The sequence below is a fragment of the Solenopsis invicta genome, chromosome 8 (genome assembly GCF_016802725.1).
Source record: "Solenopsis invicta isolate M01_SB chromosome 8, UNIL_Sinv_3.0, whole genome shotgun sequence".
NCBI lineage: Eukaryota > Metazoa > Arthropoda > Insecta > Hymenoptera > Formicidae > Solenopsis > Solenopsis invicta.
This window is the reverse complement of record NC_052671.1, coordinates 8,957,886-9,102,064: the sequence shown is the minus strand read 5'-3', so window position 1 is coordinate 9,102,064 and position 144,179 is coordinate 8,957,886. Positions and strand designations below refer to the sequence as shown.

The window sequence follows — 144,179 nt, the reverse complement described above, 5'->3', positions numbered from 1 at the left end:
TATCCAAGAGAAGAGGAAGAGCGTATCGTCCGCGGGAATGATACCTCTATTATAATCAAGCTTCCCATTACGAACCACCCTCTCTATTTCTCGTGACCTCGTCGTTCCCGGAAGGGAAATAAGAGTAAAACTTAATATATTTTGTTTTCATTATTATCTCTTTTTCTCGCGCGCAAGAATGCGACACAGCTATGTTTCCTTGTAAGAGTGATTTAAAAAAAATAATTAGAAGACAGAACTCGATTTGCAAACGTGAAAATTTATAATAAGGTTGAATTTTTATAACAAAAGTATGAATGCATTGAAATGCTTGCATTCTCTTTCTATACGGTATAAACTCTTTTTTACGTTGATTAATTAAATTTACGCTACACGAACGGAAACGTGTGCGATTCACGTCACCGGTATTTCAACTTTAGTGGCGCCGCGTGTCACCGGTGACCTGTGCTGACCGACGGCGCTGACCTGCTGTGATTTGCGTTTAGTAAACTCAAAAAATGGATAAAATGATTAAAAAATAACCTTTGTAATTCCGTAAATGTAATTACGTAATATTGAAGCAATAATTTATAAATTGATAAAAGTACACAAGATAATTTTGCATAATTCAATTATATTTTGTCAAGATCTAATAACAAATTTTACTCCAGTATCATCGAACAGACAAGCAAATTTAATTAATCATATTGACTACCGCCCTAGAAATTTATTTCGTCATAAAAGAGATATGAAAAATTCTCAATAATTTTGTAATAATCAAATTTATATGTAAATGGAAACTCATAAACTGCAACTCTGTCATCTCTTATAAATTATATCATAAAACAAGTACAAGTTAAACAACAATATATAATTAATTAATACCTAGTGAAGCTATCTTTATAGCGATCTTTATAGCGTTAGTTTTGTTGACAGCGGAGTCATATTTTCCCGTCACACTCATTGATCTCGCTGTAAGCAAAAATCTTCCTTTTGCACCGAAAATGTCTAAATCAGAAAACGACCGGCTGCGATCGATCCCATTGATCGGATCACGGAACGCGCGGCGCGAGGATCCATTATGCGGCTGTTAAAACGAGAAATTGAGCAGCTTTTGGTGTAATTTTCTGGAACCCCTAGTGTGGTCTAAACATGAGGAGACAAACTCGTGGAAAAGAGGCCCGTGTTGAGTAGGTGGGCCATTGGATGTTTCCCCATCGACGGAATCACATCCACGAGCGAAGATGGCGAAGTCATCTGTAACGTGAAGAAAAGTCAAGCATATAGAAGGGCCGTTCAGTTACCTGAGTCGAAATCATCGTCGTGTCCTTTCTTAAAAGGAGGAGGCGCGGAGGACTGGGCGTGGGATCGTAACAATGAAATTTGCCAACGTCGGAAATCGTCATTGTCGCGATCGGGGTGAAAATCTAGCCCTTCGAGCCAACAAGGAACGAAACCACCCAGGATGCTGGTCAAAAATGATCTGCACGAAATTATTGGCCATTGCTGGTGAATTGACCGTTAATGGTCCGTGCAGGATGGAAAGCGACTTTCGTCATTTTATTGTTGCGTACCTGCCGTGAGTTTTCGAACACTATGGACGTGCTATAAACTAGTTCAATTCTCCCGTGGAAAAATATAGCTTCCCGGATGAAACGGATACAAATCAATATTTATAATTAGATTGCAGATTTTTGTGTGCACATTTATGTATACATATATATATATATATATTTTTTATATTATAAATACATTTATGTATTTATATACATATTTTACGTGTGAATTCGTGAAGAAGAAAAATTGATAGTCATTTAGTTTGTATTTTTTTTGCAGAACTTGCAGTCTTTGTAACATTTTCATTCTCTATAAACGCAGTAGGTAGTTGCGGAAAACAAGGTAACGGAGTGATTATTGCAAATTATTTTACTTAGCTACTTAGGAAACAAATCAATGAGGCGCACAGCTGTGTCACTTGAATTATTTCGAAACTGCATGGCGTTTATGACTCCAATAAATGCTTCAAAGGAAGCGTGACCAACAAGAATACCCGCAACTTTCTTGCGAATGATTCTACGCGACGTGAGGTAAATCGAAGGAAAATATAACGCGGCGTGCAATTATGAGCAACTGACTAAAGAAAGCAAGCATGTGGGAATATAATCATTGTGAAATCGGCAACGGTGCTTCATATCGTGCGCGGAGATAAAAATTTACCATGACATAGGAAATTTCACCAAAAGCATGTCAAAATGTAATTTCTCTGAGGTTAACACATCGCGCTGCGATACGAGAGCATCGTCAAGTAAAAAGTACTTTTGTATTCAAATATGACTATGATATGAAGCCAACTAAAAGGTTCCCAAAAGTTTTCTATTTTTTTCCATTTGTTTAATTCTTGAGATACGGTTTCTTTAAATTTTTATATTTCGTTACAAAATTAAAATCAAAATGTGAGATCGTAATCAACTCTTGTGTGAAAGAGATTATCGTTAGGAAAAACTAAAACATTTTCGAACACCCACGAAGGAATTGAAACATGAAAATCTTCAAGGAAAAAAAAAATTGAAAATTAGGGATGCTTACGCTTTTTTCATCTTGACCAAACAGTAATGGACGCGTAAACGTAATTTATATAAGATGTAAATTGAAAGAACGTAAATTATTAGCGGAGGAAATCGCAAAAAAAGCTATATTCCAATACAAAAGTTTATGATACTCGAACCCCGCCAACCACGACGTAGGAAGTGAAACTCCTAAAGTTGATCGCCAAGCTGCCCTTTGCCTCTTTTCTGCGAACGAAGGGAAAATAGCGGAAACGCTGTGAATAGTAAAAGGATAATTCAGAAGGCTTTCTCTGCTGCTTCAATACTATCGATGGTCCGTATTGTGTGTGCTTAAGAAATGTGACACGGGGTATAATAACAAAACACGAGAAAAAAATATCTATTAGTACAAAAACAGAGGATATAGTTTACGAAAATGGCTAGTAACTTTATAGCGCCTATAAAAATTCCCTATCGCACACTGCGCAACTCGCAAATATGCCCCTTTTCTGTGCTAAATTAATTTACAATATTTATATTTATTTAGATAAGATGAAAAACGTCGACGAAAAATATGCGAAGGAAGCGTGAATGAAGCTCGAATTTAATTGCAGTAGATTATTTTCAAGATACTCCCGCTTGCAGTTTCAGCAACTTGAAAATAAAATTATTTAAAGATGAGCCTTTGGTCATAGCTGGACTTTCGTGCCATTCTTCGTGTAATTTTACATATCTTTTCGAGTTCATTGAAAATAGAATCTTGTGCGAGAGAGAGAGAGAGAGAGAGAGAGAGAGAGAGAGAGAGAGAATGACAGCAAATTTTCCTATGTGGGATTGTTTGTTACGGTAAAAAAAAATCTCCGATTTGCTTTCGTCATCCCGCGATCGTTACGACGCGGCGACGTCACAAATTGATTTTTCCCGGCCGCACCTCTGCCGAACCTCGCGTCGTCGATCCTCTGTTTAACGACGTTCTGAAAGCGCAGAAGATTTCCAGGGTTGTCGCGCGCAATTAAAAATCTCTCTAGTCGTTATTGCTAAAATCGGTTGAACGACACTACTATTCGGGACATATTTGTTATTACACTGCGGTAACACGATCATCTTCCCTCGGGAATCTGAGCAATAAGTACAAAGCGAGGCGAATACGAGCTAGGTAAAATTTATGTCGGCTCGGCCGAAAATCGAGTCCGCGAGAACTCTCCGAACGGCACGGTACCAGGATAAGCACCGGTACCTTCACCACAACCATCATCAGCGTCAGTACCACCGGCACGTCGTTGCACCGGCTAAATCATTAGACGCTCGAAAGCACGAGCCCCCCTGTGGTTTCGAGCATTAGTTCATCTGTCTCTGGTTCGCTCCGCAGCCGTTCTCCTTCCCGATGAAGCCTCCAAGTCGCGTCCTTCTCCTTCTTCCTCTCTTCTCTCTTTTTCCCTTTCTCTCGCGCGCAACCTTCTTTCTACAGCACCCTCTTGCTTTCTTCGTTGCCCTACTCGCTTCCTCTGCTCCGTTCTTCTCCGTCCCGTTTCATCATTTTCTCTTTTCCCATTCGTAATCTCGCGCTCTCTTCTTCTTCTTCTTCTTCGATGTGTTGCTTCCTCCTCACCGGCACCTATGCCACGTTGCCTCCTCCTTGTCTCTGTTATCATGTCTCGTCTTTCCTCCGACTGTTTCTCCTCTATTCTCGTCCCAGGTTCGGGGGGTTTCGGCCGGTGCGCCGCTTAATATATGAATCTCACGCATCGAACCCCACGGCACCGCGGGGTACGGCGAACGACATGTGTTTCTCTACTCTCGCGGTCTTCTACCCTCTCCATCCGGGCCGGGCATCTCTTTCTTCCTCCGGCCCGTCCTGCACATTTCTGTCGCACTTTGCCTCTTGGTCAAGCCCCCAGTCGTTCTTATTTTACGAACACTGTTTGGAAAATCGAATGCAGCAGCGCTGAGTACCGGAGGCGATTGCTCATTGTGAGCGCGATCAACATTTTGCGATACGACGCAGTAACGTGGTCTCATCCCGATAAACACATTTGAGGCAAAATTTAGTTCAGTTTTCTAATCTTTCTGAAGGCAGTTTGTCTCTAAATCATTCGTTGCTCGGTGAAACGCTTAAGACTGAGGCTAAACCATATTTCTCGTGACAAAGATGATTGCTGTTTCGCGGTGGAAAAGAGCCTGCATGGGTAACTTCTTTTAAATGACGATGCTGCGATATATTTTGCACGGTTGGGAAAGGAGGAAATTGAAGGAACATTTGGCTGGCACGAGCGCAGAGCAGCACGATGTTTTTCATGCTTGTCAGAGAACAATGAGATCACTGGGAAGATGCAATCTTGTGGGATACGGGAAATCCAATTCGGCCGATTTGTTTTCCTCTCACCTAGTTTTCCTCTCTTTTGTGACACACTTACGTTTGTGGGTGAGCCCACCAACGAGCTACGGTGCACACGTTTCACGCTCACGGAGAAAAATTATTTTGAAAGAAAATTTGATCGAAACTGATGTAATTTAGTAGACCAATCTATCCAACCCCTATTCTGTCGTGAGCTCTGGCCTGTTTGTGGCAATTACTTTAATCATAATTCTATACGGGTTGCTAATTAATCTTTAAAACTGCGGGTATTAGAAAATAATGTTCCTACAAGCATACAATATATTTCCAGAATATTATACGAATATTGTTAAAACTTAAAATAATTGTTATCAATATTTCAAGAATATTATTTAATATTTTTTATAAAAATATTTTTCTTTCATTATATTTCAATATTGCATTGTGAAATTATAATACATTCGTTACATACTTTTAATTCTCGTTTACTGATTTATTTTTTATACCATATGTTTTAATATCATGAAAAATTTATTAATGTTACATATTCATTTTACATAATATTTTCAATATATTAACAATTTTTTAATATCCGTGAAATATTATAAAAGTATTCGTATAGTTTTGAGATTTAAAGGAATAAACATTTCTCGAAATATATTAAATTATAAAATTATTAACAATGAATTTCACGTTTACACACTATTTTTTGCTTGATACTGTATATACTATTTTTTTGTTTTTGCATAAACTTTATTTCACTTATAAAAAAATATTTATATTAATATTTCAGGGATATTATTTAATATATTATAATATATTATATTCCGCGCTTATAGGGATTGTATTATATCGCATTTTTTATCAGAGTCACGCGAACAAGGTTAATCAGCGATACTTACGATTCGATTTCTTACATTATTCCGTAATAAATATTCACGCGACTGAAATCGGCCACGGACGGCTCACGCCGCCAACTGTTAGGCGGACGCGAGGTGCACCCAGATTCACCGCGTGTACCATTTATCGTGACACGCGTAATCCCCTTCTACGCGCTATTAAGCTACATCGCATTAGGCAGGAAAATGTCAAACGTATTCGCGTCGCGCCGTTGTAACATACATCTGTAACAAATGCGAGGCGATATAAAATAATAAGCCTATTAGTCACACGGGTGAGAAATTTACGGGGGGAGAAGAGATTCACCTTCGCGTCGCTTAACCCGGGCTAGGCCCAGATAGAGACCAACTTTCTCTCTTTCTCCTCTCCTCCTTCTTTCTCCCTGTATCCTCCTTCCTCTTTCTTTGCCTCATCTTTCTCTCGGATGTATGTATCATTCCGCTAGTATCTCGCGCGCGTATCGTGCGTGCTGCGTTCGTGTTTCCACGTGTCCACGTGTACACGGACCGATCCCGCGGTATTCACGCAAGGATTTATGGCGCGTCCACTCATTCATAAAAATATTATTCAAATTTAGACTGTCTAGACGGCGCGCGATGAGGAACCGGACCGCCACACGAGGGAGGACGAAGGTTCTCCGCGTTCGGATTCATCGAGATGTGTCGCCGAGAGAAACTCATCGTCCATACTTATCTCATCTATTGATAGCTTGAAATATTATCTGAATGTTCTTCATTTCCGGTCATATATTTGATCCGAAAGAAAGAAAACGGAATTACTAAAGCAAGAATTCAGAATTTACAACTACTTAAAAAGATCTCTTATAATATAAAGGAAAAATGATTTTTTAATTTATTGAAACGGTGAATTTTTTTCTCACAATTTCAATTACTAAATACTTGTATAAAAATAGTCTTTGATGTATAAGTGTTAAACAATGAATATTTTTCCACCGAAAAATATATTTTATCTTTTTTTAATATAAGAATGTATGGGTCATATCTTAAAAAACACATTACCAAAAATATAAAAATTTTATGGAATATTATAGTATTACGTTTGAATATCTGTATAAAATTTGAGCACAATTCACTCATTGGTTTAAAAGTTTTTTTAATTTTTTCGTTTATTCTTGATTCTTACGTAATAGCGCATTTTGCACTGTGGCTACTTCCTCATCTTTGCAAAATAATAATATTTTATAAAATTTTAATATTTTTGGTAGTTTTATTTTGGATATGATCATATATCCTTAAATGTTAAAATATTAGAATAAAAGAAGGAAAAATATATTTTTTTGTAGAAAAATGTTTTTTTTTAATACTATATTATTATACACCAAAGTTTATTTTTATACAAGCATTTAGTAATTGTGAGAAAAAAATTCACAGTTTGAATTAATTAAAAAACCATTTTTCCTTAATATTATAAGAGTTCCTTTAATTGCAATTAAATAAAAATTTTTACATATACTAATAAAAGTCTAATAAATATTTGGACAAAAATTTATTTAGATCCACTTACTCGTTTAAAAAGTTATTTATTAATTGCAGCAAAATATAATTTTTACTGTAAAACCATTATAAATTAAATTTTTCATTGTTTTGTTCTTTGTAGCTAGTTTCAGGATCAAAATTCAGGCATTCGCGATCAAAATTTTTTGTCGTTAATTAGAAAAAGGAAAGAATCAATCTGAGAAGAGAAGCTTTCAATTTTTAAATTTCGATAACTTTTAACTCGTATTATACATTTATTAAAAAATTGTTTTAAATAGAAATTATTAATTAAAGAATAAGAGATACTTGAGAGAAAAAATAAAGAGGAAATTTGGGGGGTCTCTTAGAGATTGCCGCACATCGATTAAAGATTATAAAGCGAGAGGCATGACATATAACGCCACGCTTTACGGGTCTTCGCAAAAAAAGGCTCTCACGCGTTTTGTTTTGGAAATTAACCGCGACGATTCGCTTATTTCTGTATGCTTTTACAAGCGCCACGGTGCCTTCACTTCGCCGTTGTGCTTTCTTCATCCTTTTTTCACGCCATGATTCGTCGCTTCTTCGCACGCGCGCGACGACGACGACGAGGGCAAGTTATTGGCATCTCCTTTACGACATCGGCTCGATAGGTATTCTCGCCGAGACGTTATATACCTCACGTGAGATAATTTATGCACGCGCTGCGAGATACGCGTGATTATTTCGCGAGATAAGGGCGTGGGACGCGGAAATTATGAACTGCTGTACAGCCGATCGCAAAACTCCGTCGTGGCGCGAATCAAGCAACCGCCGTTGATTCCACCACGCAAAAATTGTAAAATATTGTACATTATTGCGGAGGCCAACGCCTTTTCGTTTTAATCACGCGCACTAAGTTTCATTAAATTACACGGCCGCGGCTCCGGATATTTATCTCAATAATAAGTGCCTTTGAATGTCAGAAGCTCGAATATCACTCTTAATGTCATTCAAGAATGCATAAGGACACCTCCGCCCCAGCGTACGTGAACATTACACAAGCGCACGGAAATAATTCTTGTCGATTATTCTCGCAGGGATTCTGCATTCGCTTTTGCGCGGGACATTTCTCGCGTCGTTTTTCGACGCGACGGTATCCCGTCGCACTGCCCACGCTTACATCTTGATTCGCGGGCGTTAGCGCCGTAAATAATGTCCCTGCCTCTCCTTCTTGCGGAATTTTATCGGCGGCCGGCCATATTATGTGGGGCGAAAATTTAATGGCTAGGCAGGGCGTTGCGTCCGTCGAAAATAATGGTCGAGCACTTACAGGAATGGCGGAATGATTTCACGAAACCTCATTTTACGAACGGATCTCGAGCAAACGCAATGCAAAGCGGTATGTTCAACATTTTTCGAAAATTTTTTTCCGACTCTCTTCGAATTGAAAAATCGATTCGCCTACGGGCCATTCAGATATGACTGGCGCCTTGTTAGAAGTCAATTAAGAACTGAGTTAATCATTATCCGTGGGAAAATTTCTTTCTTCTGTAGCAAGAAATGTCAAATGGACGCGTGCGATTTCGAAAAGGAGAGAAATAAAGGAGAACGTATGCAAGAAGGCGGAACGAAAGGGCGAACGAGGAAAGAGAGGCGCGCGAGGGATCATGGTGAGCGGGCGTGTGCGATCTCCTGTGTAAAACCCCACGGGTCACTAACTAAACCAATGAGACCGTGCTGGGATTAAATAATTCATGCTGGGAGTGTAATCCGCAAATTTGTTTGGGATTACGAACGCGCCGCGTTTGCGCCGCGTGCGGTCAAACAATGACTATCTTTCAACACCATGATCCCCGTATTCCATTCCTTTTTAATATCTCAATTCGAAAAACCCGTCCGTACGTTTTGCGGCCTCTTCGCATAAAGCAAATTCATAAAAATGTTTAAAACGTTTACGTCGCAACTCTCGCAATATATTCTTTGTTTCCATATCCAATAATAAACTCTCGCCGATAATAAATTAAGAATGTATAGGACATTTCTCAAAACATTGGGAAAATTATTAAAAAAATGTAGATTATTTTATATTGCGTTTAAAAGTAGTGGAAAAAATTAGGCGGCGCTTTTTTATCTGGATAAAAAATTATTTAAATAAAAAGTTATGATAAACATCTGAATTTTTTTATTTATATTCAAGACGATTTGTACAAAGTTTAGTGCGATGCAGAGATCAGTTCTGTGTAAAATAAACAAAATTTATTTATTTCTTTATTTACAAGATAACTAAACAGACAATCACCAATAAAACTTTGTATAAATTATCTTGAATATTTAAAGCACTTGAAATTGAGATTTTTTTCTTAACGTTGTACAAAATAATTTAATTTTTAATAAATAGAGTAAATAAACTATAAAAAATATCTTATTAAATAAAAATATAATCTTATTCACACAACTTTTATATGTATATAGTTTATTTGGAATATTAATTATTAAACACATTTCCAAATTTTATTTACTTTGCAGGGACTGTATATCCGATACATCCTTAAGAAGACACAGTACATGTTCTTGCAATGCAAAATTCTCCGATCTTCTCGTTTTAATTAAGGCCGGTATTCATAGTCATAAATAATTTTCAATCTTTGATTAAAAGCATAATTAATTACAGATTCATTCATTCATTCTTTCTTTCAGTCTTTGAATCTTTGATTGAAAGAAAAAAATGACTGAATGAATTAAATTATGAATATTAAATTATTCGCGACTACGAATACCGACCTAAATCATTAAATGTGTTCAACTATTTAAAGAAAAGTTCGTTGTAAAACTCTTTAAAATAAAAATAATCTTAACGCAATAAATTTCTTTTAATTTATTTGTTATTCTACTACACATTTCGGTGCGTGATCGAAGAAATTAATCGCGTATCGATGATGACTGTCGAGACAACACATGGATCCGTCGGTTTGGCTCGCAGAGACGCTTTAGAAACAAGCGAAAGGGCGCGGGAACGCATGGGCGCACGGGGGGTACATCGGACGACATACGGGGAACACGATGTCCCACATACTCTCTGTGTGTCCGGTCACCCGTTGCCTGACGTCGGGTGCGACCTCCGTTACTTCTTTGGTGACGAATAAAGGCGAGATGGGGGGTCCTTGGACCCCTTTTACTTTATCCCGGCGGCTCTGAGCAGCCGTTCTACATCGGGAACGGAAACACAAGTACTAAATGTGTAATGATCGCTAAACGACACCACCCTGACTCTCCAGACCTGAAGCATATATCTCCATTTCTCTAATACGACTGACTTTCGTTAGGATAATATTACGCAGTATTTCTCAAGTGTTATTCTAAAAGTTAAGGAATTTAAAGATCAGGGCATGTTACAGAAGTGAAGAGTCATATGACGAAATATAATATTTATTAGCTTCGATCTATTGTACATACAACAAGTGTAAACCTTTTTGCTCCAAGTTTTGAGCTGTGACGTTAATTTACTCTAAGTTTTACATTGAGATCTGGCCAACTCGCTTAAATCTTAATGATTATGGCAGCGCCGAAAAAATATGATAATTACTATACATCGCGTGCACACACAGATATGCATAAATTTTCAGACAACATTTTCTCTTATAAAGCTCCTAATTCATTTATAAAAACACAGCGTTATTTTTTCATGCCATCTTGAGTTTGAATCATGTTTGTGTTAAAAGTATAAAATTTTTAAAATAAATGTGTGTATAGGTATTATCATGATTCAATGTCAAACATCAATAATAAAACTGTAATTTTCCAATTTTTTATGTTTTTTTTATGTGAAATGTTGCCTTCAAACGCGTTGGAAAAAAATTTTAATTGTTTAAAGAGATTTATTATTCTATGTAATCATTAAAATATTTCTTTGCGTAAAAAGTACCGCTTTTAATCAATGAAACAGACTTGTCGCTGGTATTTCCTTGAGTCGCTTTAGAGCCACGGTACATCCACAGTATTATTATAGAATCTGTAGACCCGTATTTTCATAAATTCCGCGAACTAGTTCGGGAAATATGAATGATTCATCTGACAGCTAGATTCGAGTGATTTGAGTGGGCTCTCCTTTATATATGAAAAAACGTCGGCACATTTTCTCTCCGATCTGCTCGAAACAACCAGGTGGTCGCGCGCCATTTGTTTGCGCGCAACCGTGCCCGACAAGGCAACTATACGCGAAAAAAAAAAATAAAAAATAAAAAGGGAGCAAGGCGAACGAAATCATCGAGTCGGCTGTTAAAATTATAGAGCGAAAGCGGGCGTCGCGATGCCTCCCAGGGCGACGCGGTATTCAGTCGCGGGGAACCCCCGCGAAGAACCGCGACAATGGCGCCCACCACGAAAAAGAGAGAAGGAAATAGAATCTTCCTTCTTTCCTCGTTTGTTCCCCGTTGCCCCTACCTTAACCCAGTCACGGGGGGTCCCCGTTCGTACGCTACCGGTCATTCGGTTGACGTGGACGTTTGTATACGATCGCACGAATTGCGATCTGCCGGGTATAACGCGCCTAATCATGCGGCAGCGAACCCTGTTGATCTCCTTTCGGGTGTCTCGGAATCGGTTATACCATTGCTTGCTGTGAACTCCACTAACTTCTTTTTGTTTATAGACAATGCTATCGCAGGAATATAGCAGGAATTTGTTAAACCGCTGAATCGAGAATTAAATGGCACATTCATATTGATGTTCGATGCTAAAAATTTTTGCCCATTACGTTTAAAGAGATCAGGAAGCTTGAATTATATCAGGATGCAATTCATCCTGGAGTCTTGTGATAACATTCTTGGAATTGATATGACAACTACGTTGCAAAGAGTTCAGTGAAACGTAATCGTTTATAGTTATTCGAGATCGTAAAGACGTTTTCTTTTCTAGCAATGTGCCTTTATCAACCTCGTTGGCGAACGGTTTCGAACTGGCGTTTACCCTTCTGGATCGTTAGCGAAATTGCAGAGAGCTGCGCTCAATGTCGACGCGATCAACGTGGCGCGTTTAGTTACGAGGACCCCCGCGAGCAACCGCGACAATGAGCACCCATTCGCGGGGGGTCCACGTCTATCCGTCCTACTGGATATATTCGCTCAACGTAGGCACACGCGTACGTGCCACTTCCGACTTCTCTCTTACGTTAGTATCACTGAACTACCGAGTGGGGAAAATGGCGGATTACCTCAATATTATAACGACATCTGTACTGTTAGAATCATTTATTCCGCAACGATGCAGGTCTACCTTTACACTACGGATAACGTGACTATCAATACAATCGTGAATTGGGTATTTGTGTTTCTAGACCAGGTCGATATTAGAAAATTTTATTAGAATCTATTGCTGACTATTAACGATGCATATATCGGACATTCGGTCCTTGCAAAATGAAGATTGAAAATGTATTTAATATTAACACTTCAAATAAACGATATGAAACATATGACAGTTGTGCCGATAAGATTATGTTGTTATTTAATAACATATTTTTATAGTTTGGTATTAAAAATTAAATTATTTTTTACAACATTAAGAAAAATCTCAATTGTTTTGCGTAAGTACTTTAAGTATTCAAGTATAGTTTATTGTGATTGTCTGTTCAGTTACTTTGCAAATAAATGAATAAATTTCGTTTATTTTACAGAATTGATCTCTATATCTTAATGAAACTTTGCACAATCATTTTTAATATTTAAAGTGCTTAAGTTAAACAATTTTTTCATTACTTCTTACTTCATTATTAATTATATTTTCATTAGAGCACATGTCTCTTTCTTATTTAAATAATTTTTTATCCAGAAAATCGACACCAAATTTTTTTCTACTTTCAAATGCAATATAAATGTCTTACACATCTTTAAAAGACTTGTACGCCTCTTGGAAATTTAGTAAGGCAAGTGAAATGAGGTCTATACGAGCTTGAATTAATGAAACATCAACTGGAACTTTTCTCTCAATTCCACATTTTAATCATCCTTGGAAAGTGCCTATATATATTTAGACGATACAAAACGTTGTAACGAACGAGAGAAAGGAGAGAGAAGTGACAGAAGACAGTACTCGTCGCTTCGGCGCGTTTATCATGGCCGCTATTGAGGCTGTCAATCGACGTGGAAATTAATATGCGAGAGGAACTCTTGTCGGATTCGAGCGGCGAGAGTACCGCCTTTTAGTCCGCTCTTCACCGTTCGTCGTCGCTACGCGAAAGCTCAAAAGCGCGGAAACGTACCTTCATCTCCGGCGAAGACCGAGCGCCGTCGAGTGGTACTCCGCGCACGAGTTGCACTCGACTCGAGCGAACCTCCCCGAGCCTCTCTGGCACGAGGCCAGATGTTTTCGAGTACTCAGGAACTCTTTCGCGCGTGCGTGCAGCACGCGCTTATTCGCGCTTCCTAAAAGCTGTTTCGATTCGCGCGCCAACAATCGCGTCGCCACCCCTCCGAAACAGTGTGAGTAAATAGCGAGTTTCTTCTTATTGTTAGACCTCTACAACGTTAAGTCTTATTCTGATCGACGAAGTTCAGAACTATTAGCTATCTTGTCACTCGTTTTTCTAATCGGGCGTCGATCAACTTCGAACATCATCCTGATAAAAGCATTTATCCGTCGAATGACAGATTACAGATCCACCGAGGGGGCAACCACTAGCTAAAATGTTGTCCCACAGATTACATGATTCATTTGATTTCGTCTGATTACACAATAATTTTTCGTGATTGCATATGTAATTATCAGATTTCTTGTGATTAAAAATTATTTTATTTAACTAGAAACACCATTATTTGCTAATTTCTTTTAAATAAAATTAAATTGAAGGCTAATTACTTAAAAAATAGATATATATATATTTTAAAACTATTGAGATTCATTATGATTGATAAAAGATTTTTCTAATAAAAGGGTCATAAAAATTTGATAACCTTTTTTTTAAAGACAACATGAAAACTTGCTTACAAAAGCCAAAAGCTTGTACTGATTTCATTAAATTTTATAATAATCGTACATGATTTTATCATAAATTTCACGATGATTACACATGATTTCGAATGATTACACAGAAATCCAAAATGATTTCTTCTGCTTTACATATGATTTCTGGTGATTTTATTATAATTTCTGATGATTTTATCTGACTTTATGATTACATCTAATTGCAAAATGATTATATGAAGATTTCCTAAAGATTATAATGATTTCGGAAACACTGTCCGGCGATTATATTAAGTGGTTACCCCCTCAAAATCCACCGTCATCAATTATCATATATCCTACTATACCTTTTCACGCTTTTATTTCTCGTTCATATAGATATTAATAATAATTTTAAATAATAAAAAATTTTTTTTCCGTGTTAATCATTAGTAGAGATAATCCGATAGACAGGGACAATCCATTCCACTAAGTTTCGCGTCAATCACACAAAAACGTGTCGGGTTTTTGCTTCAGGTTCATATATAACACGGCGAGAATTATTGCGATATTGTTTTCCGTCGAATCGATTTGTCCGGGGGGGGGGGGGGAACGATCAAACGAAGAAAGACAGAAAGGGAGATAGAAAAGAACGGAGTGATTTCTCACGGCATCTATATCTAATGTGCGTACGAATTCATCGAGTCGGCCCATTTCCAGCGCGGTGGGTCCGGCAGATCGAGACACAATGACTTATAAAGCGTCTTCGAGTGAAACTCATCTGCTCGTCCGTCGGGCAACAATGCTGCGATACAATGATACACCTCTTCCCCGAGCAACTCCTCCTTTTTGTCCGCCTCTCTTTTGCCGGCGCCGAATGCACGGGGAGAATCGAGCGGTGCGCGATGATATGCGCTCATACTAATGGGGATAACAAAGCGAAATGCCGCTTTACGAGAAACAGTATTCTCAATTTGAAACGTACAGACCAACTGTCCGTGCGAATAAACATCGTCGTCACTCGCAATAATTAACGCTAATTAATAGCAGTAATGAATATAATAATAAGTCCAGTATTTCTGAAAATACATGCAATATTCCGACATTTTAATTTACTAAATTACTGTCATTTATGTTTTATTTTTAAAGATACTTTCCCAGTATATTCCATTATTATAGTTTTTACAAGAGCATTTTAATAACGTAAGAAGTATTAATGTTTCCGATTTTATATGCGCATATACGGCCCGACCGTGTGGTCTCTGTAGAGCAGTTGGAGGTTTAAATCGGAAAGGAGTTAGTCAAAAATGATGCGATATAAATTTTTCACGAGTTTATGAAATAACAAGTTTACTTCTTTTTTGGACATTAAGACCGAGATACGTCGGGGATAACACAAGATGATAACATCGCGTTCGCCTGTGCGCGGCAAATAAAGTGACAATCCATTATTTACGGCATCGTACGTCTTTGGTTACTGCCCCAGAAGCGACAACACACTTCTGTGTTCAGATAAGAATTTATTGTTACACCTTGGTCCGTGCAGCTACATATCTTCTCTACCGTGGAAGGAGCACACTTGGGACGCAATAAAGCGAGCCATAAATTCCTCTATGGATTACCCCTTTATATCGATGTTCTTCGCTACGAAACGTAGCTGAGAACATCGAAAACGCAAGTGTCCTTTTTGAAAGCAATGCGTAAATTACCTCTTCGTCTCTCGCGTTTCAATTGTTGCCCGAACCTCAGACATCTATCAAAAGTAATGTAGAACATAGATTTTCGTTCCTTTCTTAAAAAAAAAAAACCCCATATCGAGCAAGTTGACAATTCTTTGGTAAATACGTAACGACCGATGTGTGAATAACACAGAACAAGTAAATAAAAACTTTTTCGACATCGAGCTGGGTCTTACACTTGATAATTTTTAGAAATATTTCACACAGATCACCTTTTGAATCGTGCGTCAAGAATTCTTTAATGTTCAACAATTCTTTCACCATTAACTCTCTGAAATTTATGGAACTAAAGAAAAGATGTGAGGGAAAAAAATGTTAAACCGCGGTTATCGTTGTAAAACCTCCATTATCCATTCATCTGACTGTAGAAAGGTTGAGTCCTACGTCCTCGACGCAGGAGGGAGGTACCGTTCGTTTAAAATGGCCATGGATGGTTTACGTAATTCAGAAAACCCTGTCTGTCTGTGCGCCCTCCCATTGTAATTTTTTGCGTCGTGCGGCGATTTTGTCGCCTACCGAAAGAGTTGCCGTCTCACACGGCTCCTTTGAGCGACTGTCGGCGCGAGTCCGTGTTAAAAGGTCCGGGTCCTCCGTTCTCGCGGTGCCAAGTCACGCCTCCCGTGGCGCTTGTTGTCATTGTCAGTACCCGCAATCACGCAATGATCAACGCGTACCTACGCGAGCGGACGGGGGATCGGCGATCCTCACCGAATCGATCCTTTTTGATGAACCCACCGGGCGGGATATATCAAAGGCCTCGAAAGTGTACCGCCGCCGCGATTCCGTCCGTGACGGCGACGCGATGATCGAATCATCACGCGCCAGGACGCGCCGAGCGTGACTTCCTGTCGAAATAGTATTTTACGAAATCGAAATAATTGCCGGGAATGATGGGAATTCAATCGGCGCGGTCCGCTTTGAAGGAATCGATCGATTTACCAATCGACGGCGACATCGACGAGCCGACATGGGAAATGATGTCCGCGGTCCTTTCGCACTCCTCTTATGTGCGTATTTTCGATTAACTCGTCTCAATCTGATGCGGATTACGATGTTCTCTTATGTCGACGTTTCCGACGTGCTTCTTTTACATTACTCGTCATTCAAGATATATAATTGAAAAACAATATAAGGTAAATGTACCTAATATGGTTTACTTGCTGTCTCTAAGTAGTTGCATGATGAAATGAACAAATAAGGCTAGTATGTCGTACAAGCTATTAACGTCACTTGCTTGCAACAGTTGACTGCTCAGTTTGTGTATTCTGTTGTTGATAGTGAAGCCAAAAAGTAGAATTTTCTTGATTATGTTTCTCACGATCTAAGTTTCGTAGGAAAGTTACTGCTTTCTGTAATATCGAGAAAAGGTTATTAATCTCTGCAGTTCATATTATTGTAGCTTTGTATGCTTTACAACGTTGTATTTTTATATTTTTGTCGTAGCATTCTATTTATAGTCGAAGCAAACTTTTTGTAAAATAGAACCAATGCAGCCTATAGATACTCAATAATGAGTACATATACATTGTAACGTTTTTCAATATTTGTATTGCTTCATAAATTTTAATCCATCTATTAAACTCCGATTCATGGTGGTTTTAAGGGGAAAAAATCAAGATAAGTTAATTATTTACTTAACAATTTGTTTACGAAAATAGTTTTTTATGTACTTTTATATGTTAATATGTCAATAAATATGTCAATATATTAATAAATTATAAATCTATCAATTTAAGATTACTTTAGATCATTTTTTGTGAAAAAGAAGTAATATGTATAATTAGGACATATTGAATAATATATGTACTCAACATGATCTAAATGACACTTTCTAAAAATCTTTACTGCACCCACGTAAATATTTGAAACCGTCCCATATTTTACATTAATGTTTAATTGTTTTCCTACTTTGAATCTATCAGTTTTTAATTTTGGACTCAGCAAAAAATTTTACAAAGTCGCAAAGCGTAGGTAGGCCATACAGAGCACAATTACCTTATTTTTCAAATAAAATGGTTGTAATAATACATAAAATTTATTTCTTAAGAGACATCTTTTTTGCATTTAACTCGATTGTTATGTTAATTTACGAGAGAGATGAATCGAGGCGATGATGAAAAGAAGCAATATGTACTTAACGTTAAACGCATTAACATTTGTCCCTCTTAACCATCCATTTATACACTCTAATGAAGATAAGAATAGCTGAAGTATTGGACATGAGAGGATAGCTTAAGAAAATAAACGATCGCAAGAAGAAAGATGTCTCTTTGATTGCGGCAGTTGTGGTCCATCTACTCCGTGGATTAATTATTTCTTACGGCAACAATGTATAATGGCATGCGCGGACGTAATTACACTTGACGAAGGAGCTGAACGGTACAAATGAGAATGCAGAAACAAGAGATCGTGACCCGCGCGTAACCTCCTGGCGGAGACGCCGTCGTTAGTTTCTTCATCTCCCGACGTTAACCGGCGTACGGGTGAAAGAGCCGGAGAGACTGTAAAAGTCGATTGTCGAGTTCCCGCCCAGCGGCGCCTCGGCCAATCGGAAGCGCATGCCGCTCCCGGCTGGTTCCTTTTTTTTACTCTTTATCGGTCGTTACACCGAGTAGTTTTCTTGTCTCAACGCCATCTTAGCCGGCCGGACATTATTGTCCGGTCTCATTGATTATTCTTCAGGATCCGAGACGCAAATCGACCGAATGTCCGTCCCCATTCTCCTGTTTCGTGCATTTTAGGGTGATTCTTCGCTCGATCCCCTATTTCAAATCAACCGTTTAATGGAGCGTGATTCAATTTAAAAAAAAAATAATAATAATATGTTCTCCATGTTTCAAAAATGCAACTTTGAAACGTTCTCTTTCGTACCATTGGACGGGAACTCGACAACCGACTTTTACGGACTCCGGCTTTTTATCCGATTCGATACGAGAGAAGTACAGTATCGATTTAAGAAAAAAAAAGAGACGAATTCAATTATCGAATTATCGCGCTGCGATTTAAATGCCCGGCTTATTTAACCAAATTATCCTTAATTATACGAGTACGAGTTTCCACCGTGCATATCAAGTTTTTAATTAAAGCTGCACGGCAACCTGAAAAATAAACGGTTGTTATTGCAAGTAAAAAGTAACTTCGTTCCCGACGTAATCACATAAACTCCGAAATTCATGCAACCGCGTCCACTTTCCTCGCGAGCGTCACTTTGGCCTTGTTAGTTCGCTAAAACTCGACGAGAGTTTTTATAATTCACGATGATATATTTGACGTTCGTCCTACTCTGATTTGTTTATCTTATTGTAAGAAATGGCGAGAGATTGCGCTAGCAACGCCGCAGAAGAGAAAATATGATTTTAATTTATTTAATGTCTCTATCGTATTAATTAAGTTTTAATTTCAATATCAGCACGGAGAACGCTTCTGTCGCTCGCTGCGATTAGTTTCCAAGAGTCCAGATGGTTCTAAATTACCGCTGATACGTTTGGTTCCATCTAGTTACTATCCGTTTCCAAGTTCACTTATCTCCATTTATGAATCATCATTTTTTAATTTAGCAAATTAAAATATACTTATCTTAATCGGGATTTGAAAATACTTATCTGTTTCATCTACCTGGAAAGAGTTCTTCGCGCGCGCCCGTGATTCTGAAGAGGACTGTTTTCACGTGTTTCTCCTGAAAAACCAGGCTCCGAGCTTATCTCTTTGTTTCTCGAATAAAGAAAAAATCGATTGCGGAGCGTACTGTGCTGACGCGTGCACCTCCTCGAATACGCGCGCGTCCCGCAACGGACCTACTTCGGCTCCTCTATTCTCTCGCTCCGGCAACGGATCGGGCCCCGCGGCGCGCACTTACATCGTGAGAAAGATCTCGACGGCCGCCGCGGCCTGTAATTTGCACTTCCGTTCTCATACGAGATCGTACAATGCGCCGAAGACGACGACGACGGCCGCGGGACGCGGCCGTGTAGAAAGGCGGGCCGGAAGCCGGGGCCCCCCAGCGAACTGCCCGTCGCTCTCATCAGGTGTTCTGAATTCGACTTTCGGGCACCGCGACATCGCCGAGGGGGTAACTCGATGCCTCGCGCAGGTGCCCGCATTTGTTCCGCGCTGGAACAATCGCGTGCGCGCCGAAGGAAGTCCCTAAACGTCGCGAAATGGGGTCGAGAGGCGACTTTAGTGCCGTGCTTCCGAGGGGGAGAAACGCCCGGTCTCCTCTTTTTTTCTCTCGTTCGTACGTCGCCGGTGCCACGGGAGAATCGAAAACGATTTCTCGCACCTCACCGAGAGAGCGAGAATCTCAACGACTGTTTTGGTCTCTCTAACGTACTTTGCCGCACGTGCTCCGTATTGTGACCGTCCTTTTGTACCGGATTACTTATTGCGAGGCCCTGCGCGGACTAGACGAGCGATTTTCTCATCTAACGAGACGACGCTTTTAATGTCGCGATAAGAAAATGAATAACACGTATTTTGATATTACGTATTGTATAAATTCGTAACATGCACAATTTTGCTTATTATTCTGAAATTGTTATAATTAGATTTTTAATTTCTTTTCAGTAATTTCACCAGTTTAACTAATGAACACTTCTACTTTGGTATTAAGAAACCTTTTTTATGTGCGCACTTAATGCAAAAAATGATCGCCACACAGTTACCATAATTCAACTGTTATATAATTTATTTTTTGTGCCAACATATTTAAATACAGTTTTGCGCAGGCAAATTATAGTTATTAATTATCATTAATGTTTGAAATTATCGTAACTTGTAGTAAATTTTCTTCATAATTGATAGAACTTTAAACATAAGATTATTATTGCTGACATTATAGCAGTAATAACTGTAAAAGTGAAGCGCCTAACTAATTATTTTATCACGCAATGCAATGCAAAATTAGATTTATTCCGGATTCAGACCCTATCGCTTAGCGTCATGTTTACACGTAGTGTTTGAAGTTTTCAAATAACGGACTACTTTTCTTTTGACAGATTTCGCTCTTGAAGCTCCCGGTACTCGAGGAATTTCGTTCCCGGCTGTCGGATCGCCCGAGCGCCTTTCCTCACATACCGTTGGCCGATGCAGCTTTTAAAGAAGGTAGGTATATTAAATTCCACGATATACTTGTCAAGGCGTGGTGTTGCTTCGGGGGGCCACCGTGCTGAAAACCCTTCGGCGACACACCATCGCCACACATCACGAGACACCGACTCGCCCTTCGTTCCGTTTGCGTAGCCTCTCTTTCTCGTTCTCGACTTCGCGGGGTGCAAAACCGACTACGAGGCCATGCAGCGCCTAATAACGGCGTATTAGCTTCGTCATCCGTGATCTCAAAGAGATCCTTTTTAACAGGCTCGCCGGGAACGCCGTTTTCGCGCCGAGCTCCACAACATTCCGCGAACGTATGTATTAATTAATTATTCTCACGGTATTCGCTGCGATATAAAGAACGACAACGAATCGTGAGTCTAAATACAAATTTAGAAGTGAAAAAAACTCTTAGCGTGTTTCGAATCGAAAATTTAATGAAGATCTTGCCTGATTGACGCGCAAACCGTACTTAAAGGCACTGACAATGCGCAAAACTTTATGCTTGATTTACTTGCGCAAATAGATTAAAGCAATTTTAAATGTGTCCTTTAGGAAAATAATTATAAAATCTAATGAGATAAATTTCTCAATAAATTATTACTAAATTATTATCTTATGCACGTTACTTGTTTTCCATTAGTATCTTATTCGGTCTTTCGTGTTTACTGGAAGTAACACCTACATGGTGCACTGAGAATTTGAACGACAGGCATGAAATGTCAAGTGCAATATATATGCGAGACCGCGGTGACAAGGATGGAAATTGATTTGTCGTAGGGTCGGTCGTGTAAGCAATCCAATGGATCCCGTGGGAAGTCATCGTAAATATGTGAATCCGATCCCTCGTGACTCGAGTTTCATGGAGCAGCGTGAGTCGGGAGGGCGTAGTTTTATGTGTCGAAGCGGACACCGTTTGTGTTTCTCGCTAGGAAATCGGCAAGAGACGACATATTTATTTTTGTGAACTCGTTCCGCGGACAATTGCCACAAATTGTGACGATTGTTGAACGCAATAGGAGGTTCGTCGTCGCGTGTCTTAATGGTGGTCACGGTTTAGTCTGTTCCTCCCCTAGCGTTCAACGAGTGATGGACCGATTTTCACAAACCTTTGATGACAGCTTAGCTACCGTTTAGTCTCGAACGCGATAAAGAATGCACAGAGGTGCGCCCCGTTCGGCGCAGAATCCAGCAACAGGTTGCAGACCATCGATGCTGTGCGCTATCCTACATGATTTATGAATCCACTGGGAAACGGGATGCAAATTTTCTTCTTTTACACTTATTCCTCCTTGTGCATCACGTCAGATAATGTTAAAATGTCAGGCTATAGGGGTTTGTGACCTCGGAATAAATTTATTATTTAAATATTACGCGAGATTGTCGATCTTTCGTAGAAATTGAAAGATTCTTACTACAGAAGTTGAGAGAAAAGCAAGAAATTGTGTTTCTTCACAAGTTTAATAATTATTTAATGATATGATATTGCGCTTTAGGCAGATGTCTTGTGTTTGTATGAAATTGATTTCAAAAAATGAAATAACATTTTAAACGCGTGTACGCGAAAGTTTTGCATCGAGTAATTCAAATAGCATAAAAATGGAGATGAAATCTTAAATTGTTCAAAGAGTATGAACAATTTAAGATTGAATCTCTATTTTCTCAATATACATATGAACTATTTGAATCGATTAAGATTAAAAATCGTAATGCTTCAATGTGTTTAAAAATTATATAAAATATTATTTAAAGCTAAATTAATATTAATGTTTTAAACAGTGCGATTTCTAAGAAAGGAAGTTCAAGTTACATGTTTTATACATGGTATCTTATGACAGATGCATCGAAGGACCGATATATCACATTACTTTTTAAAACGCTGCTACGATGTATACGAAAATTAAGATAATTTTATCTAATGTGGCCTACTTGTTATTTCTAAGTAGTTACATGGTGAGTTGAACAAATAACGCTAGCTCTAAATTCTTCGTTGCACTCATGTAAATATTTGAAGTTGTCCAACATTTTAAATTAATGTTTAAAAATTCTACTTTGAATCTGGCCAACAGTTTTCAATTTTCGACTCGGCAACAACTTTGAAAAAATCTCAAAGCTTAGATAGACCATATAGAATACAGTTATCTTATTTGAATAATTCGAGCAAACCTTTTTGTATGCTCTTGTAAAAATTTAACTCTGTTATATAATTTTTTCGTGTACAAGCTAAAAAGCTAATGAAAGACATCTTTTTAGACGTCCATTAAGACTGATGACAGATTAAGATGATACTTTAGACAATCTTAAACATAAAAATCAACTATTAATGACGGCACTTGAGCAGGTCTTGTCTCTGCGCGCGGTCTAGTTGTGATAGTAGGCAAAATTGATCGAAAAGTGCAAACCGATTGCAGGCCTGATCTAAACTTTAGTTTCAAATACGTGTAGATGCTCATCCTATTTTTAAAATGTTTCGAATTGCTGAATATTAAATTCGAAATAATTTTGCTTCGTGGAAAATATTTTTTTTTTTTTTTTTGTAATGAAGCAACGAAATAAAACTATATTGTCAACTGATTAATATATAAGGAAGGAAATAGGGAAACACGTACTTTCGTTAAACAGATACGACATTATTGATATAAATGCATAAATTATTAATAATATTTACGCAAGTATATAAATATATGTTTACATACTTGGGTGATACATTATATTTATTTTTTTTTTTCCTTTTCAAATTGGCAAGCTGAAATTGACTTCATATAATACCCTATATTAATAGGCGGTAAAAACATCGCATTGGAGTAAGATGAGGATCTCTTTGAGCACGTGGGAATTTATATAATTAAGTTGTATGTACATAAATATTATAAAATACACGAGTCGCGAGCATATTAGTGGTCCTTCTTACATGCTTATCCGTGGCGATAGACCTGAAAATATCGGACATAAGCCGAGGCAGAGGACTCACGAAAGGCGACAGGTCCGATGTACGGGGAAACAATAAAAGTAAAAATCGGTAAGATATGTGAGTAATAAAAGTGGACAATGGAGGGGCAAATTAATATTAAGGTGAGCCTGGATACCCGGGGGCTGAATCAGGACTGCGGAGGAGAGACCCCGGCGTATCCTGGACGCGAGAGGGGACCTCTCTCGATCGAAGGTAGGTGGGAAGGGAGCTGAAGATCGAGTAGGGACAGTAATTTATCAACCGTAGATAGGAATCTCTACGATCGCGTGTATGAAATCGGCATAGTATTGTCCGTTCCCGTAGGTCCTAGCGATTGCCGTTCGTACGATCGGGACAATTTTTCGTGCCGAGAAGATCGTTCCCGTGTTATCCCGATTTTTGACGACAAGAAAATTGTTGACGCGACTCCAAGTAAATTCGCACTTTCGATCGAGAAGGCGTGCGCTCCGTCGCGGAAACCGGGAACGGTATGGACAACTGTTTCGCCGCGGACGACGCGCCAGCCGAAAATGCCAGACATACCAGCGGGCGCGCGCTCAGACGCCGCCTGCTTCTCGTAGAGAGAAATAATGGGAGACGAGGGGAAATAAAGGATCGTCCGCTCAAAGAGTTGGAACTCAATGAACGGATCGGGATGTGCACGTCTCTCGGCCCTTTCGCGGTGCACAAAGCAAGACCGTCTACACGCGGACGTACGAACGATCGACATACGCGCTTTGTTAATTCCTCCTTCCGTATACTCTTTACATTATGTAAACGCCGTTGTGCGAAAACTTGCAGAGACAACTCTGACGCCAGGTCAAGATCGGCGAGGAATGACGAACACTTTCGTAATACAGCAGCACAAGATATCGTATGAATATTCTAGAATATTCTAGAATATCGTACGAACATTCGCATAGTTACGTTGATATCGTGCGTATATTTGTAAAATATCACAATATTCGTTCGATATTTTGTGCTGTCAGGGAATGTATTCGGATGAACGTAACACGTCTCGTATACGCAGCGGCGTTAAATAAATCGCCAGATAGCGCATGGGTACCTCTGAATTCGTCAAACGGTCCTGTAACGTGCTACAATTGGCTCACTGGGGTGTGAGCCTGGCATAAGGACAATGTAACAACCCACTGGTAATAAGTAGCAATTTGGTAGGCAAATCTTTAAGCGTCCCGCACGAGTGTACTTTGCAAATCCATGCAAAGTATATATTTCCATTCATTCTTTCTGAATGCGCGTACTAAATATTCATTAGCATTTTTCTTTTTTTTTTTGCAAAGTACAAGTTACGAATATTATTATGCATCGAAAGCATCAGTAGAGGAAAATGTCCAATTTCATAAATGATTAATATTTGTATTTCTGTACATTTGTGTATCTTTGTAAATTTATGTTTACAGTCTGAAAAATTTTAATGCTAAATTATTATAAAAATATTGCTTCTATACTTATAATTGATAATATTTACTGTTTGCGTTGAAAAAAATTATGTCACTATTGAATTTTATTTATAATTAATAATTAATAATTATTCACATTGAAAACTTAAAAAAAAAGAACTAAAATTTATTAGTTTAAACTACTTCTTTCATAAGAAATATAATAAAACAATAATTTAATTAATTAGATAAACAATAATAATTTAAACTGCTTAAGTAAATCACACAAAATGGGCAAAAACAGAGACTGAATTAACAGGAATAAAAATAATTTAAATAGATAAATTCAACTAGATTTAATAAAAATAAAACCTTAATAAGAGAAACAAATTGAATAAAATTTTAAAGTCTCAATAGTCCATAAAGAATTCAACAAGGGACACGCACAATTTATTGTGTGCGACCAAAGTGAATGAATTACAAGTGCGGTTTGTTTCGCGGCGTTATAGCTTTAATTATAAACAGATACAAGAAGAGATTACATCTTTCGATTAGAAACGACAAATTGTTATAACGTTAGAAACACATTTTACCGTCAAATATCTATTTCTTTTGAAACGGATTCGTATCGTGGTGATCCTAATTATCCGGTTTGTCTTCTAGACCAGAAGATCTAATCTTTTCTTGTTCACTCCCTTTTATCGAAACGAGCGACCTGTTTATAGAGCGATAACAGCTAATCGAGACTCACGAAACGAGTCCGCACGATAGCGAACTTGTAATTCATTTACTTCGGTCGCGCACAACAAATTATGCGTGTCAACACACGCATTTGGATGCTTCGGCGGGATGGCGGGTCTCCTCCCGGTGAGAGACGACTTGGAAGAGAGTACGATGCACACACGCGAGATGAATGTAATAGTAGTGGTGGACCGGCGGGGGCGATGGAGTCGTTTCGATCGCATAAATCTCGCGTATTCGGCTGCGTGGCGCGTCGTGACGGGTTCTAACGATATATTCTGATATAATTAAAACAATAAATAAGATGGCGTCCCACCGCGAGCACCAGGGGTCGATCTCTAGTTCGGTACCTCCGGCTTTACCCCCGGGCTCCCCCGCGCCCGGGTTGCCTCTTTTCCTCCTCGCGTGCCTTCGAAAATTACGTTCACGTACGCGACTCGCGCACGCTGCTCCGTGGCCTCTTTTTTCTAAGGGTAACCGGACACGAGTTAAACGTATATCACGCGACGCGAAGTGCACTTTTTAGGATTCCCAGTTTAAGATCGTCTCGTGACGTAATCCGAGCCACATTGCTCATGCAGCTTTGGAAAAAAAAAAACAGTGAATAATTCCCGTAGAGCATGGAATATTTCAGCAACATTTTCAACGCTTCTCCAATATTGCTGAAGTGTTCTGTGCTGTATGAGTTGTATCGGATTTTTGTCAATCAAATTGGACTGACGAAATTAAATATAAAATTAACAGGCCTATGTCAGTCGCAGCGGTTCTTAGAGCCGAATAATCTCCAACCTATTCAAACTGCGTTGAACTTGAAACAGTAAAAGCATGAAGCCGAACGTTGTAATATTTTAAGAAGCATAAGTTCCCCCTTCTTGGAAAAACTGTAAAAAATTTTATTGCGGAAAAATATCATCTCGGCCAGGGTTCGAACCTGGATCTCCCAACATTCCATGTCATCGTCCTATCAATTTGACTATTGAGGCATGTCAAATTCGCGGCATTCAGTTTGAATAGGTTGGACGTTGCAATAAAATAGAACTGCTGTGACTGACACAGATTTGTTAATTCTAAATATCAATCGTAAATATCTAAATTAGCAACTACGAACCCTGTCTGAAGATAGAGACGCGTTCAGTCCATATTCGATCACATCGCATCGCGTGATTACTGTTCTTTACGTCGCTCGTCTTCCATCAGCGGTCGACCTGAGATCGTTTCTTCGAGCTTGCCACGGGGATAATTTACGAAAGCATACCTGCGCGTTCGCGAGCTCGCGGGCCACGAAGAAGCGTGACCGAGGGCGTGGCGAGGCTTAATTACTGCTTAAACGGGAGTCCTCTCCGCCTACCAAAGTATAAGCTATCATAATCCTGCGGTGCCCCTTCGACCTCGACCCATTATCTACTGGGATGTTATAGTTGCGGGGGCTAGCCACGTCGAGCAGGTTAACGGTTGGCCACTGGTAAATTACACGTTAGTTTTAAGTTCGACCCACGCCTGCACCCACAGATCCGTTCTTATCCCTTCTACCGAAATCGTTGGGCGGATCGACGTTTATCTTTATACTTTGCAATCATAACTTGCGGGATGCATTAAGGGTGTTGTTTACAAACACGGAATAAAGACACGTTTTGAACTGAATTGTTGCATGTCAACAATTTTCTAATATACACTCGAATGTGTAGTGAAAGGCTCGTTAACCCTAATTTTGGCCACAAATTTACCTTAATTTCTTATCCAAGCTAATTTGCTTCTGCCCGAAGTAGTGATTTATTCAATCTCTTCTTTTCGATGGGAAGATTTTGTCTCGCTTTGTTTGGCTTTATTGGATTTCCCATCCTAATTTCCGACTAAAGAAGTGCGAAATTAAGATGATCCATTAGTGAATCCAAGACCAATGAATGACCAATCAGACTCTAATTATCGTTTTGTAAATGATGATTTTGTTAAAGTATCTAAAAATTTAACTAAGATATAGACTTGAAAATAACTTTGTTAGACCATCATAATAATTATGAAGGATGATGTAAAAATGAAGTAAAATGTTTTAACATTCCAGCAATCAACATGAACGTTCTAGATAATTATTTTGATTGTCTAACGAAACTATTTTTAAATTTATATTGAGCTAAATTTTTAGATATCTTAGCAAAACTGCTTTTTCTATCCGTATATTAAAAAAATGAGAAAGAAGTTGTATTTATAAATTCCATGAATCAGAATTAGAGTGATTCTGATATTTACTTCGCGCAAGGACATACAACGCAGAAGTCAGAAAAAATAGATCAGAGTTATCTTAAGTATAATTTTCTTACATTTTTTATAGCAGTATTACCTTGAAAATAGATTTCTATAATTTTATCTGTAATATGCTAGTCAAGAAGCTTGTTCAATGATACAGAACATTGTACTTATGCGACAATTGCCCTTGATGTGATACGTATGTAATACTGAATAATTCATATCCATTCTATAGTAGTTACACTCTTTTGAAAATTCTTGTTTCCAAAACAGATAATTTTCCCTACTGAATTCATTATCGATATGCGGGCTTCTTCACCCGCCCGTAATGGAGGCGCTACCCTTACGGACGGCGCAGAGAGAGTGAGCCCGAGTAAAGTGGTCAGGCCAATTGAGTGGTAATCGAGTACATCCCCTAGCAAACTTAATCATCGCGGATAACAGACTTATCTAGCTAGCAGTGAATTAAGATGTATTGTAAAAGAGTTGTTACCCTAATTATTAATAGCAATGATCATCACGATATAAAGTGCTCTCCCTTCTCATTAAGTAAAATAAAATTATTAACACATATGTACGTTAAATATATATACATGGTGGTCGTTAAATAAAAGATCTTAAGTGGTGATTCCTCGTACTAATTCAAGACGAAAATTTTATATGATTATATGTCTGAAACGACTTATTGTTAGCTTTACAGATATAGGGCCAAAATTGAAGGAAAAATGTTTGTACTTTCCAAAAATTTCGAAAACCACTTAAATTATTTTAATAAAACTTTGTGTATATTTCAAAATATATTTTTCAAACATTCACAAAATTTCATCAAAAGTTTTTAAAATTTTTCCTCAGCTTTGATGCATTATTGTATCTTTAAAATTATTTTGGATAGATGGTCATATAAAGTTTTCATCTTGAAAGTGTGAGAAATTATCCTTTAAAATCTTTCGGGGTTAGAAATCACTTTTTGTATATGTATGCGCGAACATGAGAATATATGTTGCTTAACTTTTATATTTTTATTATGAACTGTTCTTCTGCAATTTTATTTTCTTTCATTGATAATTGTCATCGATAATGCATTAATTCAATTGTGATCAGTAGAGAAAAAAATGAAAATTTTGACAAGACAAATAACTAAAGAATTTTTTAAAAATACAGATTACAAATATATATCTTTGAGTTTTTTATATGTTAAAAAATGTAATATAATATATTTTAATTTATAATTTTTTTTAAATTGAAGAAAGGATTAGTTTGCAACAAAAATATAGTTAATATAATAAAGGAAAAATTATAAAGAGAAATAAGAATAATGTTTCAAGTTACTTCTTTAGTTTTCATATTGATCATTCTATAACAAAGTCAGATGTATTTGCGGTATGTCAAATAAATCTCTATATAGATGGTTAAAATTATGAAAAGATGAAAAGTATTTAATCTCTCTTAAGTACAAGTAATGGTCGCCGGGTAAGAAAACTTTAATTATACAATAATTAAAAGCGCCTGCAAGTTTTCCGCCATCGCGCATTTCCGTCCATCTTTCCCCTCGTCTTTCGCTCCCTATTTCTTTCTTTTTCCTTGATCTCTGCTCGCTGCCTCGTGTAATATACAACGAACGCGATAAATTAATAAAGCCCGCTAGGTTATCCACAGCGCCGCGTTGTTAATTTCGTGATGTACGCTCGCGCTGAGTTTGCGGAGCGATAATAACTTCGTAATTAAAGAAGAAAATACGACAACCGCAGCCCGAACCACTTTTTCGGAGCCGTCCAACAACAAGGATGTAGAATATTATCTCTTGATATTAAATTTGATACTAAATTTGAGAGGATCGGGGCAACACGCTAAATCACGTAGAGTATATTGTGCTTAAATTGGTGGAAGCTATAAATCACTAACAAAATATAGAGCGTCTTTCCTGGCGATTTTTGAGTTTGTTCCTAAGTTACTTTGGGAGCGGTCTACTCAACTTTTTTTTATTGTGTCTAAAAGATATCTGTAATAAATATATTTATAGAAATACGATTTACGAGATATTTTGTTTGCGTGATTACTTTCCTACTCGTAAAGTGTGTTGTCTAATAGACAGTTTTATTAAGTATTTTAGTCATTCTAAAAAAGACCTTTGTCTAACAAGTTATTGATCTTTTTTCTTTTTTTAAAAGGGTTTTTTACCTGAATTCGAATATTTGCCTATAAAACGCTTGTCACAGAGATACTAATTGTAAAATTTAATAACTGGAACTTGTTAGATATGTTCGTCTTTCCTCATTTACAAGAGAAAAGCCGTCAACATCGACATACGTTTTTTTAAACCGATACCCTATTATTTCTTGGAAACTAAACATTATACTTTATTAATATTAATAAAAACATCATCCTCGTATTAATTTTTATTTTATACAGATGATTCATGTAAAAAGAAAATGAAGGAAAAATGTTGCATTTACACACATTTACATTTATCATTACAATATTTCGGGGTTCTTGGGTTTTATTCTGTCAGACGCTCATTTTTGCTTATTTTAAAACTTAAATAGTTTAATTAAAATTTAAAAGAATATTATAAAAACTGCTATATCATGTGATAGAAAACATTTTCTATAGTTTGCATTTATCTTTCCACAGTTTTTTGTTTCTGTTTAAGAAATAGAAACTAAACACAAAGTGGTATATTGGTATTGACGACTTTCTTCGACATATTAAGCAATACAATTATTATCAAATATTCTATATATTTAAAACAATTTAACAATTTTTATTTAATATTTACCTTAACTTATGTAATATCGTTTTAAATTTCCATCTTCTCGGCTGTACTGACGTTTCGTAAATTGACCTCAATACATTATCTAAAAAATGCACTAGCTGCAGAACAATCGTTAACACGCGCGATAAACTGCTCTCTTACACTGGATAAAGCTGGAAGTTGCTTCCAGTTTTCGGTCAAGTTGAAGATGTCGCCAGTGAAAGGTTAGCAGAGTATCTCGAAACGTCGCGAGGGTAAAACGAGCCAGTGCACGTGGATGCAGACAGAGAGAGAGAGGACTGAACGCCCCGCCGCACACGTGCGATCTTAAGCTTAGCTTAAGACGGGATCACGCAGCGGGTGCTTAAATGCCGATACAATCGCTGCACCGATTTCCCGAGGCCCGACAGAGCCGCGTCGTCGATATTTGGATTTCATTCTCCGTCCATTAGGACCGATAAAGAAATATTATAATTCGTGCAGAGGATCAACAAACGAAACTTAGAATATCAAACTCAGAAGCGGACTTGAAGATCGAAGATACCAGGACGATACCGCGAGTAGTAGGTCTGTCGCGCCGGAGAGCTTATATCGTATTTATACGATATCGAGAAACACCTTACGCACGAGACGATAATGCCGAAACGAAGCCGGAAACGGCTTCGAAGACTACTCGAATCTCAACATTGTTGATTTCTTGAGGATCCGCTCGTTACGCACCGAAGGAAAAAAAAAACGATACATTGGGCGCCGTAAAGTTCGTTAAGAGGTCGACGCACGTCGGTCGTGATTATAAATTCAGGTTGAAACTTATAATCGTGTTTGTTTTAATTAGAACCGCAGCGTGCGCCGGGCTCATTTAAGACTTCGAGTTTGCACCAACTCTCTCCCGTCCCTCTCTTTTCTCCCACCTCCCCGCATCATCGCGTCGCGTTTCCTCTCGTTTTCTCTCTTTCTCTCTCTCCCTCTCTCGCACGGCTCGCTCGCCTCTGTTAATTTCACGTGAAGCATTAGCGCGTTAATAAACGGTTATTTATTGGTGCGCTCCCGCGATCATTTATTCCCGCGTCTCGCTGCATTTTCCGAGCTTGTAGCCTTTTCTACCTCTTAAATTAGGTATCGCTTCGCGTCGAGGAAACGCGCCGCTCGGACATAAATCTACGCGCGATCGTAGCGCGTGATGCTTAATAATTATATGTGCAGCCGTGGCGAGGCGATGCAAAATATTTTGTCGTGCGGGAGAAGCTGAAATGCAATATCGAAGATTTGCGCCTGAAGTAACAAATAAAGCGCTTAAATGATATATTACAATGACATAAAGTGACATATGAGATTGTATCTAATTGACCATAGTTATGCAAGAAATGTGCAATCCACAAATTATAATTTTTGAATTATTCTAATCAATGGATGGTCCGTACATTTTTCTATATCAAACAAAAAAGATCTAAGTCTAATATGTGTTTAAAATTAATAGAAAACAGTTTCTACCTACATTTTTAAATAATATTAAATATTATTTGCATTATTTGCATTTTTCTCGAAACGAACTTTACGTAGGTTAAACGTTTCTTGCATAACTATGGCCAATTGCGATCTAGCCAACACGTATATGTTACTATAAACGACGTAATTTGATTATCACCGTGAAAATCTTTACGCTTCAGCCTGGCTCATAACAACAAGCAACCAAGAATCGTCCCGTATCACGCTATTCTTCGCTGAGAATGATGTTTCAGCTACTTGTTTGAGTGACTAGGAGGAGAGAGAGGGGACAGATTTTCCGCGGATAAATTTCAAATCGCTAACAAATCCGATCTTGCGCATCGTTCGCTCGGTAAAACGCGCTTGTGCAAGGCTCAACTTCGCATGAACGGAACCCTTTAGCCCTGCCGTTGAACCAGCGCACCATATCGCGTAGGATACGAAAGCAAGATAGTGTGTAATCACGTACGGATTAGAACGATGACATTTTCGTTGAATGACGTTGAATGATAGTACCCCGAGGCATCTTAGTGTTTAATTTGCCGTTCCGATTCTTTCATTTCTGCAACTCGAGCGCATTTAACAGCAGTGCGCATACTCATAACTGAGGTATAAGTTTAAAAAAAAATAGAAAAGCACTTTTACAACATTTTTAAACATTTTACAATCATATTGAAATAATTTCTGTTTATATGAAATAAAAGAAATACTCTAATACTCTAGAGACAAATACATACACATATAATTAAAACACACATTTCAGTCGCTAGGTTAAAGCCTGTATAATACGTTTATTACAATGAAAGAAATTGTTCTAAAATAAAATAAGATTATTTATTGTGGCGCAAATATGGACAGAATTGAAATTTTTATATGCATTTTTACTGTCCGTAAATAAAGAAATCGCTTATCATATTAGCGAAATTAAATATATCGTTAAATATATTTTTAATTAAATAATAATAATAATATTAATAATAGTATACAGGGTGTTCGATAATGATTGTCCCCACGTTTTATCATAGGAGCACGCATTTGTAATTTCTAATATAATATTATATTAGAAATTACAAATGCGTGCTCCTATGGTAAAACGTGAGGACAATCATTATCGAACACCCTGTATATCTCTAAGCAAATGTTTATTGATTGTTACACAATCTTTATACTTTGCGGTATTTTTGTCACAGTGTTATCGTAGATTAATTTTAACTCTGTTGATCTTTTGATCATGTTATGCAAGTGCGATATTCCAGAATACTACTTTTCCGACTACAGAAATCTTCTTGAGAACAATGTGCATCTGCTGAGATGGCGTTAGCGTACAGAGAAGAGAATTTGTTCAAGTTACGTGTATAATTTACAATTAGTTACAAAATTAATAATTTTGTAACTAATTGTAAAAAAATTAATAATTAATAACTATCCTAATCTTTAATCTCTGTCAATATTAAACCCAAACACGATAAACAATTTTTTAAATAAGATACTAAATATATATATTTTTAAAGAAATTTAAAATTTAACAGCAGCAGATACTCATTTGTAATCAAGCTAGAGAGAAGCCACGATCGCGATTCAATGGTTTCACTTTTGAGTGCTTTCATACAATGTGGGTATTTAACTATGTACAGCCAGAGAGAAGACTGAGAGTGGCCGGCACGTAGCACATCCATTTTGCAGCACTACCGATAAAATCATAGGCTCGAAATGGATGTAGTACACCCAGCGTGTTTGATTCTGTCTATGGGGAAATTTTTCAAACTGAGAAGTCACCACTTTCTACATACTCGCAGTTTATGATTAAAGTAACGACTAGAGCTTATTGGTCGTTACGTTAATCATAAACTGTAAGTATGTAGAAAGATAGCGACTTCTCAGTTTAGAAAATTTTCCCATGGACAGAATCAAACACATTGGGTGTCGATAATGGATCGACATACATTATCGATAAATGTCGAAAGGGGAAAGTAGGTAAATTGCACGCACCTAAGGAAAATTTATCGCACTGAAGCGATTTTTGAAGTTGAAATTGATACGAGTATAGAAATAGAAACTTTAAACATTTTTTTATCATTATTCTAACTTAAACGATGCAAAAAAAATAATATTTTTTTCTATTGCTACAACCTTGACTTGACTTATTTGTTTTACTTATTTTTTTTATTTTTAAAGATAAAACGAGTATTATCATATATATCTAGGTCATACTTTATCAACCATTTTGGACATGTAATATTTATTTTATCGTTTCTTTAACACAGTGGTTCTTAACCTTATTAGTGACCTGCGCCTCTTTCAATCGGAAAATACATTCTCGTACCCCCTTGAAAAAAAAGTTTTTTTAGGGCATAAAAAATAAATTTATTGCTAGACAAATTATTTATTGAAAAAATACAAAAATATACCTATATGCACATTATGTAAGAAACATTTACATATAAACATAAAACTATTTGAAATTTAAAATTAGTGGCTACACTGTTGTTGTTTTTCTTGTATTATAGTTTTATTATAGTTTTTTTTTTCAGCGGTTAGACGGTTGTTACTATTGAGAATCTAGAAACGTCTTTCGCACCCCCAGAAATACTTTCCCGCACCCCCGGTTAAGAACCACTGCTTTAACATTATGTATTTTTTGCATTAGATAAAATTATCAGGTTGACACGAAAATCATAAATTCGTTAAAATTATGCTTTTTGTGCTATATAAACGCTACACTTCGCTAACAAATCACAAACGTATAAGCAAATACAGCTTGAGCTTCAATAAACATTAAAAAATGAGAGTGTCATATGTATCGTTGACTCTTGTCATAATTTTTGTTATGACAATCTTGTACGCACCCGAAGCGGAAGCGGGGGCTAATCCCAAAGTTGAAGCACCAGAAAAACCCGACCCACTTGTGAGTTATATGTTACCACAATGGGTAAGCATTAGTCTTTCTATAATTTTTATTCTGTAATAATATTTTTGATATACAAAATGTGTCCGACAATTCTTGTGGCAACGTGTGTAGAGCGGACTAAACTAGTTTATATTTTGTTGCACGTGACTGCTCGCTTGTATTTTGCAATAGGCCAGGTGGCTACTCATTCATTTAATGATCTTAAATAATTATTTTTTTGTCAACTGTTGTAAAAATTGCAATTGATACAGGATAATGACAGAATTTTTTGACTCAGTTTAGTCCGCTCTATCCGCATACGAGCATTATCATGGAAATTACTAGACACCTTATATAAGCGGAATAATTTTATTTTTTAGTTTATTGATTTTGTTTTGAAACCTTATGGATTGGATTATTGGCTTTCTTAGTAAGTATGCAAACAATATGCGAATTAAGTATTGGCATTTATCTATATATTAATATCAATAAAAAAATGTTTTTTTATTTTAGGAAAGCAAGTAAATGATTTTTGAGCAAGTAAATGCACCGAATTTTGGCAGAATAAAATTTGAATGAAAGTCACAACTGAAAAACTTGGAGAAATGTTACAATAAAAATGTGAGACTACAAACGCATACACATTAATGTTACATACCTTTTAAGTAAAAATAAATGATATTTCTGTACTTTGTATGTATTTGCTCATCTTATAATTACGCAATTGAAAATAAACAACAATTTATATATGTAACCAATGTTGGATTTTATTTACTGAAGCTTTATAATACTTTATTCTAATTATAGTTTACTGTCTTATGCTTTCAATAATAATTTTCCATTATACATCTTTAACCATTTTTATTTGCTCGTTGAGAATCCATATTTATGGCAGAATAAAATTCTAATAAGACTCATAACGAAAAGTTGAGGAAAAGTTTGCAACGGAAATGTGATACAACGAAAAAGATGCATATAAATGCATATATACATCTATATAATTGAGAAAAACCAACAATTATAATGGATCTAAATACTAATATAATAATATAAAAGCACAAAATGGTTGCGTGCAAATTATTCTTCTTTCTTTCTGATTTTTACGGTGTAAATACTAGAGAGTTACCTTATATTAATTATTGCTTATACTTAGAAAAAAGTAAACATGAAAACATGAAAAAGAAAACATGAAAAAATTCATGAAACATCTGTCAATCCTATGTCTTTACTGTCAACAGTGTAATTGAAGATTTCGCAGTTATTCTCACGGAGAGGTGATCCGTTTTACATAGTCCAGCGATTTTATGTTTTAAGCTGCATTAAGAAAGAAATATAAAAAAAATACTATATAAACAAAATATTTTTAAGATGTTATAAACATGTAAAACAATCTATTATATTATCAATAATATACTCATTATTATTTTAACTATGCAATTTATAAGAGATTATCGTGTAAATTTTATTTTTGTTTTTCAAGATTTTAAAATTTATAATATTTAAAAATTTTAATGAAACAATAAAAATATTATATAAATAAAGCAGTATTATTATAACAGTAATTGAGATGTAAAATTGTTCGAAAATTTTAATTTAAGTATTAAGCATATTTTTATGTTTCAAATATTAAAAATTATATATTTTTGTTTTTTGCAAAGATTCCATAAAACAAATATCAGTATTTTATCTCATCAAAACTGTGTACTACAATATTCATTTTAAATAATATATAAATGTACATTATTGTATCTTTGCTAAACATAATTATCTTTATGCTAGATAGGATCTAGCATATGTGTTGTTTTAATAAACGCACTCGAATTTCTGTAAAACTATGTGAGATATTAAAATCTTGTTTGTATAGAGTTATATTGTATCTAGAGAATCATAAAAACAGGATTTTGATATTTCATGTGGGTTTGGAGAAATTCAAGTGTGTTGATTTGAATAAAACACCTTATATAATTCTCAACAAATACTATCTTATCATACATACATTTGATAACTCAAAATTTTATATTGTAATATTTTTTTTTTATTTATCAGTATGCATGCAGCTGTAATAAAATTTTTATTTAGTAAAATATAAACGTGTCTTCAGTTTATCACTAATATATACTATTTTACTTGAATCACTTCACGTATTCCTTGATAAAACAGATCTTTATTATTTATAATATCTCTCTATAGATGCTCCAAATATTTTCAAAATGTATAATAAAATATAAACGTGACTTCCTTGATTTCTATCTGTTCTATTCGACATTCAAAATTTTCCAGGCTGAAAAAGATTTAAGTAGAAACGAAGATGCGATAGAGGCTGTAAACAATTATTTTGAGCAACTCGAAAAAAACCCACTTTTAGAAGGAAACCTGAAGAAACATTAAAGAAAGTGCGTTAATCTTCGAGAAAAGGAATATTAATAAATAAAGTATCCTATGAAACTAATACTGTTGTCTTTATACTTCGTTCCAAATCAACATTCGCACGTTTGAACTTTTTCTTTAAGCCATCATGAACGATATTTTTTTCCACATATTTTTATAAATAATCATGGTTTGCTCATCGCAATGAATTAATGAAAATGGAGTAATATATTATTACTTAAAAAAAAAAATACTCATAAGGTTAACAGACCTATGTCAGAAAAAATATTATTGCGCAATAAATACAACTACTGCACTGTTTGACTCTTATTTTTTTTAGGTTGTTAATTGTTATTTTAAATTTTCAAGAATTGTATTAATATTTCAATTTAGATAAAATAGGCTTTATTTGAAATAAAATTTAAAGCGGATACACATTCTTGTCATGAAATTTACATTAACGTTTGGACATGCATATCGTTTCACGCATGCCAACGCCACAATAAAAATCAAACAATTTTAATCATTCACGGCTCGTTCGTGAGGTAGCTGTCATTACAAGTTTCATGGCAATACGTTTGTATGGAGTGTGTGATATACAAAAACGTGAATCTCGATCGTGGTTTATGGCTCGTGTGAATCTAGCATACTTCCGACACGTATTTGATTAGAATATTTTTATCTTTTGTCTGGCGAAAAATAAGCTTTTAGAAAATTTATGTTTTTGTTAAAATCTCATAAAAACCAAGGAAATTTTCATCAGATTTTGAATTTGAATATAGTCGGCTTACGTAAGAAATAATTATTTTTATATTTATATTATTAATTATTAACATTTATAAAGAATGATTATAGTTATATAAGCATTGTGACAAGCCATGTATATTTATCATAACTGTATGTTTAGTAATAAAGCTATTGGGACTATTAGTCTCTGTATATCACCTAGCAGGTGAGAATATCTCCGCTGTTTCTAACAAATTGCCCCAGGAAACATTTTAAATTTTAATTAGCTTTAAGATTTTTATGTGCAGAATAGAAAAATTATATTATAATAAAAATTGTACAACTCTATTTAAGAAAATATAATCGTAAAAATCGATTTTCTTAATAGCAAATTGACGTTACTTATCGTCATTTTGATATCAAAATGTTGCTAAAGATATTTTTTTGACGTTAAGAAGTGACGGCAAATAACGTCAGCTTGCTGCTTGGTTTTTATAAAGATTAATATTATTTTTCCTTTAAATTCGTTCTTTAGACCTATTCAGGCTATACAACTTTTATCTGAACACATTTTTCATGATTGACTTTGTACTGCAAAGATAAAAAGAGTGGTATTAAAATAAGACATTTGATATATTTCTCGCATAAAATAAAAATGTTTTTATGATTATGTATCAACATTAAATATTATTATAATATAAAATGTAAGTACTTGTTAGACACGAAAATCATCTAAATCGCATTATTGTGCTACATATATAAACGCGTTTTGTTAACAAATCACAAATATAAGTACATGTTAATGCTGTTTAAGCTTTAGTAAACATTAAAAGATGCGAGTATCATATTTATCATTGGCTTTTGCCGTAATCTTTGCTTTGGCGATCATGGACGCACCCGCGGTAAAAGCAAAACCCATGCTGGGAGTGATGTTGGGAACAGATCCCTTAACTGCCTTAACTTCAGGTGCCAGCGACATAGTAAGTAATTTTTATAGTTTAAGTTTTATAATTAAAATTTTCTCGTTCTCTTTTTTCTACTTTTTCTGTTATTCTCTTTTTTTAATTTAAATTTTAAACATTTATGATAAGTATAACGTTATCTTCTCCTAAAAATATATGCGTTCGCAGTTATAATTTTTATTTTTTCTTTCTCTCCCTCAGTATTTGTTTGCTATTTCTTATTTTTCTTATTAATTTCTTCGTATTTTCAATTTTAATTCGGAATATTCAGAATATTTGTTCTTTATTTCATAAACATAATTTGTTTTTTTTTTAGATGAATTAACTGTAACCCTTTGTAAATTTTTAAATAGTACATTTATTAAACAATAAATATGTTACAAATTATCTTTGATGTATCAATATTAATGAAAATTTTTCTTATATTTAGGTACAGGAAATAAGAACAGCAATGGGACAGATTATAAGTCCACCACAAGTGCCGGAAGCAACTCAAACACCTGTTAAACAATAAAAAAATATGGAATTACAAATATGTGTACATAAATGATTATAAATTTTCAAAAAATATAAATTGTATTTGTATATCTCTGTTATATTTACTTGTTTCTGAAGTACACAAAAGACAATAAATCTGTATGCTTATACCGTATTTATTGTATTTTATTTACAGATATTTTATAACACACATTATGTTATTTCCTCAGTTTATTATTTTATTATATAATTTACAAGTATCTTAAAACTTAAGATGTTTATTTTTCAATTGTCACCCTTTCACTCACCCTTAACCATTTTTCATTTGCTGTAAGATAACGCTTTTCTTTATATAAAATAATCCATATATATTAAGTTTTTAGGAAAATAAAGAATACAGGTACCCGTTTTATATGGTTTTATATATCATAATATAAATCATAATCTAACTAAAGAGTTTTTCTATTTCTATTTAATACTTATTTTAAATATTGCTTATAATCAATAATAATAATTAGCAGAATTTCTAATCATGCTTTATGACAATTTAATTTTAATCTTTTCCATTAATAATCCTATGTTATTACATTGGTCGATACCATTTTGGCCTTAAAGAAAACCAAGTTGTTTCTAGCAGATTTTGATGCTCTCATTACGAATCTGACTGCAGAAATGTTGTATCACGTCAAGTTTTTGAGGTATTCTAACTTAAAGGTGCAAAAAATGAGATTTTTGGCCATTTTCCACGACTTATAAAATGTTTAACAATTTTTTTTTAGCATTCAGTTTGATGTCACATTAAAGTGTGATTCTTACTCTTTCCAATGCATATTTGATTGCTATGATCCGATTTTTTTTGCCGAAATAAAACAAATTGAATTTTTAAAATATCTCAAAAACTTGACGTGATACGACATTTTTGCGACCAGATTTGTAATCAGCGTATCAAAATCTATTAGGAACAACTTTGTTTACTTTAAAGCTAAAAAAATGTTGAATTTTTGTCAACCAATGTAATTAATTTGTTATTTTTATATTATTTTATATATTTATCTGTCTATACGATATTGTACATCAAATATCTTTTTCTAATACGACAATATCATTTTGTTTAATTAGAATTTTTATATAATTAGTTGCAACAATTTAGACGCAGTTATTGAAAAGTTTTTATTTATTAAATTTACTTTTTGACATTTATTAAAAATTTTTGAAGTTTATTAAAATTAATGCTTGAATATATATTTCATTCAAAAACTTAGTTATAATTTAAATTTTTGGAATAACTTTAATATTTTGCATTATATTAGTTACAATATATTTATGTCAGTATATATCGTTTGCTATTTTACGTTTTTTTTTACAAATTATTCTATTATTATATTGATGCAGGTGTAATATTATTAAAACGAAAGTGTTAAATAATAAAAGACGTATATACATATTTACTGTTAATACATAATTTATTTGCCAACACGAATTTTCCATAAATATATTATATATTAATAATATATATATCAATAATCATATATATTCTGACTGCATATATAATAATATCATCTTACACCACACTATTAATGGGTATGTGTGTGTTTTGTTTTGTGTGTGTATTATCTTCATATTTTTGTATCAATCCGATTTCCGTTTATGAACTCACAATATGATTCTCATGCACAGTATGATGCTCTAAGCGCTCTCCTTTATTTTTGCAGATTGAATTTGAAAGATGTTTAATAATCATTCACCAAGAGCTATCAAGATCTTTTCAATTGTGCAACAACAGTGAATATTTTGGGAAATATTTATTATTTTTTCTGTGCAGATATGTCCGGATATGTTTCTAAGTGTTCACGTTATTGCTGATAATAATTATTTGTACTTCTTTGTTTACATCCTTCTAATCTCGAAAATATTTTGTTTATAGCCAATCTGCAAAAATATGCGAACAAACGAGCATATGCACTTGTGCAGTTGCGCAATTGTAGTTATTAACATTGTTATAATAAATATTTTTCTAATAAACATTATTTTCTTGAAAATAAAAATGAAAAATTTTTATTGTAGATATAATTTTATGACATTTAATGACCATAAACAAAATCGTAATTAATATATATCAGTAATGATACCATTATTATAAGTCGGCATTAAAATAATAATAATGCAAATAATTAGCAAAAAATATTTTAATAATCTAAACCCACTAATATTTTGCAATTTTGATATTCAAAATTAATTTTTTGAATTAATATTTTGTAAAAATACAATAAAAGATATAATAACATGTAAAAATAAAATAAAGCGAAAAGAAAATGAAAATTTTGTCGAAAAATAGTTAATAAAAAACTAGAAGTTATAATATATAATGTTTTAAATATTACACAAGATTAAATTAATTTCTAAATATCAAATTGCTCGCGCGCTGCTGCAAGAGTACAATCCTCGTAAGTTCTCTTTACAATAACCACGATATTGTGTCGAGAGGATCTAAATAACTCGTATATGTCTTGTCGAATATTTTGCTAGACTACGACTCTCGACCAGCAAGAGTGAGTTCAATTAACGTCATTCTCTCTTTAGTCTACTTCTTTATCGAGATTCATGGGTAATTAACAGCAATATGTACGCAACAATATTTCATAGTGTCCATGCGAAAGAGACCGTCATGTCTGATATTACACTAATGAATAGGAAAGGCAGTGCAAGCGTTGATTCTACTATTATCTCGAAGTCATCTTGGCATTCGATAATGTCACATTTGTTTGAAGAAAAGAAAAGAGCTGCTATTTTTTTTACTTGTTAATCGTACGCATGATACGAAACATAAATTTATTTCTTTTTTCGGATAACAGCACTTAAAAAATTTCATTTTCCTATTAAAATGGAAATTTGGCCTAATAATTACATTGCCTCTCGTATACTATAAGTTTTCTACTTTAAGATCGTAATACGTAATTTCTACATACGCGCGTTGTAATGTCTCTAATGAACAGTTATTTATCCCGTAATTTGTACACCTAGTAGTTACGTCTAAATGACTGATGGACCAAAGATGACTTCGAGATAATATCATTATCTCTTACAGTACATTTTAGCGTTAAGTTGATCGCGCGCAGTGAAACATTAGTGAACAGTGACAACGAATTGCAACGAATTTGCTCTTGGAGATAAATTCTTGTCGACATACGAAAAGAGAAAAAAAAATATATTTGCGAGAATACAATCGCTATACAGCAAAATGGTGACGTTTTGGAATTTACTATCAATGAAACAATGCAATCGTTGTTGTATAGTCAGGAGACGCCGATGATAGTATTGCGGAAATAGCGAATTCCAAGTATCGCCTTGAATGCTCGTGTGTTGCAGAAATGTAAAATTGCAAACAGACGACACTACGCGGATGTATATCCTCCAAATGAAAGTTGCGCAATTGCGTGTGCACATCTAACAATCGACAGCGGTCTGGCTGTCCTTACCTCGCTTCACATTAATTATAGCCTAACGTACAACATCGCCTAGATCTATGTATCAATCACAGCGATACACGACGTGTAAACGTGCCTACATTTATATCCAATGTCAGGTATATATTCAACATACAAATATTAGCCATTTTTTACACTACACGCAACACTCGCTACATAGGAATACTAGTTGCGCACAGTATAGTTGATTATAAGAGTGGACAAAAACGAATTGCACGGCCCATATCTTTTTCTGAACACAATGATAACTTTGTATGGACATCGCGCAGAGGTCGCTGCAAAGTATTTCTACCAAAATGTATTTTATTCTAGGTGTGTAGTAAAGAGAGGTGACGTTTCTTCTTTTCCGGTATAAAATTATTCGCGTGATAACAACGTGATAACAAAGTTCGTGCAATTTTTTATCCACTATATTAATCTCGTAAGTACCAGCACGTTTTTCACACATTTATGCGTACGTTTGCGTGCGCGCAACTGTCACGCATGTAATTACACATATGCATATCGTCGACCACTGATTGTACAATTAGGATTTGTGCCGAGCACAAACGAGCGATCACATTCAACATCCCCACGTTACATTCGCCCCGTCCCCTCATTTACGCTAAAAGCAAGCAGAAGTCAAAATATGTCTGAGCTTGCAAAAATTATACATAATTATACAAATCTTTCTTTGAATCTATACAATATTTTTTATGTTCGGTCTTATTATTCCTCTCTCTCTCTTTTTGCACTTTTTCTTGTTTATATCTTACCAAAGATTTAAAGTTTAAATTACACGTTATGTGTCGTGTGTACACGATAATAGTTTTTGATTGAATAAAATGTTGAGAAAACATAAAATTGTTTATCTATGTAAAGTTAATTATGTAGCTGCGCTAATACGCACTTAAGAGTAACACATCGCTATATCAATAGCACTTTAGGAGCACTTTGTAATGTATATTTAGCAATTTAACGATTATATTTTGTGCGAATGATACATAATTGCTAAGCATTAATTTTAAATACTTAACGATTATTTATATCAATCGCATACTTTTGTAAAAACTATCATATTTCATATAAAATAGTGAAGGAACGTAGTGACAAGACAATCCTATCGTAAAAATTGTTTTGTTACGTCGCATTAAGCTAGCATTCATCAGAATTTAAAAATATTCAATTTTTGTTAACGTAAAATATTTGCAGTCATATTTTTTTTATATAATGTCCAAAAAAGCAAGTAATTAATTTTAATTAAATCAATTAAGTTTGTTATTATATTTGATATTGTTTTTCGTTATAATATAAATTCATTTGTAATAGCAATTTTTACTGTCTTGATATTTCCGATTTTATGTATTCTTGATATTCCGATATTTCACATATTAAATTCAGAATTTTATAATGAGTTGATTGTGCAATTTCGTGAGATTTGCTTTGTGATAAAAAAAAAGAAGGTAAATCTATTAAGAAAAAATGAGTAAATGTAACCAATATTATATAACATCTTTTTGTATAATAGTATATCAATTCTCAAGTTCAGTATAGTTGATTGTATAGTTTTTCTCTGACATATTGTCTCTTATGGTAGTTTACGGCTAAATTTCTTATCACTCTGAACGTATAGCGATCATCATTTATCAAGATGAAAGACGCGAGAAGTCGGATTTCACATTTGAATCATGTCAATATCCTCGACACATTTTCATATTTTCTACGTAGAATATGCGTTTTTTTAAATGCAACATTATTTTATCAATACCGATCGAAGTTACAACTTATATTGACTGATTTGTAACTCCATTATACATAACGTTTATACAGATATATGCCGACTTTTGACGTTCTTTCTCATTTGAAATGACTCATACAGCACAGAAACTTGCAGCAAATTGCTGCAACGTTGCGTATTACAGTGCATTATTGCAGAAACATTGCAAAGATATTTTTTGCAATATTACCTCAGTGATGTTACAGTGATGTTTTAAAAATATTGTGAAAAGTAATGTCTACTACCATCGCCATTGGATGGATATGATGGAGTTCTACTTCTTATAATTTAAAAAATCGCAATATTTAGAATAAAAGAAATAAATGCGGCATTGAGATTTTTCACATTTTTTTACATATTTCACACACATATATTTTTTAACGAAATAATTTCGTTGTGAAGAAAAGTTCAAAAGTTGAATTTGAAGACAAAAGTAAGATGTATTTTTGATAATGAAATTTTGGTTTTACTATGTAAAAATTAATTCAGGGACATATAATATTTATGTGTTTCAACATATATGTAATTGCACCTGAAATATTAAAACAAGTATTGCAATATTGTTGCAATGTTGCATTGCAATATTTCTAAAGGCAAACATTTTACCATTGCTAAAACGTTGCAGCAATATTAAAGCAACACTTTGTAACGCTTTGTGAAATTATAATGTTGCAATCAAATATTTCTGCAATGTTACTGCAATATTGTTGTACTGTATAAGGATTTTCTAAAACTGATAAAAATTGAGTAGATCGGAAACAGAGATACGCACGAGAGACTGCGAGCCTTGCACCCGAGTGCGTTCACTTGCCAACGCACTCTCGATTTATTAATTTAGTAATACTCTCCGCAATTGCGCGTTTTCTTTATTTTCGATCCGTTCAATTGAAAATAATTGAACCTAACTGTAAATACAAACGCACTTACGATAAGTAAGCGCGTGTGCGCTTCATAATTACTCTAATCTTTGTGCAACATCTTGCGACGATTCATATATACGATACGTATATCTCTTACGCTACCTTACTATCCAACATTGACTTCACAGGAGTAGTTATACATTTTCGTAGTATCTTTTAGAAAGTATACTTCTTCGCGAACGGGAGACACCTGTATTTTGTGCGCAACATTTCTTCACATCTTCAACACAGAGCAAATACTTGTCATAGCTCTTAGAATCATGTTTCTCGAGCACAGGAGCGTAATAGATTTCTCTATGAGACTGCACGCAGGTTTTTCGAAGAACGAGAGCAGCGTAAAAAATAATTGGAAAGCTCGTTAATTATAATTGTACCACACATTGCGCGAAACTTACTTTCATTACGTGATATAATTTACTTGAAAACGATCTACAGGCATCTAACGAATCTTATATTTTATACATAAATTATAACGTTACAATTGTTCTTAAATTGATCACGAATATTTGATTCATTGTGATTCAAAATCCTCTAACACAATTTCTAAATCTAACAACTAACGTTATTTTAGCGTCCTTAACGCATTTTCAATAGAAATCATTTCTTTTTTTTGTGCAGATAACCCATGTTAAAAATTCTCTTTGCTAACGTTATTTATATATAAATAAATATACGAGCTATATTCTTCTTTACATTTCATCTAATACTCTTTGCTTAATCCATATTATATTCCAATAAATTAATATTAATATAATTTTGACATCTAAACTGTTCGCACAATTGAATCTTCGAATATTGAAAATGGATCAAACGATTCGATTATTGATTCGAATTGTACGAATTATCCACTTGAAACCGCTCGAACGTCTTTACTTCGAATAGTTCTATCTCATAAAAATTTTCAAATATTTTATCTGAACCCTATTTAAAGTATAAACGTATTTATATTCAATAATATGTAATAAGATTACGTTGTGATAAAATAAATTAAATAGTATTTCTTGTATATATTTATATAAATATTTGCGCGTTATCGTTATACAATTTGTTGATGTAAAAATCCATTTTATGCAACAAAAATATTATATTATTTAATAGAGAAACAATGAAAGTTTTTTTTAACTATATCAAAAATCTAAATTCTAACTTGTCGTTTAGGAAATGTCTCTGAATAAAATATTGTCTAATTTGGCACTAAAGTACAAATAATAAATTTAATTTCTCCTCTTCAATTCTTAATTAAGTTTCGGATTTAATTTTCTCGTAAATATATTAAAATATGTAACTATAAAATCTTATATCACTAACTGTCCTTTCAATGCAATGTATAGTATTGACTATACTTTTTCTTGTATTATCTGTATTATATTAGCTGTATACACTCTTTAACAAGAAAAAGTTACGCGTAGGTGTGCGTAACTTTTTTCGTTCGAAGTGTACGTATGTACATATATAATATGCATACATCTCTCTATGTAAATCATTGACTTTACATTTCATCACATTGTTCTGTTTACGCACCTGCGGTCTCAGAAACCGCACCATTTGTATTTCTATAAAATAACTAACAACATAACACGATACGCCCAAGAGAAATATTACTGCTTACAATAAAATAATACAACAAAATATAACAATTAGCATTTTTTCACGGAATATTAACAGCAACGTATATTCTACATAATTCAATTCATAGAATCGAAATCTGTAAGAAGCAAAGCTGTACAAAAATAATAATTGTCTATATGAAATACGATGTATAAGTAGGAGAAGTTTTACTTGGCAGTTACTGTTTTTTAACTCAGCGCGATAATACAACAGAAAAGGCAACGAAATGTTCATTAACTATTAAATTTAATAAAGTACAACAGATGAATATAAAAATAACGTACCACCATTTCTGATTGTCTAATTCTTTGCTCTTCTCAAATATGAAAGCAACGCGTTAACATATATATATATTTCATATACGTTTTCACCATAAAAAATTTTATAATATAATATAAATGGAAGGCGCAAAGAAATGTTATGTATTTCATACTGCACAAAATAATAAATAGTTTTTGATCTTTGTGCAATATACTACTATTCAGCAATATTATGGAGGATAATTTTAGTAGACTATTTAATAGAATATATTATAATTATACGTTCTAATTATTAACTAATCACTTTCGTATGTCCTAAGTTTACAAGTAATTCCTTATTATAATCCTTAATATATAATTTATTGTCCATCGTGGAACATTTCCTAACTCTATTTATTGTCTGCTCACACAGTATTGTCGGTTATTTAAGTATATAATCCATTTTTACAACTAAACTTGTTGTCTGGATACTAAGGAAGACCATTATTGTCCATGTTCTCTTTTATTGTCTGATAGGTCATGTTATAGAGAGAGTCATTTTTAAATGTCAGAGATGCAGCAATGAATAAACGGATTCATCTTTAGCTGATACATCTAGAAAACGCAAATTCATATATCACTATCATTGCACGTTTTTTTTTATATATCAAAAAGCATTATTTTTTTATCTAAAACAAATTGTTGTCAAATATCATTTGCTTTAGATGCATTACAAATAATATATAGAATATTAATTATCACTATTTTATTAAGGCGCGATAGAAAAACATTTTTTTTTTTTCGTTCGCAAATGACTAGAAGAAATGTTTGAGGTTGCATAGAGAAGAAGTAGAGCAGAATTCGCATTCCGAACAACAAGCAGGTAAATAAAGACGGCTCGCAAATAAATCGAGCTGAATACTAGTTGTCATCGTGGCCAACAATACTGTTCGTCTTACTGCTTAGAAAAGGTCTAAGTCAATTATTAAGGCTCCTAAACGATGTACGATGTATAAAGTATACTCATTGAAAAACGATTTTCTTATAGTGCAGATCAAAAAAGTGCTGGTGCAGAGTATTGTCCCTAGAATTCAGTCAACATGTTTCTTACGTTTATATATCGAGCATACTACGAACATTCTATTCTACAAGCCTCTATGCTTAAGTACTTTACATTGTAACATCATATCATATACGTATAACAATTCTTACGTATTTATACGATTTATTTATTACCTGATGCACGCATGAATATTTCAGTTAGAATACGGTAGGCTGAGCAAATATATATAACCAAATGTATTCAATTTCTTTTTACTCCCAATTATATTCTTTTCACCAAAAATGTACTCATTTGGCAACAGTAATCAATTGAAAACGTATGCACTATCGTAATACTGAAATAAATTCAGCTGGAAAGAATTCTTACTGGAAAAAATCTCTACCGTTTATTATATAATAATGAATTCAAAATATCCCCAATACTCGTAACAATTATTAAGATCTGTACTCATGTATATGTCCAAGTAATAATAGCAATAAAAACATGCTAAAAACATTAAGTCGTTAAATTTTCGTTAGCTCAGCCTAACATCGGAGACCACTTGCATACTGTACCTTTCTGCAAAATGAGTGCTGCGAAACGATGAGCCTGACTGACGAAATTACGCCGATAATTGAGTTTAGACTGCAACGCTATTTCTCGTCGAATAGCGTTTGCAGTGAGATGTACGGTGAAAATACACGTTACTATTCGCCATGGCAGTTCTTCCATCTTCAATTCGTATGTATGTACATCAGCATTTTCGTAATACTGGATCGGTCTCGTAGGTTTACGCGCGTAAATATGGATCACGGTGTTTCGGAGTCGCGCGACTCCAGAATTTGTCACGTGTAGTGGAAATGCACAGTATGCAACGACGTCCCTGTTACATCTACGTTTGTACGTGCGTACTAAATAGTTCTGCCTGACACGCGCTCTTATAACGAACGTGATTATTATGTATTTAAACTGACTACTAGCATTTACATCGATAAGCACATAGACATTTTCTTTGTTCCTTAGGATATATTGTCTCCTCGTATGCGCATTATTTAAAATATTCACGCGATTGTACACCATAGTGCATTTCATGCAATACGTGTACGATATTTTACCCGTAGGGGGTGTGCGCTTAACTCGTTCCTTTACAAAAATACAATTTATTGATTATATGTATATATATAATGTGCTCTCATCGGCATATATGTTTTTCTTCATCTTAATAGTACATACTAAATTATATGACTTCTGATAATATTAAGATACCTGTGTAGTACTGTGCATATCACAAACCATCGAGAAGCGTTCAGCTTCTCTTTTCAAATATAAATGTGCGATATATCAACGAAAAAATCTATTTCAAAAGAATTTATAATCCTCTTCTATTTGTATGAGGATTGTTTGTAAATCACAGATTTCCTATGATTGCCATACAAATGTATGAGTCGTTTGAACTGGAATAGCAGTGTAAGCCGAATTATTTTGGTTTTAGAAATAAAAAGGTTTCCTAAAGTTATTTAATAAAAAAATACAATTGTTTTTCATTTATATTTTTTATATTTTGTATTTTTATATTTTTTATCGAGTCCAAAGAGAAGATTATATTTTTATAATTGTAATAACCCTAACAGCACATGATATCGAACGAATATTGTGAAGAACATTTTAGAAATACACGAACGATATCACGATACTGTACGAATGTTCGTACGATATCTAGAATATTCTGGAATGTTCATACGATATCTTGTGCTGTTAAGGAAGATAAGTTCTTAAATTATAAAGGAGAGATGATAGGCATTGTGTTCCCTACGGTATGTACGATTCATTACTGCCTACATCACTCAAACGACTCATATCATTGAATGCTGTTAAACGCACACCCTATAGATCAAGGGTTTCGACCACTTGGTGGCTCATACACGGCTGTCTTAAAGTCGGCAGCGATACAAAATATTTTTTGTCGCATCACATGCGTGGATTTTCGTTTTGTGCATAAATCCTCAATTTTTTTTTTCTTATTTCAGTAGGTACCAAAAGTACATACATCAGCATTTTTGATCCTCTCTTTTATCTAGTAGTTTCCTAGAAAATGGCTTATTATTTGAACTTATGTGTACGCAAACATCGTCGGCATCCATATATAGCTTTATTTATAAAGTAGTATATCCTATATGTTTCCTATTATCTCACATTTCCCTTGTCCGAGTGACTTATCATAAAATCTTCTTACGAAAAATCGCAAAGTGGTGAAATTTCGTATTAATTTGGACGAGCTATGACTGAGAATTGCGGTAGCAAATATCAGTATTCGTATATGGTGATGATAAAATCCGATTTTTCTGCAATCATCCGTCCGCAATGTGAGAAATAATAGTTTTCCTGATGTGCGGTTTCCTGTTGTCATTGCAGACTTTATTGGATCACTCTTATCACTCGAGGAAAGTTGTGATGGTATTGATCGTTCAGCATCCCCCCCAGATAGCCAAGCGTGATTTAGCATATTAGGCAAACTAATGCACTGCACGAGTTGTCGTGAAGTTGCTGTCAATTTGCTGACATTGAAATCTTATGTGCAAACTGAGTTAGCAACCTGAGGGCAAATAGATAACATCAGTTTATGAAATTTCAAGAACAAACATTAAGGATTAATAACGCGTTATATTGATAGCGAGATGACGGCAATATAATAGCTAACTGATGACACGTATGATGTCTAACGTTTTACACAAGTTGTAAAATCTTTGCTGAATATCGTTGAAGTTTCTATCTCGCTAATGAAGTGTTGATAATAAGAAATTTTCACCTACGAGCAATATAAATTTCACCGTCGACACAGCAAAACTGAATTTCGTAAATAAAAGCCATGCTATATAAAATAAAAGGCGTAGCATTACGCAAATGTTTACTCTTTTTACAAGAATATACTAAAAGAAAAAATATTTAAAAATAAAAAAATTATTTATTTGATGGGTCCTAATTTTTTACTTGCAGTCAAGTTGAAAAATTTTTAATTGAAATATTTATCAAATATTTAAATAAATAAAATGAAAAAATAATTCTTAATCCAGTAATTTTTTCATTGAAAAAAAAATTTTCTCTCATTGTACGTACAATTGCAAATAACAAAGTTGTTATCAAGAGGTTATCAACTTACCATCATCAAATTTAGAATTCACCTCAAGGCAATATTATGAGGACACATAATGAGAAAGCACCTAGTTTGCACGGAAAAAAATGACTTAGAAGTGGTAACTAAATATCAGTAGCTAGTTCGATATTTTCTATCAGTGCTAAAAATTGACTATTAAAGATAAAATATATTTGCTGCGAAATACAGTTTCATTAGCTAAAATAAAATGTGTGTTTTAACACGTGTAGCTAAACAAGTGGCAGCTATTCCTCAATATCTTAGTTCCGGACTACAATTAATGTTGCAAGCCTTAAATCGTAAAAATTGATCATGGTCGATTATTCTCCTTATATTCAACTATGATTGGTCAATTTCTTACGGCTTAAGGCTTACTACACCTGTTGTAGACCGGGACTTAGGAGCGTGAAACTATATACGCATTTGCTAAACATTATTTGATTCTAGCAGCGAATATTTTTTGCTGTAACTGCTAATTTTAATAATAAATTTAGCTCCGGCAGCAACGATATTAGCTGTCCCTATTTTAAAGACACATCTTAGTTGCTACAACTAAATTTTAGCTTTGTTGGCTAATCTTTTCTCTGCGTGTGTTGACATTTGTCACGATTGACAGCAACATGACGACATCCTGAACTCATTTGGCTATCTGGTTTAGCGAACGAATCCGTGATTATCAGTGATTTTTATCAGCCTGTGCTATTTATCTGTGCTTACTAATCCCAAAGAATGAAAATCCGTATTAATACTCGATTCTCTGTTTTTGATTCAAAGCTGCACAAGGTGTGTACAAAATACTATCCATTGATTGAGCGTGACAGGAATCGCTGAGCGCAGATTAGCGAATCGGGAAACCATAATTGCTTTCGATTCCAATATCTTCCCATTCCAATGTATGTCATTAAGTGAGAACGCGAAAATCCGCATTTACTTTGCTATATATGTTTTACCCTCACTTCCGTTCGATTCATTTCGACGTTGATGGATTTTAAACGAATCGAATATTTCGCCCAGCTCGGTGGTTTACGTTTTCCCATTACTTCTATCGTTATAATCGGAGTACTTAGACATTTCTTTTTGGATCCACGTCACGTATTTGGGTACGTAAGCGTAGACTCCGGGCAGTTTTGGGTGGGCGCATTTTATGCCCCAGCTGACGATTCCGCCGACGTACCATCTGTCCTCGTCCTCCTTATCCCGACACAACAAAGGTCCCCCAGAATCGCCCTGAAGAAAAATAAATAATTCGTAATTACTTATTTGTAAACATTATAGCAAGTAACGTGATGCATATTTCGGACACTCATATTCTTAGATCAATGTACTGTGTGAAAAATTAATTGTTTTTTATGGAATACAATTAGATTACATTTAATTTAAATTAAAATTCTAATTAAAATATTTTAATATTTTGCAAATATTTAAGAAAAGAATTAATATGAATTTAAATAATGACATAATATACTTTGGTTTTATAAAATACATTGAAAATTTTATAATTCTTGAAATTCTCAATATACGTAACATTTTTATAATCTATTTTATAATACACAAGTAAAGTATTTAAATTATTTAGTTAAATTTACTTGGCATGCATCTTTTCCTCCGTCCTCATAGCCAGCACAGATCATCCCATCGGTGACGTTCAATTCTTTATGCGCTAACCACATGTTGCAGAGGTGTCGAGGCAGAATAGGTACTACTACCTCGTTTACGGCTGGTTCATACTCAGAGGCTGAAATAAAGATACAAAATAATAATTAAATTTAATTAACGAGTCTTGAGTCTTATATTTAATTTTATACATTTTCTTTCTACGTAAGTGTATATTTAGAAGGATTGTACTAATTGAAAAATTTAAAGCGAAGCTGTTTCAAACCCATTATTTGTAACAATTTAAACATTTAATGAAACTTTGCAAACTTATACATATTTCCCACTCATGCTATGAAAGTTTCAATTATAAAAGATAAAGCTTATATATATTCTTTTGAAGTTCTGTGTCTCGACGGTTGTTATATCGTATTACATTGGGTTGTTATATTTTGTTAAGTGCTGTTTATTTGCATATGTTAATATCGTAAATTATTACAGCATTATATTAATTATATAATTATTAAAGATACAATATTACAATACCCATTATATTATTTTTCTCAGTTTAATATTAAAAGTAAAAATTTAAAAAGCACCATTTTTTACATGTAAACAATACTTACAATCGGTATCGTTTTTCTTGCCCCATCCAATAACGGTACAATACGTATTGGGTGTAAGATTGGTGTCAGCAGTCGGTAAGCACACCGGCTTTAGATGTTCGTGATACTGAACTCGCTTGTCAAGCTACAATACAAGATATTGCATGAAGAGATAAGAGAAAGAGAGTTTTAAAACATCTAAAATTGAATAAGAATCATAATTTCACATGTGTAAAGCTACACGTTAAACAGAATATTCAAATATTTCGAACAGCAATAATTAAATACGTAATCAGCGAATAAATATGTATTTACTTGGAATAATGCGACATCGTTGTCGTGAGCAACACCCAGGTTGTAGTACGGGTGAGGTATGACTCTTTTTACCTTCAATTTTTGACCGAAATAAGAGTGAGAAAGTCTCCGAGTAATGCCAAGCTGTATCGTCCAACCGGACACCTCTGAATGACTGAAATCATCAACGTGCATCGAAATTAATTTATATTTGAGATTCCTGTCTTATTAATATATAATAATTCACTGCTCAAAGAATATTTAAGCGATATTTTCCCTTGCATACAAATACAAGATACGCGTCAATTAAAAATGACATTTTGTGTAACGTCTCGCGCAAATCACTTACTTTCCAACGCAATGAGATGCGGTCAGTACCCACTGATCGGCAATAAGAACCCCGGCGCAGTAAAAGATCTGTTCCGGGCCACCAAGAAGAGCTGCGAGAAACGGCCAATCACCAGGGGCTGACTCTACACCACCCACTATTCGCTTTACCCTCACGTTTCCGGAGCGCCTGCGGCCGCAACCTGCAACAGAATCGATCATCACCCGTCGTGAAGAAACCTTGGGAGAACCTTAGAAAATTTTAATTCAACGATATCTTTATTCTATTTTCCGATAATTTACCGTATTCGACGCAAGTAAGTTTCACCATGGGATAAGGCTCCCGATCCTTGATGCACGTTTGAAATTGCTTCAGCAAACTAATACTTTTGTTACTGGTACTTTGGTTCTTAATACTTTCCGACGCATTTGTTAAATCGTCAATCAGCAACTTATATCCGTTTGAAACCCTGAAAGTACAATTAGATCCATCGTTTCAATAGTTTTTTTTTATACATTGCATTTTTTTTTGTTCGAGCAGATAACAGAATTCCGTTGATGTCAACCGTAAAGTTAATAAGTCAAAATTAATTATGTACATAAATGTCTTCGAACACACTTTACGTAACGTTTAAATGTACAAATGAGGATTTGTGAAGTTGTCACGATGCGTAAAAGATATTGATCTATATTGAAGTTGTGAACGACACGTTTCGTTCATTATGTAATATTAATGTTCAATGTCCATCAATGTACAATATTCAAAGAGATAACTTACGTATATCCTAACATAGCGCAAACCTCTTGCGGCGACGTTGATTCCCAGTGCGAGACACATGCCGGCATAAATTTACCCATTTCAGCATGATACACCTCCAGACGGCCCTCGCCGACATCTCCGTTTCTCTGGCTCAATTTCACTAAAAACATGATGTAGTACGGGACTTGAAGTCTGAGAGCTTAGACTTAATTAAAATTAATTTACGTATTTTAACCAAATTAAATTAATCACTAGACAAATCAAAATTAATTTACGTTTTTTTTAAAAGTCTTTTACATTTATTGTATTATCAATATCTTAATTTATTCATGTATTACTGTTATATTAATCGAGTTATATTAACATATTAGTAAAAACACGTGAAGACCTTTTGAAAAAAGTTTGAATGAATAAAATGTAGGAAAAAAACTTTTGTTTTAATTTAACCAAGATAATTTCTTTAATAATAAAATTTTTTTTACAAATGTTTACGAGCGTCGGTGATATTTTACAATATAAAAAAAGTCCATGAATGAAATTTTTAATCGATTAAAAATACAGCTGTAAAATATACGGATTTACTTACGGCAATAACGCTCATCTTGCCCCCAAGGACAATCCATGACACCGTCGCAGATATGTTTGGCAAACATGCATCTTTTTTCGCCGCAATGTAATGAAGACTTTATAGAAGGGGTGCTCAAAGGTCCCGTCTTTAATTTTCCATAAGTGTCCGGCACCAACAACGTGCTGGAATTGCAGTTTCCGCATCCGATCTCGTCACTGTGATCTGAGCAGTCGAGATGACCATCGCAACGCCAATCGAACGGAATGCACCTTGTGCCGTCGCACTGAAAGCCACTGGTGCACACTGTAAAAACGAATCATAGCAGAATAAAGACCACGTGCTTTCTAGTAATAGACGTAACGTAGTCTATACCAAAGTTTCCCGAACTTATATGGATCATGACCCATTTTTTTAAAACAGCAAACTTCCGAAACCCATCTGGCTTTAGAGATTATTAAAAAGCGAGGGAGAAAAGGGAGGCAGGAGTATATTGCTTATTTATTTATACTGTTTTACTTCTTTCACTTTTTATTTTTTATTAAATATAATTATATAAATGTATTTCTCCAAATGTGAGATAAGACGGTTTGAAGCATCCGCTTATTATCTATTTTTATTGATAACACTTTTTTATTGATTCATCATTTATAGCAATCATTTTCATGTATAAAGAGTTAACAATTACAATTTATTTTGAAATTTGATTTTAATTCCTATTCTCACAATTAATTTTTTTTTTTAATTAATAAATTTATAATATATAAAAATTATTTATTCTTTTTCAATTAATTAATTTCAATAAATGTTAATCAAATTTTTAGTATATCAAATATGAGACAAATAGTCCGGAAGGAAATTAATTGAGCGAGATTTTAATTGCAGATGAAATCTTTGACAGCATTTACATTAAAATGGAAATAAATAAAAGCAGCAGAGCGTAACAATGGATATATTATTCTACTCCGAAAAAAGAGGACCGTGAAAATGTTACAAGATAACAATATCCGGACCAGCGGACTATGCTAAAAATTATACGGAAATGATTTACGTTCCACAGAGAGATATTAACATTATCGACATTCTTTATCATAATGTCCTATCTTTCGCAATATGTCTTCTCCGTAGATGGACACGATCGATTCCTGCGCTCGCGGTTCGATACTTTCACACATATATGCGTCAAGCGTGATATGTACACATGCATCAAGCGCGACTCAATAAAGCTGCTTGGCGCCGCAGATGGGCCGTCATATGATAGTTTAATATGGATTTTGCAATTAAGATTCCATCAGCGGTGACACATGCGATAGCTCGGGTACACAAAATCGCGATATAGCTCCCGCATGTGCGAACACGTATGCGTACATACAGGGTGTCGCTGAACCTCTTTTGTAATTACAACGTGCACAGATGCGCTGCCTCCAGTGCCTCGACCGTACACGTGATGCACCGTGCGGGATAACAGAAATATTGTTTCGACGAAGGTTTCCGCCGAAGGTTACTGTACGAATATTAATGCCTCCGGGTCACGTCGTAATAATCTCTCTTCAAGTATCCATAGAGATCCGCGCTCTCGCGAATGCATATTTGAGAAATTTCATTCGCTATTAAACATTGTTGAACAAACAAGTCTAGCATTATTAAACAGGCGCAAAACCAATATTACATTTATTATACGCAGATCGCTAACAGAGTTACGTTCAAAGAGGGTTAGTGAAACCAGGAAATCGAATCGGAAGTTATCGCCGCCGGGGGACAAGGCGGAGAGCCTCCGAGAGAAAGATGAGTGTGCGGGAAGAAAGAAAAATCGAGAAACGAACCAATCGAAATCTCGAGAATGTGTTGAATTCGTCCGTTCGAGTGTGCTTCGTAATTACAACGCAATTCAATCTTAATTAACCATGGACGCGGATGAATCTCCCCCCCCCCCTTTTCTCTTTATCTAGCGGGCGCGATCCACCAATCGCGAATTAAATTCACTACGAGACGAGGGACGAGTACTTCCGATCAATCCTGTCACCGCGCCTGTCGCCGCGATTTACGTAATATTTGCTTTGGAAATTGCGGCCCGCGCGCGTGTACGATCGTTAATTCTCTCTTCTCTCGCGCGCGAATCATTGTACGAGGTTTTAAGCGCCGTTATCGCCCTCGTTATGAATATGACGTGCACGTGACTATCTTTTAAATTCAGTGAATAGCGTTTCGAAAACTTCTAGGACATTTTCCTCGTTATTACGAATTTTTTTAACGGCTGTGTCGCGATATTTTCAACAAACTGAAACTGTTTTATAGAAACGAGAATGACATCAGATTATTTAACTGATCTTTCTGTCATAAATAATTATTTGCATTGCAATTAATTGCTATAAGCCGTGTTATTGTTATTATAATATTTGATATAAAAAGACGAGTTTTTTTACATCGTTATAATGCTGTATTGTAAATAAACAGAATTATTCACATCAATTTTTTATTATTAATTTAATTAAAAGTAATTAAATTTATGAAATAATTAATTTAATTCAAACATAATTGAACAATAATGTATTAAATTTATTTACTATATTTAATATTAAATTGTATACATGATTTAACTTTTTCTAATAAAAGAAAAAGAGAGAGAGAGAGAGAGGTTTTTCTACCGCAATATCGAAAGTCACCAAAATAAGATTACATTCCTTCACGAGAGAAAGTTTCGAAGGACATCAGCCAATCGATTGGATTCGGGAAATTTCATGGGAGAAAGTCAAACGACAATAGGAAATAGAATATAAACGACAGAGAGGAAAACAAAGAGAGAAATACCGAGCGTAAACAGAGTCCGAGATATCAAAGGAAGAATGAACAATGGACATCAAGTTAGTCAACAATTAGTTCCGTTTTGCGGGCGCATCCTATATATTTAATGTCCGCGCGCGAATCGGCGTGGAACAAAAGGACAGAAAACTCATAAATAATATTGCGCCCCCGATGTTTCGCGTAAAGGCACACGATGCACAAAACCGTATTGTGCAATGGAATCTCAGTTGCTGCATCATGATAAACGCCGCTTAATCTCGTTGGCATTCCGAGCGAGATAAATTTCGTATAAGACATTATCCGAACATAAAATATTTATATATCGTTATTTTAATCTGAAATAATTTATTAATTACTAAGAAGATACATAAATGTCACACTCAAAAAGAAGAGTTTAATTTTAGCACATTAAAATGCTTTGTTTCTGCCTGGTTTTTTTTTTTTTTTTTTTTTAATACTCGTGTGTTTAGATTTAAAACAGTAAAACGTTTAAAGCTGCCAAAAATTCGGAATGTTTTTGTTTTAAATCTAAATCTAACTGTCTGAAAGTCAACTGTTTCCAAGTATTTAAAGAAACAGAGATAGAGATAAAAATTCCTTAAAATTAAATATTTCTATTTTGAGTACATGTATTTCTCAGCGAATCACAATGTTCCGTGACAGCGAATAATCAAGAGTAACACGTGAGCGCATTTTTTCAATCGTAGAAACGTTCAAACGCTACATTTTAAGTCCATTAGAGCGTCAGTGAAAATATGTAAAGCTCATTTTTCAGTGGTACATATCCTCTAAATCGTTACTCTGCTGTAAAGAGAGTATTTTAATTCCCCAATTAAGTTCAGGATAATTCAAGTATCTACTTCTATTCGTGATAAGCTTTGTGTTATACTTGATTAAATATTATACTTATCTTTTTTGCACCGCGTAAATGTAATTAAAAAAAAATTTAATTAAGACGCTGAAGATGAGACAAACGCAGTGGAACAAGCCATGCGAAAAGCAGCGCACGCTGGAATTTAAGTGATAAAATTTAGTGCCACTTACCCGGTTTCTCGGCTCTCCTTGCCGCCTCGATCACCTCGTGATGCCCGATACATTCGTCAGAATTCGGATTCTCCGGGAAAAGTTCACACTCCAAATAATCCGGGAGTGACAAACCGAAAACTTTGAGAAAGAAACCGCAGCGCCTTTTCGTTTCTGAAATTGATTGAGGAAAAAGTTTGCCAAGATCCGGTCAAGATCGGAATACCAAGTAGCTTCTGCTATTCAAGGTTTTAGAAAATAAATGGCGTTTCAGCGGCGCAAAATCCAATATAAGAATTTTACCATATATTTACATGTCGAATAGTGAAATCGAATGCTATTAAGACCCGAGGTATTAACCAGCATTACTGTTAATGTATCTACACGGCTTACGTTTGCAATTTACGGTTTGTCGAGCAATAACGATACACGTATCGATCCATATTCAGAAACAACTAGTGAATTATGTTATACGAAAATACGAAAAAGAGTTGGATATTGCATTAGCGTAGCGAGAGAACTAATATAATTGATAAAATGATAAAATTCCAACGCAGCTCAATTAAGAATAAAAGAGATTCTAAAGTTAGTGATAATAAATAATTTATACGAAACTTACGAAAGCAAAGACTACGACAGGGACGTACGACGCGACCTCGAGGGCCGCATTTCGGCACGAAAACACTGCACAGGAATAGAGCAGCCAGTTCGTAACATCTGACGTCAACGACAGCGTCGTAAAGCTCCAGCTCGTGCTGGGCCTCCCGCTGTCCGAAATTGCCCATATAATTTGGAAACACAGTGTAGTTGTACGGAACCTGCGAATTGAAATTGCGATTACGCAATCAAAAATTATGTCCCATTATTTGCATGTGTATATACAATATACAATACATTTATATTGAACACTTTGTATAAGATACAATATATCGAACAAAATGTTTTCTAAAAGAATCAAGCAAGAATATTAATGGCTGCATTCCAATGTACACTGTCAGCACTACTAACAATCTGTAGATCACGTTACTTATGCTACAGATTTTCAGTACTGGCCATGAATTTCAGAACGCAATTAATAATTTGACGATTCGCATAAATGAATGAATTTAAAGGCCATGGCATACAGAGAAACTTAATCAGTAAAACTTAGGCAGTAAAGTGAATCAGCCAATCACAGTCGAGAACGTAAGGCCAAACGTAAGCAGTGGCAAATCCAACATTTTGATTTCCTTACGTCTTACTGCTTAAGTTTTTCTGCGTGCCTTAAGATTGTAAATAGAGAAAAGTCGTGAATACTGATATTAATCTCCTAAAGATATACTTCTTGATTTCTCGGAAATTAAACATTGTAATGTATCTTTATCAATACGGAGAAAAAATAATATCTGTTTGACTAGAAAAAAAGTAAAAACTCATAACTCAAACATTTATGGAATTTTTTTAAATATAATATAAGCTAAAACCAAATTTTTCAAGTTTAAGAATGAAATTTTAATGATTGATGAAGCACCATCCCAAAGGATTGTTTATGAATGGTACTTTATGCGCGATCAAGTAGAACTCAATGACGAATCCCGTGAAGGCCGTATTGTCACGGCAGTCACTCCAGAGAACGTATACGCAACTTACTGCAAGAAGACATCTTACAGAAGCTGTTTTCTAACAAGGTACACAGATGACACAGCGTAATAGTGTCCAACACAAGGTGTTCCAACTGTGTCACAGTGTTACACTGCTCGACACTGTAGAAAACTAAGTACGAGCGTGTAAAGTATGTCGGTGTCATCAACTTTTTCAAATATTTTATGAGTAACATGCTGTAATTTTGTTCGTTTATAATATGAACATAATCTAAATTGTATAAAGAAAGAAGATTATTATTTATTCATCAGAAATTAAGTTTAGAGCTCTAATTGTGTTCCAACAAAAATCTTACACAACGGAACATAGTGTAACATCGGTGTGTCGTAACTGGAAAACAGCCAGAGAAATAGAAAGCATCCCTAGGCATTGGTATGACACAAATCAAATCAATGGCATATGATTATCTTGGCGTCAGAAACCGGTGCTCGTTGGGTGCTGCATAATTTGGGTGCTTTCCAGCAACGGAACACAGTCATACACTACGTGACACAGTGTCGACTTGCAGTTGAAACACCGCTTCTGTCGAAGCTAGACGTATTTGACCTCCCACGGATAAATATGGATTATTTGACATCGTTTTCATCGCGCAGAAACTGAAGTTAAGAATGTTTGCTAGGACGGCATTCACTCCACTGATACCAAATCTAAGAATCTGGTATCTATGAAGTGACGTAAAACAGCTACACAGCACTTTAGCTGATTGTGTCAACTTATGTTATAGTTGGAAAACACTGGGTTGTATGTACACTGTGTTGCACAGTGTCACTTGCAAAGGATCTTTTAACGGAGTCGTTGCACATTGCAGAGGAGATAACTCAGTTTTTGGCCACTGCCCGTGCACAATTAATAACTCATCCGCTTTATAGTCCCGATCTGGCACCTTGTGACTTCTTTCTATTTTCATACATCAAGGATAAAATGCGTGATTTGAAGTTTAACACGCCAGACAAAGTGCTTCAGCAATTGTTTTTATTAAATGGGAAAGTGTATTCAGTGTAACGGAAAGTATTTTGAGAAACAATAAAGCCAATTTCAAAAATTAATTATACGTTTGTATACAGTTTTGCGGAAACTTTCGGAGCAACCTACGCATATCATTTGATAGAAAATACTTTCAAGTTTAGAGAATTTTCTATAAATTTCTGAAAGAAAGACTTAAAAAAAAAAAATAAATATCCTATTTTCTGACAAAAAAAATACTTTCATGTTTCCAAAGTTATATTTTTAGTTTTTGTTTAAGAAATATGATTCAATAAAACAGAGTGATATTGGCGACTGTCCTCTACAAGTAGGATAATGAAATAAAATAATGTAAACTAATTAATATTCTTAAAATTTTATCGTGACTTAAAATGAATATAGGAAATTTCAGATTTCATATTTTTAATGTTAAATTCTTCAAACGGAAAAAATTTCGGAATGATATTAAACTTTTAATAATTCACAAAATCCGATTTATGTAAATCCCAAGTCGCTCAACCGTAACCACAAGATTTTCCTCTAAAATTCTCTTCTAATAACAACATTTTCGCAATCTTCGTCGCTGCTCAATCTCGCTCGTACTCAGTCACGTGTGTACTCGGAAAAAATTTAAAACGCACGGCTGCACAGTGAATGCCTTATGAATTTTAAAACACACATTGTTCAAGCGAGGGCCATCAAAATAGAGGGGAAAAAAGTAAGTGGAAGTTGTATTCAGGGCCGTGGAAACATCGAAATTACGAGCGTCGACGGGTGCTTCTAATGCCCCGTGAGGACGATTCGCCACTGAAGGGAGAAAGTAACGCTGTTGTCACTCTTACTCGTCGGTATACCGGCGCTGAGGGCAAGTGGCATGGTTATGATGCTGCATACCGGGGCGAATTCCGGTGTGCCGCCCACGCGCACATTCCGCGTACAGAATTATTTTAAATTCTCCGAAGGCGGCCAAACCTCTTTTGTGAAAAGCGTAATACATATCATCGTGAACAAGCAACTTTTGCGCAAGCCGCTAAAATGCGTTGAATGTTTCGAGAACATGGGTCCACGTGGATTCCCAGAGTTAAAGAGACCTCTTTCTCTTTACAATTCTACATTTTTAACAATTGGTCATTTTACATAAAATAACCGAGTCTTTACATCCGCGTCAACTTTTTCCAGCTTAGATGTTAATTCAACAATATAACTGGGGGGTGCAATTGTTACCTTGTGCTGCTGGCAGAAAGTCACGATGATGGGTAGACACACTCCCGGAGCTGGATTCTTGTCTTCGACAACGAAATGCGTACTTTCAGATATCGGGATCACAGCCGTGTATATGGTTCTATTCTCCAATTTGAAGTCATTTTCAGGATACGCTGGTCGATGAAAGAATATGGACATTGATATAAAAACGATATATTCATCACCGCTGTCGTGATTATAATTTGTGTATATATGTATGCGTGTATGTATCGCCGATTAAATCACTGAAATGTACAAATTTTGATGAAATACAGATCGAAAAATAATTATGTTGTACCATTTAAAAATTTATTTTGGACATTCGTACTGGTTGCTAGAATGTCAAAATTTTTGCAGCAGTATCATCCTTGAACGTCTTATATAATGACTCTGATAGTTTAATATAAAATTATTTTCCTAGTTAAATATACCTAGTTAAATATTTAGATACAGTAAAATTGTTCTTTCCATGTATATACGCATACATACTCGTATATTGTATATATACAATATATATAAAAATCATTTGTCATATTGGCTTGACAAATTTGTCGCATTTGTCGCATTCGAGTCAAGAAATATTCTCCGTGTTGAAAACGGTCACGTTCCGGGACAGAAGGGGATGTGTACGTTGCAAACTTTTGTAATTATTAACGTGTCAACCGCAGACACGCGGCACTCGACGCTACGATGTTACCTAATGTTATCACCCGCTTCGTACTTAACATTAAATCAAGAATTGAAAAGGATATTAAAAAAATGTCTGTTGCGTACTAGTATTTATCGGCTTTTTTTTAATAATTGAAATATGTAACGGCGATCGTGGTAGAAATGTTGTTACATTTGTATACATAATTTTTCAATATATTATATTATAATTTATTATTACTTGTATATTATATTAGGGAAAGCATTAATAAATTGAAGCTATTACTTTCGCTAATGGCAATCGCGGTTTATATTTTAAGAGAAATTAAGGGAAGCGCAAAATGTATATAAATTCGAAACTTCAATTAATTGCTATAATTAAATCATATTATTATATGCGTTAATTTTTGTGTGTTATATTTCTCTCTTATGATTCTCGCTGTCGTAAAATGTGCATCGAGAATGTTAGGAATCATATTGATTTTTTGATTAATATCAGATTGATTTATTAATATTCAGAAATGCAGTGACAGTAATACAAAGATAATATCAATATTGCCGAAAAATTATGAACACATGTGTTACGAAAATTTCGGTTATGTACCGATATTTGAAGTACCACCCGTAACATCGGTATAATTAAAAGGTTTTCGGTATTACAGTTTCGTAAAAAGTATGCGCGCGATACGTAATTACTTCGGAAAATTATTTCGGAATTCAATCTCTGTTTTAAATCACGACGTAATCATTTTGCTAATACCGATATTGATGCGACATTCCAGCTGCAGAATTCAACGTGCACGAAACATTTATTCGATATAAAAGTGAAGGATGTAAGATCTTTAAAGACATAACAGAATGGAGCTTGTATAACATGCGTCTGTTACCGAGATAACGTTGACAATTGGAATCAAGTGGATTACAAGAACTTACGGCGCTATTGATCTTTCGGTCTCGCGAAGCTTGTCGTTGCACATGCATGCATATTAAAGCGTTCGGAGTGTTTAACAAGCATATTTATCCCGGTCAAATATCACGCGCGTCGTTATTTGCATCGCGATGTTTTTGGAACTTCACTTGCATTATTTATACCTCGGCCGAAAAACAAGCGCACTTTTTAATCGCTTGCATATATTTCGACGGTATAATCAAATTTCCGATACTTTAAACCTTAACGACGCCAGTTGTTGAAAAAACGTTTCAATTAGAATTGGATCAAGAGAAATGCTTTACACTCACTTTTGAAGTAGGCGGCTAAACCGCCGGCGATAGCCAAGAGGGCAATGGCATTAAGCAGAACCTGCACAAATCTGAAACGTAGTCTTCCCGTTGTCACGTAGTGGCTGCCAGTCATGTCCCTGATTATCTGCTCAGACATATCGAGAATTTAGAATATCCGCTCTTGCGAAATGTACACGCCACAACAAACAAAAAACGGCAAAAAAAGATATGCAACACGAAGATAGTTTCTACGGGCGTTTCTACTCTACACTATGTGCCGGGGACTGATATAGTTCCACTCGCAAAAGCTTGTTTCTACTAGCGTTTCTACACTACGTGTAGGGATTGATATTTGAATGATGATAGTCCCACCCGTTTCGGCTAGATCTAGAAGGTGTATTCAGAGTGGAAAAGCAGAATGCGGAAAAGCATACCAATAAGCAATTTGCCAGCGAACCGACGCCAAGTTGGCATCAAACTTGCTTAAAGTTTGGCAACAAATCCAGTGCCATTTGTGTCAGCAGTAAACCCTTTTTTTGTTGGTAAAGCTTGCATACACAACTGTAATGGACGGAATTCAATCGCAGGTGGCAAAATACATATGTGAGCAGCCACTAGTGTAACTGAGTGCAACTTCTCATTGAATTCCGCTTTTCCGCTCTGTATGTGAATGCGCCTTAAAGACTTTTTCTGTGACTCCCGCTAAGTTACCAGGTCCAGCGTACCGAGCCTTATGGATCTGCTGCTCGAGCTTCTTTTTTTACTTAGGCTTGATACAAGGAATCGCTGATTTCTAAATCTAACGCAATCCAACACTAGGTTTTTTTAGGTGTGACATAGCTTTGAGCTCGTAATTCTCACTTACCACACGGGGATATGATATATCTAGTGTGTTTGAAAATCGCGTAGCATTCGTAGAAACCAGTAGGTGAGGGAACTGAATGTGGCAGGAAAGGGCGAGAGGAAGTTCAATGTTTATTTTCTCCTACCTAGCAGCGTCAGTTTGTGTGAAGAAGCCGAAGAGATCGCACGTAAAAAGGGAATTCGGATATAGCATCCGTGCGATATTGTCCCAGGCAAAAAATTCAATATAAGTAAATGTTGTAGAAAAAAATAATTACTAAATCTTTTGAAAGGCTTAAGGAACTATTACAATGACAATGTTAAAATTTGAAAAAAAATGTTTTTGTATGTTTCAGAATAATAAAGTAAAATTTCAGAATAATTTCATTACTGTGCGTACTTGGCAGAGTGAAATGGTTTTTTTCATTGTTCACGCCTAAAAATGTTTTGTTTTAAATGAAAAGGTCTTTTAATTAAATACATTTTTTTAAATTTAAAATGTACAGCTTCAACTGTTCGTTCCTTTAGGTTTTTTGTTTCTATCTCTTTATTAAGTATAATTAATAATTTTTCAAAAAGTTTATTTTTTTTTATATTAAATATCTTTTGCAATTTACAATTTTAGACAACTCTACTCATAGGGGATTCTTGAACATTTTAAAATAAAAATTTTACACAGTTGCTTTAATCATATTGCATTTTACCGAAATTATAAACACTTAAACATTGATGGAATATGTTACATGTATGCCCGTGCAGTAAGAAAGGGATAAATTTATGCAGCCCTAGTTCCTTATGTCTTAGTTTTTTAGGTTTACTGATACAATTCCAGGTATTTTTTCAGGATATATGTACGACTATATGAAAATGTACTGACGACCAGAATCGAACCTGGGATCCATTGATTATGAGTTCACTATTTTTCACATTAAGTCACATGTCATTACAACACGAAGCTAAATCTCGTTACATAAAATTTAAATCTAACTTTATGATGTCAGGAATACATCAAGAGTGCCTCATATTTTTTTTTTTTTTAATCTCTTTGCTCGTGTTGCCAAAAGTGATGTTAAGCGCTTACTTTATGATGCAAGGAGCTATTGTTCCCGGCGTGCATTCTAACGATAGTCTGCAAACTGGCCGGCGTGCTCGTAGACTTCGTTATCGGCCTGCCAGATGAGTTATCAGGCTCCGACACCAAGGCTCTGTCTAGAAGGCGTTAAAGATCGATTATCGATTTTTTTGTTGTCAATTTGTTGATAAGTCGCAACTCTCTTCCATGCTACAAATTTTACAAATCGAGAAGGAAAGCGAGGAGTGCACGAGTTGAGATGTTTTACAAATGAATTTTGCGATGGAAAACTTTACTTTCTATTCCTCTCGGATAAACTGCTTTAACGGTAGCATAACGAGCGAAGGAAAAAGAAAAACTGGATGACGCGATAGGAGAGAAAAAGCTTTCAGTCTCGTCTCAGCTGTCGCGCGTTTTGCCTCGACGTTTATTTGTCGTTCTCAAGAAAATTCCTCGAGCTTTGCGAGAGAAACAGAATATAAAGAAGAAAATTCAATTTGTGAGATGTATCCTGTTATCATTAGATACGTCGTGAAACACGTTCCTCCCTATTGTGGAATTGTGGAGAGCTAGAGATTAATTAATTTAATAAGAATTCGTGCACCACACTTTTAATAGAACAAAAATTAATGACTTTAATATGGATTAATTGTAGCTCGTGTAACTTGCGCACAAAGATAACTGTACGATCAACGCTTAGAGCTATCTTGACACTCTATGTCATTCGTTTAATTCCCTCTTAACTTACTGCGATTTAACGCGATTCTACACGCGATCACTCTTTATTCTTCGAATTCTTATTTTATCTTTCGCTCGCTTTACGCGATTTTACACGTTTCTGCGTGATCACTCTGAACTTTCTTTCTTTGGACTGGTCTCATCAGCTTCGATTAATTTGAAAAATCGGTCGATGAATTGCTAACTGCGAAACTTAAAACTGATTATTTCTAATTTGATTTTTTTTAATTATTTTAATGAAACGTGTTACTTAATATTTACGCATTATTTATTAAAAGTATTATGTTACATAAATTATAATTTGTAAAAAATAAACAAGAAAAACAAAATAAACATGATCAGTTTTAAGTTTTACAGTTAGCAATTCATAAATTTAGGCTACATTCCGAAATTCAATTTTAGTACTAAAAATTCATAGTACGTAAACTACAGATTTTCAGTACTGTGAATTTGAAAACGCAGCCTAAATTAATCGGAGATGGTGAGATCAGCCTTCTTTCTCTCTCTCTTTCCCTCTTTCTGCTCTTTACTCTTTTCGTATGATCGAGACGCAATGGCGAATATGTATCAAAGTATATATGTATATACGCATTGTGCAACACCTTTTAAGTTCGAAAGAAAAGATTTATTCTTTTCAGTTGAATTCTTTGTACTATTCATTTTTTCTCTTTTTCTCTCTACGCCCTGGTGAAAATTTTTCTCACAATCTTCCAGAGTTTTTAGAATTTTATATAATTTTGTGACTTATAGAAATTTTTCAAATTTCTTATGCAAATTGGAACATTTTTCAGAAATGTTAAAAAAGTCTAAATCTTAGAATATTTCATTTACACATATGAAAAATGTTAAGAAAAGATATAAACTTTCTCAATATTTCTAAAATATGTTTCAATTCATATAAAAATCTTTACCAGAGCGTTAAAGAGAAAAAGAGGAATGAATAATACAAGAAGTTTAATTTAAAAAAAAAGAAAACAGAGTAAATAATCAAAATCAGCCACTAAGAAAATTTGCGTTGCTCAACTCGACAAAACAGCTAGACTCTCCCGGTCAGTCGTTTGCAGAATCCGCGATACTGACTATCTCGCGGTAGCGTCTCTATGGTGCGTGTAAAGAGAGAATGAGTTTTAAGTTACTCATTATTTGTCACGATCCTACATTATATTTAATCCTTTGTAATCCGATTCAATTTCCATAGATAAAAGAAAGCAAATATCTCATTACTACGTTCTCATTTTAATATTATCACCATCTATAATGGAATTATTGAAATTCTTCCAATAGTTTGCCAACTATAATCATGGACTGCGTTGAATATTTATAGAACTATGCGGAGTATTATTGCAAAGTGAGAGAAACGGAGCACGTTATGTCATATCTACTTTGACACAGAAGCGTGAAGGCTTAAAGGATTAACCCTAAGCGTCGTAAAAAAGATAACAATGTTATAAGCAAAAACTTTTCGTTGAATAATAATTCTAAAAGCGTAGAATTGATTGCATTGTAAAGTTTTTTTTGCCAAAAATTACAAATTGTTTGATAAGAACATTCACTTACAAATTGTTCATTAAATCAAAAACAATTAGATATTTATATGTCACTTATTGTTAAAATTTATCGATCAAAAATGGATCGGTTGATTTTATTGTCCACTTTCGATGAAAGTTCATGCGAAAGTCTCAATCAGTGACTTCTTTTCTAGTGCTTCTGTTAGTTCTTCGCTAACGATAACACCCTTCAAGATAACTATTCGGTAAGCTTTTTGGCAAAGTTCGAACATACCTGGGACTTTCCTATGAGGCAGAAGGGGGGCTTCCATTGTCTTGCTGGTATAACTGGGCGAACTGGTTTGACTGAAACTGTCTGAGGAAACGTTGCTGTCCTGCCGGACGCTGATAGGTTTCGGTACGGGACTCTGACAAATAGCGCTCAAAGGTGGTGGTAGATTCGTCTGCGTTGCTTTCGGTAATTTCTCGAGTTTCTCGCCACCGCCGCCACCGACTCGCTCCTTCCTCAGATTATGCTGAAGAATATTCCTGGCCCTCTCCATGTCGCTCTCGTATTTGCTTCGCATCATTGGGTGCTGCTCCAAAGCCCTCTGCTCGCCATGGTAACGTTTGTCGATGTCATGTGGGATTCCCTCCAGGTCCTCATATCTAAACGCAATGAATCGCGCGTTTATATTGATTAATCCGAGCGTTTTTGAACGAAAATTATGAAATTTTGTAAACTGGCGTTCGACGAAAGTAAGGAAGAAGCTACATAGTAGGCATGTACCTAGGTGGCTTGTCCTTGCTTATCCGTCTCTCCATCTCTTGACGTCGACGATAATCATCGTCCTCGTGCAAACGCCTCTCTAGATTCTTCGAGGCCGCCTGCAGCTCCTCGAACTTCGATCGTCGCTCGCGGCCGGAATTCAAAATCGTTGCGTACTTCAATTCGTCTTTTTGAAAAATCTCCCTTCGCGGTAACGCCATTTCTTCTCTAGGCTTGCTCTCGGCTGACGATTCTCTTTGCTCGCAGCTACCGGACTCGTTCTCTTTCGTATATTTTGACAATTGCTGTCTACATGAACAGGAGGAGAACTCCTCGTGAGCAGCAATGTTAAAAATCACGTTATTTCTCGTGATTCACGCGATCGCATTATTTTTGCATTTCCGAATGATTTGAAACCATAAATTTGTAATCAACAAATCGCGGGATTTATCAATTAATTTGTAAATATTTAAAGAGGATGTTGCAGAATGTAATAGAAGATTGTTTTCCGTTGCAAAGAGTCGAACAATTAACTTCTTTTGGCGAAAACATCATTTGTGTAGAAAATGTTAGAGTCAAAAATAAAAAGGTAGCTCGCAATATTTCTCCTAAACAAATACGAGTATATAGTAAATGTGTCACAAATAAACGTAATAAATAAGCATTTTCGAAGAATATTACTTCTTTCCATAATATTCCATAATATTCCGAACTAGAAATTCTAAACGAAAGATATCCAACTGGATAGTAGAGCAGTACAGTGACAGTTTCAAAAGTACCCTCGTCTCCAGATTCACCCGCAGTGGAACTTACGCTACATTTAACGAAGTCATCGTGAGCGTAATCGTCTATAATATCTCTGCAAGTCCGAACCGACGACCGCGACATATTGCCAACCTTTATCCGAATGCAGCAGCGCACGGCGAAATCTTACGTTCGAGTGGTTTTAACGCAGGCTGCTGAAAATAAGCACTCGGCGCCGAATGTGACAGCGTGACTCCGTAATATACACGTGGGCAATCGTTTGCACGAGAATTGTGCGGTACATAAAACCGTTCTTTCGAAAAAGATTTTAAAAAAATATGGAATCCTATGCAAATAATCTATTTTTATTACCTGTTACGCCGCGACGCCACCGTGCCCTGTTGTTGACGGCCACTCGGATTCTCGAACTTTATCTCGGCGCTCTTAATAATTCTCTCATGAAGTCGTTTCTCGAGGTCCAGGGAGGCCTTTTGCAACTCCTCGAAGCTCGAATGTTGCGCGAGCTTATGTCCCTCTTGAAAATTTGCTTGATCAAAATCAGCCACAAAATCGTTGTGCTTACTCGTTTCCCGCGAGTCCTTTCTGCCATAACTCAATATGTAATCCTGCAATTTGTCGAAAATTCGTGTAAACGAGCTTCATACTGAATGAAATTATCGGTGTGCTTCGAATCGATAAATTCGTATTTGAAGTAACAAATTGAAACAGATGTTAATCCTAATGTTACTCAAAAAAAGAAGCATCGAGACATCTAATTGTCCATTTTGTTTACTTTTTTTTATCAATGGGAGTGGATTATTAGAATATAAATAATGTTTAATCTATTTTGGATTTAGTATGCATATTTTTTAAAAATATGTTTTATGATGGCTGCATGAGTACAAGAATATCGCTTTGCACTTTGCAACTTGGTTAAGGCTTAATTATAGAAAGCTATTAATGATTACATTATTTCTTAGTTTGCTAGTTTTAAAAAATATTTTGATAAAAATAATATAGACTTTAAAGAGAGAGAGAGAGACTTTATAGAATTAATTTTACCTGTGACGCTTGATTCTGATTTTTAAAGGAACCCAGATCTATAAGTTTTTGATTTGTTGAGTCGACGCTGTTCCACGAAGTCGATATTCCTGATGAAGGTGCGGACAAAGGATCGCTTGGCTTGCAAGGAGTCACTTGATTGCTCTGCCTGGTTGTAAGTGGCAATGGTATAGGTTTTTCGTTCTTGCTTCTCTTCGGGATTGCCGGCGGCCTCAAAGGAATCGGGGGTGGTGCTACCTACGCCAAGAGAAGAGCACGATTTTTGTCTCTATGCTCTTACTTTGATTGTAAGATGTACAAGAAGAATTTTTAAGTTATTGCTTGTCATTTAATAGAAAGTTTAATATCAAAAACTCGGTCTCACTTATCTCATCGGTGTCGGATAGTTAAAAATTCTAATATAAGTAGAAAAATCTAATAAAATAGATGCACTTGAAAACTGAAATTTGAGAGAAAATTACTGGCCTGTCAAATTAAACCTCTTGAAACTGGTTTTCTCTTATTTTAATTTTTTCGCATTCTTTTTTTCTTTTTACAATCATACAGTTTTAAATGATTTGCTTTTGAGCATTTGCTTTGAAAGAGAAATTTTCTGTTTGCCTCCTCTAAACGGATTCGTAATTTGACGTGGAAACATCACCGTTTTGTAATGAGAATTCTCACTGGCAACGAGCTACGTGATTTGCGTAAATTGACGTGAAAGTTACGCGCAAAGTTACAACGCTTATCATCGTTCGAAGACAAGCATTAAGTTTAACTACCTTGTTGACACACGTGAAGCAACACGCAAGTTCATTAGCTTCAAGCATTTATCGTTGGTAAACTACTCTTCACGTGAATCACGCTTTAATACCTCGAGTACTTTCAACGATTTTAGAATATGGCTTTCGACATTTTGAGAGCCATTTTATAATTCTCAAATTTGTATTGATAAAAATATTTATCAATTGATGCTTTAATTAATGCAGCGCTTTTATATACTAAAAACGTTTTAATTTTTAATAATAAATCCAGTATTTATATATATATATATATATATATATATATATATATATATATATATATGCTAATACTTTTAAAAATATGTAATATGAATATATTTGAAAGTATTTTTTAAATTATAAATTTTTAAACAAAAGCAGTTAATTATAAATAAAAATTTATTACCTATTTAATTAAATTATTTATCTTTAAGATTAATTTCAATAATTGTGACAAATAAAGACAAATCTGAGAATATAAATAACAAATAAAAATTTGTATATAATAATTTATAATAGTCGGTAAAATTAAATTGTTTCTGCAAAATTGCATTAAAACCAAACAGAAAAATAATTAAATTTTATTAAAATACTAACTAGTACTTGCAATGTTAGTGAATACCGTGTGATGTGTATCCAGTGTATGTTGCATGATGTGAGTTGTTGAAGATGTTATCTACTTATCGCAGCGCCGAATTTCAATTTGTAGGTTTCTCTTTTCTGTCAAATCAAGAATCATTATTTAGTTTTAGCTTCAATCGAAAATTTTATTAGACAAATTCAAATATAATTTATTTGATTTATGTTTCTGATTAATCAAATTAAACAAATTTAAAGTTTTCCATACATATAGTGTTTTATTACGTGTATGCGCAATGCAATTTAAAAAAAAACTGTACGTAGCTTTCCATAAAATAGTCTTTATGCTGCTTACACTTACATATTTTATATTTATTTCACGCGACAATGCGCACATTATTTGCAGACTGCATATCGATGACTGCATTATTAGTAAATTGTAACAAAAAATACAATTTGTCTTTTTGCAATCCTCTTTTTCATAAAGTCTTTTTAGAACAGGATTTTAATCTTGTCGAACAGTCTTTCCCATTCACTGATATTAATTCGCAAAGTAGCGGCGTACCACTAACTACCGAGCTTTAGTCGCGTGATTTAAGGTGTCGAGATTATGTGGTACGCCGGGATACCGACCATGCAGTAACTTTCCAAACTTACCTGTGTAGGAGGAGATACAAAGTTCGAAAATCCTTTTAGTATCTCTCGCCTCGCCATCTCCTTTTCTCCCTTAATCATTCCAGCAACTTCCTCTTTAATATCTCTCAATTGTTCGACGTGCACAACGTTTACATTACAATAAGTAGTGAGAGAGATCATGAATATATGGATTAGTAATTAATATTCTTTCAAGAATATATGATTGATGTAATCTCAGTAAAAATGACTGTATAAACTGAGAATAAAACAATTTTTGAAATTTTAGCATGTATTAGTCCATTCGTTGGATTAAAATATTGGATGTGACTGTATAATTAAACAGCTAACTCGTTTCAATGCTTGCATCGCATATCGTCACATAGTTCAATGTTTACCGACACGTGGAACATTGTACAATTATTTGTTTAGTTTATAATTAAGTGGGCGCTTAATTTTTTTTAACGTAAATGATAATGTGAGAGTCAATTTGACTCACACTTTAATTTTGTTTATATTTTATGTGTAGACAAAGTTTTTTTATTTTTATTTATAAGTAATTATAAACTGACACATTTTAAACATAAAATAATAATTTGCAAGCATTTAAAATTATCTAAAGTACATGTTTTTTTTATTGTCCATTAACTTTTCAAAGCATATTATTATTTAAAAAGCTAAAAATATTAATAAAAAATTTTATTATTAAAAAATAATTAAAAATAACAATTACTGTTTGTTTAACAAAAATAAAAATTATTAGTAAATAATGTACAAAATAAAATACATGTTTATATTTTATACAAAAGTTAAACAAAAGATAAAGTAAAAATAAACTAAAAAAACTGAAAATTAAAAATATTTTATGTAATACGCTGAATTATACAAAAAACTACATTCATGATCACGTGACCAAAAAGATAAGAGAACTACTGTTTGCAGCTAAAATATTTGAAATTTATTGATGTTACTTGGCTGAAGTCAAGATTAAGGTGTCGGAGGAAGATACTAAGTGGTAAAGCAAACAAAAGCGAAACGGAGAATCAATCATTTATTCTGGGTCAATTTGCCCCCATATTTTAGATTAAAGTTAATATCTTTGTAACAATTTTTTAACAGCTAAATTTTGCGAAATTTTTCTTTATATTTCTTTTTTAGTTCATTAAAAAATTATTTTTAACATACGTTTATCAGCTTTTTATTTATATACGAAAATAGCACGTGGTAAACGGAGCTGAATTTTTATAAGAACAAAAGATCTGCTCTGTTCATATAATTTTTATGTATCTCGAAGCATTTCGAAAAATAATATAATGTGATATGTCGTTTAGATGCATTTTTTATAAGATGTCATGCATAAAACTCTAATGTAACTTTTATATTTTTAGAAACTACATAACTAATTGGTTTAAAATTTTTATGTAATATTATTTGCTTTAAATTATGTGCTATATAATTTTTAAAAAGATTGAAACATTTTAATTTTTTGATTATATCTTCTTAAACAAATACATATATCCAGCATTGCTAATACACGTATAATAATATTTTATATCATGTAATTTTTTTTAATTAAGTTATATCTATTTTGTTTTCTTCCAAACTTTTATCTTCAATATGGAAAATATTGAAACTTTATGTGTAAATATGTTGCTTCAATATTTTGTAAATTTTTTGCTTGTTTCATGTCACTATGTTAATTATGAACTGTGTAATTAAATAATATTACTAAATAAATAATAAGTGTAATGAATGATTTGTGTAAAACATGCCAAATGTAGACTGTTTTATTTGTGAAGTGTCGTGATTTTTTAAGACATTTAATTTAATTTAACAGACACATTCAAAATAAAACAATGAAAATATGTAAATCTAAATAGAACTAATTCATCAGACTAAAAATAACTAGAAATAAATGAAATTTGTTACCGCCGGCGTGGCAGAATGTCGACGTGGTAATGGTGGTGGTACATCATTTCCGGCGCGTGGTGGTTCCGGAAGCAAAGACGTTTTGGTTGGTAGGCAAACACTGTGAATTCTGCTCTCCCTAAAATGTAAAATAAATTATTATCACATTGTGTTTGATCGTTTTTTTTTATTTCACAATGCATTAGAATAAAAAATAAGAAAAGTCATAAATTAGTAATTCAGAAACAGACATAATTAATTCAAAGTGCAAAAAAATTACATATAACTGCAGTTATTACATATTGAATAACAAAAATTATTTATTCTATTTATTTCTATTATTATTTATTTAAAAACTCTTGGTCGTCTTGTATGACAGTTAGTTTAACAATGGACGTTATAAAATTTTATATTCGATAAAATTGTGTAAATATCGAATAGGACTGAAAAAAAATATGTAGATTATTGGTTTTCGTGCTAAAAGATATGTGTACTTTTATGGCATGCTTTTATCACAAATTGTTTGCACGATAAAAAAACATAACAAAAAGCGGTAGAATATATCGTGTGAAGCGTGTTAGCCACAAATATTACGTTTCTCGCCGCAATTATGTGTACACGCGTAATCGACGTTAATTGCTGTTGTTATTATAAAAGCATAATGAAAATCAATTTCTGGGATGATTAATATAAATTGTTTTTCCCGAGTTTCCCCAACGATTGACATGATCAAAAACTTTTTGCAATATTCACACTTTCGTTTCTGCATTTATAATATGCTGCACTCGTACACACATTTTATCATTCTGAAATATTTGAAAGTGATAATAACAAAATAAGATAATAAGGGTAAATATTAAAAGCTATTTCAAGTTAAAGATAATCTATGATTTTAAATTTGGACTTGATCAATAACGATAAACAATAACAATCTTCACAAATCAATGTATCGCAGTATATCAACACGCGTCTAACCACTGTGATTTTCTGTTATTATATTCCTATTATTTATATCCTTTTTATTGTTATTAATTATAATTAACATGTTAGGCTGTAGATGATTAACAATAAGTTAGGTTAAAACATTCCTACATACTGTTTTAAACATTTACCCTTTTCATCTTCTAACAGCTCATCTTTAATCTATCTTCTTTATGAGTCTGTTATTGAGATAAAAGTATTAATTTATGAAAGGCTATTTTATTATTTTTACGACACTCTTTTACAATTGAGAATTATATTGTATTACTAACAAGTATAATAGATATTATACCATATATATGTGTTACATGTTTCATTGATATATTATTATAAATTAATGTTTAATACTTTTAATATTAATTCTTACACATTGAAATTTTTATTACTGACATATATAAAAAAAATTTTTTTCTAATGTTTATTGTTTTAAACGTGCATTCGTAATTTAATCTCAAAACTAAAAAATTAATTTTTTAAATTGTTTAATGAAAAGACGCAATCACATCTTTCTTAATTAACACTCACGTACCCTAATATTTACATAAAGGCAATTGCCGCTGCCTACATGTTATGGGTAACGATCGTAAGAATTATCATTAGAAGGGAGGGATTCAATTAAATGTTAATTTCATCATGAAATGCTTTAAGTGCGCGCGCGCGTGCCGGATCTTAAAGTCAATATGACAAAATAATACTACTACTGTCACGTTGTATAAATATCTACCTCATACTGTTCACTACAAAAGAAGATAGGTTTGTTGAAACATCTTCTTGCAATCTTTTAAACTGAGATTTACCATTGTTATTTGTATTATGTTGGTCTCTAGAAAAATAAAATTGTGCTCCGACTCAGTTTCTTTGCGATAGAAATTGAAGCAGATGCTCCTCGAAACGATTTCCCCATTCATTTTCCATCACAGTTTTGTTTCAATTTTCGTTTTCAACTTTTGTTTTCTTTTTGCTTCCGCAAGAGGATTCGGGTCAACTGCAAACCTCCATTGAGTCTGGATTAGCGAAAGCTGTGGCATAGAAGCTAATACCTCAGGTTCGGTCAAAGCTTTACTATTGACTTCAAGCATACTGTTAACGTGGGAAGCACTGCATATAGCCTCGAGAATCACGAGCTTTCACAGCGTACAGCATTCGATAAGATTATGAACAATATTTACGCACTAAAGTGCCTTACATTTCAAATTTATACAAAGAGGAGAAAAGAAAATATAAATAAACTATAATAAATTATGGATATTAATAAATTATATTAAAACGTGTCAAAATTAGAATCTCTCTCTCTCTCTCTTTCTCTCTCTCTCTCTATAAGAAAGTAAAATATTTATCGGGATTAATACAAATGTACAACAAAGTGGCAATCTAAAACTAAAGATTTCAAGCACTATATAACACGTGTTACTCTTTTCAGAGATTTTGTATTAATTTTATTGCATTTTCCATACAGCAACTCTCATCAATAATGTTATTTTTCTCTTCTATAGAACACTATATACTGCTTAATTTCAGTGAAAATAATATAATTACAAAATTAAATTTCTTGGTGCTTATCTAAATTGTTTTCTTTTTAGCTCGTAATACATAATACAAGTATTATGTAAGATAGCACGATTGTGCTTTATTCGAAAGAAAGTATCAGTGGTGTGTATGTATGTTAGTTTGAAAGAAATAAGCAATCTCCAGCATTATACTTTGTAAATTTCATGTCTATTAAATCTTTTTTTTTATTTCTTTGTTGGTATATTATATTAGCTCATTGTTCTTGCATCGTTATAAAAAATTTGCATAATTTTCTTTTTATTACATACAGTATGTGTATGTTAGGCGCTGCACACAATAGAAGAACAAATTAGACAAAAGAATAGGAATTGGAATTTTAAAATTAGTCTCAATATATTCACAGATGAATAAATGTGTAATAAATTATGTTGTATATATTTTATACGACACGTTTATGTCTTACATTTATTCGTATCAATTGTGCGTTACGTTTAATATTCATTATGGAACTGATTCGAAAATTCTAAAATTTCTCTATGCGCAGGAGAAATTTATTCAATTTTTCTATCCATATAATTTTAACATTTGTATAAATATTTTAATAAAACACACACACAATTATGCAAATTTGTGAAGGTATTTTAATTACTGCAAGGCTCTTCCTAGAATGGATCGATTTAGCGAAAATATTATAACCGCGACACGTTTCCCTAGTGATACGACGTAATGCGGCATTTCGTTACACAATGACCACCGCAAAGTTTGTATTTCTAGCGAAAGTATACATCATCCGCACGTTCGTGACAACCCGCGGTTCTCTAAGCTCGGACACTCGTATTATTATAATTAATGTACGACAAGTTGTTATTTAATTAGGAGAGAGAAAGAGAAAGGGAGAGAGAAGGAGACAAACCACTAATTCGCCGTCTGATTAAATATCCCGCTGCGTTTACACTAAATTAATTACTAACGTGCCGCGGAAGAGTTATACTTTCCATGAAATTCATGGGTCTCTCATTACCGCACACGCCGAACCCGAAATTGCCAGCGGGAAACGAATGGCGAAACGAATTAAACAGTGCTTTTCACTTTGTCGCGAATAAAATGCGCGAATAGAGCTATTTCGGCTTTTACAATCATGCAATTGTAATGTCTAATACACAGTAAAAAGAGTCTCTTACCTCGGCCGGCGTGTCGGGCTCGTGTCATCGTCACACGATTCCGTAGCGGACATGTTGATTTCTGTAACACGCAAAGCAAAAATACGCTTTTTAAAAAGGAGCGGCGATGCAACAAATATATCATCAATAAAATTTGTAGGCAATGAAGAGCGAAGAAAAATCGCACCTATAATAATACCGTGTTTTACGTCATGCTGCTAAAACGATTCAATAAAATGTTGTAATTTAATTGCGTAATTGTAAATTATAAAATTCCGTTGCCGAAACCTGATTTATTAAAATTCACACGACCGAATTCCAGATAACGTAACTATAATTCCAGTGGCTTAATTTTTATGATTAGCTATTTTAATATTACTAAAGTTGGCCGCATTCCTTTCGGTTTGCGTAAAGCAATTTTAATCGTTTACTTGGCAGATAACTCTTTTATAAAAAATAACGTAAATATATGTTGCATTTATAGATCATATGTTATAAATATTAAAAGTTATAAAGAAATTTTATTAATTATATAATTAATTAGTATTGTTTCTTTTTCTCTGTTTATACAATAGAATATCGATATTGAAAAAATTTTTTGCGTACTTTGTGACTGATATTTTTAATAATCATCTATCATTTTAAAATACTGTTACCTTGTACGCTTTTGATTCTATTTCCAATTATACTTTATTGTCTTCTTATCTTTCATATTTAACTTTGTCTCAAACTAGTCATCAATGATATAATTTATAGAGAAGCAGATTCTGGTACAATGAAAATTTTATTTTGAATGAATCTCTTGTTTTAAATTTTAATTCGAACAGTGGGTTATCGGATATATGAGAGTTCAGTCAAATATCACAGAAATGTAGGCAGAATGAATCTATGCGTAGCAATGTTTGATTCGAGGTGTCGATACGGTGCAGATATTCGAACAAAATAATTTATGGTCGTCGCTTAGTATGACGAACGGGTCCAATCGCATGCACCGGCATATTGGTTACGCGATATGCGGTTTCAAATCGATATAAATGCGACATCGTGCGCACGTGGCCGCTTCGATCGACAAGATTGGCCCTTTAACCAAATGGTCGGTCTGTAAACGGTGACAGAGCTTCGGCTCCCTGTGTGTCAAGTGAAAGCGCTATTCAATTTCCTTTCATGTCTGTATATTCCAACATGCATACGTAAGTCCTTCGTACCTGGCTGAGAGACCCTCCTCTATCTGATCCCTAATCTGCTACCGAGATCCATCTGTACCACCCTCGTTACACACACTTCCGTTTCAAATTCAACCGTCCATTGTCACGCGGATTCTCTCCTTTCGTCATTCAGATAGTAAAGAATCGTTTTTGGCAATGAAGGGATGCGCAACATGGTCGACCGCAAACGAATTGTAACATTTTTTCTTTTATGAAAAAAAACAGTTTTTTTTTAAGTGTCTAAAAATTTAGCTGGATACAGAGCTGAAAATAATTTTGTTGAAATAAAAAATAATAAAACATAAAATGGTAAAGCACTCAAGCTAATTGTTAGATTGTCAAGACTTTTTGCAACTTTGCTCATCATGCTTGAATTCTTTATAATTATTTGATAGTCCAGCAAAATTATTTTCAGTCCTATACTTAGCTAAATTTTTCGATACTTCAACAAAAGCATTCTACCTATGTTGAGAAATTTTACAAAAAGTTTTTAAAAGGTCTAAAAGAAGTATAAAATTTTTTTAAAAAACCAGAGCCTGTTTAAGGAAGTTGATTTACAAAACTTCTATACTTTACAGTTACACTTACATAGATAGAACAGTTTTGCTTAAATATCTAAAAAATTTACCTAGATACTTTTTTAGCATTATTAATCATGAAAAATTATTTTCAGATCTATATTTAGCTAAATTTTAGATATTTCAGCAAAACTAACCTTTTCGCATACTAATAAAAAGAAATAATATTTATAAATGAAAGTAACATTTAGCAAATTAATAAAAATTAATTTAATATCTTTTTATACAAAACATTGTTATATAAGTTAGAAAGTTTCTTTTTGTATGACGAAAAGAAAAAGTATACAATTTTATAATAGCTTTATTAGTTGCTAATAAATGAATAATATTTACATTGTGTTGTTGTGTGTACAATTTTTACGATATTAAAAACCTATTATTTAATATTTAGATTGCAAAATAAAAACGTTAAGTTATAAAAAATTATGTCTGTTTTCTTTATTTAAAATGATAGCATTATTCAGTAAATGTATAGTTCGTTGATTTTTAGAACAAATTCAATAAATTATAATTAAAAATATAAACGTAAATAAAAATAAGGAAGATTACGCTTTAAAATAATTATTTGCAATTGCAAATATACATATAGTGTTAAGCAAAATTCATGCTTTTCACAAATATAAGATTGAAATAACAGTGAAATATTACATCCTAAGACAATTACAAAAATCTATCATTTATCTACTCGAATACGTTACGCATTCCGAAATCTATCGGATGAAAAACATCGAGAATAATTTTGTCGTGGTACCGAGTATCTTGGATCTCCGCGACCGAATCTTCAAGACGGTCGTCGCTTGCGGCGTCGCGCCAGAGGAAAAAGGAGACTTTTCTGGGGAAACCGTTTTACCCGTGTAGCTTTTCACTTTTTTTACGAAGCTAACTTTGGTTAGAAAGTAATTTCCATCGTCGTACGACTGCGTAAGTGAGGAAAAAGAGGATCGTCGGAATTCCGTCGGAGGCGTCTCAGCCACTTTTCATTATACAGCTACTTTGGCGACCGCTTGCGAAGTCAAGGATATTGCGCGTGAAAATGCGTTGCTTTGGAAATCAATTTCATCGTATTTATCTTTTGCACTTGTTTCCCCTCTTTTCTTTCTATAGATTTTTTCTTTTCTACTTTCTGAACTTACTTCTGCACTTTCAGGATTTTAGATAATTCAGATTCGCTACATTTTTATGTTATTTCATTAAATTCTCTTATACCTCTCCATTCAAATCGAGATTTAAAATTATAAAAGAAAGCTAAAAAATTCAACGAACACATGGTATTATTATTCTGTGTAAAATTCTTCGGTTTCTATGTTTATTTGCAGAAAGAGGCACGTATCGCGATTTTTATGTTATAAATAGTAGAGGATGAATAGTTTTTTGCAAATTAAGTTCCAATCAGATATAAATTAATAATGAGATTCTGTCGTTCTATTGTGTGGACGAGGATTATTTTAACAGAATTTTAATTTAATTGGTGACACATATTAAATATTGAAACTTGAAGACATCGAATGCGCGAAGCCGTTCTCTGACTTTAATTATTTATTTTTTAATCACGAAAAAACACAGCACTTATAGATTTCTGCTTTTTCCATTTGTTCCTCTACTCTTTACGAATTTATTTGCGAAGACATGTGTAAAATGTATCAAATCTTGGCTGTTACGATTTATTCCAATTTTCCATCAAAATCCTATAATTCGCAATCAATATGGCACGTGCAATATTGAATATTAAATGAAAACATAAATTCTACATTTAATATCGAATAACCGATAACACCGTTTCGTGCTTTCGAAAGTGAAGCGATACGTTATCGCCATATATCTCTTCTTGCAAATTTAATTCTACGCTATCAACGAAGAGACGCACGCCCGTGTTTAACGTTTAACTGTATTTACATTGGCTTACATTTCGATAGAATTATTGCCGTATCTGGTAGCAACCGGAATAATCGAATGATCTGCGAGTAAAAATATACTTGGTATGGGCGAAGGCACGTGGAAAACGTACAACACGTACTCATGCGCCTTATCATCTCCGTCGAAAGGAAATCCTTCGACAATAGCGAATTCAGCAAACAATTCGTTTAATCATCATCGGTAGCAGCCAATTAATACACGGCATTCACAGTAAATCTCACTTAAAGGGACAGTCTAATTAGAAATCCACCTCTCTCTAACGTAACTCCCGTTTAATTCACATCCCACTTACGTGTCTCCGTCGACTTGTGCGCGTGACCTACTATAGAGGTAATTCCTCTATCGATTCGTAAAATATACCCAATAGCGCCATATCTGTCGATTTATACGTATTTTCCATATCTTCAAAAAATATACCGGCGGTAGAACGGCAATATATTAAAAAACGTATATGCATGCATTAAATTCAATATCTGAAATAATTTATTCTCAGAATTTATATTCTTCCACATAAGTCGTTTTATTAAGAAGTAGCACAATTGGCCTATTTTACAAAGAGTATAATTTTTTAATAATACATAAATCAATGTTTCTTATGCAATTATTAACTGTTATTATCAAGACAAAAAAAGAAAGGTACAATAAAAAGTGAGTTGGTGCGAAAATTAGTACTCAAATAATTTAAATAGTATTAACAAATTTTTAACGAATAATATGTTCGCATGTATACATAATTTAAAAATCCGATACGTAAATTAAAAATTTGTCCGGACACATACTTCCTTTAAAGTCATTTTCAATGGAATTTCGAACAATGGAAAATTGATGTCGTAATTAGCGGAGTGCGAGAATGTAGTGGTCTGAGATCAGTATCGTATGTCAAAAGGAAGAATCGAATTCCATTAGCCATCCCAGTTGGTTAGTCAAATGGATCAGGAACATCTTAGGCGAGGATATATCTCAGCTTGCACTTTCATGATATATAATATGGTAAAAATAGAATAAAATTGTATAAAAGTATTATATTCGCAAGTTGTTCTAAATTTCGTTGAAAATGACTTTAAAGTAAGCTTTAAAGTAAATCGAAACGCATCCGGATGAATTTTTAATTTATGTATAGGATTTTTAAATTATGTACATATGCAAACGTGGTTCGTTAAATTCGTTGATGTTAATTAAATTATAAACTTTTGCCTCACCTTACATAATCCTTTATTTTACCTTCCTTCGTTTTTTAAACAATGAATGAATCCTTACTTAATTCCTTTTTCATTATTATATTTTACATTTTAATACGATTTATTAAAATCAAATTGCCTTACAGCTTCTCTGTATGTTAAAAAGAAAGAGAATGTGGATGATGAATGCCATCATGAGTAGCATAAATGTAAAATATGTATAAGCATCTTCTGCATATATCTACATAATTATTTGAATGTCACCGTAACGCCCACGCTTTAACATTATAAAGGTAAAAGAGCTGAAGCGTTCATTATTATTTAATCGAGCATTAGTTTACATATAAATATGTAGAGCGCCGCAAGATTATCATTGCTTTTTCGATCTGCAAATTTTTCCATGCATTTCCATGCAGATAGATCTTTCCCGAAAGGAGAATTTTATTCAACGGTATATTTTCTAATATTAAAGCTAAATGCCTTTGTAAGTTGAAAACTCGCGTAAGTAAAATCTGCTTAATAACAATCAAAGATTAAATTTTATTTCTGTCAAGATGTATGCAGCCCTAAAATTTAATTTGCGAAACGCTTCGTATTTTCAATTACTCATAAGATACGAGAATATTTCACGAGTTCCATCCAAATTGATCAAAGAAATCATGGAAAAAGGAATAAGGATAACTCCAAACATTTTTGTGTAAAAATTCTCGAGTGATGTTGTATATAATAAATAGAATGTAATATCGAGCTAGATGAAAACGTGTTCCGAAACAGTACTTGGCTCAATCATATCATACAATGGAAGCCGTCTTAGTGCCGTTTCTTCGCATCCCGTAGATTGAATCAATTTATAACGTTGACAATATTGTGCAAAGTTTCTCTCGAAACTTTCGCAAACTCAATTAATTCAATTGGTCCGATAGAACAACGTTTGCGACTGTAGTCTTTTCCAAAAACATTTTTGCGATGAAAAATTTTATAATTTATTGTTATCCGAATTTACAGACATGAATAAAATATTATAGGCATTAAAACTCTTGTAATATGCTTTTAAGTTTATACTTCTGGGAAAAAATTTTCAAGAGAAACGAGAAAGAGAGAGATTATATAGAAACATTCAATTATATGTGAACTGTGAGAAATAATATGAATACACACAAAAATTATAGTATAAATATAACATACAACACAATTAAAATCGAGAGAAAGTCAACAACAAACTGCGAAATTGATTAACAATTTAAAATTATGATTTTACTATTTTAGTTTAATTTAAGAATAGTCTTTTATATACATGTATGTATTGAATACTACGTATAATATTGAAAAATATGACGACTATTATTTCAAACTATTTTTTATTTAAAAAATGAGAAGATTCTGTTTTTATCGAAAAAAACAGAAAAAAAATAAATGTCTGAATAAAATTCTGTTTTCTCTAAACTTCTCGATAGATTAATAATATCCTAAATAAAACAATTGTGTAAAGAAAAATGAGGAGGAAATGAGAGGAATAAAAGTCTTAGGTTTGAAGTCGTAAAAATATGATGTAGAAACGCATATCTGCTCAATAAAGCGAGAAAATTCTCAAGAAAACTCAGGAATCCTGTTGTCTGATAATTGGGGTATTTCGAGATATTCTGAGACAAGGATGAAGAGCTTTCGAGCTTTTTCAAAGTCTACGTAGGATTTCTCCTTTATCCGTCACGAATGAGTTATCGTAAAAATGTAACAACTCAAAAATAACATGTCTTACTTTTTCAAACTCTATTTAATCATATTTAATCACCCAGCTACGGGTTATGAATTCACTCGTCAACACTTTCCCGAGCAAGTCTTTTAAAACGATCATTAAATCAAGTTGCTCGAACTTGTTTAAATGTGGAACGCTTCAGACTCGGGAGGAAAAGAGTGAATGTAAAGCGTTAAAATAAAATCTCGCTAAAGTGAAAAATGGAAAACTTTATTCATTACTTAATTTAGACTAAATCTCAGTTTAATACAAGTTTAATCCGTTATTTCATTATTGGGAGAGATATTGGATGGTGTGGCGTTTAAAATATTTTAAACAATAACAACATTGGCATTTGCGTTAGAGCAGAATCGCTTCTAAACTTTACAAGGGAACGATATTATGCGTTTATTTTCCGCTGAATTCTGGGGCAGTGTGTATGTTTTGAGTTTTCCTTGTGCAGTCCAATATGCAGATCAGCGTCCCATTTTCAATAGACAGAGATACTCTTGATGAAGCGCTTGTAAGCTTCGTGTAAGCGCTTGCAAACGGATCAAGCAGCTTGCAGCGGAAACAAATAGCTCGCGATACGCTTCAATCGGTACACTATGAATACATCTGAAATGACATGTATACAAGAGGAAGACAAATACGCTCGTAATTCTGGTTGATCGCCAATGTAGCTGCTGCTTACTGCTTATTATAGTTGCGTCCGTGCTTAACCATGTATACGTAATCGCGATTCTTGGAAATAAATTCCGCTCGTGTTTCGAACGACGCGACGACGCTCTCAAGTCTCAGAACTCGAAATACCGCGGCGATCCCTCGGCTTTATCGCTACTTTATCCTGGTGGAGAAGTCAGCGAAGCGACCGGCAAAGCTCCTATACCCAGCTCTGCCACCGGCCGAACGAACTACCACCCGGCGGCGGAAATTTCGAACGTCCGATAGCTATCTACGTACATATCCGTTTATATACGCTTGTCCATTTCTCGCGAAAACACGCCGCTATCGATCTCGTAGATATATCGCTGCCGTATTTAGCCGCATTCAAAATTCATTCAGCCGTCGGGATTCTTCTGCCTGTGTAAGCGTCTGTGTAAGCGGCCGATACGCAACGTATATGCGTAAGCGCGTATGCATATCGTATAAAAATCCGACGTATCGAGCGTTCGCCTTCACGGCTGCGAAATATCTAGCTTTTGCCATCAGCCGTCCCTCCTTTTCTCGCAGATCCACTTTTCCCCTTTCGCTCCTACGTTGCTACTCTGTAGCACTCTTATTCTCTCTTTCTTTCCCTCTCGCGTGCAATCTCTCTACATATGTAAGAATCCTTTTCGACTGGCATTGTGTACAGCGGGACAACGACGGATGAGAAAATCCGCAAATCCTTCAGCCTTCGCCCGTACTCGGGGATAATGGCACATAATAGCTATCGCGTATAATGTCGAAACGATCGAGCCCAAGTTATTGAGCGAGTGAATCGGGCAGCTAGAAGGGAATTAAACGTCTTAGAATTTCGTGGTTTACGAGCGTAATAGCATCGTATTTCGCTAAAGAATTAGAGCGGAGCCATGACTGAAAAGATACAAAAATAGTTCGTATTGCCTGTTGTCCTATTGCCGAGTAAACTCAATTACGATAATTGCTCCGGCGCATTAGATAAATTTGATAATTACTATGATGACAGCAATATGGGGAAAACCGTAATGATCGAGAATTTATTAGTGCAAACGCGTATGTATGTACCGAGCCGTCGCGCGTGTGTGCGTGGTGTGTCACGTGGAAACATTCATTTCACACCAGATATTCACTGCGAACGCGTCAACTGAAAATTTTAATTCGTCAGCAAATTGAAAAATGTAACGGTTATTTTATTTATAGACAAAATAAAACTGACGTCCCGCGACACGTATCGAAAATCAAAAGGAAAAAAGAATAGGGATCGCTCCCGATCATAAATCAATCTGTTATTTCAGTATTTATAGCGCAAGGATTTATACATGACCGTCGGTCACGCGCGACGGCATGTAGCTCGGACACGTCGCGTGTGACAACTCGTTTCTCTTAAATCATGCGCAACGGAAGCTTGACGTCGGATGTTTGTAGTCTGCCGGAAAGAAAAGAGAGAGAGGAAAAAAGGAAGGAAACGGGAGTCCACTCACGGAGATGCGTAAGCAACCGAATCAAACGTTTCTTTATTAAATTGTTTTCAAGTAAGGTCGTACCGAGGAATTAAGTGTCGAGCACTCGACACTTAATTTCTCCTCTCTCTTTCTCTGTCCAGAAATCCTCTTGATAACATTGATTTTCCTATCGCGAGAGAGACGAGAGCCACGTCGTTTTTCGATTACGTGTTCTTTCCAGCGAAGGAAATGCCCATCGCGAGAAGCTCTACGTTCGCATCTATTCTAAGCGACGGGGAATCTCGAAACAGCTTTAGACAAGTGATTCTGTAGAAGTAACTGCTTTATGATTTTATTTTCAAAGCAAGAGTGGTTTCATTTATGCATGGCACATTACTGCAAATACCGAGAATATTTTAATAACGTAATGACTTCGTTATTACATCGATTTCTTGTACATTTAAGATAATTTGTTAGAGCCCAGCAGTAACGTCGCTGTTCTGTCATGAACGATTTGTTGTTCATGATATCTCACAAATTTTTTTTAACATAATGGCACAGATACTTGATTCGAAAAATAGACTTTTTTGGAATATTTTGTTAATTACACGAATATAGTTTTTTAAAAAAATTTATACTAAAACGTATAATAAATCACGAAAAATATACTTAATGTCGATAGCAGGTAAATTTCGATGACGCGGAATTTGCACGAAGCTTTTTTTTTTTTTTATAAAAAAGGCGACGTTTACGAGACACGTCAACTACTTGAAAAAAAGAACGCAAAAAATTTGTTATGCCTCATCGCCGTGGAAAGAGATTTTCTTTAAAGCTGGTAATATCTACCCTCCCTCATATCACGCATCATTATTTCATATTCCCTGGTACATCTTGTCGGGCGGCCTTTCGTTCTGCGCGATCGATACTTTTTCACGGCGCGAGAGAAAAAAAAAATCAATGAATTCCAGTATGTCATCCTCTCGACGAAAACTCGCTACGTAGCGAGCTTAATACACAATTAATTATTGTTGTAAGGAAAACACATTTTCTTACAGCAATATATAATGTACGTACAAAGAAGACCGCCGTGTTGAGTGAAATTAAATGTAACGTGTCACACTATATGTATATTTTTCTTTTGTTTGAAAAAATACATTATAAATAAGCTATACAATAAAGTATGTATGTGTCTCAAACAATGATATCTTCGTGCAAACTTCTCAATTATATCTTGTAACCAACAAACAATCTTGTAAGATTTGGTGAATTATTACAAATTACTTTATGCTATTACTACATTGCAAAATAATAATACCTTATATCATTTTCGATTCTGACAATTTTATAAAGTTCAAGTTATTGTAGTATTGACGATTTCAGGAATTCTAGATCCCTGTGTGAGTGTGTTCGTGTGAAATCCTAACGGATAAGAATAGGAAGAGTGAGGGGGCGAGTAGTGCAGTGAAAAATAGTGAAATGGTACAGATCGAAATATAACAATCATCACAGTTTGTAGAAATTCTACTTCGTACCGAAGTTTTATGACTTTGGCTTTTGTCGCATGGACGACCGCGCTCAATCTTCGATCTTCCAATCTCGCCCATCTTTATCCCAAGCGATCGACACTTTTTCTTATCTCGTCACAAAAGAAAAACACGTGAGAAAGATAGCGTAAATCCGTCGTGTCACTCCGCGAAATTACATCATGTCGTAGCCAAAGCTTACGTTATAAGGGACGTCTGCGTTACATGCATTGAATATATTTAAAATTTACATCAAAGGCACTACAAGATATTTTTTTTGTGAAACACACGTTACAATCGAAATCACTAAAGGTGCATTATGGTCTGTCAAGAAAGCTCTTTTTTTATTTACAATACACGAGTTATTATTTTTCATTCAATTGTATATATTAATGATTGAATTTGTTTGTATAATGTTTCTGTTTTAATTAAATAGAATTGTTAATATATATATGAATTTTCATGTATTACTGATCGCGTCACCCGCGTCACCCGCGTGATCTTCAATTTGATATTGAAGAACGCTATAACATTTGTAAAACTGTTTGTAAATTTTGTACGGTACCTTCGTCTATTTTCCACTTTACGAGATAGTGGTTTTCCGTTTCTTGGAATATTCAATTAGCACCTTTGCATTTAATGAAGAAGAACGCTCAAGCAGCATCGGGATAACCGCAAACGTTATCTAGTTACTTGCAAAATCGAATCCGCCTGCAGCTGTGATGCGCGCGTAGGAAATTTCCTTTCATCCGAAGATGTTTGTAACCGAAGCTGCATACATTTCAAACGAATTAACTTTATAGCATCTTGGCCGGGAATCATATTTTTGCAATAAATTTCTTATAATCTTTTAAGAAGCTTGATAACATCGTTATTAAAAATTGACGATCAATTTAATTGAGATATTAATATTGCGTAAGTCGTAGAGGAGAAGAGGGTATTATGGCTATTGTCGACAATATAGTTACTCTTATTATCTCCGTTATTAGATGACGTATTCTAAAAATTGCTTTTTGGAATTATTCGTTTAGGAGTTTGCCGTTTTTTAGTAATGCTAATGTGACAATACATAGTAAGTGACAATTGTTATAAGGCATTTTTACTTTTGAGCATTTTTAAACTTTTTCACGGTACACCTTTAATTTTTAGTTACACATACTTCCTCACTATTCTTAAACTTGAGTGCATTATCACACGAATGTACATACACTTGAGTGTTTTTTTTTTTTTACTTTTTTATTCGGTTATACACATTTCGAGTTATACAAAGTTAAAACAATAACATGGAATTTTATTAATATGGTTCTTTAAGCGAAATTTTTATATCGAAATACTTCTTCGATAAATCGATTATCATTTTAGAGAGCGGTGTCTAGAAACATTAGAGACATCATTTTATGCTTGTTGTTTAATGTTAAACAGTGATAAAATGATATTTCTAATGAAATTTCTAATAATATTTCGAAAGTTTTTGACAGCAGGAAAATTCTAAACAACGGAAAATTAAAAATATATAATTTTCTAACGGGGTACTGTGTTTCTTTTAAACTAAACTAATTTTTTTTAATTATTTTTATTGATAGCCATATTACAATCACTTTTTTTCTTTCACCGATTATGCAGTGCATTAGATTTTTATAAATCACGTTTTAAATAATAAATATTTCATTACTTTAAACCTAGAGTCTGTCAAACAACACTTTGAACGAATGTATTTGTTTAAGTTTCAATAAAAAAAATATTAATTATAAACAAAATTATTCAATAAAATGAAAATGAATGCCATACTCTCTTCTCCTCTAATAGTTGTAACAGCTGTCATCATTAATTCTTATTTATCTCTGTAAACTACTCTTTAAGAAAACACGAAAATCAAATAAATCTTTTTCTAAAATTTTTCAAATATCAAAGATATTATGTCTAGCTTCAATTTATATTTAAATCTGTATCGGCACGCAGTTTATAGAACTGAATAATGCATTTAATAATCAATGTAGAATATTATTAAGCAGCGAGATACGCTTCGACCGAAAAATATGTTATTTATTGTATTATTTACATATCGATTTAATATTTAATTTATTATAATTTAACAGTGATTTACGAAAGTTTGTTATTAGCTGTTTTGTTTGTTTTATTTACTTATTGTCGAACTATGAGACGCGTTTCTGTAAATTGCAATTTTTTGTAATATCAATTTGTTACATTAAGTTTATAATTGAAAGTAAATCCTCTTATTTCATACAACTAATGTCAGAAGAGCTTCCCGAAAAAGATGAAGGATGGGCGCAAGACACGGTTAATATCCGTTTCATGCTTCTTATATTTTCATTTCGCGCAATATATTACCACGAAAATATGGTAAATTAAATTTTCATTAGAATCATGGATGTTAAACCGATTATTTTTTCTTAATGCGAAAGTAATAAGAAATTACCCGGAATTTGATATTTACTATCAATATAAGTACTATTGGATAGCAGAAAGTTGTAAAATAAATTAAAATTATCTAACATACAGAATTTCATATATAATAAGTAGTGACAGCTGTAACAGCTGTCATCTTTAATTTTTATTTTTCTTTTCAAACTAATCTTTAATAAAATACGAAAATTAAATAAATCTTTTTCTAAAATTCAAATATCAAAGATAATTCAATATAACATTTTTTTATAATTAAACATTTTTTATGTTTATCTTATGAAATGAATAATTTATTTATTTGTAATGTAAAAAGATATATCTTCTTTTATTAAAAGAACACGCGAAATAAACAATGACGACGCTGTGGCTCTGTGCCTATAATCAAAATGGAATTATAAAGATTGTAAAATTCAAGCATGTACGGACATGCATTCGATATTTTTCATAGTACCTTTTATCTAGACACGCATAATATTGGAGTCGATTGATGAACTACCGTTCTCTGAACACTAAAGCTTCAATAACTCATAGAAAAGATAAACCTATTCTTACATCCGAATCTTCGATCATCATTTAAACGGCGTTTGTAAAGCCATAACAATATTGAATAAAATAAAAGTATGTACAGCATGATATCGAACTTTATGGTTATATAAAATTGTATGGAATGTATAAAATTATAAAAAATTAAATTTTTTTAATTTATATTAATAAACAAGAATTTTATCTCAATATATTACGATTTTACCAACTTTTTTTAACATTGTAAATAAACATTATGAAATATATTTTAACTCGTATGTTTTATGTGCAAAAAACACGAAAATAGTCTTATCTTTGATTAAACATCTATTTGTACTATCCTTTGCCATTAACTAAAATTGTGGTGCCATTATAGTCTTTATAGTTACAAATATAGTCATGACGAACATGCGTTATTTCTTATCTGTTATCAGTCTATCATTATTGTCATTTGTTATCTTAATTCTGTATATTGATTACTTATATACGATTACATAAGAGAGAAAGAAACATAAAAATAGTGGTAATAACCATTAAATGTAAATTGTTGTAAGTAAAAAATAAAATAATAAGCATATATGTTACATTTCTATTATATATTAATATTTATTTCTTTTTTATAAGTATTTATATATAAGCTATGTATATAAGTACAAATAAAAGTTATATATAATTATTTTTAAATAAATAAACGTTGTTTTTATAATTATTAGAAAATAAGTTAGACAAATATTAATATTTATTATACTATGTATAAATTGTTTTTAAAGAGTTACTAATTAAAGGCAAGTAATCTGGAATACCCGTTTTTAAATTAATATTACTTCAGTATAAATGTATGTATATTAAGACTTCTAATTTATGTAGAACTTTTAAGAAATGTTAGCTATAACGTTCAATTAAATGAAAGTCTCTTTCAAATATAAATCCAACTTCAGTATTGATAAAAAATGAAAAGTGAAAGAATGTAAAAGTCTAAAGAATGGATGTAATATGGAATATGGGTCAAATTTCAGGAACAGTAATGAAATTTAATTAAAACGTTAATTTAATAAATAAAGAGCAAACATGTTTATTTATGTATGTAAACTGATAAAAGTACATTTAAATAATTCATATTTTGTAGATGGCACGTTAAATACAAAATGACATTAATTACACATGCACAAAATGACATTAATTACACATAGAAGACATAAAATTATAATAAATTTTAAACCATTATGTAAAATAAACATTATTATTATCTAAAATAAATATTAATATATGTAACATATAAAAACATTTATATTTTTTAAATTATTATAATTGCCAACTTGAGTTGTTGACAGTATTGATTCAAATTGGCAATTCTTTATTTATATTTTTGTATTTAAGTAATCTAGAAAATAACAGTTTACATAAAATAAAAATTATTGTGAGCAAGAAATAAATTTAAAAAGTATGCAAAATTTAAGAGATGCAGTTTATACTTATATGTTATAATTAATATTTATATATTATAATGTCTTATTTTTTGTAAAGAAGAGACGTTATAATATATAAACATAATATATTCTATATTATTTGCATATGTTGATGTGACAAATAAAATCTTCTCGTGTCAATAAAGAAATTAAGAATCACATTTACACAATATAGCATCACTCATATAGTAATATTAAAAGCGTTTATAGAATATACACATTAAAGAATTTATTTCGAGTTTGGACACGGTTAAGACAATACTGTAATATCTCCGAGAGATTAACCAATAAAAGTGAATAAGTCCTTGTATATGTAGAGAAAATATTATCGCACAAGATTCACTGTTTATTATAGCAATTGCAATAATATTCAGCGATTGTCATCTGAATGTTCTTTAAAAAATTAATTATTAATTTATATTAGTAACCTATTCTGTATTATCTGCCTTTATCTGTGTTATCTAAAACTCGATAATTATCTTATTTTATTGAAAATTACGTTATACTAATAAAATTATAGTAATACAAATTTTAATTGAAAATGAAACAATTTAATAATTTATTTCTAAAATAAATCTTGATTTATTTTTTTTTTTTTTAAACTTACCTTGCACCGTGGACGGCTATAGCCCTCGATCTCTTTTTGATTCTTTCAGGGCAACTTGCATCCGTCGCGTCTTACGAGATCTGTGATCCTGGGATTGTCAACGCGAGAAATTCTTTGCCTCGCGCAATATAAATTTGTCATTTTGAATATTTCCATTACGGACACGACGTCGCGATTTTTAATTGCATATTTGTTATCCGATAGAGAATAGAGCGAATCGTCGAGACGAAAAGTCACGCATCGAATGTGCGAAATGAAAAATTACATTGCCGTCGGTTTATTTCTTTCTCGAGACCAAAGTTGTGTTGGAGCCTCGTGGCATTCACCCGGTTGTGCTCTCGCTTATCCTCGTGGATGGTGTGTTTTTGCTTGACAGGGAATCCCTCTCTTCACATCATGACGATGGTATCCGCAAATATTGTACAGACGCAAGTCGTTCGCTCCATCTCCTCTTTACGTAGCATCTTTGATAATCGTTACGATATTGCGGATTGACAATCACGAACTTTACGATTTTTCGGTTATTTATTTCGACCGAGATCCTCGACGGTCTGACGGTCCTCTCTTCTATCCTCGAGTTGCGACAGGTACGAATGCTCCCAGCTGGATGTGTACTTACAAATTGCTCCGCCACCAAGACGCGTCGGAGGAATCTTCGCCCGGGAGGGACTCCCTCGTTGTCGGCACGCGGTGCAAGATGTGAAAAACGGGGATAAACTTCTAGAGCACACGTGGAGCGAACGTGCGTACTACGTGCGTGGGTGGTAGCGTACTACTGAGTTTCACGTTCGCGAAAAGCCAATCCCGACCCACCCCCACCGCATCGCATCCTAGGCACCCTTCCAGGTCCTCTAGCACCCTCTTTGCCTCCCCGTTTTACCACCCAGGACTCGCGCACAGGCAGTCTCCTCTCACTCTCTCTCTCTCTTTCTCTTTACTCTCTTTCACTCTCTTATTCTCTCTTTCTTTATCTCTATCTATCTATCTCTCTATCACTCTCCTCTCATCTTTTTTTTCCTTCTTTTTCTCTCTTCGGTCGAAAGCGAGTTTGCGCCTCTACTCGCTTCATCGCGACTGCTACACGCCCTGCCGTTTCGCTTCTCTCCGCCAACAATAACGTTCGCGACAATTTCTTTCACTCATTGGGTTTACCTCACTCGCAGACGGTTTCGCTCGACTGTCCTTTTAGAGAGAGGTAAAACGCCCGCCCGGGGTAACAGTGGCTTGCCGTACACAGGGTGTCTCAGATCCACCGCACTACTTTCCGTTTACCTTTTGAAGTTAATTCTAAATTTAAAGTCGATTCTCTTCTTTATAACAAGAGCATCAAAGGGCTAAGAGTTTCGCAAACGACCCTTTCAAGAATTAAATACAGGAATAAGGTAGAGCAAATAAAATTAACAGACCCGACGAGGAAATTAATAGATAGGAAAGCTACGAGGAACATTATACAATTTATATATCTACTTCGGGAGAAAATTTAAGAAATACCGGCTAAGTAATTCTCTTGTATCTTTGGCAATTTCTTTCTTGCCGAGTTGAAGAAGAGATTCTCTGAGAGATGTACTGGAACATAGTGATCGTAAGATGCACTCTCTGCAGAAATTTTTTGCAAAGGAAAAGGTACTTCCTTTCGAAACGCATATGTTTGTTGTACATACAAACGAGCGTTTCGATTTGTTTTACTGACGCGATGCGAAATGTATTAAAAAGGATTTTGTTTTTCAAATATCTCTTTGCTGTTTGTGAATTGATTGCGCGCCAGCATATCTTTCCGAATTCTTATTGGTATACGGGCTACTCCAATATTTGCGTTCGATTCCTCCGTTCAATCGTATTTCTAATAAGAAACGAATGATTACTTCACGGTCAACGTCATCATATTGGAAGCAATTGGAAGGAATCAAACAGCGTTTGAAGAATCAATCCTTTGTAATCTCCCCTGAGTCTCTCCTTTACGGAGAATATCGCGATTATGTTTCTCGGCAGTTGCATTGTTTTCATCATTTTGATGCTACGTCGCTCTTATGTAAATGCAAAAAGAAAAAGAAAGAACGTTCTGCCTTTCAATCTCCGTAATAAGACGTTCTAGGGCAAGGAAGGTAAAAACTCAGAAGATTTTAAGGATATAACAATTAAGTAAATTGTCTAATTAAAAGAAGCTCTCGCTGCAAGTTAAATTTGAATTAAGCGTAGTAGAAGCGTCATGTTATAAAAAGCATGGAAATAAATCTCCGGGTGTGTCAGAGTGAAAACGTAAGACAGGAAATTTTTTTCATTCTGCGCAGCATCGAGAATTGTACTTACAAAAATAATCTTCGTCGCAAGCGTCATTTTTGTCACTGAAAGCAGTCTTACGTCCTCCGAACACAATCGAATAATGTTCGTGCGTGTTTAATGAGACTCAACTCGATTTAATCAGTCGAGATGATATCGGTTGTAGTCAAAACGACCGATAAGCCTATCAGGACGAAATGGCGAATTTTTCTTTCGAAAATTTCGAGAGTCTAACCCGCTAACTCTCCATTTGTTTTCTTGTTATGCTCGAGACTACCAGTCGCCAAACTGGAACAATCGTCGTTGATTGGAAAGGCCTCTGACGAGATGGGTCATTTACAAGTGGCCGACGATAAGAACCTATCATCGGTCGAGTTCGAAGTTTTTCATTCTCCTCGACAACGTCGAGAGTCGATCGAAAACGCCGATATTTCAGGGGCTTAATTTACGGATGCAAAGTAGCTTAAGAAGTAATAACGTTGTTCAACGAACCATTACATAATCATAAATATGATCTTCTATCTTCTTATGCCGTCGCTTGACTTAATAAAAGTCGGATTCTCCCTCCAAAATACTTTCTCAAAAGCTACACGTGGTGTGTTATTCATAAATTCTTTTGTGGTTCTTATACGTTAACTTTAATAAATAAGTATTTATGAAGTTAAAGCTTCCTTATTAAATACTGATAAGGACCTCATTAGATAAAAATAAGAAAGTCTTTCTTATGATCCTTGTAAAAAATTTTTCAATTATATAATTATATGATATAGTTACATACAATTATATATAGTTATACATAATTATGTATATTACGTATAATACGTCCATATATATAATTATATACAATTATATATTATTATGTATAATAATTGCATATAATTTTATGTAGTCATTATATATAATATTATGTACGATTATATATAATTGTGTATAATTATATATAAAAATAATGCAAATTGTATATAATTATATAGTATTATATATTTATATATATAATTATATATTTTAATATATATGGACCTATTTGATATATAATTATATATGAAGAACGTTTTATCGAGACATCTCTAATAAATAATGATCAAGGTCTCTCATGTGAAATAAAATCATCCTTAATAAATTTCTACACGAGAATACACGCACTCGAGTACTAACGAGATCTCTAAATGTGCACAAGTTACAGGAATGTGAGCATAAATTTCGGATACCGATAGATATCAGAGATGAACGTATCGATAGAATTTCGTTCGGGCAGGTAGAAGGCATAACGGAATTCTCGTATTTCACGTGCACGTGAAAGATCTCCTAAGTTTCGTGAATGCCTGAAATTTCCTCAGCAATCTCGGGTATTAGCCGCCGGCCGAAGCGAATTACCACGGCCGCCGTCGATCCGAGCCGAAAAATGTTAATACCGTTGTAGCGCGGAATATTGGTATAGGTAGAAACGAATCTGGGTCGTTTCTGTACGGGACTAGAATTTCGCGTTCTATTAAGCTGTAGTCTATTACCTCCACATGGCTCTTGTAAATCACGAAGGCAGCAGAACTTCTTTCGGTGTTTCTTTATTTTTCCGACCGACATTCGACTCGATCTTGGACACGCGGTGTACAAATGCGTTCTTTCCTCGTCCAACTCTCCAACTGTGGCGAGTGGCGCGCGAGCTGATATATGTCATCGGCAAGGTCGCCAAATACATGTATCTGCAACAAGAGTTACAAAATTAAAAGTGTTATAAGGAAAGTTACAAAGTACTCTCTCGGAAACTTCCACTTGAACAGACGTAATATCAGCGAGAACGAACTTGAGATATTTCATAAAGTTGAGATACCTATATTTATCTCAATTATATATAAAATATATATCACAAATGATGTACCTTTTACATGCATAAGCTCAATATTACTTTTAACACGCGGAGAGGCAACACACCTATTACATCTGTGAAACTCAGTATCAGTGTAACGATCGAGATTATTATCTCTCTTTTTTTATGTGAAAAATTAAGTTCCTCATAATTGGACATGGTTTCCGCGCCTAAGACAATCTCAGAATGTATGATTGATCGAGAGCAATAAATCTCGCTGTAGGGCCGAGGGTGTTTCTTGGCTGAGAGAGTCGTCGAAAAAAAGTCGGGATAAATGGATAAGGAGAGAACGGTAGGTAAAACGAAAGGAGCGAGAGTGAGAGAACGGCGCAGAGAGCAGCGCAGAAAAGACCGAAGACGGACGGCTCGCTCCTGAGTAAGATTTACTAAGCTGAGAGGGAGAAATAAATGTTCGCCGCGCGACAAATAGACCTGAAGCGGGGATACTGTCACCGGTAGAGCCCTGGCGCATTTTAAAAAGCACATTATATAGACAGCCTGGATTATGTATTACATCGCCGTTTTAATAATACCGGAGAATTTCAGTGCAGAATTTTGAGGAGCTTGTTAAATCTTGTTTTATTTTATATATATATTTTTTATAAAAATATAAACACGTATAGCATATCAATGTTAATGTAACTTCTCAGTAATATTGAATTGAATGATTGCCAATGTTGCGGTAGCATCGCAAAATGTAAATTCAACGTTGAAAAAACATAACGTTCGTTGAATCTATGTTTTACACACATTGCAAGTTAACATTGATTCTATGTTTATTCAACGTATAAGCAATATTGGTTTTATATATATATTATGTACATTTTATATTTTTAAAAAATTGAATAAAATAAACGTGTAAAATTATATTTTACATAGATTGAAAAAAACTAAATTTAAAAAATAATATTGATTTTTATTATTTAAATTTGGTTTTTCTGCTTTCCTAAAGTACTGTTTATAAATGTAGATATATTTTAGGATGTTAGAGAACGGACCAATTTTAAATAATAAAAAATTAATATTATTTTTTGTAATTAGATTCTTTTCCCGATAATTTTGAAACCTTGCACATTTATTTTGTTCAATTTTTTAACAATATAAAACTAATTACAATGATATAAAAGTAATTTTAAAAATCTCCGTAAAATTAAAAATCGTTTTAGACTTGCTTTTGTTATTAAATTAAATTTGTATATTAATTTTATTAAAAATTATAAAGATTTTTTAATAATCCTGTCATATTATTGATTACACGTATATTGTATAAAATTCAATTCAATTTTATTTACATGACTTTTTATTCTTGTTCATTTTAACCAAATAAAAGAGATATTGATACTAATTTATTTAATTGTTGTTTCAATGTTACAGAAACATTAACAATCAATATAAATTCAATATTGAAAAAACATTCATACTTCTATATTCGACAATACAGTATTTCAGCAATGTTCTATGCACCGAGAGAAAAAATTCCTAAGCTTTAACAAATATTTATTTGAACAGTACTGATAAAATATTTATTTACGATACATAAATATTTATTTTATATACATAAGACAAAAATGATACTTAAATTAAATTAGTGGGTCTGGTACTAAATAAATATATATTTAGTAAATATCTCATTAATATTATTTGATCAAGTATTTATTAAAATTTAGTAATTTTTTCCAGTGTACTACATGGGAAATATGTACAGATGGCATATTTGAAATGCAACGTTTTTCCATCACGGATTAATTAGCAATTAGACGTGTATCTGTCAATAGATTTATATATATATAATCTTGATTTTCTCAGAAAAAAAAAAAGAAACAAGTCTTACCAGAATCAACAGTTCAGGGGGTCGATCACGTACTTTTTCCCCTAGGGTAAAAAGGTGAAAAGTAAAATTTCTAACCATTGAAGTTAATGGTTAGAAATTTCACTTTTCACCTTTCTACTCTAGGAAAAAAGTTACGTGATCGACCCCCAAGACGCATCGATTTTCTCCAAACATATATGATGAAAATCTCAAATATTATCGGTAGCCAAAAAAATTTTGTTATGTAAGTTAAACTATTTGAAAAATATATGTTTTCCTTTACAACAATTTTCAGACAACAATTTTATTTTTAAATGTCTTGAATATTTCAGATAGTCATGTGTAGATCGTGTAAAAAATATATTTGTTCTTTTTTTATTTTTATAACGTTATAACAATTTTATTCTTAAAAATCTTAAATAGTTTCAGATATTCAACTACTCTTGAGAAAAGATTTTCCAAACATTTGTGTTTCAAGAGTTTCAAGACATTTAAAATTTTCTAAATTGTCAAGATTTTCCAGAACTCCCAATTTTCTGTAATATCCACAGTAATTCGAATCCTTGCACGATTGCACGATTTGAAAACTTTCAAAAGAAGGATTCGAACGCCCATCGCTATTTACTGCAGCTTCTATACGACTTTTATCTCGACATTTTGATCTCGCCAGTGTTTTTACTTCGTTCGTCTACAGTTTTCCAGCGTGTTCATCGCTGCATGCTGCACGTGGCTGTTGCCGAGAAGTGGACTCTGCAAACGCTCGTAAAGTACTTTCGCTACGGAAGGCAAAATGTCGACGTTGCGATAACACCGTTAGTATTCTCCGATCGTTAGTATCCCTATCGTGGGCATCCGCCCGCTATTTGGCGGGGGCTAGACAACTTCCAACTTTTATTTGACTAGACTAGCCGGCGCCCTGGCTCCGATGGTCTGGCTGTTACCGCCAAAGGGGGACAACGCAGACGAAGTGACGAAGTGGAGCGGGGGTTGAGGATTATCGGCGCACCGAGGCGGCTGGATGCGAGAGGGAGAATTGACGGCTGCAGTACCAGAGAGAGAGAAAGAGAGAGAGAGAGAGAGAGCCGAGTCGTAGAGATATCGATTCATCCAAATCCACGGTGCCGGCACAAATGGGTGCATGGACCGACGGCCTCGCGTCCATCGCGCGCGATACCAAATTACATCGCGTTATGTTGTGCAACGGGGAAAAGAGATGATTTCCTCTTTCTCTCTCTCTCTCTCCTCCCGTTCGCTCCTCGTCCACCCTCCCTCTCTCCCGCCCCGTCTGTAACCGATGTAAATTCCATTATTGGCCGACTGATTCCGCCGCGTTAAACGCGACGATGCGTGTATATCGGTTACTCTCCGCATTTATACGATCATCCAAACGACGCGACGTCGAGTCTATCGAGCGTGGCTTCGGTCGTTTCTCCAGCGGAACGGAACGGAACGGGATATTCCGGCTGTTGTGCCGCGCAGAAGACCGCGGTGCAATCGAAAAAAATCTGAGGCTCCGTTTTTGTGTTCGAATCCCTTTTCACGTGTCCTTTTTCTTCGTGCGTAAAAAGGAGAGAGAGAGAGAGAAGGAGAAGTAAAACGAGAGAAAAAGAATATTTGGTTTTGTGCATCTGAAAAAAAGAAGCGCACGTTGAGAGGGAAGAACGCTCAGGGAATCGCTAGTTCTCCCATATCGCGGCTGTTTAAACGTTTCAGCAATAACTCGATAAAATTTGGAGAGAGTACTCTTTCCGATATTAAAAAAAAAAGAGAAAATATAAAACCGATGCACTGTAAATGCAACCAGATAATTCAATATTTTCGTTCTCGTGCGTTTTTGTATGTACGAAGATATTGTCGTGTATAACGTTAGATATATAGTATACCTATACATGGAAAAGGAACGATTTTGCTGAAATCGTCAGATCTGGAAATAATTATATCAGACTATTGAAAAAAATATGTTACGGTTTAAGCTGGCTGCTAGGATGTAAAAATTTTTTGCAGCAATATTATCGAGCTTGAATGTCGTGGACCGGCATACATAGTCGTAAATTTTCAATGTTCGATTGAAAGCGTAATTAATCACAGATTCATACAAACATTTATTCATGTTTTTTTTCAAAGACTGAAAAAATGATTTACTACTATGAACACCAGCCTTACATAACTATTTCGATAATCCAATATAATATTATTCGTAGATACTGTAGTAAAATTGTTTTTTCCGCGTATTTTATGAATATTAATAAAGGAATAAATTTTCATCTGAAATTCTCTCCGCTCATCATGTAAAGATGCATTAATTAGACTAAATGAGAGAACAATGTTGACATCTGCAAAAACAATTAAAATTGAGAGTTTAATCATGTGGCTACGATTAACAAAAGTTGCATATTATTTTATGGAATTAGAAGAAAGAAAACGTTGAGTCATTTCAATCGTTCATTGATAGTGCAATTAGGTGCTGTCGCAATTATTCGCGATAACGAATAAACGCTATGGCTCGCATACATCGAGGGAACCTTTTCTTGATTCAACAAATTCGTTAGTTCGCGAATTTCCGGTTGTCGATTTGTTCCGCTAAAATATTATCCGTCTACCCCGCGATTTTTCGATAACCTTAAAACTTATACAGACAAAAAGAATAATTGAATTTCTCTCGAGGAAATAATCGTACTGTCAGCAAGCTGGCGCGGAATGAATTCTCAGAGAATCGGTAAAATATTTAGGATGACCTCTCACTCTCTCACCATTTCTGTCTCTCATTCTCTCTTTCTCTTTCTCTCTTTTCGAGGACAGATTAAAACTCGAAGGGGCCGAGGTCGGCTGGCGATTTTTCTCTCCAGATCGCATCAAAGCTACGCTCTTTTCCATCTATATAGGTATACTCGAGTATATGCGTATATATCAGGAAAGCTCGTCAACTCCGCGCTTCCGACGCCGAAAGAGATAATTCGTCGATGCTTTTGTGTTCCGAATGGCTATAAATTCAACTAAAACCTATCAGAAAAGCGAATTCTATTCCTCGTTCTGCACATCGATCAGAAGATACTCGAGAATTCAGCTGCCAAAGGGTTGGAAAAAGAGAAAAAAGCTTGTTAAATTTTCGTTGTACATTTCCTGCGATTTAATGATGAATTCGACAAGAATCAATATAAAAATGTTGCAGCTTCGATAAACTCCATTTTCTCATCAAAAGAAGTGTTTTTAATAACAAGAATTTTTAACTAAATGTTTATTGTGATTAATTAATTTTTTAATAAAATAATGTTTTTTTTCCAATTTTAAGTCAGTTTTCTAATCAAATTTGCGATTAAAAATTTTTTATTGAAATAAAAGTACAAAACATTTTAGAAACCAATATATTATATTCAAATAATATTTTATTTATACTTATTGAATATTATTATTTTTTTAAATATAAAGAGTATGTATTGATTCTTTCATAAATTAGATAAAGTTTGTTTTTCTTGCTTATAAATGTTTAAACATTCTTTCGTGTGTATAAGCATTATATTATGGTAGTAACATTAATTCTGCGAAATAGATCGGATGAATTCTTTCAACGCATTCTGTCATTATTAGCACAGAGACATAAAACTGCTATTTTAGCTTGGACAAAATACTTCAGAAAATTAAAAACTTCAATAAAAAAATTTTTTAATTAAAAAGAATATTTTTTTATTTAACATTTACAAACTTATCTTTAAGAATCATAATGTAATGCTAAAATATATTAAGATATTTATTAATAAAGTGTAAAGCAAGCGTAAAGCGTAAGTTAGAATATCGGAACGTAAGGAAAGTGAATAAAAAATGATGAAAGCATAATCGAACTCTTTAAGAGTGTAGATTGAAACATTAGAACGTAAGACGCTTGTATGATGCTTCAAGAAGTTCTTTCTTTTAGCCGAGGTAAAAAATACACTAAAAGCCTGCTACATTGTATTATTAACTGACAACAAGCTATTTTGTTAGATCGTGTCTAGAAAATTAAATATACCACAAGTGAAGATTATTCGATCTAAGATAACAGAGTACGGGGAAGTAGTAGTAGTTTGCGTATACAATACAGAGATATTTTCGTGCAACAGGTGGTCATATCTATGAGAATTCAAATTAAACATCCAAATTTAATGCATTTTGCAGTGTCTAGTAACTGTAGTTTATTCATATTTTACATTAACAACATTATTTTATCAAATATATAGTGCCATGATCTTAATGTATTTTCTATGTGTGCCATTTTTTGCTTAGTAAAAATAGTTTTGTGTAATAAATGAAATAATATACAGACTATAATATCCTTTTCCACTTATCATTAAAATGTGCCTAATTCTTTCCTTTTATCCTCCGATATAATAATATATACTTTACGAATTTTTACACATTTTTCACATAATTCAGTTAAATTATATTATATTAGATACACATTTATAAATATATGTGATAAATTTATCTCGTTATTTATAATTTATTTCTTGATTATGAAATCAAGAATTTTATTTCTTATAATCTTAGTTTGTAATAATTAGCATTGCACGTGTGTATAATTTGTGTTATTTAAATCTAATTAATAGAGAAGTTTATAAAATGCTTGTACATTATACTGTTTGTACATAGATACGTTAATATTTTTGGTCATTAAGGACGCTCGTATTCACAAAATACTTCGTTAAGAGTAACTGCACAAGATATAATCTTACTAATGACTTTTGCATTTAGGGATTTAGCATAATGGCTTAAATCCTATCTTACCACGAAACGCATATATTAAAATAATTTGTAAGATAATGTGAATCCGAGAATGTTATCTTTTCTTTCCATAAAGAGAAACAAAGAGAGAGAGAAAGGGAGTAATTGTTTAAAGTTTTGGGTTTTTGTTTATAATTGATAAACACTAATAAATAAATAACTTAATTGAACTACTGATATCTCAATCAGCAGACAATGTTTTTTTAAATATTTATTCTTTATTATAATGTGTTTTAAATATTTAAAAAAACATTTAAAGATATTGTTTCCTGATTGGGATATTATATTACATTATCATTATCTGCCTACTTTCCTTAAAAACACGGACACGCGATTGTATATTTCTGTATTATCTTTCTTAAGGTTTCTTGAAGTTTATGGAGTTTATGAAGTTTAGGATTTCTTTGTCTTAAAAGATACATTAAACTGTTTTGTATTTATACCGAAAAAAATATGTAATATTAAAATTATCAAATGATTATTAAACGAAGATTACCAAATACGTACGCTAGTTTTTCTGGCAAAGTATTTTTACAAACAATTTAAAGGATAATACGTTAGGAACCTAGAATTAATTCAGAAAATATATCACCTCCATTGAATTTCAATTGAGAACAAGAACGAGATTTCAATTCGTCTGTTTTCGATTAATTTCCATCTTAATCGATAATATATTTTAATTAATTCTTGTTTCTGCAGGCAGCGAGTATATAATACGCAGAAATATGCATTCGTTCGTTGCAAAATAAATCCGTCCGCTTTAATTAATGCGCGTCGCTTTGTGTCTGTTCCGCAGCAAATTGCACGATTCTCGTCCCCTATCGCGCGCGAGGCGTGCCACGAATTCGTGAGTGGGATCGGTACGCAAGGTGACTATCGAGCGGTTTATTTCATCGAGGTGGCTGGCGGAAGGAAGGAGGGAACAGGGACGCAAGGGGCTTGCATCCCGAAATGCAAATTCGGTATGACTATACAGTACCGTTTACGAGATCAACGCACCACTCGGATTAGGGTAAGAGCTCAAGTCTATGGGGCGTGCAAAAGTGCGAACGTCGAAAATATTCTTCCTCCTCCGTCGGCTCTATCTTATCCCGTTCTTATATATTATATGTATGTCCGCGGGCCTGAGAGCAGAGATAAGAAAGAAGCGTAACCTAACGATATGATATAACGACCGCTTCTGCCATTCTTTTGTGCAGTAACACGATGCACTAATAACGTTACGTAAGTATACCAAGTGACACGCTAACTTTATTATCCAATAATGTGCATTGAATGAGTTTGATAGTAATAAACCTTTGATGAAACAATTTTAATTAAATGTTTAATTAATATAAACTAAATATTATTAAATATATTAATAGTATATTGATAGTAAACATAATAATAGTAACCAATCGATCTCTAAACGGTCACTAAAGGGTTACTAAATATTTGATTGTACGAATCGAACATTTAATTATTTCACTAAAGCTTAGTAACTTGACTATTATTATTATTATTAAACTCTTTTATTCGTGTGAATCCCATTACAGTAAGCGAGAAAAAATAATAGACATGTAATTACTTTTTTCAAATATCAAATATTCTGCATTGTCATCTCGGCGCAACAAAACTAGGTGAAGATTCGAAGAGACGACAGACGTTGTAACATATACACGCGCGGTCGTGCACACGTTAACAGTCGCGAGGGCTCGTTATTTTTTCACTCCAACCGCAGGGAAGGAACTGGATTACCCGATATTCGGAGTCGGGTTAGCCATAAGATATCGAAAAACAATTGAAGACTCGCTCGCGCCGACCTTTCCACGCACGATCTCACGGCCGCGTCCTTAGAGGGTAGACGGACGAGAACACGGAAGAGAACATCCCCGTGTGATCTCGAGTTAATTCTCACCGTATATCCTCTCCTTCAATATTTCCGGGATCTCTTTATCCATCTCTCTCTCTCTCTCTCTCTCTCTCTCTCTCTTTCCCTCGTTTCCACGTCTTATCTCCAAGCTACACGTTCTCAACGTTTTCCCCGTTTCTCTCGTTTGCTGATCCGAGAACGACGAAGAGGAAAGGCGCGAGAGTCAGGTGCCAGTTACCGGCCTGACATAAAATATCGCTTCCCGTCCTCCGTGTGAGCTAAGGTAAGGCGCGACCGACCCCTCGGCCGTCTTCTCTTCTCGCGGACGTCGAAGTAACGTGCCTCGTTAACGCGTCGCCATATATCTCCGGGATTTCTGATTTCTTCTGCCTCGTAACCCAAGCTCTATCGCGCGAAATAACGTTTCGCACTCTCATATCGAGACGTTTAAATTTGAAACCTAACCAACTGATCGCGGGAAGGGAAGTATTGCGCCTATAGTGATGGGATTAAGTATCTTCGAAGTGGGTTCGAATCTGCTTGCGCAGCTTTCAACACTCTCCGCGATTACTTCGAAAAATAAGAGCAATACTCGAACCCCTAGGCGAAATGGGTTCGAACCTTTTATGAGTAACCTCGAAAAACAAAAGTGTTACTTACAAGTGAACAAAAAGTGTTCGAATTCTTTATTTATGAGTACGCTTTACTAAAAACTTTATTTCCAGTATTTCAACAATTTCTTTTTCAAAAACCACTTGTAAAGAATTCTTTGCGAGTAGTATAGAAGTTACAACGAGAAAAAAGTTGTTAACTTGAATAAATTTTTCAACCCGATTAAATTTTTTTAGTCCAAGTGTATTTATGTACTTAACTTAAATATATAAAATACTTGAACCTTAGTTTAAACATTTGTATATATATTTATAATAACTATATATATACAGGATGATTCATAATGGTTGAAACAACTATTTACCATGAGAGATGACTTACTGACTTTACTCCACATAAATTGCATGGAGTGCAGTCGGTAAGTCACCTCTTATGGTAATACTATGTGATCCATAATGGTGTTTCCAGCTTTAAGTTCTAGTTTTAATTTAAATATATAAATATTTAATCAAGTTGACAAATTTAATTAACACATTTTTTCAGTGTATAAGCACTCTTTCGAATCCTCGCATTCATTAAAAAATTCTAAAGTAATTAATCGGTATCAAATACTTCAAAAGTGCAATGTATGAAATATTACTTCTTATGAATATTGCTTGAAATTCAAAAAACTTCATTATTAGATTTGACTCAAATTTTTGAGTAAACATTGAACTTGAGCCCATCATTAATCGTGACTGAAATGTTTCGATTGATAGTAATATTTCTGGAAGCATGTATGATTAATTCGCATCTAGTAACAAAGCTTGAAGGCACGAATGCGAAATGGTGGCCCCAATCCGTCGTGTTCAATTTAAAATGGACCGAGCAAACGGAATCTTCACTTATTCGAAGCTTACCAACTTTTAGTTGACTTATCGAGATTTATTGATTTTAATTTGAGTCTTCGTTATCGAAACGTCGAGTGCTGAAAAGTTTTAAACGGATGATGATCCTGCGCGACACAATTCTCCCGAAGAAGAACTCTGCAGATTTCAATGCCGCGCGCGTCCACTTTCCACCGAATTTGAGACGGCAGCGAAATCTCTTCTGTTTACCTCGCAGTTTATCAAGTGCATTTAGAAATCACACGGGATCTAAGAAACTCCGTCTAGATAGTGTATCCAAGAAGGATTAATTGGAAGGATTAATTGGACGGAGATATCCTCGATATATAGACGAATAAGAAGTATCTTTCCCTTAAATCCCTCCGATCGGTCGTTACGTTCGCTTCACTCTGCCGTTGGTATTAAAGTAGAGTAAACATAGCATCTCATCCCGTCGGTCGAGCGAAAATGACCGCAGCAAGATATATTGAGGCGCTTGAAATTAAGAGGATTTCATGGAAATTCGTTTCACTAAATAATCTTCTGAACAAAGAATTGGTTTCGCAATTTTATTTTGTTCCATTTCTTCCTATTTCTCGATATGCTGTAATCTTTATTAAAAAAGAAAAACTATCGAGTGCTGATTCTTTTCTATTCATTGTCAGTCAAGCTTATAAATATTAATATTTAGAAATGTAGTAAAGTTAACTTCTTTCTGTATGATGTTTGATATTAAGGATATTTTGATTATACAATACAAGCTAAAAGTTATCGAAATTTAAAAACTAAAGGCTTTATTCTTTCTTTTTCTAATCAATAACAAAAATTTTGATCGCGAATGCCCGAATTTTGACCCTCGAACTAGCTGCAAAGGAGAAAACAATGAACAATTTGATTTATAATTTTTGCAGTTAAGATTATTATATTTTGCTGCAGTTTTAAATAAGTAACTTTTAATTCAGTAAGTAAATCTAAATGAATGTTGGTATAAATATTTTTTTTAAATTTTATTGGTACATGTAAAAATGTTGATTTAATTTTGGTAAGGCTATTTTCCTATCTTTGCAAAATGCGATTTTATATAAAAATCAAGAGTAAACAAAAAATTAAATAACTTTTGAATCAGTAAGTGAATTATGTTTAAATTTTACACAGATACTTGAATGTAATACTAGAATATTTTATAAAATTTTTATATTTTTGATAATGTTTTTTTTTAATATGGTCCATACGTCCTTAGATTACATTAGTAGATAAAAGCAATTTTAAGAAGATTAAAACCTAATTTCCAATTTTTTTTTTGAAAATTCCTGGCTTGACAATGAAAAGTTTCCTTAAAAAATTACTATAATCCTTATTTTTTTATAAATGTCAAAAAAGACTTTTTTGAATCTCTAAACTCTGTGCATTCGTTAATGTACTGCAGAGCACATTAACGAATGTACGGTTGTAGCTATACGTTGCTGTTCACACAATAGAAGTTAGCGACTTCATCATTGCAAACAAAAATAACGAAGGTGCTATTTGAAACTACAGCTCGTAAAAGATAGAGAGAGAGAGAGAGAGAGAGACGGAGAGGCACGATCGATTGAAACTCTCTGAAGCCGAAGGTGCTCGCCGTCGTGTCCGCGCACGAGTTTTAATTTCCATCCCGGCATCTAGATTCCGCCAATTTCCGGTTCATCGACGGAGGCTCATCGAGCGGTGAGGAGACCACGCGGTCACGAAAGCGCGCCGCGCCGCGTTGAGATAATAATTCATAAGGCCGGCAAAAAAAATGGGGACATCTCTCTTTGCGACACGCCAACCGTAAAGTCCAGTGCTCGCTCGGCCAAAATTTCGAGGTGCATTTTCTCTCCCTTTTACCGCCGCGCGGCGCGGACTCTCGCGTCCTGTGGTTTGGTAGTCAGCCGTCGCTGACCTACTATTCCGCGCAACCCCGTCTCATCCTCCCCCTGGACGTTTCGCGATATTTCATAACTCGCGGCACGGGGCGCTCGTGACGTGCAATGCGTCGCGCGCAGACGAACTATAATAATGCAAAAACTCGCGATTATTTTTTTTCTTTCTTTCTTTCTTTTTTTGTTTGAAAAGCGCAATAAGCGGGTACCTGCTTCTCACGGGCACCCCACTTTATGACATTGCGTTTAGGTCAGCGCAAGACAGCGTGAATGATGGCGCAGAAGCGACCTGAAATTTCAAAAACATGAACGTCACGACGACGACGACGACGGCGACGACGAGGATTACTTTTACCGAATTAATCGCGCTAAACTTAAGTACGTACGGCGTAGTTTAAAATACTGCATAGTTTATAATAACAGCTACCTAAAGCCATGTACATTTTTCTATGGATAGGGCATTGCAAAGGCTATAGATATTTACGTAAGTTTCTTGTAATGTAATATGTAGCTGTGATTAATAAATGCGTAAGAGGAACTAAATGAGTGCAAAAATTTAAATGATTTTAATAATGTTAATATATAAAATTTTTTTTTTATATACATGTATTGCATGCTAAATGATAGAGTTATCTCAATAATTCCGCACGGCGCTAAATGAGATAAAAAACTTTTTCACTATCTGAGTGAAAGAATTGAGATACCGATTTGTAAAATTATGGGGGACAAATGCGTGTGAGAAGTAACGGCGCTGATTAACGCCGGTCGCGATCAAACTCGAACAAAGATATTATCGTGCGGAAATCCTGAAAAGCATGCGCTCAAAGAAGAGGCGAGAATCTAAAGAAGAGAGGAACGAGGAGAAAGAGAGGTGCTTTGTAGCAAGATTCCCTTTTTCCCATCTGACAAGAACGGACGCTCACGGAAAGACTGCCCTTCACCCTTGATATCAGAGATGGGAATTTAAGTAACCAGTTACTCATTATCGTTATTTTTTTATATTAATAAAATTATAAAGAGGTTCTCAAGAATTAAAAGTTATAATATTTAAAAAAGGCTATGAGAATCATGTGCGGTTATTGATGCACAGTTACAATCTTTTTCGAAAAGTTGCAAACTTTATTGAACGTAAACTAGAATACGATAACTCTAAAGTGAATCGAAAAACGTTCGTATTTTAATTTGATTTATAAATTTCATTTATAATTCAAATTCACGTGCATTAATAATCGCACTTGACTTTTATTAGTCTTTCCTAAATATTATAATTTTTTTGTAATAGTAATGGAGAGGCTATGAAACAAATTGTCAATTAATTCATTATGCGGTACTCTTGGAAAAAAGTAACTCGTTATCGTAACGAGTTAACTAAAACGAGTTACTCTTTTTATTGAGTAACGTATAATGATAACGAATTATGTTTCTTTTACCGTAATCCAAATCAACTAACGAGTTACTTCTTTCAATGAGTAATGTACAATGACAACGAGTTACTTGTCCAAAATTCCAACCCTGATGAAAATTGTAACATCATTATCAAATCGTTATTATAAAAAGGTAAAAGAAGTGACGGTAATTCGTTACTTGTAACGCGTCACTTCCTGCCTGGTATATCTGTAAAGATCCTACGAATCTCTGCATTGTGCCACTCGTTTGTCAGTAGATGAAACACGATTCTGCACTGCTTACGTTCGTTATAGCGTATTAACCTCCATTATCACATTCTTCCGCGTTCGCGTCACATTGATTGAAAGTAAAGGCGGCTTTGATCTGATCTTCCACTAGAATCGCCAGAGGCTTTTTTCGACGTGTCGCGTATGATAAGGCAACGATTCCTGAGGGCGTTTCATCAAGAAAGGAAACTTCGCCGCGGCTGGAAAACATCTCCAAGCAACGGTGAAAAAAAAACCGAGGTCTAGCAACGTATATCGATCCAAGTATTCATCATCAACACACAAATAGTAAATTCTAGTTATTTGCCTGAACGACCAAGAGTCTTAGGAATCTAACCTATTGAAGGTTAGAATCATAAGCCATCATTGAAACTTAAAAAATCGAATGAGAAATGCTAGAAGCATATAGAAATTTGACAGAAACCTAAAGATTCATATAAAATTTTATAAGGTTTTTAGGAAATTTCTATGCGTTTCTATTATTTCTTATCCGATTTCTTATACTTTTTAAGCACGGAAGATTAGAGAAACATTGTGTAAACTTTGAAACATTGTAATATTGTATAGAAGTTACAAAAGATTTCTGCAATGTTACTACAAACTTGCGGTAACGTTGAACGCAATTTTAAACCTGAAAATCTTTATGACGTTTCGAACTATTTGTGATCGTCTACTGATTTTACTGGTGGAAGAAACGCAATGCCAGTAATTTTTACTTCTGCTAACTGTATTTTATTTTTACTAGTAATAACCAAAATTATTTTTGAACAGAGAGTGAATCATTTTGCTTCATATTGAAATCCACTAGGTTGTCATGCACACTGTTGCCCGTGAACGCGAAACAAGTGAGCTTCGAGTATAAGTCGAGATCGCACTTTTAAATATGTAATTCTTAATCCAAGAATAAATAGCTTTCAAATAATGTGATTGAGCTTGTCGTGAGAATAATATGATATTAGAAAGAAGAATACGATTATAAGAATAAGGTATACTTTGTGCAAATATATTTATTATTGATGCAAGTGAACAATTGTAATTGAAGAGCATTTCATACTTAAATGAATACCAACAGCATTCAAGAATAAAAATATACGTGAATTAAGAATTCATTTTTGTGTGTATCATTAATAAAAATTGGTGGTTACTCCGAGTGACTCCGAATTACTCATTCTTCGTACCGAGTCCGCAATGTAATATAACAAAATAGGATATTCAAAGAATACGCGCGTTTCCCACGATTCCTTCATTAGGACAGGTTACGTTGCAAAGCGGCATATGCCTTATAATGGACACGTACGTATTATTGATCCCCCATAGCAAAGAGTTACAGTGATATCATGGTGAAATCATGGTGACGTGCGAATGCCTGCTTTCTCGCAGAGTAATTTCGCCGTGATTATGCAGCTGTGATAAAAGATGCATAATGATATCACATAGCGATATCAAATGACATTCGCCGTGATATCGCTGTAACTTTTTGCTATGGAAGGGGGAGATTTCATGCGCAAAAAGATAATATTACATTATGGTACTATCGTGCAAGTAGGATGACTGGAGATAGTAAACTGCGCATTATACTAACATAAATAACTGATTCATTTTTATCTTAATATTGTTTTAATTTCTTATTATTTAGTTTAGTCGATTAAAATAAGTAAATATAACAAAAATTAGTCTTATATTAACTTTAGAAGGATCGACTTTTTGCCTTTTAAAGATTAAAAGCACCCCATTCTTTATTTTCGCATAACATGTATTATACGTGCAAAAATATCAATGTAATTTAATTATGAAAAATAATCCCGATTATGTTTCAGTACTTTCCTCTATTTTTTTTAGGCAAATTATAAAGTAATTTAAAGTAAAAAATCTAAGAAGTCTCAGCCTTGATAAATTTCCATTAAAAACGGATGTATTCTTTTTTCAAAATTTTCTTTAGTGCAAAACATATCTGATAATCTGACGCCAATAAAAAATTTTTTAAATTAGGATCTAGAGAATAAGTTTAATTTAATTTAGGTAATCTGTCTATTATTACACGAGAAAAAATTAATCGTAAACTTTAATCAGGAAACAACGTGAAATGTAAAAATGTCAAATATATGAATATTGTGCTTATCTAATTGTGAGTAAAATATACAAAAATATTCACTTATAAGTGAAATATGCTAAAATATGCACTTGTATGTAAAATGCATTGTAACATACAGGGCTTAAAATGTATAATTTCTTATAAAACAAATTTATATCTAGCTCATTTCTTTATTAGTCAAACAAAAAAAAATTAAGAAAATATACCTTTAGCATAGTTTGATTGGCCTTAATTATAACAATAAATAAAAAGACTCTTTAAGAATTCAAATAAAATTAAATACAATATAACAGTATAATAACATAATTTATACTTAAAAAGGTATTGAAGATCAAAATTGCAGTTTTGGGACACTATATTAATAATTGAGCCATATTTACTCTATATTAAACGCTTAAGCGTTAGCAATCGCATTAGTGGTTGATTTTTAAAAATACAAAGAGTATTTGTAAACTTTACATTTTGCAGTTTATTTACCTTACGAGCCATATTTACTCTATATTAAACGCTTAAGCGTTAGCAATCGCATTAGTGGTTGATTTTTAAAAATACAAAGAGTATTTGTAAACTTTACATTTTGCAGTTTATTTACCTTACTAGAGCATTTCTACAAATTCTTCCATAAAGAAGACGGCCACTATTGCAGCGATATTATGCAGGACACGATAGAGTATCTGAGACATTTCAATTTGTCGAGCGAGCTACATATCATGTGAATCAAACCAGTTCAACCTTCCTTAAATACTAAGCAAACTCGATTTCTCTGCTTACTTGAATTGCTAGAAATTTGCGTTGCAATATACTATGCAATATATTTTTAACGAAAATCAGAATATCATATATCATACAGAAAAAGTAATAAACACTTTCTTCACTTTAAAATTAAAGAAATTGATATGCGATGATATGCGATATATTAACATTTAAACTATAATTTATTGACAAGGAAAAAAAATAAGTGCATATATATAATTTGTAGAATTCAAATAATTGTACAGAATATAAATAAATTCGTGTAATAAATTCGACTATTATCTGCAACTGTATTTCACTTATTTTTATTAGTTGGCACGATCATATTTCCAAATAAATAAAATTTTTTAACATTGACGCAATATATCTCATTACTTTTGTTTATTTTAAGGTTGTTTTGATTGTACAGTACCAATTAAATGTTAACGAAATTTAAAAACTGTAGAGGCTTTTTAGATTTATTCTTTCTTTTCTCTAATTAACAATTATGATATATAATTAAAAATTTTGAAAATTCAGATTTTGTTTCTGAAACCAGTTGTAAAGAAGAAAACAATTAAAAAATTAGTTATAATGACTTATGTAGTGAAAATGACTCTACTTTGTTGCAATTTGAAATAAATAACATTTAAACAAGATCTAAATAGATTTTTTCTTGAATATTTTTTGAAGCTTTATTAGTATATATGTACAAAATTTTATTTTATTCTTAATACTGTTTTTTCATCAAAGCATAAGTATGATAAAACACAATTTTACATAATAATTACAAATAAACAAAAACTTAAATAAGTTTAAAACTAATAAGAGAATTATGCTAAAATTTTACACAATTTTAAACATAATAACTGAACAATCTATAAACTTTGAAAATTTTTTTTAATACTTTGAGGTGCGATACTTACATCTTTAATAAACAGTTGTAAGGTACGTGACTGTAACTTAATTAAAAATATTATGTTGTCCTCTCACAATATTTGTATTCTTTAGTCTTTTTCCTCACATATTTAATATTTTACATAACTTCGGCAGAAAATATGTATGGCACGAAATGCATTTAACTAAAAAATTGCTGTCGCAACTTTTCTCTCTTTTCTCAAATCTGATAAATTTAATTATGATTCAATATTATACATACATCGCGTGCATATAGGAATTGAAGCATGAAATGGAAATGTTCCGAAGTTTTTTACATCGCAACGAAATCAGATTTCTATCAATCAGTTGAACTCGGGAATATCTTAATTGTAGATCAGATCGAGTTTGCTCCGCTGCTTCTCTTATTACATCAAAAAAAGTTTTTTCTTCTAACCCTCTTGTGGTAATATAGAAGATTGTTTCGCAGCACGTGTCGGAAAGAAAGTTTCCCTGAATCCCTGCTTTTCGATATAATGCGATAAAATTACTTATCCCAATAACTTTGAGATAAGTTACACGCAACATGAAACTACTCCAGTGTTAGAGGATACAAATTAGTAGCATATAAACTAGCCAAAGTTTCGCGCTTGACGTGCCGTAGGCTATAAATATCACGAGAAGAAGCAAGAAGAACGACTAGTGTGCAATGCAATATAAGAAACGCATTAAGGAAATACTTATTTGTTGTACGTTAAAAAGTTTTAATTAAGTCTGGATATTAAAAGTAGATAACTAATAAAATTTTGTTTATGATTTTTGTTATTTTTACAACTTTTTATACATACAATAAAATAATTTAATCCAATATTTAATTATCTTGATATTTTAGTAGTATTAAAAATGAAAAACTTTAATAAACCGTAATAAATTAAAAGTTTTTATTACGACGATAATAGATAATTATATATATATATCCGAGATTTCCATAAAATAAATATGGCAAAATGTATTTTATACTAGCAAGACTTCAGTTTCTATTTCTCACACGGATACAATTTTTCTTCCTTCCGTCGCAAAACCATACGTCTATTTCTAACTCCCGAATCCCTATTTGATGAACTCGCGTACGTGACAAGATTATTAAACGACAATGTCATCCAACGACAAAATATCCATTATTTTTTAATAAATGTAAAAATCGCTTTAAAAATTATTTTATATTATATTTAAATAATTATATATATTTTTTAACAGTTAGATAGTTTAATATTTATCTTTTTCTCTTGTCAGACTTTGTCAAATTGTTTTAAATTACGAGCGTTATGTATTTTTACTTTTAAAATTTAATTTTTGAAACGAGATGACACTAGAAATCAGTGAGTATCTCGATATTTTCACCTATAATCGATTGCAAACTTCACGGGGAATTGTGCTACGTTCCACTCGTTCGTCTGGCAATTCTGGCACGTTCAGTATTTACGAAGCTACGTAAAAAGATAGTCACGCGTCCAGCAGGGAAAAGAAATCACCATTTGTCCGGCACAACTGCGGAAGAGGCAGGTATATTTGCCGTGGTATACGAAATCCAGAATTTCACGTGGCTGCTTTGCAACATGCGTGACAGTAAAACGTCCGTGGAGGAAACTAGCACGTGCATGTAAGGATCGCACGTGATAAGGATCTCAAGTGCGCGGACCACGTTTTCCCATTCCTGTTTCTTTCGATTCGCGCCAACATCCGCGGCGCAGTATGCATCCGCTTAAGTGGTACGTATCGACATAGCGACCCCCCCTTGACGCAATCCACAGAGAGTTCGAAAATTCTAAAGGCCTGACAGTAGAAAACCGCGTACTTGGACGTGGTAAGACTTGCAATACGTTTCTCCAGTTGACCTCTATTTTCGAATTTCAAGATTAAAGTGGTATCGCCATGAAAAATGATGTTGCCATTCAAGTACCATGAACATTAACATTCGATAAATGAAGCGTACTTTTTTGTCATAAATGAAAACGATGTGACAAATTGAAAATTTTAAAGCAACTTCTCTAGATGCACTCTGCATATTTTTTTAGTAGAAACTTTTTCATACTAAAAAAAAATAATAATATCTCTTTTACCTAGGAAAAAGTATGTAAGACGTATTATAAATGCAACGAAGAAGTAGAATATTACAGGAACAGAATTTACGTTCGCATGATCGACACTTCAAAACTTTTCAAGTTCTTAGCGTTCCCTTTTGCAGTTCCACCCACGGAATTTATCACCTTCCTTTCACCCATCCACTCTCTGAACTTTTTGAACCTCAATCCGAGATACGAATGGAAAAATACGGAGTTTCTCAAAAGGGGAAGTCAAAGAAGGGAGAAAATTTTTAAGTTTTATTTTCCATCTCATTATATTAACTAGATATAATCCTGAATATGTTATCAGTCGTAGTCGTTTTATTATTATTTTATAGTTATAATACAATAGATTACTATTATTAAATTAATTAAATTAGTACAATCATCAAATTATTGATTGGGAATTAAATTAAATATTAATATGTACTTTTTCATCTTTAATTAAATAGGTCATTGTCTGCTATAAAGTCATTATCTGCACGTGAATTTTTCAAATCCAATACTGACTTCAAAATTCTTTTGATATAAGGTACCCAATAGAGAGCTACCCAATAAGTTTTACTTAATTAATTTTATTTTTTTTTGTTAATCTATTTACATTGAAATATGACATTAAAATAAACTAAATGAGAATAAAATTTTTATTTAATTACAAAAATAAAATATATCTTATATATAAAATATTTATAAATAAACAAAAAAAAAATGTTTAATTATAACATTGAGCCTTATTATACGCATTTAAATATAATAAGGCTCAAATTAAAAATAAATTAAAAATTAAACATTTTGCTCTAAATAGATTTTAACATTATTATTAATCACAATCAAAATCGTTTAAGGTTTATTCTACTATCAAACATCATAATTATCTTTATTTAATCTTCAGAAATTTCTAAGATTGCATTTGAGTGCAACTTTAGCTTTCTAAATATTAGCATTAAAATTTATTGTTGTTTATGATAAGCTTCATACGTAACAAACAAATAAAAACAACTATAACAATGACCATGTATCTGAGTATTATTTAATAAGTTGTTTCTTAAAAATATACTTATTAAAAAATTATATATACACATAGTCTATTTTCTGTAGTTAATTGTAGCAAATTGAATAATATTGTAATGTTAATAAACGTTAAATTAATTAATAAAGTTTAGAAGAAATTTTTGTAAAAACAGCTTATACATACATCTTACATGTCACAAGTGCATTAAACAGTTTTTACATGCTAAATTCAATTCAGTAGTAGGCTTTATTCACTACTGAACCTTTCTCGGCTTAGGTACTTTACACATAAATTGTCTAGTAAAAAATTCTCTCTGTAACAAAATATTATTTTGACACTAAAAACATTTCAATATTGAAACAGATTAAAGCACGTGTGAGCGGATAAAAAAACATTTTAGTGCCTTTTAGCGAATTAAAAGCATTTTAGCTAGCCAGCTAAATGCCTGCGCAAATATAATTTTAATCGGTATATCAAAGTAAAAAATATATGATTCTGGAATGTACATATATGCATATTTATATGCATAATATAATTTTATATATATATATGTATATATATATATATATATATATATATATATATATATATTTCTAAAACGATTAATTAGAATGCATGTGGCTACCAAAAAATTTAATAGTTATAATTAAGCGATTAATCTTAACGGTTCTTGCCTAAATACCAGCTTTTACCTTCCTTGATTTAAGATCATCCCCTCAGTTGATATATTTTTATGATAATATCCAGCGATAAATTCTTACCTTAACAGCTATTACAGCGTGCTACCGGGACGCAAACGTGCAACACCTAAATCACATTTGTGCATTAGGCGGGTATTTAATCATTAAAATACCGCGTAAAGCTGCAGGTGCGGTAAACGGCATTAAATGCAATTGACTCACGTAATGTGCGTCCGTGGAATGCACAAGAAATAGAAATCTGTAGACCACTGCTCCACTAACTCTCGAATATTTCGAAGAAAAGCGGACGAGTCGTTACCAATGAAAAGCATTAAGAAGGTTCCCGAGAAAAGAGATTGAGGGGAAAAAAAAAGAGAAAATAGGATGGGCATCACATCTCACGCGCACGTCGATAAAGTTCCGTCTCGGAGCAACGAAGTACGCGGAACTTCTCGCGAAGTCGGCGACGACGACTTCAATTTAAGACGACCGTATTTCCGCGGGACTAAACGCGGTTCCGATGGTGATAAATCGATCGGAACCGCTGATCCGCGCGTTCAGCGCAGATGTGCCGGCAACGGGGTGAGGGAAGTGATCCGTTATCGGCGCAAAATTAGGAATGCGACCGCGAGTTTGGCGGAAGGTCGTAACTCTTTTATGGAAACGCTAATCTCGTTAATTGTATGTGTGCATTGAACGGAAAAATAAATTTGAATAAGAAAAGAAAGCCGCAGGTGACTGCTCCCGATGTATATATACGTACGTAATATACATATTATTAATATTGTTATTTGAAACGTCGTTGCTATTATTATCATTTTCTTTAGACAAGTAACAATCGTTGCTTTCTTCTGTCTGTAACGATAACAGTAACATCATTGCATTTTTACAATAACTGTAACGAATTCAGCCGTTACTTTTATCATTATTTTAATTCTCTATTATTTATGCATCTCTTCGGTGTGCAAATACGTACTAGTAATTGATGTGAAATATATTATAAAATATGAAAGTAAATAAAATTTATGATTGATTGAAGTCAAAGGTTACGTTATATTAAGTACAACTATAAGTTTTATTTACTTTTATATTTTATAAGTAAATAAAATATAATTAAAATGTATTATAAAATATAAAAGTAAATAAAGCTCATGATTGCATTTAATATAACGTAAACTTTTATTGAAATCGTATAATATATTTTCATTATATATTTTATTTACTTATTCTGATTCGAAGGAAACATCTTATGATGAATTTTTTTCTAGGTGGAGATGTCTCTGAAATTTTAACGTAATTTTTGTTTTTTTTTTTTGAAATTATATGAATTTTTCACATAATATAATTCTTCTAGTTAATCTACATATAAAAGTATTAAATTAGTACATTATCAAAAACTCAATGATTTACTAGATATTTTAAATTTGTAAAATATTACAATTTATATTAATAAAATATTAAAAAAATATATTTCAATAGAATATAAATTTTATTACCATTAAAAAAAAAAAAAACATACATCCATTCTAAAATGTCTTTCTCGAAACAGAATTTTCTTTGAAACAATTCTTTGAATAACAAACAGTTCGAGAGATATAATAATTGCGTGGAAAGATTATAATAAATCTTTTAAATATTTATCATGCATTCTTATATATTTATTTCTTAAGTATGTATATGCACACGCGTATATATCTTAATGTATACAATGTAAATATAAAATGGAGAAATTACGCATATTAACATATAAGAGTAAGCGTGTACATGAGGCTTCAAAGGAGTTCAACGTCGACGTAACTGAATGTAGTAATACAAATCGAAAGACGCTTGCTTCGCGCATTTAGCACTACGTGAGAGAAGATATATTTCGCTGTTGACCCGTGATTATTGATCATTCGTAACACGTTTTCCTGAAGCTAGGATTTTATCGTCGGAGTCCCTGCTATGTTCCGTATTCTTTCGTTGTGGTACTCAATATCCATGTAAATACCGTCCCCGTGTATCCATCAGCTTGTCTGCGCGGATAGGGAAAGTGGCTCGAACGACAGAAACGTATTTTATACGAAACGATACGCTGCATTATTTGATTTTACTCTTTCCAGATACAGATAATACTCGAAATATCTAGCACAGAATCTTCTATCTTTATAAATAAAAAAATAGTTTATCCGTTCAAATGCGTTTTAATCAGTTTCAATATTACACTACGTTTTTAATGCCATAACAGGATTTTTTTATATAAATTTTTAAATATAGCTTTTTATTATAAGAGAATTCATACGAGTCTTATTATCACTTATTTGTTTAATATAAAGAATTTATTTGCTCGATAATGTGAAAACACAATATAAACGAAGTGTCTTAACGGTCATAGCTAGATTTTAATCCTGATATTTCTTGATTCATTTATCTTTTCAAGTTCACTAAATTGCACGCCCAATAGATTTTTCGGTCGTAACACAGTTCCAAGTTGAGCAAGAATTAATAATATCACGTACGTTATTAAATTGAAAATTAATTTAATAATAAATTTAATAGTAAATGATGCTAACTTACATTTGAATGTGAGACTCTTTTCCCCTTAAAGAACTGCGAAGAATTTGCTGCGAAAAATAACACCTTAGCCAATAAAAATTTTTTAATCTCTATTAAGCTAGCTCTCCTTTCGCCACCAGCGCAAAATTAATTTTAAAATTAAAAAGAAGAGAATACGCTTTTTTCTTCTTTTTAATAGAAGTCAGTTACGAAAGGATTAAATAGTTGATCAATATCTTACTTATTTTGTAATGAATTCAAAAAGTGTATTTTGGTATTCAATATATTGTTATACCTCTTAACAATAGTATTAATTAACAAATTAAATTAGTTTAATAGTAGAATATTTTTTATTACGTAATAACTTAATGAGTAATAAAGAAGTGTTGATATTTTCTTAATTACGTATTTCAAGTTTCTAAAATTAATTATATATCAAAGTGCTTCACGTTTTTTCACTTTAAAACTAAAATACCGAAATTATACCGAAGTAAATTAATTCACACACATACAAATACTAATTTGAAATATAATAGATTTAAAGTTATCGTGTTACAATAAAAAGATGAATGTAATTAATGTAAAGTAACACAGGTAACTATAAGAAATTTGTCTGATACACACGATTTACTTGGACTTTACGAAAAATAAAGTGTTTCAAAGCATCAGAGTGATTCTCCGGATGCTCGGTTGGAATTTTCCGAAACAAAGCTTGGTCTGCACTCGCTTTAATTCTGCGCAGGCACACCGCATATAATTATGTTTAGCATAATCCGGTATGGAGAGAAACCCCTGTCTCGTAACAGACAGGCCGCGGCGTGTGCCAGTCCGATATCGACATTAGCAAACGCGCGAACGCACTTTGCGCGGTTAATATTCCGTGATTATGATTTACATCCGCAACACTGCAAATTCTCTCGTATTTCCCGGCTTGTCGTTTATACTCCCTCCCGGCACGTATAAAATCGAATCGATTCTTTCGCGTGTCATCACTCACGTTCAATAAAATAAGTTCGTTAATACGTTCGACGAAACTCCCTTTTCAATACGTGAACAGAGACAGCTGTAAATTTTAATCTCTTAATGCCACGCTATTTATATCTGCGTTGTTCTAAACTTAATCCACGGAAAAATTCTGAACGAGATATACTAAAGAATTTTGTTTCTTTTTCTTAGAAAATATATTGTTTTGAAATTTATTAAAAATATATTAAAGATATATAAATATATATTTTTTCAAGGTGTCATCTATCATTCGAAGTACTTAAAATGCAATATACAATGAGAGGATGGACAAAAAAGTGAGATGAACAGAGTGTGTAATCTGAGACTGGACGTTGCATCAAACCTTTCCCTCATATTCGCTTTATCTACGATTAAAATACTCGTATATCTATGTACAATCGACTTTGATAGACGAAGAACATACCAAAAAGAGTTGCTCCGATTAATTCCTGCTCGTATGCAATTATCCGTGCACGTGTTACCTCCCCCGTTCGCAAAATGGTCTATATGTTCTCATCCCCTTCGGAGACTTCTGGATTTCTGAATAAATCCAGCTGCCTCTATCGAGCGCACCCACCATATTAATGAGACAAACGGTACTCAAAGAATTTAATTGGAATCCGGCAATTATTAAGAGACTTTACATAGTGTGGCAATGGAACTCTCAAAATGAAGTACCATTTCATTGCGTTGTCGTAATCGCCCGGCGTCATCCTCGAAATCGGATAATCCTCTTTCAAAGGAGCTGGTGGCTCCGTTAAGCACAATTCGCGCAGACAGACGAGCAATAATATCGTCTTTTCAGGATTTTCCTAGAAGTTTAACGCGCGCGCTTATCATGAAAAAAGGTTTCAAAGCACGGCTGCGAAAAAGGAACACATTTATTTTTCATCAATTAAATATATTAATATAATGCAAATAAAATAACGTTTAATATTCTCTTGTCAAAAAAAATTGATTACGTCTGAGTTCTGTAATTTAAAAAACCAATGAAAGTATATTTATTGGCAAATATTAATCTTACAGGTTTTACTTAATATATTTTAGTCAATATGTATATATATATATATATATATATATATATATATATATATATATATATATATTAATATGAACAATACACGCGCGCGCGCGTAAAATAAATTATTGGCAGGCATTAATCTTACAGATTTTATTGAATCAATACATACATACATACAAATATATGTATATATGTATAAACTAATGTACATACTATTATACTAAGTGTACACACACATACACATACACAAGTAAAATATAATAACATTTTTTTTACATTATAATAAAATAGAAAATTATTTGCTCATGTTGAAATAGGAATTTTTTTTATATAAAATAAATCTGTATCTAGAAAAATTTTATGTATTTTATAATTAATTTTATAACTAAATACTTTTTTTAACAGATTTTATCATAAAATTTCCAGAAATCTAAAGACTTTGCAAATATGAATTATTAAATTAACTCCTTAAATTCAATGTTTCTATCGATTTCCTTTAATTCCCCAGCCTCGGTGAAAAGTACACATGCAATACTTCATGTAATAAAAATGAAAAGAAGTAATGGAAGAATGCAAACTTCATTAAGCTCTAAAGCATCTATCGATAATTTTTCTTTAAAATAAAAGAGTAGTTATGTATCATTCGTTTTAGTTTTTAAATAATTTTTAGAAACTTTTTATTAAAAATGCAAGTCACATCTCAAGGTATTACTATAATTTTTTAAATTTCATAGATTGTTTAATTATTACGTTTGAGTACTTATGAAAATTTGAACATTATTGTCTTACTGGTTTAAAAGCTATTTAATCTTTTATTTGCTGTTGAGTCTTGTAAAATCTTGTTTTGTAGAACTTATTTGTAAATTTGATGAGAAAGTACCATTACGAGTAAAATCAAAACTTTTATATACATTAATAAAACTCTAACAAACATGCGTATAAAAGTTTATTTGGATCTACTTATACATTTAAAAGTTACTTATCTAAAGCTGTAGCAAAATAAGATCATTTTCGCTGCAGTTAATAAGCCATTGCACGTGGGCTTCTTACCGCTGACAAATTAAAAAAGATGCTTGATTTTAAATACATAATTATTACAGCTTAAAAACAAAACACGTTCTGTACTGAAAAATGAGTCTCATAATAACAATTAAGAGTGAGTAGTTTTGGTAAAATAATTTTAATTAAATGTTTGGTTAGTATATAACCAAAATTTAGTAAGACTTAATAACCATCTACATGTTTACCATTTGGTAAACGTTTAGTAATTGATTGATTACTATTACAATGTTTGGCTACTATTACTATAATTACTAAATATTATTAAATATTTGGTTTTTATATTAAACGTAAACGTTTAATTGAAATTGTATCCCCAAAATTTAATTATTATTATCAAAATCTTTTTCTCAGTGTATTATATTTATCTACAATAATAGCAAATATAATGTGATGACAAACAGAAAATGTGTTCACAGGATTAAAAGATTTTCTTTTTTTAAAGAGTTTCACTATTCGAATATTATATAGGCACATATTTTCATATTTTATGTTGACTACGATCTCTTAAGTAACGAGCGATTGAAATATTAATATCGCAATATCATTTACTTGATATTTTATTATCGCTTATTTCTAATTATGTGGTTTTTTTTTGCTGTCTCCATCGGGAGAACAAATTGTTTCTAGACTGTTGATTAATTAAAGCACAAAATAAAGTACTTACCCCATCACTTTCGAGCAATTTTTCTCATCTTAGAGAAATTAAACAATCCTATTGCAAAGTAAGTCCCTTCAATAAGCTAACAGCACAGAAATTTCGATGTAAATGTTTGTGAATGTACACTATCTGTCATGATCGTCATTTACACGCCATAAGCGACATTATCGCGTCTGCAAAAATATTTTCAATTATATTTTGACACTTTCGCACGTGTCATTTAATTTCCGGTTGTCACACAATACACGATCGACAGCGGTGACATTCACAAGCGGTATGTCATCTTCGTCTTTATCCGTATTTCGAAACGTGCGTGACAAAATTTGATTTTTCCGAATAGAAGAACATAAAAAATTGTATTGAGTTTTTCTCTCAAACTTTGCAGTAAATAAATTTATTAAAAAAAAATTACTCCTTAAATTTACTTCGCAATATCAAAGTCTTGCACTTAAAATTAAAAATCCATTGAGAAGAATCCCAATTTATCGAACTTAATTTTTTCAAAATCTCCAAAACTTTATGAATTCGTGAATTTCAAAAATAATTGTAATAGTTTTTATATTAACTAATTGTGTTATTGTAACGTCGATAGATTTCAAAGAAGGGAAAAAGTCTCTCCGTTATTAACGATCCGGCGCTTTCGTCAATGTCGATGAATGCAAATACGGTTCTCGCGATTGCAACGTATTAATGCCAGAGCAATATTCTAAACACAGTTCGGCAGACACGGGCTTACCAGGGACTCTGTGATCGTCGAGACTGACGAGCCGACTCTCCCTTCAGTGACTGAACTATTCCAGCGTTCCTCCCGGATCCGATGTTCGATGTAGGCTGTCGCCCACGCATCCGCCGGGGTTACAATTCAGCTGAGCATTACACCTCGGCAGCCCGGGACCAACGGAAATCTCCGGTGCGAGTGACGAAGCAGATTGAACGAACACACATCTGCATCCAGGCGTTTGTCACATCACACTTGCACACGAAGTGATTAATCATCTGAACGCGGGGATACCTTTTGTCGCGAAAATGCTTGGGCATTTCCCATGAGCAGATCGCGTTGATCATAATATCAAAAATTCTTTGTTGCATAAAAAATTTTTTAAAATTGCGTTTTTAGCATTTTTTTCTATTTCTAAATAAAAGAAAAAACTGGAAAACGTTAAAAGAAGGATCTCTAAAAGAAGAATATTTGTGACTTTTTTTCTTCTTGTTCGTGTTACGCTATTACGTTCTGTACTAATTACACGTACACATGCATAAAATGTAGTTTTAATTTGCATATACGTATGTACATCAAAAGATAGATTATGTTTTGTTATAATGGAATATAAAAAAAATAAACTTATTTTTGTTATATTATGCTTCCTTACATATTTTTCTCTAAAATTAGAATAGAATATTTATCTCATTTATTTTATATTTTAAGTATAATCTCACAAAGTGTATAAACAAATACAGAGTGATTATTAATGGTTGTACCCACTTTTTACCATAGAAGCATGCTTTACCGACGGATATGTATTTCTAATAGCGATTTCGGCTGGGGCGCACCGGTGTGCCACCTTACCGGTGGCACACAAACTGGCTCCGACTATTTTCTCTCCACTTTGTGTACACCCAATATGCACTTATGAGGTGTATTGAGCCCAGACGAACACGCGGCACTATTGAGGGACTGAATCATTTAACTAGCCAAACACAAAAGTTGCACCGACACTTGAAATGTGCAATCGGTGTGCCCCAGCCGAAATCGCTATAACATATTATATTAAAAATTACAAATGCGTCGGGAAATCATGCTCCTATGGTAAAAAGTGGATACAATCATCAATAATCACCCTATAGGGGAAAGTAGGTAAATTGCACGCACCTAAGGGAAATTTATCGCAGTGAAGTGATTTTTAAAGTTGAAATCGATACGAGTACAGAAATAGAAACTTTAAACATTTTTTTATCATTATGTATTGTCATATTGAACAATTTTTTATTTGATAATGCTATATTCAGCAAAAAGAAGCAAGTGGTTAAACGAAAAAATTTCTCGGGCCTTGGGTAATTGTACGTGCGGTTGGATAAATGGACGCGGAGGAAAAATGAGGTTATAGCCCATTCTTTTAACTACACTACACTGCACTACACTGTACTAGTGGCACTATAGTTGATCTCACGTGGTCTCACGCCTTTCAAGATGGATGCGTAAAATTGTCGACGGCGGACTTGATTTGATAAATAAACAATTACTGGATGACTATTTAATTAAATTTAATAAACAATAGCTCAAAGAACGCAGGAAAAAACGTACTTTTGTTAGGTATAACAAAATTAAACGAATAAAGTAAAAATACAGACTTATTGCCTTATTTTCTGAACGCCAAAATCGCAAGAAAAATCATGATTTTACTTTTTCTTATTTTTTAAATTAACTACGTTTTTAAATGATATAACGTATGGTTATATATTTAAAAAATGCCTTCAGCCTACAAATATCGTCGTGATATAAGTTTTATTCATCGGGAAGGTGCCAAACCACGAAGCGTACAATTACCCAGTGCGTACAATAACCCTACTTTCCCCTACATACATGTATATTTATATTAATGCCGATGAATATATAAATACAAGACTAAAAATATGTCTTTAAAATTTTATTAAAAATATTTTTATTATTTTCTAAAAAGATATAAATTTATAAAATATTTTTGGAGCATATTATTTTACTTTACCGACTGTGACATTTATCGATTAAATTTTGTTAATACGGTCAAAACTTTCAGCAGACACCTATAGGCGTCGTTAGCAGTCATTGGTTAAAATAAAGACTTGCAAATAATGAAAAGATATTTGATATTAAGAACAGGAATTAGAGTTTTAGAATCAGTTTTCTCAATAAACACTATAGATAATAAATAATAAGTTATGTTGTGTTTCGTATAATACATATCTGATATCTTATTAATATCCATTGTGTGTTATATTCAAAATTTATTGAGCAAACTGATTCTAAAATTTCAATTCTTATTCCTAATATTTAATATTCTTCCATTGTGTGTAGGGCCTAATATGCAGTAATAGAATATATTAATTCTTTTCAATTCTTCATTCATGTAACAAAAATAAATTTTATTCTCTTGTTCTCTTTCCAAATTTATATATATTTAATGTTAAATTTATTACTTTATAAATATAGTATTCTTATATAGCCAAGTTTCTTTATATTAAAATGTTTTTTTCAATTATGTTTTCTTTATTTTGTACTATAATATATATCGTGAGAATTAAGATTTAATTAAATTATCACATTCATTGAATACAGCACACATTAAAAACACTGTTTATAAAATTTTTTGCCAAAAAAGAGTATAAAAGCAGAAAAAAAATAATTTTATAAACAATAATTAATAAATATAAATTCTGTATAACAAAAGATAATTCAGAATTAAGTTTAACCTATAAGAATCGGCACGAGACGTTTTTTGTGCACATAAAATTTATTGACAATTAGACGTGATGGTAGAGGGCGTACATTAGACGCTGGTTAATTTTACAAAGTCATTTTTACAAAAAGACGCAGACGTTTCGACTCACAGTTTGAGTTCTCTTTAGTGCATTACTATAATATGCTGTAGTAAATCAGCAATCCAAAATTTACCCACAATCAGTGTAAAATTTTCATAGTGGCAGTGTGTCCGTTAATAAGAAACGGTATAGCAAAACAATTCCGATATGCATGCGTTAAACTTAATAAGTCAATAGTTTGAAGTCGCAATTAGATGGAAACAAAGACAAGTTCATCAATCTTATGTCCGCACGTTATAAATGTAACAGATCTTAATTTAATAAAAACGCAATAAAATATTTCCTAAAAATAAATTTATTACTAAATGATTAAATAAATAGATGATTTTCAAAAACAATTTTACTTTAAATAAATAATATTCAATTATAAAATTACTGTACGCTAACGCCCTCCTAAGAAATATAGCGACTAACGCAAGAACCATTTAGTCAAAAGAAACACATCTGGTAATAACAGAAACGTTCTCTACCATTGTACATACTTTGCAATTATTAACAAGATGTAAATTATTAAAAATTGCCATATGATGAAATTATTTAATTAGAACGTAAAATAGAGCGTGTGAAATTATTCGTATTAACCCGCTTCAATTCGACAGTCTTTCAATAGTATATTAGTAATTTGTTTGTATTCTTATAGTTATTTTTTCGTAAGGGCATTGAGCAATGTATCGCCTAATCCAAGAAGTAGAAAAGCCTTCATTAGCAAAGAGGCATGCTGTCCACTACGCTTATTTAAAAGAATGGCAAAATCAAGTATCAATGTTTTTTCTGCCTACGCCCGATGTTTAACACTTATCGCATTTATTTATATAACATTTGTAGCGAATAACAATAAATAAATTAAATTTTATATTTTCTAACTTTTAAAACCATTTGAGACTTAAAAAAGTTACTTTGCACTGGTTTTTGCATAATAAATTTAATTTTTTTATATAAACGTACTTTTTCCTTTTAAAAATTGCCAACATTCTATATGTAAAATAAATCTATTTTTTTTTGCAGATGTACTAGAAAATTATTTTTTAATTATATATATGTATATACGAGCTAGAGAAATAAATAAAAAACAATAAGTATGTTCAAAATGTTGAATGGAAAAAAAATGAAAAAATTATTTCCAGTTCTGCAAAAAAGTAACATAAATTATAAATAAATCCTATGCGGTATTTCCTTCAACAGGCGTAATCACTTTTTTTATTACATATGAATACGCATTGATTTATGTTAAATATTTATTATTCACTTTGACTGTTGCATGAAAATATATTAGACTTTGTTTCATAGAAATAAAAGTTGAAGGGAGTAAAGGTTTTTGTAGACCACAAAGAGTGTATTGTGTCGAGTTGAACGCATGTCAGGTAGATGCCTGTTTTACGGTTATGAATTTTTCTTTTGATGTCTCTGGAATGCATGTCAGGTAGACGCTTGTTTTCACGAATGCGGATTTTGCTTTTAAGGGTTCTCTTAGAGAAAGTTGAATATGACATAACTTTTATAAACACTATCTTGTATTTAGCTTTTTTCTACATTACAAAAACAATTCTAAATCAAACAAAAAGATAACTGTTATATTACTCAAACAAGTATAATGTGCATTCAATGAACATTAAAACTTACGTTGAAAAAATTACATTTCTAAAGATTATTCTTGAAAATTCGAAATTGGGAAAAAATTGTATATAATCGAAAAACTAATTTTAAATAATACAATACAATAATCATAAGAATTTTAAGTACTTTTAATTAATACATTATGCAACTAGAAAAATATTTGACCGATACATATAACATATAAATCTAAACAAGGAGGCCTTCCAATGGTCGTAGCTGGATCTTGATATTTTATACATACATTCGTGTGATTTTTATATACTTTCTCAGATTTGATATAGACTGCGCGTCGTTACTTTCGGTCATAACACAATTATAATCGAATAAGAGTCAGTAATATTATATTTTATTAAATTAAAATTAATTTAATAATACACGATGCTATTAGCATCTAAATATTAATCCCCTCTGCCCTGAAAAAACTGTAAAAATTTTATTACAAAAAAATTGTAAATTTTTTACGAATCTGAAAAAGTTTATAAAAACCACACGAATATGTATGAAGCATCAAGATTCAGTTACGATTGTGATCGTACTACATAAATGGAAGGTAAAGGTAGGGCAGGTAAAGAACCAACATGACGCGAGAGAAAGATGACGGTAGGATACGGGACAATGAAAAGGGGAAGGGGCAGGTCAGGAACGAGAATTCCGAAGGAAAACAGTTATTTGAGCTCAAACAACGTTACGAAGCGGTCGACCAAGCCGCTTATCAGCAGAGTCTGAATTTGTTGAACGAAGAACTCAGAGGGTCCGAGCGTCTTGGAGAATAAAACCCCGGAAGGAGGAGAGATTTTCTGAAAATCAGGATTGGGTAATTAATAAATTTTTTTTAACTAAAATAAGTCTATTTCCGCGATATTCTCGCACTTCGCGGACGCAATTAATTGCAATTAGTCACCGACGCATACGGTCGTATCCGCGCGTCTTTCTTCAATTTAAGTGCTTGTCGACATTTTTTGTACCTCGTTTCCGCAAGGTTGTAGTGTGTTTAAAGTTATTAAATAAAGTGATTTAAGAAATAAGAGAATTAGCCAGTATTCTCGACCGCGCGTCTCTTGCGAACTTTATGGTGCGTGACGCGTGGACAGGGCACATGCTCCAGCGTTCGAGAAATTGATTTTTGTAATGTGTTTTTACGTCAATAATGTTTTTTCATGCTTTGGTATTATTTCCAATGATTGTTTTTTGATTATTTTTACTGGTATGGCCATGGGCAGGAACAGGTTTCTATTATTTATATAATTTATATTAAAAATATCTAAGGCTAAATAATCAAAGGGCTAGAGAGAGACCCTGCTTAAAATTTCCGATTAAAACCAATTGAAAAAATTGAAATCGGTTTTAATCGGATTAGTGCATCGGAAATTTCCAAAATGAATAGGATGATTTCCGATTCATTTCAAATCGGAATGAATCGGAATAAATGCAATGGGATTCAATCGGAATATACCCAGGTATGATAAGAAAATGCCGAATAGGAATTAACGGGATATTTCACATTTCCTTTGAATAGGATTTAATAGGTTCTTATAGGACTGTCGAATCCGATGGGAGTCAATCGGTTATTAGTTGGAATCGGTTTTAATTGGATTAGTGCATCGGAAATTTCCAAAGTGAATCGGATGATTTCCGATTCATTTTAAATCGGGATGAATCGGATTATTTCCGATTCATTTCAAATCGGGATGAATCGGATTATTTCCGATTCATTTCGAATCGGGATGAATCGGATGATTTCCGATTCGTTTGGAATCGGAATGAATCGGATGATTTCCAAATTATTTCGAATCGGAATGAATTGGATGATTTCCGATTCATTTCGCATCGGGATGAATCGGATGATTTCAGAATCATTTCGAATCGGGATGAATCGGATGATTTCCGATTCATTTCAAATCGGGATGAATCGGATGATTTCCGAATCATTTCAAATCTGAATGAATCGGATGATTTCCGATTCATTTCGAATTGGAGTGAATCGGATGATTTCCGATTCATTTCGAATTGGAATGAATCGGATGATTTCCGATTCATTTCAAATCGGGATGAATCGGATGATTTCCGAATCATTTCAAATCTGAATGAATCGGATGATTTCCGATTCATTTCAAATCGGAATGAATCATTTAAAAAAAATGACAGACATAACAAATCTCAATAAATGTAGATGCGAAATGAGGAACATACATATAAATACAATATTCGTTATATTACATATACTGTGTAAATCATCTCTGTAAAAAATGTCACGTTTATATTTATCTTCAACGCTGTAACTTTATTTATATATAATATAACAGTTTGTTGTATCTAAACCTATCCTGCAATAAAATGCTGTTTTTTTTTTTAATCACGTGCCATATATTTCTTCTCTACATATATTTCTGTTTAGACTCAATACAAAATATTAATATTCATCGCATTTCTTCTTTTATTGATTTCTCTTTTTGTATGTACTTCGATCGCAATAATCTACGGGGAACAATGTCAGGCAACCATTTCCTAACTCGATACATTCTACAGAATACATTAAAATATTTTACCAATCGAAACTAGCTGTTTCGATTGGTAAAATATTTCAATGTTGAGGTGATCCACGATTAGCAGACGCAGACTGTGCAGACGTATTTTAAATTGACTTCCGTCTTTTAATTTAATTAAAATTTTTTTATTTTATCTTCTTGCATTAATATTTATTCATGTGCTAATATAGAATCACTTCATGTAGATACATATAAAGACTCGCATTTTAGCTCTTTATGCCTAATAATTACAGTGTAGTTGTTAGATTGCATTGATGTATTTAATGTATGTCATAAGTACTCAATTAACAATAATATAAATTATATTGTACATTTGCTTTATGACTTATAAAACATACTTATACCACATTGGGAACAATAAAATACATAAGTTACGCATTTTTCTGGAGGATTGAATAATTTTGCAATCGAATACTTTATCATTTGAAAATTTGCAAACTTTGGCCCAGCCAAGATTCGTGCGAATTTGAGAACGGCATGTTTTGCTTCTTGTGAAAAATTAAAGCGTAGTGTAATAGCTTGAACCATATTAAAAACTTCCCATGCACTTGTGTTAGATGCTTCAAACATTATCACGTTCTTCAAATATGTGGCATCCGTGAAGTCGTGTGTATCGTATAAAAGTTGTCCTGCTTATTATTTTCTGATTCAGATATCTTTTCGTCTTCGCTATCATGTACGTTATTATCATTCGTCTCGACGTTAGTGTCACAAATTTTATCGCTATCGTCTAATATATGTATAGTTATTTAACATTCATTAAAAAAAAAATAATCTGGTGTTTCCTATATATATCTATATATAGTTATATGTACATTTTTGTAGCCTAATTACAATATTGCATTTGTTAATCAGAACGATTAAATTGTTGCTAAGGAAAGATCAAATACAAATTAAATAAAAAAAAAATAAAATTTTGCTTACACTATTGTGTACGTTTGCATTTACATACAACTTAAAAAACAAAAAAAATACAATTAAAATCTCCCTTTTTTCGAAATGACCTTCGAATAACGTATATTATAAATTCGCAAATTTCATCGCTTTTTCAAAATTTTTTCCTTGCGTTTGTATTATTTTCTAATATATATGACTAAAAATATTCTTTTTTACTTGTTAAGTATCTGTGTTGACACTTTCCACTCTTTGGTCATTTTCAGATTCATCAGATTCAGTAACAGAATTATTATCTTGTGATGCTTGCACCGTGTTATTTTCGGAATCTGTAAATATAAATGTCATGATTATATATTTTGTCACAAATAAGTACCTAATTATTTTTCTACATTTTCATTTTATACCTTTTTTGGCAAATGCGGATTTCTCTTGTATTCGCTTCTTTTTTTTTAAATCAGCAATGTAGGCACTTATATAATTGCCGACGTTATTTAAATGAGTTTGTTTTGTCACCATATCCATCTTGTCAAAATAATTTGTAGAGAGAAAAAATGCTAATGAATCTGTCAACATAAAATTTACCACCAACAAATTACGTTATGCATAATCAGTAAATAATTATAAATTTAGTAATAGTTAACAAATACCTTTTATAGCTGCTAATTTGCGACCATCTAATTTTTCAGGCACAGTATTATTCCCTTTGCTTCTGTTCGAAATTTTTCCAGTAACAGTGCTTTTTTCCAATGTCTTATCTCCAATTACGATTTTTGCCAATTCCTTTACAAATACCGTTGGTTTTATCTGGCATAGTAAGGTATCAAATTGTCCCGCTGGTATTCATAAATCTCTTCCAATATGAACCTAGACAAAAAAATTAGTGTGTTTAAAAAATTAGTATTGTTTACAATGACGTTATGCATGATTAGACCTGTTAATTTATTATATATGGTTAACATATAGCTTTCCAACAACACAAATCGACAAAGTCATTCTGACTTTGTTTAAAATTCTGTGAGAAATAAAAATAAAATTTGTGTATCGATTTGTGTCACTTCTTGAAAAGCCTATTATTATAAAGTATTTTTAATAAAGTGTAAAGTGCTAATCAATTACTAGGCACACACAAATGTAGTTTTTCTTAAATAACGTAGCAGCAACTAATTTCTGACAATTTTTCATAGAGGTTGCATTTAATACAACGCATTTAACGCACGGCAATGTATTATATAAACTTGCTTGCTAAACCAACAAAAAACAATAAGTAGCAATCGATTATGATTTATTCTTGCTTTTATGTTTATATAATATAACCAATGATTAAATTCTACCATATTAGATTTTTACGGACAATTTGATCAGAGGCCATCATTAATTGAGGCACGAATAAGTAAATCAATTTTCTGGGATTTTTCATCATTACATTAACCAATAATAATATAATATTTCATTAATGTAAAAAGAAGTATCAAGAATAGTAACAATATGTTAATTTTTTAATTACTGTAACGGTAACGAGTTACTTTTATAAAGTAACTTTGCCAACTCTGATTGATAGTAAGATAAGTAACTTTAATTACAACTTCGTTGCAAGTAACGAGTTATTTTTCATCTTTAGGGACACATTGCAACTTTATTTCGAAAATACACATTGACAAAAATGTTTTCATCTATATTACTTACATTTTCCATAAGTCCTTCCTTTCTTTGTGATCCAACAGCTAGGTAGGCTCCATTTGGGTCCGCTGTTTCCGGATTATTCTGCCTCAAATGGCGAACAATATCTGTACAAAATGTTTATTAGATAATTTAAATTTCTCAATGCACTTCATATGATTAAGTGAGGTTTTCATTTTTACCTTTCATTTCGTTAAATTCAGCAATTACTTGTTTTTGGAAATCTACACATGTGCGCATGCACTCAGCTATCAAAACTCTCTCCTGCTCTGCTTGTGTTTTCAGAGCTTCGATCACTGCATCTTTTTTCTTCAATCTTTGCTCCAAATCAATATTTTTCTCTTTGACACGTGCATACTTTTTTTTCTATACATAATGATATATTAATATATATTAACAAAAAAATGCTGGTGACAGTAAACGAATATATTACATTATTTTATAAACTTACAATCTCAGTACAGTTATCATTCTTCTCCGTGAAATATATTGTCTGCAACATAATATATTGTTAAAATTTTGACTATTAATCATCCTATTCAATACAATAGTTAGGCCAAGAAGACGAAAATCGCGCTGAGGCAGCATAAATAAGTGAAATTATTTATTATCTTACAAGAATTAGCAGCAGCTGATTTATTCTCTTTATCCTTTTCTTTATCATTTGACATTTCCTCGCTCGGTGTGGCCTCTATTTCAAATTTCTTCGTTGTATTTATTTTGTCAACAGTATCTTTTTTTCTTTTTTTTTCCTGTATTAATAATTCGTATCAATTCTTTATACAATTAATATATGTAGTATTAAAAGAAATATTATTGTAAGTCTTCCATACTATTTGCTTTAACTTCAGTGATTTGACTTTTCTTTTCATAAGATCAGTATGGCCCTTTGGGTCAGGCTGCTTTTTCTCAGCGACTTCATCTTCGCTTATTTCCGAGGCAGTGAGACAACTTTCTATAGGCCGCACATTCGTTCTTTTCGTACTTATTTCATCTTTCACTTCTTGTTCAGTTTCTACAAAACAAATAACTCGCCCAATTGGCAGACATCCATGATGTACAATCAATTGTTTTAGATGTGTAAAATGCTTGTAAGTTTCACGATAAATTATTTTTTGAACCGAACATGAAAATAAGTATATTTATTAAATGAGGAGAGACTCTGAGCACGTAAATCGAAATGTAAATACCGTGAGAGTGTTCGTGTGTAATTAATATATATACACCCAATGTTTTTAATTCTTTCCCTGGGAAAATTTTTCAAACTGAGAAGTCACCACCTTTCTTAATACTCACAGTCCGTGATTAACGTAACGACCAATAAGCTCTAGTCGTTTCATTAATCATGAACTGTGAGTGTGTAGAAAGTGGTGACTTCTCAGTTTGGAAATTTACCCATGGAAAGAATTAAAAAGGTTGGGTGTACCCATACATCACAAAACTTGCAACAATATTGCAATGTTGCAGCAATGTTACAACATTGCAGCAATGTTGCTGCAATGTTGCAACAATATTTCTGCAGCCTTCTGTGTTGTATGGGTATTAACAATCAATTATTACAGATACAATAATAGACGTTTCCATCCTTAATTTGGATCATCTTCAGTGTTACGGATGTATTGTTAGTTATCTATTTGCGTAATACTATATTAAAGATGATCCAAATCGAGAATCAAAACATCTATTATTGTATCTATAATAATTGATTGTCAATACGTATATTAATTACACACGAACATCCAGTGTTGGCTCTCACGGCATCTATTTATATTTCAAAATATATTTATATTTTAAATAATATAAGACATTATAATATTACAAACGTTTTTATAATATTTGCAAAACTCTTACGAATTTACGAACTAAAATAACCACTAACTTATGCCACATTCCGTAAAATTTAATATTAGGATTTCAACGTTTTGTTTAGTCTATTAACGCATTGAAATACTACACTGAGAAAAAAAATTTGTTGAAAAACGCATAGTTTGTTTCATGTTACTAAAATATTTAGTCCGATACGTACGACTAAACATTATTACGATGACACAAAATAATTTGTTACTATTATAAACAAGACATTTTTTGAATCAACAAAATTGAAGGTTTCATGAAAACATATACTGATACTGTATTACAATATTTTGTTGATACATGAACTTGTTCGTGCTGAATTTAGAAAAATTTTTTTGTCTTTGATTAATCTTAACTCCAATCTACAAAGTACACTTTATATTTAAACAAAAAATTACTTGAAACAATAACGTATATAGTTCGATAAATACAAATTTTATTTTATTTTATTAAATTAGAGTTAAAATTTATATTCACAAAAATATAAAGCAACTAAAATTTTGTTTCTCAAACTAAACACAAGAAATCTGTATTGAAAGATAAAGTTGAGATAACAAAATATAGATTGGATATAAATAAAAAATTTATTGAATGACTTTAATACATAGTTCATTTACTTATTGATGTAATTTAACGAAAAATTTAGGCGATTAATTCTTTTTCATGTTTTGTCACTTTCACAAAAAAGTTTCATAAAGCAAATAGAAAATTATTTCGTCAATACAAATATTTTGTTGCAAAATCTTGCATTAAGTTAAAGCAATTAAATTTTTATTACAGGAATTGAAAATGTGAAACATTTACCAAAATATAAAGTAAAGATAACTAAATACTCGTACAGCATAAATAATTATCTTATGAAACAAATGAAACATACGATCAACATGTCTATTAATTAAGGTTAAGTAATAAAATTTTGGATAGATTTGAATAAAGCTATCGTTTTATTAGCAAAAATTTAATGTATTAAAATAGAAAAATTGTGAAAAGAACAAAATATTTAGATTAAACAATCCAATTTTTATTCAAGAAACTAAATATTATATTAAGTCAGTAGGATAGTTTTGTTCTTTTCAACAATTTATTTAGTTGATTTCACTAATGACGTTATACACATTTGTTTGGAGGAACTTGCAACTTTATAGGGTAATAGACTAATTTTGTTGCATTAATATTATTATATATTGTACTAAAATTAGTTTTTCCAGTACATAATAATATAAATTCAACAAAATTAATCTGTTAGTCTAAAAACGTTTCAAAATAAAGATGTAGACAATATATATGTATATATATAATATGTATATTTTATATTAATCAATTATACACTGTATTGAACACTTTTAAAGATAAATTTTAAAGATAATTTTGAACACAAATTCGTATGAAGTATCCAGACATATTTAATTACATGTATATGAAATATATAAATTACCATCACTCATCATATGAATATTTTGCGGAACATAGGAAAACAAATCTTCTAACCTAATGAATCTCCAAATAGGTTTTCTAATTACTTGAAATACGCAGTAATGCCTGTTAAGTGTTTTAACATAAAATTCTGTACATATAAATGATATTTGACGCATATTATTAATAGTTGTGTAATGAATTTCACCAAAGACAATAGTATTATCATTTATATACATAGCTACAGCCATATCTTTATAATAAGTAACGCCGTTTACTTGTACCCAAGTATCGAGTACGTATTCACATTGAATATTGCATGGAAGTGTATATTTGAAATCAAGATAATCAGGCAAATCGATTAATTCTTGATTCAGTGTAGGCTCCAAATTTAATCGTTCAAAAAATCTTTTTTTACTAAGAAGTCTATGTGACAGTACAAGTTGATGTTTTAGTGCCAAAGTATATGGACAATTTCTGCGGGATCCTTCGCATTTTCTTTGATTTGCTTGTGTTTCGCTTCAAAACGAAAGCAAGATAAATGTTTGAGTGGTCCTAATTTTCTTAATAATTGGGGATAATGTAACGATGAAATGATGTTTAGGTTTTAGAGGCTCCGCAAAAACTTCTATATATAACGAATGGTGTTCCGATATTAAAGTTTCAAGAAGTTGAATTGTTGCAGCGGTAAATGATGAACTCATTATAATACTTGTAATTTCCTTCAACACGAGAAAAACTTCCCAAACGACATTATTTACAGGCACCAGATCGCCAATCAAAATACCAAGATGTTCAATCAGAAAAACCATTTCTGAAGCTGAAATGATTAAATTTTGTGCATTAAGAGCATTGCTAGATATTGAGATTGGTACGTTTTTTCCAAACTGTCGACCACAATCAAAATGCTGCAAGCGGGCATTAAAAATTTCAAGCGAAAAGAAATGTTCTTTATTTATTAAAATGTTTAAGATTTTAGCTATTTCGTATCTACATATTCCTTCGAATAAGTCATGCATGGGATCAAGACTTGCATTTGTTATAACATGAAATTTCGGGATTTCATTAAAAACGCATTTAGATTTAACTCCCGTGGAGTAGCCTTCACAGTCTTTTAGATAATTTTGAGTGGTCCGTAACATTTGAATATTCTCTTTTACTAGTTTTCGACTCTCAATTTTGTTCGCTGTACATATTCTACATACATTTTGTGCGTTAAAGCTTGTTGTAAAACCACAAATATCATTCAAGGCTAGGTTGTCACCAATAAGTACTAACAAAGAAAAATAAATCGTTCGTTGCTGGCTATTCACATTTATAGTTACCCCATGTTTCCCTAGATCTATTATTTGATTGATAATATTACGAAATGTTTTCATATTACCGGCAGTCTTATGATCTTTCGTGTAATGAAGTTGAGCAAGAAATATATTTTCCAACATACTACTAAATTTAAATGGGATACATGCTATTGAAAAATAGACGGCACCGAGTTTTCGTATATTAGCGTGTGAACCGAGAGGGTTATTGATCTCAATATCGTCAAAGTACAATATCAACGGAAGTACGGTTTTCCCAGTAAATTGAGATTCGATGCTTTGCCATAATTCTCCTTGAATGTTTGAAATAACTGATTCACTAGATTTGCATTCTTCAATATGTTCTAAAATTGAAGATAAAACGTTTGGTAAACCTAAAAATTGTTTTAATACCATTTTCATCGATATTACTTGGATTTCTGCATTTGAAATAATAACTTTGCGTTTACCTCTGATCAAATGAGAACTTACTGATGCATGAATTTTGAGCGATTGTGGTTTTATCAGAGTTTTTGTTTTTTCAAAATATTTTAAACTGAGATGATCGGATTTAAAAATTTCAAAACCGTGTTGCAATATTGTTAACATCTTGGTGAGATCTGAAAGGGCCTGTTTATAATCTGTAGAATTACACTTTTGCTTTAAAATCGGTATAAAAGTTAAATCATACAAATTCTTCAATTTGTCAATCAAAATGGAAATAAATGATCGTGTAAGATTCAACTCCGAATAAAGTTGTGAAACGAACGATGAGATTTCTCTTTGTACTATAGATTGAAATGCTTCGATATTAAAATTTGCATGCTGGTGAAATGAATATGCCGTTTGTGAAGATTGAATTATTGTATTTAAGGACATAAGGTTAGAACAACTCAAATTTTCTAAATTCATAAGGTCAGAAGAATCTTCAGGATTTCTATTTTGACCAGTTCGTGTTTTGCTAAACGACCCAAAATGTTGTAAAAAAAAATGTCTTTTATACGAGTAAAAACTATTAAAACTTCTTGTACAACTTCCATGTCGACAATAACAAGTTGACAATACTAAAGTCTTATGACGCAATTTGACATGTTTAGTAAGACATGTTCGGAATATAGTTTTGTTTCGCAAAACGGGCACGGAATCATTTCTGGTACTTATCCTTTTAAAAAAGTTGCAACGAAACAATAAGAAACAAATATTTTTAGGTAATATTTTTTAAATATTATCCTTTTCAAAAATTAAAAATTGAAATAAAACAACAAATAAAATCGTGCCTTTGCTTAATCAACAAATAAAAAAAAAAACGATGGAAAAAGTTGCTTATATGATTATTTACGTGTTTTTATCTTGAAATGTCATAATATCGCTTATTGTTTCCATTACATTAGGAGTTATTTTATCCAAACTATTTTCATAGCCATATAAAACTCTTTGTATTAACAACCATATATGAACGCTTTCGATCGGGTATTCAATGTCAAAAACTTGAAAGATTTTGAAATTTAAGTCTACAGCTTTTAGGGCTGATGATACCTCGTACAAGATATTATCAACTGATATAAAAATATCAGAAATGTCTGCGTTGGATGGGCCAACAGCGATGATGAAAGGCTGTAATGTAATCCCTATATCCGCGGCTGCTTTTCTCTTTTCTTCTTGTATTTTCGTGATGTCTGCTATTAACTAAAAAAAATTTATAAAAATTAAATTATATTATGGAGACCAATAAACTTATACTAATAATTAATTATCATAGTACTTACTGTAGTTAAAATAATTATGATATCTTTACGTTCTGGTATCGATGGTTTCCATTGATTCTTTTTTAGACGGATTCGGTTTTTAGGTGGAAATAAGTGTGGGAGAAGTCTCAATTGTAAAACAATTTTAGCATCTATTTGATCAAATGAAATAAATTACACAAAGCAAATACTATATTTATTTAGAAGCAAATACACTTACCCTCAGTCAATTGTTGGTCGTTTTCTAACAATTCTATTAAAGCTTTCGCACAGTCATCGTCTTTCTTTGGTGGTCGAACTGCTAAAATTTTTGCAAAAAATGTTCTCCAACTTTCCAATGTCAATTCTTGCGTTGATAATTCTAGAGAAGAATAATCCTCTTCAATTAAGGTATATGCATTTGGATGTTTGAGAATGGGCCAGCTTTCAAAAATTTGACACAACTTCAAATCGCGATTTGACTTAATACTTTTTCGTCGATATTCAGCAGTCAATTTCCACTTTGTAACAACAATTTCCCATGGCATTGAATGACTTTGTAACCATGCTTTAGCATCGAGAGCAGCTGTTGTAAGATAAAGAAATTAGGATGTAAATATTCGATTAATTTAATAACTAAAATGTAATTTTGTGTTTCTACATATTTGCAGGCTACTTTCATCGGATGAATCTGAACTTTCAGTTCTATGGTCGTGTAAATCATCTACTGGTAGTTTCCACTCATTAATATGTTTCAATATGCGTATTTTGTTTCGATATTTGTCCACTAGTTTCCC

The 144,179-nt window shown here is 33.2% G+C and overlaps 3 protein-coding genes across 8 annotated transcripts; 2 read left to right on the top strand and 1 right to left on the bottom strand.

The window, feature by feature from the left end:
* The first annotated feature begins 35,267 nt into the window (after positions 1–35,267).
* On the top strand, positions 35,268–36,193 carry LOC120358514. Its single transcript, XM_039452966.1, has 3 exons — positions 35,268–35,481; positions 35,820–35,869; positions 35,953–36,193. Coding segments are annotated over exons 1-3 (198 nt in total). The 5' UTR covers positions 35,268–35,334; the 3' UTR covers positions 35,954–36,193.
* Positions 36,194–39,295: 3,102 nt separating this feature from the next.
* On the top strand, positions 39,296–40,146 carry LOC120358518. Its single transcript, XM_039452973.1, has 2 exons — positions 39,296–39,512; positions 39,925–40,146. The coding sequence occupies exons 1-2, from the start codon at positions 39,366–39,368 to the stop codon at positions 40,006–40,008; spliced, it is 231 nt and encodes a 76-aa protein (XP_039308907.1). The 5' UTR covers positions 39,296–39,365; the 3' UTR covers positions 40,009–40,146.
* Positions 40,147–42,682: 2,536 nt separating this feature from the next.
* On the bottom strand, positions 42,683–127,732 carry LOC105200911 (atrial natriuretic peptide-converting enzyme). Of its 6 annotated transcripts, XM_039452418.1 has the most exons (22): positions 127,520–127,732; positions 126,790–126,956; positions 99,163–99,354; positions 80,124–80,184; positions 76,474–76,591; positions 72,572–72,808; positions 71,882–72,135; positions 70,787–71,074; positions 70,292–70,665; positions 67,781–67,908; positions 65,875–66,001; positions 63,970–64,121; positions 60,761–60,959; positions 60,163–60,315; positions 56,338–56,622; positions 55,770–55,911; positions 55,295–55,461; positions 55,014–55,194; positions 54,686–54,839; positions 54,392–54,515; positions 53,759–53,907; positions 53,196–53,399 (listed from the first exon to the last, which is right to left on the bottom strand). In XM_039452418.1, exons 3-22 carry the CDS (start codon positions 99,233–99,235, stop codon positions 53,196–53,198), a joined length of 3,570 nt encoding a protein of 1,189 aa, XP_039308352.1. In that variant the 5' UTR covers positions 99,236–99,354; positions 126,790–126,956; positions 127,520–127,732. The 6 variants fall into 6 exon arrangements, with proteins under 6 accessions (XP_025985806.1, XP_025985807.1, XP_039308353.1 ...); XM_026130021.2 differs by having other exon boundaries at positions 42,683–53,399; positions 126,790–127,731; XM_026130020.2 differs by lacking the exon at positions 126,790–126,956.
* Between the last annotated feature and the right edge of the window lie 16,447 nt (positions 127,733–144,179).

Excerpts from the sequence above, each read along its gene's own strand:
- LOC120358514 (XM_039452966.1), top strand. The coding sequence starts at position 35,335 with ATGAGAGTGTCATATGTATCGTTGACTCTTGTCATAATTTTTGTTATG. Across the intron at positions 35,482-35,819 it reads GTTATATGTTACCACAATGG|TTTATTGATTTTGTTTTGAA; the intron begins GTAAGCATTAGT and ends TTTATTTTTTAG.
- LOC120358518 (XM_039452973.1), top strand. The coding sequence starts at position 39,366 with ATGCGAGTATCATATTTATCATTGGCTTTTGCCGTAATCTTTGCTTTG. Across the intron at positions 39,513-39,924 it reads CTTCAGGTGCCAGCGACATA|GTACAGGAAATAAGAACAGC; the intron begins GTAAGTAATTTT and ends TCTTATATTTAG.
- LOC105200911 (XM_039452418.1), bottom strand. The coding sequence starts at position 99,235 with ATGTCGGTCGGAAAAATAAAGAAACACCGAAAGAAGTTCTGCTGCCTT. Across the intron at positions 72,809-76,473 it reads GACATTCTGCCACGCCGGCG|GTAGCACCACCCCCGATTCC; the intron begins GTAACAAATTTC and ends CTCTTGGCGTAG. Across the intron at positions 64,122-65,874 it reads TTTAGCCGCCTACTTCAAAA|CGTATCCTGAAAATGACTTC; the intron begins GTGAGTGTAAAG and ends TTCATCGACCAG.